Source organism: Chanodichthys erythropterus, chromosome 23 (genome assembly GCF_024489055.1).
Source record: "Chanodichthys erythropterus isolate Z2021 chromosome 23, ASM2448905v1, whole genome shotgun sequence".
NCBI lineage: Eukaryota > Metazoa > Chordata > Actinopteri > Cypriniformes > Xenocyprididae > Chanodichthys > Chanodichthys erythropterus.
In genome coordinates this window covers 2,563,822-2,666,123 of record NC_090243.1, presented here as the reverse complement: position 1 = coordinate 2,666,123, position 102,302 = coordinate 2,563,822, and the positions used below count along the sequence as shown (strand labels likewise).

Below are 102,302 nucleotides of genomic sequence, written 5' to 3'. Positions count from 1 at the left end.
AAAGGATTATGCAAAAGGGTTTCTGAATTTGGCACAGCATATGGGGACTTTTCTTCAACAAACTTCCAAAGGCCCATCAAAGCTAATGAAAACTCTAATGCAGTTTATGAGAAAAAACTGATTCTTGCAGAGATATCCGGAAAGTATTGAGAGCGCTTCACTTTTTCCACAATTTGTTATGTAACAGCCTTATTCCAAAAGGGATTCAATTAATTATTTCCCCCAAATTCTACAAACAATACCCCATAATGACAATGTCAAAGAAATTTGTTTAAAATCTTTGCAAATTTATTAAAAATAAACATTTACAGATCTCTCCAGATGTTCAGTCAGGTTCAAAGCTGGGCTCTGGCTGGGCTACTCAAGGACATTCACAGAGTTGTCCCGTAGTCTCTCCTTTGTTATCTTGACTTCATAGCTTGGTTTGTGCTCTGACATGCATTGTTAACTGTGGGACCTTATATAGACAAGTGTGTGCCTTTCCAAATCATGTCCAATCAACTGAATTTACCACAGGTGGACTCCAATCAAGTTATAGAAATGTCTAAAAGATGATCAGTGGAAACAGGATGCACCTGGGCTCAATTTTGAGTGTAATGGCAAAGGCTGTGAACACTTAGGTACACTGTAAAAAAAAATCCTGTAAAAAAACGGTAAAAAGTCTGGCAGCAGAGTTTCCAGAGAAATCCCATAAAATTACAGCAAATAACCATTTCACAAAATTACATGCAAAAACTGTAAAAATACAGAACAGACTTTACAGTCAAAATTCATAAAATTACAGTATTTTACTGTTGATAATCGTTTATTAAACCATGAAAAAACTGATAAATTATGTCAGATTACATAGAAAACAACTAATTTTCAGGTTAATCTCTGCAAATCGAAGGTTTTTATGACTTATTTTATCAAGCTGCTCTGTCCATCTACAGTTATTTACTTTTAAAATATAGATTTTCCATGTAAAATAACTAAAATTATTTATAAAAATGTAATTAGCACATAAATTCAAAACAAATGTTTGCAATTTACAGTATTAATCTTTATTAACCACTCACAACTTCAATCTATGAATTAATTACTTAGAAATGCATAATAGCAACCTTTACAACCAATTTCTGTTAAATTAACAAAATATAGTACAGAATACATTTAATCAAAGCATGCACATACAGTATTAGTCATTGTATATAAGACATTGTATGTCAACTTACTTAAATTATAGGAAATACAAGCGTAGTATATAGAACATCTACATTAAAAGACAATTACTGTATACTTCTGTACTGTAATATTGCTGTTATTTTATGCATATATGATGACTCTTACATATATGTGACTACAAGGAGTACAATGGAAGCAACAATAAGTACAATGACAATTTCCAGTTAGTCTAGCACAGTATGCATAGAAATTATTATTTTTTTTTTTTCAGTTAAACAGAAAGATAGTATTAACCAGTCAATTGTTCACAAAAAAGATGCATTCTCTCTTATCAGTCTCGTGAAAATGGTTTGAGTTAGTCAGGTTATTCCACCAGCATGGAACAGTCCAGGTAAAGGTCAGTTAAAGTGAGTTTGTGCCCCTTTGGGATGGCACCACAAGATGCTGTTCACTTCCAGAAAGCAATCTTCTGGAGGGCGTATAATAAGTCTGAAGCAGAGAGTTTAGGTACAGGCTTGGAGAGCCAGTTGTTGTTCTGTTGTGTAGCATACAGAATGGCTTGATCTTCCCAATGTTGTACTGGGCAAATATGCAAGATCGGGCAGTTCCAGCACTGTAGTCTGTGAAGTTTAACTGATCAATTATAACACAAAGGATGGGTGGCTGAAACCACGAGCACTTCTGTCTTGGCAAGGTGGAGTTGAACCTTCATCCAGGTGAAAGTCGGACATTTCCATCAAGCAGGCTGAGATGGGAGCAGCTACTGGTTGATCATCTGGCTGGAATGAAAAGTAGAGATGTGTGTGAGGATAGCAGTGATAGGAAAAGCCATGTTTCTGAATGATTCTAGTTACAATTACAACAAAAAATACTGTTCAGAATAGCAGCATAAAAAGATGTAAACAAAGAATTTGTTGTATAAGAATAGTAATCTTTCCACACCTGTAACGTTACTGTAATGCTGCTGTAGATCTCCAGTCTTTCCACATTACCTGAAATCATAAAGAAATAAAAATTAGTTGGCTATTACATTCATTCAAACATGCCAGCATATGTTTTACTGAGACAATGCAAAACCTCAACCTTCTTTGATCTAAATTTTTTATATCCAACTATCCAATGTATCGTACTCGGTTACTAACGTAACCTCGGTTCCCTGAGATACGGAACGAGTACTGCGTATGGGGAAAGGTCTCCCTTTTTCCCCGCTGCTGAAGCCTTTTTCAATAACGCAGTGTAACTGCACCGTCATTGGTTCACTCATAGACAAGTTGTTGAACCAATGGCGGCGCGGCATAGCTGCGCGGCCTATGGCGACAAAGCGCGCGAATATTCCCGCCGAAATGGGCGGGGTATAGGGCTATATAAGCAGGCGTTTCGCCATAGGATTTCAGTGTCAATCGACTGAAGCGACGACCCTGAGCCGCAGCCTCGTGGCACGGCAAGTGACGCAGTACTCGTTCCGTATCTCAGGGAACCGAGGTTACGTTAGTAACCGAGTACGTTCCCTTTCGATACTTCACTCGTACTGCGTATGGGGAACGAATTCAACCACGCCGTGCCACGGCTGGGAACGATATAGCTTGCATTTGGCCACCCAGAGGGGGGCAAAAAGGACAAGCGGAGGCAAAGCCTAACCGAACCCATGGTTACACTGAAGGAAGATACTTCCTATGGTGGCGTGAAGCGGGACCTGTTGGAAGCCGCTAATCACACCGACAGGACCCGAGCTTGTAAGGTCGGGACATCGAGGTGATAGAACCTGACAAAGGTGGACGGCGAAGACCAGCCGGCCGCCTCACAGATGTCTTGGATGGAAACTCCGTTGGACCAAGCCCACGAGGAAGCCATTCCTCTAGTGGAGTGGGCCCTGACTCCTATGGGGCAATTAGTGCCCAGTGAGGAGTAGCACAGGTTAATAGCATCCACTATCCAACGGGAAATGCGTTGTTTCGAGACCGGAGACCCTTTGGTGCGGCCGCCAAAACAAACAAAGAGCTGATCCGACAGTCTGAAAGACTGTGATCGGTCTATGTAGGTCCTCAATGCCCTGACTGGGCAGAGTAGCTGCAGCTCTGGTTCGTCCGCCGAGGGAGGAAGAGCAGAGAGCGAGATGACCTGAGCTCTAAACGGAGTTGAGAGCACTTTAGGGACGTAGCCATGCCTAGGTTTCAGAACGACCTTAGAGTCACCAGGCCCGAATTCGAGGCATGCAGGGTTCACAGAGAGGGCCTGCAAATCGCCAACACGCTTTACCGATGCTAGTGCTAGTAGCAGAGCGGTTTTTAGTGTTAGGGGCCTGAGGTCGGCTGAACCCATTGGTTCAAATGGGGCTCCTTTCAAGGCCCTGAGGACCAACGAGAGGTCCCAGGAGGGAATAGTGAGAGGGCGAGGAGGATTCAAACGCCTAGCACCTCTCAAAAACGGATCACGAGCCCGTTTCGTCCCACCGATTGGCCAGCAATAGGAGCGTGGAACGCTGCAATGGCTGCTACGTAAACCTTAAGCGTGGGAGGGGAGCGCCCCATTTCCAAGCGTTCTTGGAGGAAAGACAGTATGGAAGATACGTCACTCTCCACAGGGTCTATGTTGCGTGTTGAACACCAATCAACAAAGACTGACCACTTCTGGTCGTAGAGGCGCCTCGTAGATGGGGCTCTAGCCTGAGAAATGGTATTTAGGACGTCCTCGGGGAGGCTAGTCGGCTCCCATCGAGGGACCAGAGGTGCAGAGCCCAGAGCTGCGGCTGTGGGTGCCAGATTGTTCTGTTTGCCTGAGAGAGGAGGTCCCGTCTCAGGGGAATCGGCCACGGGGCTCTTAGAGAGAGCCTGAATAGCTCTGAGGACCAAACCTGGTTCCTCCAGAGCGGGGCCACCAGAAGGACTCTGTGCTGGTCTTCTCTGATACGCCTGATGACCTGGGGGATCAGTGCGATCGGAGGGAAAGCATAAAGGAGCGTGCTGGGCCATGTGTGGGCCAGAGCATCTACTTCCTTCGAGAAAAATGTTGGGCAATGAGAGTTGTCTTCTGAGGCGAAGAGGTCTACCTCTGCCTTCCCGAAGAACTCCCAGATCGTGAGGACCACTTGGGGGTGGAGCATCCACTCGTCGGAGGGGATGTTGCTCCGTGACAACATGTCCGCACCCAGATTGTTCCTGCCAGGAACATGAGTCGCTCTGAGCGACTGAAGCCTCGGAAGAGCCCATTCCAGCAGACGTTTCGCCAGAGCGCATAAGCGGCTGGACGAAAGACCGCCTTGGTGGTTCAGGTATGACACCACCGTCATACTGTCTGACCGAACTAGAACATGACGTCCCGTCAAGTAAGCCTGAAAGAACTGAAGGGCTTTCATCACTGCTAGCATCTCTAGACAGTTGATGTGTAGATGGCTTTCCTCGTGGCTCCACGAGCCGAAGGCCGGTCTGCCCTCGCACACAGCGCCCCAGCCCAAGTTGGAGGCGTCTGTTGAGAGCACCGTCCTCCGTGAGACCGCCTGTAAAGGGACTCCGCGTTGGAACCATACTGGATCCATCCAAGGTTTCAGGGCTAGAAGACAGGCCCGATTGACCTTGAGACATAGGCGGCCGTGCCGCCATGCGCTGGGAGGAACCCGGAACTTCAACCAGTACTGAAGAGGCCGCATCCGAAGAAGGCCTAGCTGCAGCACCGGGGAGGCGGAAGCCATCAGCCCTAGCAGCCTCTGGAAAAACTTCAGAGGGAGATAGGCTTTGTTCGTGACAGATGCCGTGAGCTGCTGAATTGCCAGGGCGCGCTCTGGCGAGACTACTGCCGTCATACGGACCGAGTCGAAAACTGCTCCCAGAAACGAAATTCGTTGAGTGGGGCATAGCGAGCTCTTGGCTAAGTTGACCCTGAGACCCAGGCATTGTAGATGGCTGAGGAGCACGGATCTGTGGCGTTCCAGCTCGTCTCGCGAACGGGCTAAGATGAGCCAGTCGTCGAGATAATTCAGAACCCGGATTCCCATCTGTCTCAGAGGGGAAAGCGCCGCGTCCATGCACTTGGTGAAAGTGCGGGGAGCCAGAGACAGCCCGAAGGGCAGGACCGTATATTGGTATGCCACCCCTTCGTATGCGAATCTCAAGAATCGTCTGTGACGGGGGCTATCTGGATGTGAAAATACGCATCCTTCAGGTCCAGCGAGCAGAACCAGTCCTCGGGGCAAATGTGCGCGAGGATCTGCTTCAGCGTCAGCATTTTGAACTTCCGTCTCATGAGGGAGTGATTCAAAAGCCTGAGGTCTAGGATGGGTCTGAGACCGCCATCCTTTTTGGGGACCAGAAAGTAGCGGCTGTAAAAGCCTGTCTCGCTCTCTGACGGAGGAACCATTTCCACAGCTCCTTTTTCCAGCAACGACATGACTTCGGCCCGGAGGACATGAGCGTCGTCCGGATTGACCGATGTTTGAAGCACCCCGGCGAAGCGGGGGGCCGTCGTGCAAACTGGAGCGAGTAGCCCTGGTTTACGATCCCCATGACCCATTCTGACACATCGGGGATGGCCTGCCAGGCCTCGGCCCGAGTGGCTAGGGGTTGAATAATGTTGGGTGACAGACCGCCGTTGAGAGGGTCGTACACCGCGAGGGGTGGAAGAGGAAATTTGCTCTTTTTGTGATGAGGTAAAAATTTGTCCGCCGTGAAAACGGCGTTTGGAGTGGGCGCAACAGGTGTGGGCCCAGCTGTCACTTGGAGTATGTTTCCCACGCCCGGAAATAAACGAGGCGGAGGGGAAATTACTCGTGGGAGCTTTTGGGGTGGTCCGGTCGTAACGGGACGTCCCCCATCCTCTTCCTGTCCGACGAATCAGGACGACTTCGGAGGCACCGGGTCCAGCACAATCCTGGGCCGGGGTCCCTGGCGCCTCGGGAAGGGAGGGCGCTTCGCAGGGCGCGAGCGCTGGCGATGCTCCTGGGGCGGCGCTGCCTGTGTTGCAGGTGGGGCTGGTTTGTTCTGCTGAGCCGGCGCAGTCCTGGGGCGGCTAGACGCAGAAGCGGAGCTGGAGCGCTTAGGCAAGAAATGCCTCATAGCCTGAGACGATTTCTGCGCGGCAGTAAAGCGCTCAGTGAAGCCATCCACTGCAGGCCCGAAGAGACCAGAAGGCGAGACCGGGGCGTCTAAGAAGGCCGTCTTGTCTAGGTCTTTGATCTCCGTTAGGTTGAGCCACAGGTGGCGCTCCAACACGACCAGGCTGGCCATGGAACGACCGATGGCCTGGGCCGTAGCCTTCGTAGCTCGCAGGGCAAGATCCGTGGCGCTGCGGAGATCTTTGAAGGCTGGCGCGTCGATTCCAGACTCATCCAGAGAGCGGAGGAGTTTGGCCTGGAATGCTTGAAATATGGCCATGGTGTGGAGCGCAGAGGCAGCTTGGCCCGCCGAGGTGTAAGCCCGTCCAGCCAGAGTAGAGGTGGTCCGACAGGGCTTGGAAGGAAGGGCCCTCTTCGTCTTCCAACCCACAGCCGCGGGAGGACAGAGGTGAGCAGCCACCGCTTCATCTAGGGGTGGCAAGCGCTCGTATCCCTTCTCCTCGGCGCTGTCGACGGCGGTGAGGGCGGAGCGGTGCGTAGTGTGGAGGCGGGCAGAGTAAGGAGCGCGCCACGACTTCGTCAGCTCTTCGTGGACCTCAGGAAAGAAGGGCGCTGAACGCTGGCGAGGTGCTTGGCGGCGGCCTGGCAGAAACCATTCGTCCAGGCGGCTGCGAGACGGCTCCTCTGGAGGGGCCCACTCGAGGTCCAGTTCTTCAACGGCTCTAGACAGGATGCGGAAGAGCTCGGCATCCATGCCCTGGCCATGCTCGATGGGTTCCAAGGGAGGCGGTGGAGCGGGGTCTTCCGGCTCGCCAGCCCATCCTTCCGCTTCGGAAGCCGCAAGAGACATGGAGTCGTCTTGTTCGTCGTCTGTTCCCCCGAATGAGACGAGGTCACTCGCTTCTGCGGAGGGACGCTGCTCAGGGCGAGAGAACAGAACGGGAGAGAGTTCCCTGGGAGGAGAGGGCGAGGCACGCGGGGGCTGGGCCGGCGTGAGCTCGCTCAACTCCTGGCGCTGAGTCGCTCTACCCCGCTGTCTTTTCCTCGCCGGCTCGCGGGAGGAAGGAGACGGGAGGGCGCGAGCGGCGAGATCGCCTTCAGTGAAGAAGGCGACCCGCGAGCGCAGGGAAGCGAGACTCATACACTCGCAGTGCGGGCATGAGTCTCCAGCGAGCGCGCCGTCTGCGTGGGGCTTGCCCAGGCAAGCGACACACTCGCTGTGTCCATCGTCGTCGTGCAGGGGGCCCTGCAAGTACCACATGAGTGGCGGGGCATCGTGAGACGCCGCTGCCGTGAAAACGGCAATTGGGTGGCTCTTTTAGAGCGGCGAGGGCCGCGGAAGCTCTTAGAGCGGTGAAAACCGCTGGAAATCGCTCTTTTAGAGCGGCGTTTAAGCCGCGGATGAAGCTCTCAGGCGGCGCGCCGGATGGCGGCAGGGGACGCACAGGAAGCGGCCGGAAGCGGGAAGCGGGAGGCGGCGGCTCGGCGACGGCGCTAGAAGCTGCAGTCCGCGAGGGCGCCGGCGCTTTCTTCCACCGGCGAGTCCAGGCGAGTCCGCTGCGGGAGCCTCTTCAGACGGCGGCGAGAGCAGAAGGCGGCGAGCTTCTTCGGCTTCAGGCGGAGATCAGCGAAGAGAAGTAGATGTCGTCGCTGAAGGAGAAAACACTGAAATCCTATGGCGAAACGCCTGCTTATATAGCCCTATACCCCGCCCATTTCGGCGGGAATATTCGCGCGCTTTGTCGCCATAGGCCGCGCAGCTATGCCGCGCCGCCATTGGTTCAACAACTTGTCTATGAGTGAACCAATGACGGTGCAGTTACACTGCGTTATTGAAAAAGGCTTCAGCAGCGGGGAAAAAGGGAGACCTTTCCCCATACGCAGTACGAGTGAAGTATCGAAAGGGAACTTATGATTCAGTAATGACAATTTACTGAGGTCATGTAAGATTTTTTTATTATTATACTTTATTATTACACTAATATATGCATACTATTCGCGTTTGCAAGCAGATGCACTCATAATATTTATTATGTTGTTCATATTGTACTCTTATCTGCTTTCCTGTATAGGCCTATAGTATGAGTAAAGTTATACAGGCTGCAGAGTTTATAAAAAGAGATTTAAATAATGGCGGTACTACCACATCTGAACGAAGACATAAACACTGAATGGACTTTATTAATAACTAACGTTAATCTTTCTTGGTTTAAAACAGATGGACAATTGACAGATGCCTGCTGCAGTTGTTTTGCTTTCAACGGCAGTTACCTTACGTCATTTGTGTGAACACCGTTTAGAAATACTTATATTAGCTTCGAAACTATAAACAATACAAAGGTGTAACGTTAGCCACACTACATAAAATATCACACACATGTAACTTAACGTTAGAATGAAACTCTTAACTTACCTCAGCCAGTGATCGGTTGGTATGATGTTCGCTGTGGTCTTCTCGCTGAAAGGACGTGATAGTTTTTCCTGTTCCCGAAGAATGGATGACGGATGAGTTCAAATAAATACTCCTGCTCACGACTGCTCTTTAGGATTGCTTTACACTACTGTTTAATCTCACGACACACAAGCGTAGCCTGAAATAAATTCAAATAACGCGCTCGCCCTTCCATCACTGCATCACTGCACTACTACAGGAACTGTTGTAGGCGGGACTAACGGAAAAGTTATCGGCGGCAAATTTGAATCTGCGTCGCGCGTGCTCGCAGACGCCCCCCGCGCGCGCGCACGCACACGCACGTACACACACACACACACACACACACACACACACACACACACACACACACACACACACACAAAACTGCGCATTTGCAACTCTATTTGGAAAAACATAAAATGTGCATATCAATAATAGATGTGTTCAGAAAATTTAGGGGAGAATAAGTCAAGGCCAATCAGCAGTTTCAAAATAAGCATATTTGCAAGATGAGGTTAAAATTTTAGTAAATACAATGCATAATATATAGAAGGCCTACACACCTACTGTATGTACCAATACTACTGAACCTTAAAAAACTAACTTTAACCAACACATTAGCTACTCTTAAATGAAAGAAGAAAAAAACATGTTGAATGACTGCATAGTTCTGTAGTTATACATTCATTCCCTTTTTTCTATTTTTACAGAAAAAATCTGTAAAATATTAATCAACATTTTATGTAAAATTACACATTTTTCTGTAAAAAATACAGAACATTTCTTTTAAAAAACAGAAATTTAATGTAATGCTAAAATACATGCAATTCCCTGTAAATTTAATAGCTGAAAATTAAATTACAGCAAATATCTGTAAAACAACAGGTATTTCAATGTATAATGAGAAAACAGAAAAAATCTGTAAAAAAATACAGACCAATACCTGTAAATTTACATTTATTTTTAACAGTGTACATGTGATTTTTTTTTCTCTTTTTTTTTTTTTCTTCTTTTTTTTTTTTTTTTTTTATAAATTTGATTTCAAACAAACTTCTTTCACATTGACATTATGGGGTATTGTTTGTAGAATTTTGAGAAAAATAATTAATTGAATCCCTTTTTGAATAAGGCTGTAAATAACAAAATGTGGAAATACTGAAGCATTGTGAATACTTTAATGAATGTAATAAAGTTGAATAAACTTTTTATAACTTTAAATGTAAAAATGTCTCCCTCTAAACAAATCAATGTTCTAACTGCAGAAATGATAGTAGTAATTACATTTTTTTGATAACTGGAATATTTTGTTTATATTATTTAAATGTTTAAAATACGAGGGAAGAATAAAACATTTAATTAAGTGTAGGTATTTATCTGACAAAATTGTTGGCGAAAAAGGCAAACTACAGCTACACATATTAGAAAAACAAAAAAGCTCACAGAAAAAAAAAACATTTTTTAATATTTCATTGGTCCTCTCGTTTTTGCATGCGTTCATAATTTCTTTGCATGGCCAAAAAAATAATGTCTGCACAATTTCATTTTTCATTTCATTATCACAAATACAAGCTACACAATATGCTTACATCTTTACCACATTTTTAAAAATATTTGAATTAAGGTTGAAGATGTCAATTTTCCTATGGTGGACATCACATTTGGCCACTACTGTATGTCTGTTCATTGACTTTCCAACTGACTGTCAAACCATGCAGCAAAAGCAAGCCATTTCTATGAGGCTTTCCTGCAGTTGTTGGAGCCATTTATGTAACTCATGTTTGCATCATTGCTCCAACTGTAAATGAGAAGACATACAGTGGTGTGAAAAAGTGCTTGCTCCCTTCCTGATATCTTTTTTTTTTTTTTTTCATGTTTGTCACACTTTAATGTTTCAGATCATCAAACAATTTTAAATATGAATCAAAGATAACACAAGTAAACACAACATGCAATTTTTTTTTTTTTTTTAAATCAAGGTTTTTATTATGAAGGGAAAACAAAATTCAAACCCACATGGCCCTGTGTGAAATTATTGTTTATATATATATATTATATATATTACATCACAGTAAGTCTAATTTTTTAAATCTCTTTTTCTTGATCATCTCTGAGTACTATGTTTTACCATGCCTAATACCAATGTAGCTTACTGCCGTGTGCAACAAGTGTCTCATAGTATCTGCCGAGTGAACGCAGAGAGTAGCATTGTAACAACTTTAAACATACAAAGTATGTAATATGATAAAACAACGCTGCATTACCCCACATACATATGCGTGACCGGAAGAAACAGAAGCGGTCGTCTGCAGCATAGTAAAAGCTCCACTGCTCTCGAATCGTCTCACTTGTCTCTCATTAGCAATCGCTCCAGCGGCCTCGTTCCACTCCAACGCAAAGTACTACAGCATGTGCTTCATAACTCTGCTTCATACTACAGTAATGTTAAAGGTTTTTCATGTGTTTTTTTTGAAGCTTTGATTGTGTTTATTGTGTGCAATATAACATGTGTTCATGTTTCGCGTGTAAAAAAAAACACAGTATTTTTCACATAATTTACTTATCTGTATACCGCTGTTTCCACTGTCATAAAAACGGGCTGGTGACTTCCTTGTTCTATGAAGTCCCTCCTTCAGAAATACGTAACGAGTTCTGATTGTGCCAGCGGTTCCTGTGTTGTGATTCGACAGAAGCTTAGCGCACCTTGCCTGGAAAGGTCACGCCTCTTACCACAACGTGTGCTGCACATAGTTTTACATGTGGATTATTGTGGTGTTGTGCCGAATTAACACAAAAGACAATAATTCCGAGAGACTGAACTCTTTAATCTCCACAAGCAGCGACAGAAAATGTACAACGTTAGCACTCACTCAGAAGAATACCTCATACGGAAAACAGCCATATACATAAACATAGTCCCCTCTTGTGGCCATTATGTGCACTGCAGTCCAACATTAACTATTGCAGTAAGGATACCACAATTATAATTTTCAGGAACCGAGTTAAACATAAATTGTAACCATTGATCTCTAAGTACAGCGTCCCTGGGAAGGCCAAACAAAGGTGATTGGACTGCGGGATGAAAATAACACCGTTTCGACGACATGGCGACAAACACACTCTACAAACGCAACTCTTGCTCTTCTCCGTGGGAGCGCAACAAGACCACGCCCCCTTTTTTGTGTATTCCTGTGGGCGGAGGTTAGTCAAAAAACTGTTTTAGTGACGTCATTAAAGAAGGAAGTAGAGGGATGTAGTCCAAACTGGCCGTTTGATATAGGCGACTTCTGTTAAATAAAATATCTTGCGTGGCATTGAACTTTGAGCTTTAAAATTTTACAGATTTTATTTATACTCTAACAACAACATTACACACTAACTAAAGTTTGAAACATGGGATCACGAAGAACGGGACCTTTAATAAATCTTTAATATGTAAGCTCATCCATGAATATGATTTCTGCCTGTCTCTCAGTGCATTCTTTTCCACCAGCTGTATGTGAAGACAACACTTCCCATGATTCCACGAAATCAAGGCATCATCAAACTACGCCTTTGTTTTGAATAAGCGACCTCTAGCGGCGAAAAACCACATGCCTTTAAGTTAAATTAGTTAGATGTTACACATAATTTGTCTGTAAAGCATAAAGTGTTGCGCATTTTATTGGTGCAGAGACTGCAGAGATTATATGTAATTTGTAAAACATCTGAAAATGAAGCACCACAATCATGCAGTGATTAAGTCTGTCCCATTGAGTAAACAAAAATCTTAAAACACTTGCGGTCTTCATGCCTACTTGAACACTTTGGCTAAACTCCGCAAACGTCATGCAAGCAGATAAGTGGTCAAGTGTGAACATCTTAAGTGTATTTGGACAGGCCCATACTTAGGAACCAGGACAACCAACAAGAACTAAACACAGGAACTAAGAACACAGGAAACATGGAATGGAATAAAAATCAAAATAACTGAAATAAACAAAACTAGATGAGACCGTGCTAAAAAATTTAATTTAAATAGCTGTCTAATCAAAAATTGAAAATTTTACTCAGTATTTGTGATTTTTATGCTTTTTATACAGCAAACTGTATTGAACCTGCCTCTGTTTATGTAGGGGAGTGCGGTACTATCACTTATCAACTACTATCAACTATCAGAAAACTATCAATTTAGTTGTTTAGTTCTTTAATGCTTCTCTAACTACCAGAAAATATTAACAAGTTTTAAATACCAGTTGCACAGATAGGGGTTCGTTGTAACATGTGTTACACTGTGCCCTGCTATTAGAACTATGCTATTCTATGGAGTTACTGATATAATTGGCATAATTAACGTTTATGAATTTCTGTTGAGTAACCATGGGGGAAAAAAAGGTGAATAATGACCGAGAGACAGAACTTGAACATTTAGAGAACTGTGAGTAGAGGGAAGGGAGTGTTTTATTCAGCTCTGTGTTTTTCTAAATGTCTGAATATGTTTCTTCATCTGTTTGCCAGTATTGTTTTGACCTACGCTGTATAGCTGTTTTGCAGTGTTCATTGTCAAACTACAAAATGCTTTTATTTTAAATGAAAAACATATATATTTTATTGACAATATATTTTAGTTTGCCATGTATATATATTTTTTCCATTAAATCAACATTTTTAAGCTGTCATATGGTCATGATACAAGGTGCCCCATCATGTGTTACAATGTGCCCCACCTATGGGGCATGTTGTCACATTACACTTCCCTTCTTTCCGGGTAAAAAAAGAAAAAAGTATATGCTGTATTAATAAAACAAAGCCACATATTTGAACCAGACATGTGAAATTAATGTGGAACAAAAGAAATTCTCTGAAACCCTAAGTAGATTTACACAAACTGAGAAAGTCAAAAAGTGTTTCAGTGATTGAACAAGTTTTAATTATCAGTAAATGTATGAATCAGTCTGTAAAGAACAGAATAGCAAAGTGATGCCGAAAAGGAAGTTTAAAGCTGACCCACAAAAACATTGATGCTGTAAATTATCATGCTTCTTCCTTACATGGTATTCACTGAAACAAAGAGTCTTAAATGGATTATTGATTTATTATTTTGCAAAAAAAAGTTCCCGACCCTACTTGTGACAAAGAGGTACTAGTTTAAAAACATATGGTTAGACTGGTAATCAATGACCACTGAATTCATGAAGACATGAATTGAGAATAAAAATGGAGATAAGTCCCAAAGCTATAATTAAAACTTCCTGAAGGATTAATCTAGACATATGCCTAAACTTAAAATTTCATGTAAAATGTAAAGAATGTGTGTAATAATGAATAAAGCCGGTAACACTTACAATATGGTTCCTTTTGGTAACATCACTTACGTTATTGTAAAGTGTTACTTGCTTTCTAACCAAAGTTGTTATGTTGTTCACATCTGTATATTATCCAAGCAGATGACATTTTCTGTTAAATCATATGTTTATGATTCTGATGTATATTAATAGTTGACAGTCTTTTGGCATTTCAAATGGTGCAGTTGGTGGAAAAGTCAATTGCTTAAAATGGATCATGTGATTGTCCTGACAGCATCTGTCATTATTTCTCTCTTTTTATGAAATCATTTTCATAAATGCATTCGATCTGTACACGACGCTGACAAATAAAAAAAAGGTCATTATTTACTCTAACATTTTTACATTTTATGAATATCAACTTATGATGTTTCTCATTAGTAATGTCAATAATGCAGTCCTCTAAAAAAAGTATAGAATTACCTGATCACTTTCTCTAACCATGGATTCAATGGATGCTTTTGCCTTTTGCACCCTGTATCGACAGGAAATTCATAAATCACAAACATGAACATTTGTGGAACATCATATTTAGTCTTTGCATACCTTCTTAAAAGTGTTGCCAGAAGAAATAACAACAGTAAAGCTGAAATTCCTCCTACACAGCCTGCGATCAAAGGCACGGATAATTCTACTGGGTGGCAGATAAAAACAGAAATAAACAAATGTTGGTGTTCAGTAGATTATACACAATACGAGACAAGGTCAAGTCATGAAACTGCATGTAAAAAATATATAAATTAAACTCACCTGCCACAGTCAGCTGGATCTCTTCTGATTTCTCATTACCATGATCATTCTTTGCTTTGCAGAAGTACAAGCCTCCACTCATCCTATTTACAGTAAAGGTCAGTTGTTCTCCAAAATCCAGCTGATTCTCCTGTCCACGTTTGTACCAGGTGTAGTTCATGTCATTTGATGGATTGGCTCTGCTTTTGCAGGTCAAAGTCACATTAGTGCCAACAGAGACTGAAGCAGATGGATCAATGATGATGCTAGTTTCTTTTGGAGGAACTTGAGGACAAAGTAGAAACATCTTTAGATAAACTAGATGTTATAATATTATCTGAACATAATAATGCTAATGAAAGAGCAGAACTACTCCAAATCTCTTACACAGGACTCGTAGTATCACGGTGGTCTCCACAGTTGAGTCATTAGATGTATTTCTTGGATATGTAGCAGTGCAGGAGATGTTCTTTCTGTGATCCATGTATGAAGCTTTGAAGGTCATGAGTGAAAACACTGACTGGGTTTTATCAGGTTTCTCCTGTAACTGTGTTGTAATGTGGGCAGATTCAGGGATGTTGGACCAGGATATTGTAGGAGGTTGTTTGGGGCAGGGGGCTTCAGCAGAGCAGCTCAGATTGACTGTTGTGTTCTCCATCACTTCTTTCAGATCAGTGGGTTTAAGGATGAGAGGTTGTGGTGAATCTACAGGGCAAATTGTACAAAGTATAAAATACTGTTAAATTTAAGGAAAACCTATACGACTGCATACATGCTACGAAAGGACAAATAAGCATATACGGGGAGAGTATACAATCAATTTTTGGTCCCACTTTATATTAAGTGGCCTTAACTACTATGTACTTACATCAAAAAATAAGTACAATGTACTTATTGGGTTCATATTGAATTGCAAAACACTTTTGCTGCGGGAGATACGGGTAAGGATAGGGAAAGCTTTGGTGGTATGGGTAGGTTTAAGGGTAGGGGTAAGGTGTAAGGGATGGGTCAACAGTGTAATTATAAATGTAATTACAGAAATTAATTATAGATGTAATTACATGCAGGTGTTTTTAAAATATAAGTACAATGTAAAAACATGTATGTACACAATAAGTGCATTGTATCAAATGATTAATTTAAATGTAAGTACATAGTAGTTAAGGCCACTTAATATAAAGTGGGACCCAATTTTTTTTTAGTGTATTTTACTGAAAACCACACTACTCACAGAAATCAGTTTATAGGACTGGGCGATAAAACTATAACAATAATTATCGCAACAAGTTTTCTCGATAAAATGATAACTAGAGTTAGATAAATGTTCAATATAATGTTTATTCATTAAAAGCGGAACAACTCATTTTTTATTAAACTATATCATTTGTGCATTTATACTAAATGTATTTAGGCTACTGTTTTTTTCATATAAATCAGAGTTCAGAGAATCTTTATTGTCTATCAACAATGATAGAAATTTTTCTTAGGTTAAGAGGCTCTCATACAATACAACATAACAATACATACATACAATCCACAACACAGTTCATTGTAAAACAAAACACCCTAGAAGTAAAAACACAAAATCACTCAACCTTATTTAAAATAGTTACTGCATTGGACACAAAAGAATTCATGTAAGCCTTCTTCGAATTCTAAACCGGCATCCTGATGGAAGTAACTGAAAAGCATTGTAAAGAGGATGTGTACAATCTGAGATAATATAAACTGCTTTCCTCTTAACTGAGTAAATACCACAGAAACCATAGTTACATTTTGGTAGTGAGGTGATATGCTTGGTTTTAACTCATTATCTAAATGTATGCTACTATGGAAGACTAATGGCTAATTTGAATAAAACTCAAACAGAATAATTTGCTATATAAAAATGAAGTTGTTATAATTTTTTATAGATGTTTCTGTTTTTGTTAATGAACATAAATTTACATCTGCATCCTAACTTAAGGTTCTACTTCTGTCAACTCAAGCTACTGTCAAATGTGCATTTCTAAGAGACAAAACATATTCATTTTGTGGCCTGCATTGCAAGATACACATAATCAAAATCAGGCAATACAAACCTGTTTCATAATTTGAAACAATATCACCCGTTAGCACATGCAGAAATTAATAAATATTTTTTTTTCTATTAAGATATTTAATTTTAAGGTAAAAAAAAGACTGGAAAAGTGTAAAGAATTAAAAAATGTGAAGTGTTCGCCATGTTCTGACAATAAAGAGTAGTTTAAAATTACAATTAATGGTCTGGTTTCTATAGCTTTCACTTAGAAGCACAAATCTGCCTTTAAAGTTTAAAGGAATAAAGATTTGACATTTATTGTGATAATTATTGATATCGACTGATATGAAAAATGTTATTGTGATCATTTTTTTGGCCATATCGCCCAGCCCCAGTTTATTCTTATTGGATTTTCTGTAAAGTCAGGATTTTCTGATTTAAAGTAAGCATGAAATGTAAATTGTTGTTGTCCTCCCTAGTTTGATGAACATCTGACTGAAAGGCTTCCTTAACAAGAAAAAAAAAAATGTAGGGTTTTGCTGTGATCTCATGTGAGCTAGTGACAGACAAATTGTCCTACCCTTATGCCGAAAAACACATCGTCAGAGAAGAGAAGGGATGTAGTTGCAAGATGGAAGGATAGTTATTTTTTAATAAAGATTTTGAGGGCAAATGAATAAAAACATGATGATGTGCACAGATAAATCATTTATAATAAATACTACAATATTCCATTAAACATAAATGGTCAATTTTGATTTCATGGTGATTTCTTTCAAGCAATTCTGAAGACAACAAACTCACAGAGACATATGCATCTTAGTGTTTGGAGACAAATGACAAGGCTTAAGCTAGTCCTGGATGTTTAAGCTGTTTTAACTGAAAGCAGCTTGTAATGGCATATCTTAAAATATGTCAGTGCCATTGTTTTGTCTCAAGATGTACACCAGTAATGTTTTTTTTTTTTTTCTTGGGCACTTTTATAAAAGATACTTAAATGTCATTAAATGTCATTGAAATAAGGCCTAATCCTGGCTTAATCTAAGCCCTGTCTGTGAAACCAGGCCTGTGTTTATCCATGGAGGACACAATAAATTCATTTTAATTATAAAAATATTCAGGGACTTAATCATAAATTATAATATTTGAGTAAACAGTGAGTAAACACTGCTCTGGGTGTTCACCATACTTGGCAACACATCACATCACTCGCATTTTAAAAATGTCACAAGAGAATAATATAGTTTACAGTGAAGACCTACTTACCTGAGACAGAAATGTTGATGGGGTTGTCACTGTATGTGTAGTTCCAATCCGATGGATTTATTTCCACCCTGAAGTAGTAGTTGTCTGAATGATTCTTCATCACATCATAGAAAACAGTGGTACATTCACGCTGACTAAGATTTCCAAGTATCTCTATATTACTGAATCCTTTGGTGATGTTTGCACTTCCATTAAAAACCACCAAATTCTCTGGGTTTCTAAAAGAATGGTCTGTCTTTATCCAGAAGCCAAATTTACTTTCTGTGTTTTTTAAACTTATGTTCGACACTTGAAATCTGCAAGGTATCTGCACACAAGAGCCGCTCAGTGCTGTTATTCTGCTGGGCAATTCAGCATTAGATTTAGATTCTGAAAACAGAAAAACAATATAAACATACAAAAATACCTTAAAATCACATTTTGCAAAATAAGTGTAAGTACAGAATTAAAGCAAAATTAAAGCTTCCTGGTGATATTATTTTCAGTTAGACAGCACAAGGAACTCACCTGAAGATACCAGAAAAAGTTCATATGTTACGAACAGAAAAGTAATGAAAAGAACGGCATACATCTTGAGTGCTACAGATACAAATACACACAAAGACACTATGAAGACAATTCACAGGGGTCTTACACTTTTTTTTTTTTTTGAAAGACAGTCAAAAGCATTATATTTTCTGTATGTCTCCTCATTATGATTTTATTATGATTAGTATTTACATTTTAATATTTTATCTTAAATTAATAATAATTGTTTTGGTTACACTTTACTTTAAGGTGTCCATGTTACAGTGTAATTACACATTAACATACTGAGTAATACTAATTTACATGTACTTACTATAGATTTAGGGTTAGTTGCTGTAATAATGCACGGTTTATATTTTTAAAATGTTAGTAATTACACGTGTAACAAGGACACTAAATAAAGTGCTTTTAAAAGTTTTTTAAATGTGATAGTATTAAAAATTGATAGAACATCCTTACCACAAGCAGTACAATCTGTAATTCAAGGAAAAACAGAAGTAAATAATTTATTTGTGTTCACATACATTACTATGCAAATATTATCAGACAGTTCCTCTGTGGTTTTTACATTTAAAAGGTTTAAAATGACCAAATTAAAAACAAACACAATGCTCAAGTCCAGAAAGTTCAAAACATGATTTAACATATAAATACTAAACTTCAAATTTAATTTGTATCATTTCTTCATCATTTTAATATAGCAGGTGACACTTTTTTATATAGTGTGTTGACTGTTGTACTCCATGTAGGTTTTAATCTCCAGAAAAGTACTATTCATGAACTGTCATCATTACTCCCTTAAGCAAGACACTCAAAAGCAGCTTTATACTATCTCTGTAATAAAGGTACATTATTTCCAAAACATTATTAGATATTACAAAACAGGTACTTGGAAATAGAATAATGGTCCATAATTTTTAGGTAACTGCGTAATGCAGGACAAATGAGTAATTGCCTTTTGAGTCGGTCTCTCCCGACACTTGCGTCATCAATAGATGGCGTTATAGGTTATATTCCCCTCCTTCCTCGAATCTTCGGAAGCCTTATGAAATCTCACGTGTGAGAATTCCACCAATGGTGTTAAAGCGCGCAAAATAGAGGCAGGCTGCTCCACACTATAAGGCGGTGCTAGATGCCATTGCTTTAGAATCTTTTCCTTCAGCTACAAGAAGCCAGCTACAGCTCACCATTGAGGTACGCTCATCCAGGGGACGATGCCTAAAGGATTGCTGCTCTGCTGCAGTGTTCAGGTGAGTATGGCAATTTTCATCAGATGCCTTGTGGACCACGGCATTTCTGCATGGGCAAGGCCCTCTCAGATGCAGCACTGTCCGAGTCCGTCTGCTCTTACTAACAGCAGTGGACCTTATGGACTCCGGTGATGAGCTCATGCCTACTAAGCTTCTGCATTCCTCTCATCCAACGCTTCAGGACAAGCAGCCCCTCGCCTCAGGGCAGGGTAAGGAAGACAAAATTCCCAGCACTCACATGTAGCATATGCATACGTACCAGGATAATCAATAAACTTTGGAATGTTCAGAACGCTTTTAGCACGCTGGACTGTGTCGTAAAATCTCGCCTCGGCTCCGGCCGGTCTGCAAAAGACGAGCAGATTCGACAACTTTGTGGCCTGGCCCAAATTAAACAGAGATAAAACAGTCCACTGGCGGAGCGGCCATCTTGTCCGTAGGCACTGGCAGAGCGGCCATCTTGTCCGTAGGCACTGGCGGAGCGGCCATCTTGTCCGTAGGCACTGGCGGAGCGGCCATCTTGTCCGTAGGCACTGGCGGAGCGGGCATCTTGTCCGTAGGCACTGGCAGAGCGGCCATCTTGTCAGTAGACACTGGGGGACTTGAGTGCGCTGAAACCGGCGGGCTTGAGTGCGTTGCAACCGGCGGGCTTGAGTGCGTTGCAACCGGCGGGCTTGAGTGCGTTGCAACCGACGGGCTTGAATGCGTTGCAACTGGTGGACTTGAGTGCATAGAAACCGGCGGGCTTGAGTGCGTTGCAACCGACGGGCTTGAGTGCGTTGCAACTGGTGGACTTGAGTGCATAGAAACCGGCGGGATTGAGTGCGAAGCGGCCGGAGGAGGCTTTGAAATTCCAGCTGCTCGTGCTGACGTCAGCGGTGGATCATCCACACTGGACAACAATCCTCTCCACTCTCGGATGGATCCAGAAATGTGAAGTGACTCTGGGCAATCAGCGGAGACGTGACGTGACTCTGGGTGATCAGTGGAGATGTGAAGTGGCTCTGGGACTTGACTTTGCTCATGAAGATCATCTGTGACTTGACTTGGCTCACGAAGATCATCTGTGACTTGACTTGGCTCACGAAGATCAACTGTGACCTGACTTGGCTCACGAAGATCAACTGTGACTTGGCGGGTCAACAACACCCACAGTAAAGGGAGAGCCGTTCAGTTGCAATGCCAGGTCAATATATTGTTCTAATATCCCGTTAGGGTGATGAAATGGCATGACGGAACTGAGCGGGTCAGACAGTCAACAGCGAAAGAATATCATGAGGCACTCCTCATTGAAACAAGTTAACGTTGCCAGTTCAATAAAGTCCACGACATAATCCTCTATAGCTCTTTCTCCTTGACGGAGACACATTAACTGGGCCAATGGATTCATATTAGCTGAGACAGGAACACTTATGGTAGCTGCTGGATCTTGTGCTGGCGAAGTCTTCTGTAACGAAACGGGACTCAGGCAGGGATCCATTTGCAGTGCTTTATTAAAAGTGAGTGTGGTCGTACAGGCAAGGTCAAAACAGGAACAAACAGGAACAGCAAGGGACAGGCAGAATCGTAGTCAATATACAGGCAATGGTCAGGACAGGCAGATATCATTCACAGGTCAGGATACAATATACAGTCCAAAGGCAGGCGGCAGAGAATGGTACACGAGTAACAGACGGGATCAGTAACAGACAGGCTGACAGGAGGATAATGCTCGGAATAGTAACACAAGTTAACAAGACTTCACAATGATGTGTGGTGAATGAGAGTCTTTTATAGTCCGGTAAATGTGCTGCTGGGTGTGGTGATTAGTGATTAGTGTGAAGGTGACTGGCAGGGAGGATTATAGGAATTGGAGTCCAGGAAGTGACAGGAATCATGACAACTTGAGTAATTTTGATGCATTTTTTTTTTTTTTACCATGTTCAGGGTAACAGAGACAATTGCTTATGTCTCAGACACATTAGTGTTGTGATTAGTAATTAATTAATAATACTTTATAATTTGTCATAGTAGTTCTTAATGAGGCTAAACTTATCCAGTAATTACTGATTACCTAATAAGGTGCACGGATTATGTTTTGTTCTGGTTTGGTTCTGTCTATGTTTTGTTCCTGTCATATTAAGCTGATCTAGTTTCTATGTACGTGCCAGTTTGGTCATGATTCTGTTCACCTCTTGGGCTATTTCTTAACTCATTAGCTTCTCTGTGTATTTAAGTCCTGTGTTCATTCAATTCATTGTTCGGTGTCATCGTTATTTTGGTTGTCTTTGCTCCCCATGCTCTCCTGTGTATTCTGTGTTGGAATTTTGGATTAAAGATATTTTGAATTATTCATCTTTTTGAGCTTACTGAAGTAACCAAGCTTGACTAGGAACCATCTCCATCCTAAATTTGTCATTACTTACTGATTAGTTAATCTTGTTTCCATATTAGTTAATGGTAGCAACTGAAGTGTTAGTGTAGAACTAGTCATTTGTCCTGCATTACTTTGACGGACGATTATTCTAAAGTGTTACCCAGATCTTTATTACACAATGTAATATAAAATACAACAGCATTCACTTCCACAAAACAAAACAAACCAAACATGCTCTTCTATAATTATTAAATAATTGTCTTTATTAAAAAATACTTTTGAGCATTTAAAACTTTACAGGAAGGTCTTCAAAATTATGAAATAACCCGAATGTAAGTAAACAATACGGTATGAGAGGCTGTGCTGTATTGTGAATAAGTCACGGCTGAAGGGCGCTGTTAGGCACAATGTGAAGCGGAGTGCCTGCAACCCCTTCAGCCGTGACTTATTCACGGTACAGCACTAGCCTCGAGTACCTTATTGCTTTTATAAAACAATTACCACACAATACAAATATATCAATGCTGCAACTTTAATGAAGTAAACTGTCACTAAAAGCCTTCCTCCCACCAGAAAAAATAGTCCCTGACTGACCCTGACAGAAGTTTCATTATTTTGTTTGCATTACTTTGCTTAGTAAGTAGCAAAGACTTTTACATTTAAATGACTGAAATGCTTTGATTAGCGCTGTCAGTCACAGGAATGTTTAAGATCAGCTCTGAACTCCTCTGACTGAAATTGCTTTAATTTAAAATGAGCTATATGAACAAAAACTGAAATGTTTTACTGAAAACTTGGTTAATTTTTATTATTATTATTATTTATTTATTTATAATTAACTGTGTGTAATGATCTAAACTTTAAGCATACAAGTACATTTGCTCTGTCACCCCTTTACGAAAAATAGTTTAACATTTGCTCATCAGTTACTAAAACATAGGGTTAGGATAATAATCAGACATTTGATTTACCATTTAGGAAGGAACAAATGAAGAAAAACTAATAGAGAAGTAGGACCAAAAAAAAAAAAAAATGCATATATCAAGTTTATAATTACAGAATACTTACGATGTGGCATTTAAACACCTGACTGGAAGAATATGCAATCACTATTAGGAAAAACAATGAATGTGATGTACAGTAATTTATATATACAGTACAGTCCAAAAGTTTGGAACCACTAAGATTTTTAATGTTTTTAAAAGAAGTTTCGTCTGCTCACCAAGGCTACATTTATTTAGTTAAAAATACAGTAAAAAAAACAGTAATATTGTGAAATATTATTACAATTTAAAATAACTGTGTACTATTTAAATATATTTGACAAAGTAATTTATTCCTGTGATGCAAAGCTGAATTTTTAGCATCATTACTCCAGTCTTCAGTGTCACATGATCCTTCATAAATCATTCTAATATGCTGATTTGCTGCTCAATAAACATTTATGATTATTTTCAATGTTGAAAACAGTTGTGTACTTTTTTTTCCAGGATTCCTTGATGAATAGAAAGTTCAAAAGAACAGCATTTATCTGAAATACAAAGCTTCTGTAGCATTATACACTACCGTTCAAAAGTTTGGGGTCAGTAAGAATTTTTATTTTTATTTTTTTTGAAAAGAAATGAAAGAAATGAATACTTTTATTCAGCAAGGATGCATTAAATCAATCAAAAGTGGCAGTAAAGACATTTATAATGTTACAAAAGATTAGATTTCAGATAAACACTGTTCTTTTGAACTTTCTATTCATCAAATAATCCTGAAAAAAATATTGTAAACAAATATTTTGTACAATTGTACACATTAAATGTTTCTTGAGCAGCAGATCGGCATATTAGAATGATTTCTGAAGGATCATGTGACACTGAAGACTGGAGTAATGATGCTGAAAATTCAGCTTTGCCATCACAGGAATAAATTACTTTGTCAAATATATTTAAATAATACACAGTTATTTTAAATTGTAATAGGTTGTTAAATGTTTTATTTCCATACTGAATGACAGTACACATATGAGACAAGACAAGTCAATAAAGCATACTACATTTACACAGTTCACTCAAGCCATTTATTCTAATGTAAACTAATCCTGGTTCATCTCCTTCTCTGGGCCTCTGACCTCGGCATATATCGTCTCTTGTCCTGAGCTCTTCACTGTGGTGCTTTTGGTTTGGGGAGTGGAGAAGTTAATCTCTCCATAGTGGACTATATCATTCTCATCCTTTGGCATCTCCAGCTCTTCACCCGACACAAAAGCACCATTAGTATAAATGGAGCTGATCTGCACTTGTTTTTCCTGACCGTGAAAGAGCAAACATAATAAATGACCGTTTATGTGGATCCACTCTCCTCAGTTTTTTGTTTCTGAATATAATATACCATTATAGTAAATGCATCATATTTATATCAGCTTATTATGGCAATTCCTGTTTGAAATGGCATTAATGTGATCTGCTAAAAGAGTGTAAAACATACCTGATCTGAGATGTCAGTTTTCTTAATAGTGGATGCCTTTAATCTTTGCTCTCTGTATTAATAAGAAATTAATAAAACACACAGAACACCAGTATATGTTTCAAAGTGAAATGACATATGAGAATTCATTTATTCTGAAGTCTGATTGTTCTATTCCATACAATTCGCCATCTAACTGTGCTTACCTGAGGAAAAGTGTTATCAGAAGAAATATCAACAGAAATGCTGAAACTCCTACTACACAGCCAATGATCAAAGACAGCGATTCTAATGAAGCAGAGCCTGATTGAAAAAAATAAAGCAAAATTAGTTGGTCAGTAGGCTGTGTGAAAATAATCATAAACCAATCATAAAACTGGAGCTGCCTATGATGATCATCAGATTATGTTTAGTATCTGTACATAGAAATAGACTCACCTGCCACAATCAGATGGATCTCTTCTGATATTTGAAAACCATGTTCATTCTTTGCTTTGCAGAAGTACCAGCCTCCACTCATCCTATTTACAGTAAAGGTCAGTTGTTCTCCAAAATCCAGCTGATTCTCCTGTCCACGTTTGTACCAGGTGTAGTTCATGTTTTTTGATGGATTGGCTTTGCTTTTGCAGGTCAAAGTCACATTAGTGCCAACAGAGACTGAAGCAGATGGATCAATGGTGATGCGAGTTTCTTTTGGAGGAACTTGAGGGCAAAATAGAAACATCTTTAGATAAACTAGATGCTACAATATTACACATATGAACATGAAAACTACTCCAAATCTCTTACACAGGACTCGTAGCATCATGGTGTTCTCCACAGTTGAGTCATTAGATGTTTTTCTTGGATATGTAGCAGTGCAGGAGATGTTCTTTCTGTGATCCATGTATGAAGCTTTGAAGGTCATGTGTGAAAACACTGACTGGGTTTTATCAGGTTTCTCCTGTAACTGTGTTGTAATGTTGGCAGATTCAGGGATGTTGGACCAGGATATTGTAGGAGGTTGTTTGGGGCAGGGGGCTTCAGCAGAGCAGCTCAGATTGACTGTTGTGTTCTCCATCACTTCTTTCAGATCAGTGGGTTTAAAGATAAGAGGCTGAGGTACATCTACAGGGCACCAAAAAAAAAAAAAAAAAAAAATACACTATTGACTATTGATACAATATGACACTATTGTTTTTCTACAGATGCTTTACAGCAGAATTTATATTTCATTTAAAGTTTGCATCATTGATTGCATTACTTTACTTTAAGACTGTGAAGCTGCTTTGGAACAGTCTCTATTGTATAAAGCACTACAAAAATAAAAGCGACAACATTCAGAAACGAACTGTATGATATGAGTCACTGAACTGTTGACTCAACCTTTTCCCTTAAATACACTGATTTATTTAGGAACAAAACACTGTTTGATCCTTGAAGAAACACAATGGTTGATTCTTCAATGACTCAATTTGGAATTATTTTCTGGAGTGAAAATAGACTGTTAGTAAAAGGTAAATACTGTGTCCAAGTTACTCAGTTTTAACTTCTACTTTATTGAACTTTTGTATAAAAGTTCTTTTCTTAATACAATCACTTAATTGTATTATTTTAATTTAGTACTTGGAACTACAATGTCAATACAGGTACATTTCACAAACAAAACTCATGTGAAACTCCAGTAGTCTGTGGGCCCATTTTGCTTCCACAACAAAATACTTCCTCTCAATTATGGAAAACTATTAATTTGACGAGAAGTATTAATATTACTAAATGTTCCGTCTTTGGTAATTTAACAGTTCTTTTTGTCATAGGTATTTTGTTGTGGGGACTTTTAGGCCAAGAAACAAGAGAAGAATCCCAAATACAAACAAAAACTAATGACTGAATCATCTTGCAACTAAAGGCATTTAATTAATTTAAGGAATGATCATATATTTCATTGAGATATGCAACACAGATTACCAATAATTGGGGAACCCATGATTAAGCACCAAAGCTAAATTTTGGTTACAGTAATTGTATTTAATTGCTGAGTAATATAAAGTAACTATGTACTTACTATAGGGTTAGAATTAGGGTTTGGTTTAGGGTTAGTTGCATGTAATTATGCATAACTTATACTTATTACTAAAGTAAGTACATGTAACAATGACACAAAGTGTTACCTAAATATTCTATATACTGTAATCATGTTCACAACTTGTAATAATTAATTAATTAATTAATACAATTAATTACTCAATAATGAGTTATTTTTTCTGCCTAAAATTAATACATAATGTCAGCTAACTGTGATTTGTATTTGTACATTTCTAAAATACATTACTTGGACACAGTCACCTCTGATAACTAAATTGTAATGTAGACATGCATTTTCTGTGAAGCTGCTTTGATGCTATCCAAAAAAAAGCACTATACAAATAAATTTGAATTAAATTATAAATCAATCACAGTATAATATTGATGGCATAACAGAACAATATAGTTTACAGAGCCACTTACCTGAGACAGAAATGTTGATGGGGTTGTCACTATATGTGTATTTCCAATCTGATGGCTTTGTTTCCAGCCTAAAATAGTAGTTGTCTGAATGATTGTTCATGATATCATAGAAAACAGTGGTACATTGACGCTGACTAAGATTTCCAAGTATCTCTATATGACTGAATCCATTGGTGATGTTTGAACTTCCATTAAAAACCACCAAACTCTCTAGGCTTTGCAGAGAATGGTTCTTCTTTATCCAGAAGCCAAGTAATCTTTCTGTGTTTGTCAAATTGTTCTCTGACACATTAAATCTACAAGGCATCTGCACACAAGAGCCGTTCAGTGCCGTTATTCTGCTGGGCAATTCTGCATTATATTTAGATTCTGAAAACAGAAAAACAATATAAACATACAAAAACACTTTATAATATTTTGTTTCACATTAGTGCAATACTAGAGCTTTTTTTTTCCTTTTCATTTTAGACTCACCTGAAGATACCACAAGCAGAAATAACAGAAAAACCATGAAAGGAAAGACAGACATCTCAAGTGCTGTAGGTACAAACATGAAAGCATTAGTTTCCAGTCTACAAAGATGATTTACAGGAATGCCACACTTTTATTGATAGACAAAGACTCTTAAAAAGTTGTAAACTCTGAAATATAATTTAATGCGACTATTTATGCATTGGATAAAGTCTGAAATGTGCTCACATGAAAATGATAAAGAAGCCTCACCTACAGCAGTCAGTCGTTCATTCAGAGTAAAGCAGAAGTCCAGCACTATTTCCTCACAGTACTGTGGATTTCTGTAAACCTGACTACTAGTCTTCAGAGTAATGATGCAGAGGTTAACTCTTTCCCCATGTGTACTTTCAACAGGAGAAGCATTTAACATTACCACATTAAAATGAACCAAATGCCCAACTCTGTAAAATATGCATATGGGTCAATATCACTGCCTTTTGGTGTCCTGTACATAAATAACTAATTTGCCATGATAAATTAACATAAAAAAGACTATCAAAGGGTGTGTTGTATAAGGCTAAGTTTCTATATTCATAACAAAAGCATTACTTGGCTCTTTAGATACATTTTCTAGATTTTGTATAATAAGATGTGTGTTATTTGCTATGTCCCATGCACTGCTCATTAAATATGAATAAGAGTAAAATATAGTCAAATCATATTGTAAATTTTAAAAATGTAGTTTTCCTATTAATATTTCTTTTTAAATAAGAGATTACTCAGTTTGAGTGTACTGATTATTTGGTAATAAAATTATTAAAAGATTATTAAATAAAATATTTTTATTTAATAAAAAAAAAAAGTTTTTTCATGTCCCTTGAATGGTTGTCCACCCTGTCCTATTGGGGAATTTGTCCCTTTAAGAAAAGGCCATCCCCTTTAGTGACATCAGCACGTCTCTTCAGTGGCGGGAATTTCAACGGCTGAAGTAAGTTGGTGACTTTCCAACTGACAAATTTTCTTAGTTTGAGTTTGCTGTTGTGAATCGGGCTACGGTAAGGAGATAGGATAATTCTTAACCAAAAAAAAGTTATGGACTGCAGCTTTAAGATGCATTGAATCAGTATGAATTAAATTAAACTAAAATGAATATGTGACGGGTTGTATAAATAGAAGTTGAATAAATTTTTCATTGTCATTTTGTCATGCTTTGTGTGTTCTGCTTTATGTGTCCACCCCGTCATGTGCTGGTCCACCCTGTCTTCTTGATATTTTAAAATAATATTTTAAATAATTCAATCATACAGGTGCTGGTCATATAATTAGAATATCATCAAAAAGTTTATTTATTTCACTAATTCCATTCAAAAAGTGAAACTTGTATATAATATTCATTCATTACACACAGACTGATATATTTCAAATGTTTATTTCTTTTAATTTTGATGATTATAACTGAGAACTAAGGAAAATCCCAAATTCAGTATCTCAGAATATTACTTAAGACCAATATAAATAAAGGATTTTTAGAAATCTTGGCCAACTGAAAAGTATGAACATGAAAAGTATGAGCATGTACAGCACTCAATACTTAGTTGGGGCTCCTTTTGCCTGAATTACTTTGAATTACTGCAGCAATGTGGTGTGGCATGGAGTCGATCAGTCTGTGGCACTGCTCAGGTATTATGAGAGCCCAGGTTGCTCTGATAGTGGCCTTCAGCTCTTCTGCATTGTTGGGTCTGGCATAATCGCATCTTCCTCTTCACAATACCCCATAGATTTTCTATGGGGTTAAGGTCAGGCGAGTTTGCTGGCCGATTAAGAACAGGGATACCATGGTCCTTAAACCAGGCACTAGTAGCTTTGGCACTGTGTGTAGGTGCCAAGTCCTGTTGGAAAATGAAATCTGGATCTCCATAAAGTTGGTCAGCAGCAGGAAGCATGAGGTGCTCTAAAACTTCCTGGTATACAGCTGCGTTGACCTTGGACCTCAGAAAACACAGTGGACCAACACCAGCAGATGACATGGCACCCCAAACCATCACTGACTATGGAAACTTTACACTGGACCTCAAGCAACGTGGATTGTGTGCCTCTCCTCCATTCCTCCAGTCTCTGGGACCCTGATTTCCAAATGAAATGCAAAATTTACTTTCATCAGAGAACATAACTTTGGACCACTCAGCGGCAGTCCAGTCCTTTTTGTCTTTAGGCGCTTCTGACGCTGTCTGTTGTTCAAGAGTGGCTTGACACAAGGAATGCGACAGCTGAAACCCATGTCTTGCATATATCTGTGCGTAGTGGTTCTTGAAGCACTGACTCCAGCTGCAATCCACTCTTTGAGAAATCTCCCCCACATTCTTGAATGGGTTTTGTTTCACAATCCTCTATAGAGTGCGGTTATCCCTATTGCTTGTACACTTTTTTTCTACCACATCTTTTCCTTCCCTTCGCCTCTCTATTAATGTGCTTGGACACAGAGCTTTGTGAACAGCCAGCCTCTTTTGCAATGACCTTTTGTGTCTTGCCCTCCTTGTGCAAGGTGTCAATGGTCATCTTTTGGACAACTATCAAGTCAGCAGCCTTCCCCATGGTTGTGTAGCCTACAGAACTAGACTAAGAGACCATTTAAAGGCCTTTGCAGGTGTTTTGAGTTAATTAGCTGATTAGAGAGCAGGTGTCTTCAATATTTAACCTTTTCAAAATTTCACTAATTTTCTGAGATACTGAATTTGGGATTTTCCTTAGTTGTCAGTTATAATCATCAAAAGTAAAAGAAATACATTTTTGAAATATATCAGTCTGTGTGTAATGAATAAATATAATATACAAGTTTCACTTTTCGAATGGAATTAGTGAAATAAATCAACTTTTTTGATGATATTCTAATTATATGACCAGCACCTGTATATAATTCAGTGTGTTCAATAGCTAGGTGTGTGTGAGCAATAACATGCAAAAAACTGCATCCAAATATAACAGTTTTCTCAAATAAAAAAAAAAAAATGCATGTGCGAATTGTATAAGTTTCTTTAAAAACATAATTTACATAGAATCCTTTATGTATTTATAATTTGAAAGCAAACCAATAACCCTGTTTAGGAAAGGGACATCATACATTTCAGAAAATATAATTTGCATCTTAATATTACCATGAAAACATTTAACACTAATATACATGTCCATGACAGGGTGGACATATCTTATGGTTTATGCTCCAAATAATGGCCCATAATTATCTAAAAATGTGTGGGATCTCAGCCATATATTTTTTATAATACTTAAGTGTCTTTATTTTAAGACAAAGCAAATGGAATATTAAAACCATAATTGAGTATTGTGAGGGTTATAAGGCACTCTATGGTGATACTGACCTAAATACACGATCAAATAACCTTTTACATTTACTTAAAACCTTTACGTACTTCAGCACTAGAATATCATGTAACAGGGTTTTTTTTGTCTACATTAATACATTGTCTGTTGCACTTCCTCATGCAAACCTGTTTATCAACCCAACAGCAAAGAATAGAGAAGCTTTAATACCGAGTTTATGATTGCTGCTCTGAAATAACAGTGCATTGTAGCATAGTGGCTAGTATGGAAGCTTGTTTCTGCCATGGAAAATGAATTATATAATATAATAATACAGAATATTGCAAGTTTACATCTTGCAATTCTGACTTTTTTCCCCCAAAATTGAGAAATAAATTCACAATTATGAAAAAGTCAGAATTGTGAGATAAAGTCTTATTTACTTTTTATTTTTTGCTCAGTGGCGGAAACAAGCTTCCATAGGTTAGAGATCTAGGTAGGTAAAATTTATAGGTTTAACCTGCAGTAAACCCGAACTGTACTACTAACTTATAAAGATTGAGTACATTGCAATTAAAGTCTGTTAAATCATTGATGCAACTCAAAACGATTACATTTTCTGAATGAGGAATTTAGTTTTTGTAGAAAAGAATTTATTTTTGTGTAATTCAACATGAGTAAATCCTTATACTTAAATCATTTTTAAGTTTACCGAGTGATATAAAGTGACGTCATCGTTGCCGATGTTACAGACGTTATCAGAAGAATCTATTAAAGACTAAACTGATTTGGAGCAGATTTCAAGTTCCCAGCTTGCTGTGTGTCACACTGTAAGGGAGATTAAATGTTGAAATATTGCACAAGATTAGTATAGGGGAAGATGTGTTATTGTTTAATGTTCTGCTATTTTGGTATTTAAATGCGTTTCTGTGATGTTTAAGTGTTATTGGGTTATCAACGTGGTGATATATGTATTGCCTGTGGTTAGGTCGGGAATGGACTGCAAAATTTCAAGGCAATAAATACTGCTTGTTGATTAACAGTTCATGCAAGTAAATAGTGATAGTCTCTTTGATGGTTACATTAGCGCATGCTGGTGTGCTGTTGCTAACTAACATTTAACTGTAAAGATTAGGTATTTATTCAATATTTAAATTAAATTGTTTACTTAAATGTTTTTAGTATTCTGAACTTATTGGGTTTTACAACCACTGCATCAAAAATATTTGAAAAATGAGAAACATTACATATGGTAAACAATAGTTAAGTACAGTGGACAAACATTAAATAAAATAAAAAAAAATATTTAGTTTGATGTAATTGTTACTTATTGTTTACTTTAAAAATTTGAGTTGCTTTACTTACATTTTTTGAGGTAATCGGTTCTACAATTGACTATTCTGAACTTATCGGGTTTTACAGTGTAAGGCGGTAACAAATATATTAATGTTAATCAGCCTGTTTAGAAATCTTAAACCTGAGAAGTGCTCAGTTCAACAAAGACAGAATTTCTTCAAATCAAACTACACAACAAATATAATTAAATAGTTATCTTTATTCAAGATAGTACAGAAAACAGAAAAACAGGGCATTTAAAACATTTCCACCAAATTTATTAAAATACTTATAGGTAATGTTCTCATGTTTTGTTTGTCAATATGAAATCAATGTTAAGGTCATGACCAGCTCGGAACACCTCTGTCTGAAATCACTTTCATTTGCCCTTCTTAAATTTGCCTGGTGTAGCATTTGTTTTCTGTTTCTTCTTGGCAGATCCTTTTATTTCAGGCTCCTATACAATAAAAAAAAAATGTTTTACTTAATTATCTTATAGTATTCAATTATCTTAACAGTTATACATTTTAGTTCCAGTCATTACACCCTACCTTGCGCTTAGAAGAGATTGATCCGGTTACAGTAAAGAACGTGTCCAGCCTGCCCTGGGTGCTCCCTTGTCTACTCTTCATGATCTTCTTACAACCATTGCGGATACGATCCTCACTGACAACACAAAAATTCAACAATCTGACAAACATTCTATTGCTGTTAGAACACAGCCACAAATACAAAACAATGATACCTTTATTTGTTCCATCTCACACCTTACAGCACAACAGGCTTCACTTCACTTACCTTTCCACCAAAACGGTGCCGGTTTTTGTGTCAGAGCAGATGTTTTGCCAGAGTATCATCAAATCTTATACACAAATATACATCACAACCTTTGCGTACAAGCCATTTAATATTCATATGCCATTAATGTGGCATCCACCAAGAGCTGCTTCTGCAATGGTTTGTAGTCATTTAGATATATTATGAATAAAGTAATAGCTTTTAAATTTACACACATGAAATTTGTTAATTTCAATTATTTATTTCAACTCTAAAATGTACTTACTATACAATTAGGGTTTGGTTTAATATTACCCAGTACTGTGTGTAATTAAACTGTAACAACACCGTAAAATAAAGGGTTACTTTATATTAGGGTGTCCATGTTACAGTGTAATTATACATTTAAGTACTTAACTTACTAACTCTTAATGTGAGTGCCATTTTTTTGTTTCAAGAAGCAAACCAGTTTTTTTTTTTTTTTTCCTAGTGAATGTTTATAAAAGTTTTTAAATGCCCAAAACTAAGGCCTAATCCTGGCTTAGGCTAAACCCTGTCTGTGAAACCAGGCCATAATTTGTCAGGGTTCTGCCCTGACAGCCCTGTCTGCTTTGTCTTTGTTTAATGTGTCCATGTTCATGTTGTGTCTGAGCACATGGCTTTGTCTGTGTTTGTGTTTGCCATGTGCTCCTCTGTTCCCTCCTCCTTGTTTGTCACCACGCCCTCTGGTCTAGTCATTAGGCTTGTTTGAGATGCGCCTAGCCTCGCCTGAAGTTCAGCCGAGAGTAGGCGGCTGCAGTGAGGGGAGGAGTGAAAAAGTGCAGGCAACACGGACAATTCTCTATTCAAAGGCGGATATCGCGGGATTCACACTCGTGCGCTGTGTTGCTGATAAACTGGATGTAATTTAAGTTCTGTTGCTTTTATATGAAAATAAACATAATGGACAATACACCCAAAGTACTTGTTATTTATTTCCATTCGAAAGATGTGTGTATCAATCATTTTTACTTTAATTATAGACATGTTTTTATATATTTTTTTATAAATGACAACGTTCGCATAACCCATAGAGAGATCACTGTTTCAGAGAGTTTGGGAATATTCACACATTATTTTTACACATAAAAACATGATATTAGAGTTTTAAAATCAAACATTTTAAATCAGATCAATACATCATGGTTGTTTAAACCAATAAGCTTTAAGCTGTGTCGTCAGCAAGTCGTTTCCCATCGTGCTTTTGGTCAGCGCAGTCGGTGGAGAGCAACTGCGCTCGACTGCAGAATCCGACACGTCCGCCTCGCACTCGCGAGAGGTTTTTGACACACGTTGGCATGACAGAGCAAGGCGGCCCACCCTCGGACACATTTCTAACCGGCATGCATCTCGCGGTGATCATCGATGATCGGTTCTGCGCAGAATTTGCTCATCTCAAACAAGCCTATTGTTCAGTCCTTGTTTGTTTGTTAGTGTTCTCACCTGTTCCCTATCTTCCCTGCTCCCTTTCGTTGAGTCCTCGTTAGTCTAAGTGTTGTCACCTGTTCCTCGTGTTCTTTGCCTCCTTTATATTGTGCACTCTTTCCCTCATGTCTTTGCCAGTTTGTTAAGCTTCGTGCTTGTGTTCTAGTCTTTTGTTCACCTAAGCTCATAGTGTCTTTGTGTTGGAGATTCTTGTATCCATTTTGTCATTGTTGTCTTCCCTGTTCCAGACCATCTAACCACCTGTCTTGTCCTACTGTCTGAGGATCCCTGTGGCTGCTATTTCTCCCCGCCAAGCAGCAAGACTGGTTCAGTGCCTGATCGTATCTGAGGGTTCAAGCAGCAAGACTGGTTCAGTGCCTGATCGTATCTGAGGGTTCAAGCAGCAAGACTGGTTCAGTGCCTGATCGTATCTGAGGGTTCAAGCAGCAAGGCTGGTTCAGTGCCTGATCGTATCTGAGGGTTCAAGCAGCAAGGCTGGTTCAGTGCCTGATCGTATCTGAGGGTTCAAGCAGCAAGACTGGTTCAGTGCCTGATCGTATCTGAGGGTTCAAGCAGCAAGACTGGTTCAGTGCCTGATCGTATCTGAGGGTTCAAGCAGCAAGACTGGCTCAGTGCCTGATCGTATCTGAGGGTTCAATCAGCAAGACTGGCTCAGTGCCTGATCGTATCTGAGGGTTCAAGCAGCAAGACTGGCTCAGTGCCTGATCGTATCTGAGGGTTCAAGCAGCAAGACTGGTTCAGTGCCTGATCGTATCTGAGGGTTCAAGCAGCAAGACTGGTTCAGTGCCTGATCGTATCTGAGGGTTCAAGCAGCAAGACTGGTTCAGTGCCTGATCGTATCTGAGGGTTCTAACTACTTCTACTGTTTTGACCCTGTCTGGCTCCCGCTACATCTTGGGCCTCATACTGCGCACCTGCCAATGTTCACCGGCCTGCTTTCTACATGGGCTGATCTCAGTGGCTGATCCCTCAGCGTGCTTGTCTTTGTGCCTCACCCCCTTCCTACCATATGGACTGTGTTCACCTCCTCATCCTCTATATTCCTAAGTCTTGTCAATAAACCTGTAAAACTCATCCTGCGTTTGAGTCCTCCCTCACAGATCCTTGACAATAATCTGATTGACGTTAATCTTATTACTAGTCTTCTCCACTAGATGTCATCCTCTTATTTGCCTTGCTCGATGTTACAGCTTGGACCCAGTCATTTATTCAATGCTTAACATGGCAGATGCAGATGTGCCTTTCAGCTTAAAAGACGTTCCAGGCAGTTGAAGGCAGAGTCACTGTCCCGATTATGCCAATGCTGTATGGTCATGCAAGTCATTTGCATGCGTCTTCAAGCCTTGCCAACATAAACAGTTTAAGAGAACTCGCACATTGTGCGAGAAGTTTTGTGTGCGCACAGAAATCTGCACTCTCAGACAGCATGCAAATTATAAATTGAATAAAATGTCTCCTTATGCTCACTGCTCTTCACTTTTTTTTTTATTTTGTTATCCTTTATTTAATTTGTAGTGTTATTTTACATTTGATTACTTCACTCAATTTATTTACCTGAAAACTACTGTTAGACCTACCTGAAAAACATTAAAAGCACTGATTATTTCACTTGTATCTTTGTTCTATTGTATTTATTTATTTGTGCCATTGCTTGTAGTTTAATTTCTTTTTTTATTAAATGACTTTTAACTTGTAATAACTTTAATAATCTTTGAAATTTATATTAGTTTTAGCTGCGGCATCGAAATTGGAATTGAGAATAATTTCACTGGTATTTAAAATTTTGGTGTCATAACCTTATTACAATACAGGGATACATGGTTCAAAAAACAAAAACAACTTAATATTATTATTTTTATTTTTTATTTTTTTGTAGTGGGGACACTGAAAATTGAATCACTGAAATCACTGAACCGAAAATCGAATCGAATTGAGGTCTTGTGAATCAGAATTGGGACATCTTTATCAAGCCCTACATGTAATTATGCAGAATTTATAGTAATTACTATAACAATAACTACCTGTAACATGTAACAAGGACACTGTTAATAAAGTATTACCAAATAAAGTGTAACTAGTAAATAATTTTATTTTAAACTGACTTTTTTGACATTAGCAGTTTGAGACTGGCATGTTTTAGGAGTCACTGCAGCATCCTGCACCCTTTTGACAGAAAGAAGTATTTGTAAAGATTTTAGCTTGTTTGTACCTGAATTGTTTTTCAGCACACATGAACTGAATTAGTCCTTCCTCGTCAGGTTCATTCCACTTCAGATCGACAGATGGGCCGTCCACAACCTCAGGCTCCAAGAACAGACCCCGAGCCTCTTTATACAGCCAGTCCTCTGGAGCTGGGTGCTTCTGCAGCACAAACCAAACACAAACAATATGTTGTAAACCAACTTAAACTGTCTTTAAGCACTACATTGAGCCTTTGTTGGTTGTTTAACAACCTTCTACATTGTGAATAAAGCAAAATTTTAAATAAAGTAGGTTTACACAACAATGTACTAAACAAAAGCTTTTCCTTTGCATTTTTTGCATACAGGAGACAATGTTGTCAAAACAATCCCCTTTCACATGGATCCACAAAAATGACAAACACTGTCATAAAACACTGTATTACGCATGGCAGGCCAGTAGTTGGCAATTACACTTAAAGAAACACTACGGCACCCAACACTGAACACGTAATATAAGCATGACGTCACCGTTTTCTCAAATTCATGTTTTTAATCTTTACACTGAGATAACGGTTTCGTATTCAAAAACCTGCACTTTGAAACCAGTTTTTAAAAGTTTGTTTTCAGCCCCCCCAAAACATCGTTGTCATGTAAATGAATGGCCAAAACTCAAAAAGTTTAGTTAAAAACTGTCATGTAAATTGCCCCTAAAAGTTTATGATGGTCACTGGCAAATTAAATCTAACAAATTACTACCAGTGGCCTGAGTTAAAAGCCAAGTTTAGCAGATTTCCAGTGAGCGCACTACTCCAAATGATATCAATGGATGCACAGTGTATTTGATGCACCTTAAAGGTGTGTGTAGGTGGCCAACTCACTGTTGCTTGGCCAATGTAGAATTGTTCTACATTAAAATGAAATTATTTGATTTTTCTATAAAGATTATTAAGATTTGTTCAGAATTATTCTACTTTAAGAAGCAGAAGCTGCTGCTGCTGGCTAGTTCCTTTGGTAGTGGGTGGGAATAGTGTGCCAGTGACATCTCATTGGTTAGAGCCCACCTATTACCGCCCAAGCGGTAATTTTTTTTTTTTTTTTTTTTTTACAGAAACTGATCAATAATGTACAAAGCATCACTGCCAGCCCATAACTTCTGTCATAAATTATTTATTGACGTGTTAAAAAAGTTTAACTATGCTATCTTTGTAAAAAGCTGTCTGTGTGACAAGAAACAAGATAATTCAATTTTTTTTAATATATATATATATATAATTATATTATATAGGGATGTCCAGATCCGATCACGTGATCGGAAATCGGGCCCGATCACGTGGTTTCAGACTCGATCGGAATCGGACGTTACCTCCCGATCAGGACTCGGATATATATGTATTAGGGGTGCAACGGTTCTCGGTAAAAAAAAATCTAACCGTACGGTTCACCACTTACGGTTCGGTACGCACTTGCACCGCGGTCCATCTCGAATGACGATGCATCTATTGGTTAATATGGTTTGTTTAAAATAGCAACATGGACAAAGCGTTACAACAACGATAATCAGAAAGCGTGGACAAAACAGTCACTCTTTGTAAACTGTTAACTGAGAGTGCCGTCTGCTGTAATGTCCAGTCATTTACGCCGTCATCACCCGGGTGTTGATAGCGCGCGAGCGCAGGTGAGACCTGAACAGCACACGTTGCTGTCTGTGTTTAAATGAACTCATTTAAGCCTTGCTGACTTAAACCTTCAAAAACAAGACGCGAAAGAAAACTCGCACGCGCTGTGAGAAGATTTGTGTGCGCTCATCCGTAGCGCGCACACGCTTAAGCCGCGGTCACACTAGAATTTGAACGTGCGAAATTTATTCGGATGCTGTAACGGTCGTGATATGACGTCACGGTTTACAGCGTCTTTTTTATAAACATGAATTCAACACATAACTTAAAGCAATAAATTTAAAATGTAAAAATACAGAACCTACTCGACTTTACTGCAAAAATATAATTCTTTTAATTCAGCCAAGAGGTCATGCCGTGACGAATCGATCTTTTAACTGGTCGCACGTCTTCACGTGATGCGAATTCGCAGGTCAGAGTTCACCAAACTTGAACTTTGGAACGCAGCGAAATGCGAAATTTTTCGCACGAGCTTGCGTTTCCGGTCTGACGCATTCGCATGCGTTTGAATGGAAGTCAATGGAACGAAAATTGCAGTGTGACCGCCCCTTTATTCCAGTCAGCGCGCAAATACTGAATTCTCTTTCAAGTCTTGCGCTTTGGCGGCCACATTCATACAAAACTTATGTCAACATGCCGTCCTAGCGAGTATCTTAGCAAACATAGTCGGTTATGTCTTAAGTGAACGTATATTAGTCGAGAAAGACACCGCATACACATGCCGCATGTGTAAGAGTATATGAACTAGATCGTGCATGTCTTAAAGGGAAAACTATTCCTGCTGCCTGTTTTTAATGTTAAAACAAACAAAAAACAAAGAAATCACTCACTGCTCTTTACTGAATAGTTTTTGTAACTTCAATAATGATTAATCTTTATTTATTTTATACAGTAAAGATAATATGCAGTGATATTTTATATTTGATTACAATTTATGATTACTGTTAGATACCTGAAAAAACTGAAAAGCACTGCTCCTGGATCTGTTTTTTCGCTCTTCTTTATTCTTTTTTATGTAGGCTATTATAGAAGTATCGGATCGGGACTCTGTATCGGCAGATACTCAATCAAATGACTCGGACTCTGACTCGAGGGCAAAAAAACGTGATTGGGACATCCCTAATATTATATATATTTTATATATATATATATATATATATATATATATATATATATATATATATATTCATATTCAGACATGGACATTGTCAAGTTCAAGAAACCAGATGATTTGAGCTGTGACATGCCGTGTTATCCTGCTTGAAGTAGCCATCAGAAAATGGGTACTCTGTGGTCATAAAAGGATGGACATGGTAGGCTCTGGTAGGCTATTGTCCACTTTTGGTGAACCTGGGTGAATTGTGACAAGTAGTGGCACCGGTGCTTCAAGGTTCAACATGTATGTTCAGAGATGCTCTTCTGCAGAACTCGGTTGTAACGAGGTTATTTGAGTTACATTCTCCTCTGACATCTGGCATCAACAAGGCATGTCACAGAACTGCTGCTCATTGGATATTTTCTCATTTGTGGACCAGTCTCTGCAAACCCTAGAGATGGTTGTGCATGAAAATCCCTTTAGATCAGCAGTTTCTGAAATACTCACCAGCCCGTCTGGCACCAAAAAGCAATGCCACATTCAAAGGCACTTAAATCCCCGTTCTTTCCTGATGCTCAGTTTGAACTTCAGCAGATCATCTTCACCATGCCTAAATGCTGCCATGTGATTGGCTGATTAGATATTAGTGATAATGTGCAGTTGAACTGTTGTAACAAAGTTGCCACTTATTGTGTACTTTTGTATTTTCCTCCAGAAATTCATTCACAAATAATGAGGAACAAAATCACTATAATAATAAAAATAATAATAATAATAATAATAATAATAATAATTTGTTACATTTATATAGTGCTTTTCTGGTTATATATGGAAGGGGAATCTCCTCAACCACCAACATGCAGCATCCACCTGGATGACATAACAGAAGCCATACTGCGCCAGAATGCCCACCACACACCAGCTTATTGGTGGAGAGGAGACAGAGTGATGAAGCCAATCAGTATATGTATGGGTCTTCGCAATATTTTTGAGTTTTACTGAGAGACAAAGGAAGGATCAAAACTTTTTTTCTTTTTTAAACAAAGATAGAAAAAAAAAAAAATATATATATATATATATATATATATATATATATATATATATATATATATATATATATATATATATATATATATATATATATGCGCAAACAGGAGGATCAAATAAATGGGGAGAAAAATTACAGGCAAAATTTCAATACACTTGCCATGTTGCCAAAAGTTATTTTCTGACTAAGCAATGCACTGACCACTAGAGGGCACCACAATTCAGCAAGTACATGATCCTTGATGTGAGATTTGAAAGGGTGCATCACTAATATGGGTACCATCTGGAAGATGTCATGACCTGCAATGTGACATTCAACAATAAGTAAACACCCTTAAAAACGGTGTAAATAAACTTACATTTGGGTCAATATTCTCAAGGATCTCTTCAATAGAGCCATGCTGTTTAATGAGGTCGATGGCCCTCTTGGGTCCGATTCCTTTTATAGTGCCACAGTAGTCACAGCCCAGTAGGATACACAGGTCAATAAACTAAAGAAGAAATTAAAACATACAAACATGACAGTTAGAAAGAGCTAAAACTACTAGATATTTACATACAAAAGATAAGAGGATTTACTGAAAGCAAAAGTCTCACCTGTTGATGTGTCAGACCCATATCCTGTAGAATACGACTGAAATGAAACTCTTGGATGGGGAGCTTTCTAAGATGAAAAAAATAATAAATATGAACCAGTTAATTGTGCAAGCCCAAACATCTCCATCACCATAATATCAAAAAACAGTTTCAGATATGAAGCGTATCCAAACATACTTTGCTTCACTGGCTGTTAGATGCCTCAGCAGGACTGTCGTTCCAAATGTCAAACCATCCATATCTTCGGTTGCTGTGGCATAAACCTTCCCTGATTTCACCAGAGCAGCACAGCTTGCCTCAGCCTCACATGGAGCCTTAACATGAAATATATACAATTCTGCTTTTATCCACAAAATAATTATATGCATAATATAATAATTACGACTGCCCTCGACTAAAGATTATTCCAGTCGACTAGTAGTCATTTATTTAAGCCGTAAGTCGACTAATCACGCATTTATATTAATAAGCCATAAATCATAATGAGTCTTTAATTGCCTATATATCATAAATAGCCTAATCAGTGCTCAAGCGCATACATGACGCTATATATCGGTAATTATTTTACAAAAGCACAACATTTTGCTGTAATTGTGAGTTTACAGCAATAAAAGTAGACCCCACTTTTACAGTTTGCATTACTCTATCCGTATGACCAAAATTATGGAGTATTTTAAGTTAAATGCAAGTGATCGCACCAGGGCCTGTATGTCATGCAGTAAGTGCGCTCTCCACACAAGCATGGATATGCTAATAGCGCACATTTATCTAGCACTAGCCAAACAGCGAGCAGACTTGTAAAGCTGCTACTACTTACATGTTTCAAGTGATAAGCCATATTTGAGGTCAATGAATCATAGGCGAATATTTGGATTTCCTGCCGTTAACGATCCGTCCCTCACGGACTGCATGACTTTTTTTCTGTGACTAACCGACTAATAAAAATATTGGTAGACCAAGCCTCTTCTAGTTGAATGGTTAGTCAACTACTAGGGGGGAGCCCTAATAATAATGTGCTTTAATTTCTATAATTCTATAAAGTTGGCAGTCAGTGTCTGGGGCAGTACCTCAATGTATGGGACTCCCATTAGAGTAAGTAACTTCTTGCATTCCTCGTTGTGTTGTTTGGTGACCTTCACTAGTCGCTTACTGAACTTGTCAATGTTCTCCTGTTCACCTGTGAGAATATTTGGTATTAGGATCTATTTTAAAGAATCACTTTCAAGAAAACAAGCTGTTTTAAAAGTGTCTGTACCTGCTTCCTGTGCCTGAGCTAGAAGCTTCTCAGCCTCTGCTCTTCTCTCGCCTCTCTTCTCCAGCTGCAAGAATAAAAATAAAAATATCTGCCATCAAAAATTTTATCCCATAACTCATCTAATAAAAATGACAAATTCAAACATCATGTGAAAATGTTAAATAATGTTAATAATTAAATTAGCTTAAATGTAAAACTACACCCTTGCATTTTTTTGGTAAATACTAGTATACTAAACAGCCCCAGGCCCAACCTTAAACCTTGCAAAAACCTTGTTGTATAATGTTATCTTTAAAACATACACTGCAAATTTTTTTTTTTTTTTTTTACAGAAATACAGTAAAAGACTACAATAAAAACCTTAGTTAAGCAGTTAGATCACCTTAACAAACGGTGAAAATTGTTATTGTACTATAAATTACTGTCAAGCGTTTATCTAAATTTAATTTAGAGAAAAAAAGTAAAAGGACATTCCTGTAACTGTGTTCACACCGCCGGCGGCGAGAGCATCAAAGTGACGCTAGTCATTCATTTTCAATGAGAGCCGGCGGCGAGCTCCGGCGAGAGCGGCGCGTCTTGGACGGTGAGAGCGTCGAGGAGAGTTGAAATCAGGTTAACTTTATGGTAATGAGCTATGACGCAACTTGTCATTTACTTTGGCTCTGCTTTGACCCTCCCGTCAGCGGCGGTTTGAACGAACAGTACAGCGTTGTTGGCAGGGCGGCCAAGGCGAATGTTGACGCTCTCGCCGGCGGCGGTGTGAACGCACAGTAAGTCCCTGCATGACATCACATACAATTTTATATGAATTATTTAGTTTCTTCTTATTTTGATCTGTAATTTACATTAGGGTGTTTTATGTTTTATTTTATGTTTAGTCAATTTATCGCATTATTTTAGTGTTGTGTTTTACCGATATACGAGTACTGACCAATATGTTTTATGCATCTGCGATTCATCATGTGGCTTCCTATTGAACCACTTGTATTATAGTTTATCAGTACATTTTAAGGTTAAAAGCAGATTTTTATATTTTAAGCAGCTTGGTATATTAACATTACACCACTGATTGAAATAAGGTTATAAGTTGTGAAATGTACAGGCACAAGTATTTTTTTTTTTACAGTGAATTTCTGGCAACCGCAGCTTCCAGGTTTTTTTTTTATTATTGTAGATTTGTTTATAGAGTACATAAGTATGCACTTCTGCAAATAATAATTCAGTATTTTATGGATGAAGACAGTTCATCCCAAAATCTAAAATTCTTAAATTAAAAAAAAAAAAAAAAAGGTTTGGAATGGCATAAGTATGAGTAAATATTGACAATTTTCTTTAGAGTGATTGTGCATCTGATGCACCTCTCCTGATTTCAGCTGAGGGGGCTTCCCATCAAACACATAAACCGGCTTGATGCCGCTCTCCAGCATTCGGATGGTCCTGTAGAACATGCCCATGAGGTGGCTGCGGAGACAAGGACACATGTATGAAAGTTATGATCATGCAAACGTAAAGTCGCACATGGTAATAAATTCAGAATCTACACCAGGGATCCTCAAATAGTGGACCACAGTCCAGTTCCATGTCGCCCCAAACCCATAACACCTTCATTCATCTTCAGAACACAAATTAAGATATTCTTTGATGAAACCCGAGGGTTTCTGAAGCACTCAATGGCAGCAACGTCATTGCTCCTTTTGAGGTCCAGAAAGGTAGTAAAGATATAGTTAAAATAGTAACATTACTACAGTGGTTCAACCTTAATGTTATGAAGCAAAGAGAATACTTTGAGGTATATGAATACTTTGTGCAAAAAAAAAAAAAAAAACTTTAACATTTGAACTGTTCTCATATGCAGTTGACCTGCAGCTTCCATGCAGTGCAGCTTCCGTGTTTACATCAAACTACTAAAGTCATGCCCCCCAGTGGTGAACCATTGAAATTATGAAACACTTATGACTTAATGAAGCCTCGTTTACTGAAATCAAGTGACTTTGGCAGTTTGATACGCGCTCCAAACCACTGATTCGAAACAAAAGATTCGTAAAGCTTCATGAAGCAGTGTTTTGAAATCGCCCATCACTAGATATTGTTAAATAAAGTCGTTTTTTGGCACACAAAAAGTATTCTCGTCACTGTAGTCACATGAACTAAATTCATCTTAAATATGTCTGTAGTTGTTTTCTGGGCATTAATAGTGTAAATTATCTTGCTGTCAATGCAGGCCTCACTGAGCCATCAGATTTGTTCAAATATATCTTACTTTGTGTTCTGAAGAGGAACGAAGGTTTTACAGGTGTGGAACAACTAAAGGGTGAGTAATTAATGACAGAATTTTTATTTTTGGGTGAACTAACCCTTTAATCAGCATATTAAGAACATTTCATAACGAACAATGTTATAACAGGGAGATTAAATGTAGATTGCAAAGACAGACAACTCATACTTTGAAATGTATTATGGATGTTTTTTGTTTTTAGTAGATACTTATTTTAAGCTAAATATAAAATGGTCCAGACTTCAAGAGGAAAACCCCAAACCTCATACAGTATCTTTCTTTAACATGGCACGGCCTTCTGCCACACATATCTAAATGCAAAAATAATAATAGCCTGATAAAACATCTGGTCTTACCCTTTAATATTATTATCCAAGTAAGCTAAACTAATGATTTTATTTTAATTTTCAGAAACCACTGCTTTGACTCTTGAGGGCCCATTTGATGACTATTTACGATTTTTTCCCCTTTTAGTAAAGTACTACTGCTGCCCAGCTGCAAGTTGCATTAAAAAAAAAAAAAATCTTTAAATTTATTTTACATTTCAGTTATGGACAAATGATAATAGACATCACTACATACCTAGTCGTCTCTCCATCCTCATTTTGCAAAACATTACCGTCCTGTCTCACAGCGATCAAAAACTGGTAGATGCACATAGACGCATCAATAGCAATCTTCCTTCCTGCATGCGTATATAATACAAAAATAAATACACACATTTTACTTGGTATTTCTTGGAATATTAACCATAATCTCATTTAAATTATAGGAGGCCTTACCAAAGTAGTTCTTGATGTCCTGCTCCTTGATGGCTGAAGGCGCGTGATCAGCAATGAGCTTTGCAAGACCGTGAATTCCCATAGTGACCAACTGTGCTATTATGAGGAATCTAAAGGAATTAAAATCCAAAAAGGGGATAAAATAAAACAAAATGCAAAACAAAGACCGACACAGAGCAGCTCATACATACTAAAGAATGGAGGAAAAAAACTTCAGGCTTCAAAACAAAGCTTAAAATCGCGCAAGCATGTCCCAAAGCGGCTTATGCACGCGCAGCATTTATGTAACAACACTTAACAAACTGCAAAACGCAGAAATAACAGACAACTTACCAATAAAATGTGTATCTTATTCTTAACGTCTCGCTTTTCAGTCATACACATACAAACGCCACCACGAGGAAGCGCGTCGTCAATTTCGCGCGAATTCTAAATAAAGGCATAAATAATCGAATTCTTATCATGGACGATTGAATCGGTTAATCAAAATGGTCTAGTTCAGCCTTCGCAAGGAAGAACAACAGAACATGCATGTCGGTCGATTAGTCAGGACTGGCGACACATCAACGAGAAGGAAGAAATGACACCGATGTTCCTGGTAATGTTTATCACTTCCTAACGTGCACGATAAGCGTTTTCTTTTATTGAACCCACACTTAAAAGTTGTGAATTAAAGAAGCCGAGAGTTTTTGAAACTGGTGCAGGTGTTGCGCTGTAGCCCCGCCCACCCCGGAAGATCTCTAAAAGGGTGTTTTTATTTTTTAAGGTGACGTGGATTCGCTGTGCGCCGCTGCTGCTCTCGACCTTTCGGCTGTTTCATCGCGTAAAAACAAAGATTGGATATCTTCCATCACCAGCAATGGTCAGATATGACATTACACATACGCGTGTGCTGTTGACTGGATTTTGAAAAGTAAGAAGCGATTCTAAGGAATCAGAGGAAGCATCTGAAACAGGTTTGGTGCATTTCTCCGATGCGGAAGTATTCAAAGCATCTTAGTTGGCGAAAAGGATTTATAGTGCTCTTAAATCAAACTGCAGAGACTGGTCGACATGTTTCTTATTTGTTATGTTTGAAGAATGCTAGCTACATCTGTTTATTTAACCTATCAAACTGATTTGAATTAATCTAGCGGAGGACGTCAATTTCGTCCATTAGGAGACTCCACAAGAAAAGATTTCGGTAACACTTTATTTTACAGTGTCGTTACACATGTTACATGTACTTACTATAGTAATAACAGTAAATTATGAATTATTACACGCAACTGAAGCAAACCATATACTAAGTACATGTTAATTAATTTTTCTAAGCACTTATTACACTGTAACAAAGACACCTCAAAATAAAATGACATTTTTTACATTACTGTCCATTTATTTACGTATATTTGCTTCCATATTCAACAATTATGTAATTATGTCGTCGTTAGGGTGAAGTATTAAATTTAGTAATATATCATTGAACGTTTTAGCAGTATTCAAATTTATATGAATAATTTTAATCGTTAAATTAATATGAATAAGAAAAAAATATATATTGTAAGAATGTGACATTTCACCCAAAAATGAAATTATGATTTACTCACCCTCACCCTTTGCAACACGTTTGAATTTTTGTAAGTACAAAATTTCATGTAGTCACTACATTTATACAAAGTCATAAACATGTTCAATAATAATAGTCTGTTTTGCAAGTCTTACATGTAGTCGATTATAAAGGTTAATGGACATATTTTGCATCAAGATTCAAATTTATATGAATTATTAAAATGTAAATAATTAAATTTATATGAATGATTAATTTATAAGGTGTATTTTTTTTTGTCCTGCTGTGACCATTTCTCTTAAAGGGAAAGTTCACTCCAAAATGAAATCATGATTTACCCACCCTTGTGTTTCCAAATACAAACCAATTTTCAGTTTTTAGTACAATATTACATGTAGTCACAAAATGGTCTTAAAATATATATAATAGTTATAAAAGAATTAGCTGTTTAAAATGGTTCTAGCATATAAAACTGCAGGACGTGTCAACCAAGAGCCATTTAAAATAATTATGTACATGTTTGGTAACCCTTTATTTTACAGTGCCATAGTTACACGTTACTACATGTACTTATAGTAATAACAGTAAATTATGCATAATTACAAGTAACTAAACCAAACCCTAACCCTAACTAACTCTATAGCAAGTACATGTAGTTAATTAATAGTACTCAGTACTTATTTGAGTAATTAAAATGTAACTACGGCACTGTAAAAAAAAAAAAAAAAGTGTTGTTTGCACAGTTGCTGACCCCTTTTACAGTCTTGATTTGCTCATTTACAGGTGTTGTCATGACAGCAAGACTGGAATGTTCAGGCCTGCGTGTCGCTGGTCGATCCATGAGGCTCTGTGTGTTTGTCCTGTGCCTGCTGCCTCACTTTGGCTGGGCAGTCAGTTACAAGCAAGGCGATCCGGTGATCCTGTATGTTAACAAAGTTGGTCCGTATCACAACCCCCAGGAAACCTATCACTATTACACTCTCCCAGTCTGCAGACCTAAAGAGGTGAGTGTGCACTATTCAGTATTATCTGGCTCTGTTAGTGTGCTTGTTTATGATCTTATGGTGCAATACATGTCATTAAGATTTACTGTTAGTGTGGGTCTGTCACCTTGTGGATGATTGATGTGTTTGCAGGTACATCATAAAGCCTTGAGTCTGGGAGAGGTGTTGGATGGAGACCGTATGGCTGAGTCTCTTTACAACATCCGCTTCAAGGAGAACACAGAGCGACAGTCGCTATGCAAACTCACTCTCTCTGAGAAAGAGGTAGCAATGCAGTCATATTCAGAAAATTTGTAAAATGCAATCTTGTTTAGAGCATAACAGGTTTGGGGGGTTTTAATTTCCTTATTTTGCTCTTGGCACATTGAATGCATCAAATAAGCAAAACGAACCATTTTCCTGTATGGCAGGGATTCTCTATCCTGCTCATGCTCTAATCAAACACGGTTGAACCAGCTAGTCAGGGTTTTCAGGTTCGTTTGAGAGTGATGGGTGTGTAACAAAGGTTGGAACTTAACTCCACAGGAAGCTAGATTTCCTGGAACAGGATTTAGCGCATTTACATGTCATAGAAAAGGAAATGGCAGAGATGTATGGGAATTGCTACAGATGTCTTATATTTTATGCATTTTTGAAACTACAGGTGGATCAGCTGCGAGAAGCGGTTGAGGAGCTGTATTACTTTGAATTTGTCCTTGATGACATTCCCATATGGGGTTTCGTTGGATATATGGAAGAGAGTGGATTCCTGCCTCACAGCCATAAGGTCTTTTTCTATGTCTCCATCACTCATACACTGACTCACTCACTCACACACATTTCAGTCACCCTAAAAAGTGTTTGGACACTTTGCTGCAAATGCATTTCTTTGCATTAGATAAGATGAGATTGTTTGACCAAAAAGTTTGTTGGTTTTACAACATTCAGGAATGTAATTTTTATGTATTTATAAGCATTTCCATATTTTCCACCCTTAAAGGGTTAGTTCACCCAAAAATGAAAATTCTGTCATTTATTACTCACCCTCATGCCGTTCCACAACCGTAAGATCTTCGTTAATCTTCAGAACACAAATTATGATATTTTAATTGAAATCCGATGGCTCTGAGAGCCTCCATAGGGAGCATTTCATGACATTTCCTCTCTCAGGATCCATAAAGGTACATAAAAACATATTTAAATCAGTTCATTTGAGTACAGTGGTTCAATATTAATATTATAAAGCGACGAGAATATTTTTGGTCCGCCAAAAAAAATAAATAAATAACGACTTATTTAGGGATGGCCGATTTCAAAACACTGCTTCAGGAAGCATTGGATCATAAATTAATCAGTGTATCAAATCTGCTGTTCGGCGCGCCAAAGTCATGTGATTTCAGCCGCTGGCAGTTTCACACATGATCTGGATCATGATTCGATACGCTGATTCATAATGCTCCGAATCTTCCTGAAGCAGTGTTTTGTCGTTATTTTGTTTTTTTTTGGCATACCAAAAATATTCTCGTCGCTTTATAATATTAATATTGAACCACTGTACTCACATGAACTGATTTAAATATGTTTGTAGTACCTTTTATGGATCTTGAGAGAGGAAGTGTCATTGCTCCCTATGGAGGCCTCACAAAGCCATCGGATTTCAACTAAAATATCTTAATTTGTGTTCCGAAGATTAACGAAGGTCTTATGGGTGTGGAACGGCATGAGGGTAAGTAATAAATGACAGAATTTTCATTTTTGGGTGAACTAACCCTTTAAATTAAAGAATAAAAAATAATGAATGAGAAAAAAAAATGGTTGGGGGGTGTCCATTGGGTACTGTATAATGATTGAAATTATGAAATGGCCTTAAACATTTGCTGATTGCAGCTGCAATTTGTTACGTTTTCTAATACATCTATTTCATGCACAGTCTGCTTCGAAACACCCTTAACATCTTAGCCAGGGTTTAAAGCATCAGATGTGAATAAAAATCAGAAGGGCTTTTCACACTTGAAATAGTTAACCCTGGGTCATTCTTAACCCCGGGTAAACGGAATCCTGGGTTATCTTGCTTCACGTTTCACTCTGCTCGTAATTTACCCGGGGTTAACAGTCAATCCTGGGTATTCATGGGTAATCCAGCTGACGTTTCACATTGTACATTCCTAAACCCTGGGTTAACATTCTTATTTGCATATTTTCGGTGTCAATGTTACTGATTGGATAAACGCAGCACGCGACCTGTTTACATAGCTCTAGCATTGTGCGTCCTCGTATTGCCGACTGTACTATCGAGTTTATACTGAATGGACATTTCGGACTATAAATTTAAGAATGAAGCAGACTCTTCTTCACTCAAATTGTTGAGTTTTCTGTCAGCATTTGACATTTTTCCTCTCAAACACTGAAGTTACTGTTTATATACAATGCACAGTTTTTCTGTGACTTTCTAAAGCACGTGAATATGATGCACGCTATTGGTTAGCCACTGCTAGGTATCTAGTCATAACATTTTAACTCTGCATTGTTTCACACTGCACAAGATTGGCACCGCAATGCGGGGTTAACACTGCAAACGATCAGGGTTTACAACCCCAGGTAAAAAGCGGTGCTAACCCCGCTTCTAAATTACATGTGTGAAACGTTCCTTTACCCGGGGTTAAAAGCGGTTTAGAACGACGTTAACCCAGGGTTAAGCGCAGTGTGAAAAGCCTCAGAGTTGAAAATGTTTTACTCACCTGTTGCCTGATAACATAATCGAAGCAAACATAATCATGCTGAGGATGTGTAGTTTGAAAAGTGTATAATTTATGTTGGTATATGGCATCTCTTCTACTTGTCAGAGCTGTTTCTAAAGCCGAGTCTGTCAAACCATTTATCCAAAATATAGCATTCTGAGTAGAATTCAAATGGGTCGGATATGTTTTGTGATCTGCGCCGATTCGCACATATGATCTGCTCTGTGCTATTGTATCTCTGGCCTGGAGCAGACTGTGTGTGCGCTGTGGCAGTGCACGTAACACTAATGCAAACCACACTTCATTCGCCACAACAGAAAGAATATTTACACTCTCTGAATCATTCCCTATTCCCTATATAGTGCACTGTGCCATTCACGATACAGAATGTTAATTATGTGAACTGCAGTTTCAGTGTCTATTTATAATGTAGGGGGTGGGATGCTTAAGATTTTCGAGAGCATTTCATTGGAAGTGCAGGGTGATGTCACCAAAATCATTGATCTGTATTGGCGGATCTTTTGAATGTGAATTTTGTCTTTGTTTTGGAGCACACTAGCATATAGATAACCTTAAAGGTGCCATCGAACGTTTTTTTACAAGATGTAATATAAGTCTAAGGTGTCCCCTGAAAATGTCTGTGAAGTTTCAGCTCAAAATACACCATAGATTTTTTTTAATTAATTTTTTTAACTGACTATTTTGAAGCATAATTAGAAATGCGCCGATTCAGGCTGCGGCCCCTTTAAATGCTTGCGCTCTCCGCCCCCTCCCGAGCTCTCGACTCCATCACTGCATAAACAAAGTTCACACAGCTAATATAACCCTCAAAATGGATCTTTACAAAGTGTTCGTCATGCAGCATGTCTAATCGCGTAAGTACAGTGTTTATTTTGATGTTTACATTGATTCTGAATGAGTTTGAGGCTGTGCTCGGTGGCTAACAGCTAATGCTACACTGTTGGAGAGATTTATAAAGAATGAAGTTGTGTTTATGCATTATACAGACTGCAAATGTTTAAAAATGAAAATAGCGACGGCTCTTTTCTCTGTGAATACAGTAAGAAACGATGGTAACTTTAACCCAATTTAACAGTACATTAGCAACATGCTAACGAAACATTTAGAAAGACAATTTACAAATATCACTAAAAATATCATGTTATCATGAATCACGTCAGTTATTATTTCTCCATCTGCCATTTTTCGCTATTGTTCTTGTTTGCTTACCTAGTCTGATGATTCAGCTGTGCACAGATCCAGATGTTAATACTGGCTGCCCTTGTGTAATGCCTCGATCATGGGCTGGCATATGCAAATATTGGGGGCGTACATATTAATGATCCCGACTGTTACGTAACAGTCTGTGTTATGTTGAGATTTGCCTGTTCTTCGGAGGTCTTTTAAACAAATGAGATTTATATAAGAAGGAGGAAACAATGGAGTTTGAGACTCACTGTATGTCATTTCCATGTACTGAACTCTTATTCAACTATGCCGAGGTAAATCGATGGCACTTTATTGGCTAACATTATGGCTAACATATTCATACTAAACGCCACAATTTTTGAGTTCATGGGGACTTTAATATCTCCCTGTGTTTTTCTGGCAAAATAAAAGCTTAATGCTTTAATGTTTGGAAGCAACAATATTAAGGCAACTATAAATGTTCTCATTGTAATTTTACTTTAGTTCTGTAAAATATTTTTTTTTAATTATTATTATTAAATAATAAAAAAAAAATGTGAGTACAATTGTATGTATTATTGAAGTAGTAGGGTATTTCTTTATTAATAATAATTGCCTGAATTTTTGTCCAAATCCAAAGTGTCCAAATCTTTTTGAGGCTGCTGTGTACTATTTGACTATTTTGATATATGCTAATTCAGTGAATAAAGCATCGTGTCTCTCTTCATTCACTTTTTTTTGTACATCAGGTGGGGTTGTGGACGCACTTGGACTTCAATATAGAGTACAACGGCGACTCTGTGATCTTTGCCAATGTGTCTGTGAAGGATGTGAAGCCGGAGCCATTAGAGGAAGGAGGGGCAGGCCATCGCGCTGGTGTCGGCAGTGGTGGTCTGTCGATCACCCATACCTACAGCGTTCGCTGGTTTGAGAGTACGTTGCCCCATTCACGCAGAGCGGAGCGCCTAAGAGACTATTCCTTCTTTCCCAAGACTCTGGAAATCCATTGGCTGTCCATCATCAACTCATTAGTGCTGGTGGTGCTACTGCTAGGCTTCGTCATCATCATCCTCATGAGAGTGCTGAAGAATGACTTCGCCAGGTGAGGAGGGATTTGAAGTCTCATTCACATATGCAATTTGCTTGATTACATAATTGTATTTAATTAACATTTTTTCATGCTAAAAGTTTTCAGTCCTTGTACTTTAAATTCTGATTGGATAAGTTGTGTTTGAAACATGTGAAACACTGAAGCTGTGTTGCTGTAAAACGCTCACCTCTGAGCTCATATTCTAATATGTAAAATTGCTATGTTACTCGGCAACCATAAACAGCTTACAGTTAGGCTATATATACACTCACCGGCCACTTTATTAGGTATACCTTGCTAATAACAGATTGGACCCCCTTTTGCCTTCAGAACCTTGTGGCATAGATTCAACAAGGTGCTAGAAGATTTTGATCCATATTGACATGATAGCATCATGCAGTTACTGCAGATTTGTAAGCTGCACATCCATGATGCAAATCTCCTGTTGCACCACATCCCAAAACTGCTCTATTGTAATGAGATCTGGTGACTGTGTAGGCAATTTGAGTACTGTGAACTCATTGTCAAGTTCAAGAAACCAGTTTATGATGATTTGAGCTTGGTGACATGGTGTGTTATCCTGCTGAAAGTAACCATCAGAAGATGGGCACACTGTGGTCATAAAGGGATGGACATGGTCAGCTAGAATACTCCGGTAGGCTGTGGCTATAACTATGATTGATTGGTACTAAGGGGCTCAAAGTGTGCCAAGAAAATATGCTCCACGCCATTACACCACCACCACCAGTCTGAACCGTTTATACAAGGCAGGATGGATCCGTGCTTTTATGTTGCTTACAACAAATTCTGCCCCTACCATCTGAATGTAACATCAGAATTAGAGATTCCTCAGACCAGCAATGTTTTTTTCCAATCTTCTATTGTCCAATTTTGGTTAGCCCATGTGAATTAAAGCCTCAGCTGTAGCCCATCTGCTTCAATGTTCAACATGTTGTGTGATCAGAGATGTTCTTCTGCAGACCTTGGTTGTAACAAGTGGTTATTTGAGTTACTGTTGCCTTGAAAAGGCATTGCATTTTTTTTCCCTCCTCATCTTGTTTTTTTTCCATCACCACGTCCCTTTAGAGGCTCCATAGAATTTCCTTTCTGAACATAGTATTCGGCTTCGGGCACATCCCCACTGGATATTTTGTCTTTTTCAGGCCATTCTCTATAAAACCTAGAGATGGTTGACTGTGCATGAAAATCACAGTAGATCAGCAGTTTCTGAAATACTCAGACCAGCCAGTCTAGCACCAACAACCATGGTGTCAAAGTCGCTTAAATCACCTTTTTCCGCATTCTGATGCTCAGTTTGAACTTCAGCAGATCGTATTGACCATCTCTGCATTCCTAAATGCACTGAGTTGCCGTCACATGATTGGCTGATTTGATATTTGCGTTAACATGCAGTTGAACAGGTAATAAATGCCTAATAGTACCCTAATAAAGTGGTCATATATATATAATGAATGTAACTATTTATTGAACATTGGTTTCTTTTATCATATTGCCGTCATCATTTTAAAAAGCTTCAATTAAATTGATTCAATGATTTAATCAATTTAAGGTGGAATTCATGGCTGATCATGTATTCTGTTTGTTTACACTCTGCATGCAAACTGTATTTAATTAAACTGTACTTAAGTTCATTCAGTTCATAAATAAATATCACATGTTTCTTACACATGCAATTAGTAGCACATTTGGTACTCAAGGGAGCTTCCATTTGTCAACCATTAAATGTGTTTCTGTTGTTCCCTGTGCAACACATGCACAAACATGTTGCCAGGAGATCGTGACTTCAAGGCTCACCAAGGTTGCATTAATTTGCAATATTGTGAAATATTATTACAGTTGAAAATAATTGTTTTCCATGTTAATATAAATGTATTCATTTGATGGCAAAGCTGAATTTTCAGCATGTGCAGTTTTCAGGGTCACGATCATTCAGAAATCACTCTAATATGCTGATTTGGAACATTTAACATCTATTTGTTTTATTATTATAATTTTATCATCAAAAGTATAAATTTCTTTTAAAAAAATCTTACTGACCCCAAACTTTTAAATAATAGTGTAACTCTTCCCTTTTATTTTCTGTTGATAATGTATTTGCATTAAATTATCTATATAGAGGAAGAAGCAGCCATTACTCAGAGATCATTAATGAACAATGGACTCATCGAACACTCTTACTTTGTCTACAGGTATAATGTGGAGGAAGATGGGGGTTGTGACGATCTGGATCAGGGGGATAACGGATGGAAAATCATCCACACAGATGTCTTTCGCTTCCCACCATATAAGAGCCTCTTGTGTGCTGTGTTAGGGGTCGGGGCTCAGTTTCTGACTCTGGCCACAGGTATCACATGCTGCATTATAGAAATGTATCAAACGATAAAAAAATGAATGCACATTTCAGATGAGCTAGTGTGAGCATGCTAAAATATTTGAGGACAGGGCCATAACCACCATAGACATTGAGGAGGATAAGTCCCCCCCTCAGTAATTAAAAATAGCCAAATTATCCAACCAATATTTGACTGCTGTTTGTTGTTAGGATGACAAAAAGTCTTTTATATATGTATATATTCTGCGCTGCCTCAGCAGTCTTAACAGCACTTGTCAATAGCTGCTGTCAATAGCTGCATTCGTTTGTGATTGGTAGCACAGTCAGAATAAAAAAGTCACATATAAGCACGTCAATCGAATGGAATTTAAATCGGATTGTAACGGGTGGTTTAAACCTTTTCTAATCTGCTCGAGAGGACATATAAATACTTAATCTGATTGAATACTAAAACTGGAAAGTTGTTGAACGAGTTGTAGCGAGTCGGGAAAACTTTTTCCTCCACCAGCATCACATAGTGACCTGGCAACTGTTCTGCAAGAGGAATGGCTCAAAATCCCACTGGCCAATGTAAATGACATTCTCAAGACAAATTGATGCTGTATTAGCCACAAAAGGAGGCCCTACACACCATGCTAATAAATTATTGGGGTCTAAAACCAGTGGTTCAACCCCTGTAAGCAGCTAAACATTAAATGTTTGACAGCCGTTTCACGATAGAAATGTTAAACCACTTACAGTATATCCAGCTGCAAACTACTCAGCTTTTTTCTACAAAGTTTTAGACATATTAGACATAAGATAAGATTAAGAGTAAATGTTATTTCAAATAGTTTTAATTGATCACTTCACACATTTTTAAATTTTTCTTCATGACATAGTTCAAGACATAGTTATGACCTTGTTTGAGGATGGCATCTCCAGTAGTTGACTAATAATTGTTCGATGACTAGTCAACTATCTTGTATGTGACACTTGCTCTGGTCAGTTCCAGTAAGCCTCAATCAGTTCAGTTCAACTAACCAAATAATGGTACATTTGTTTATGATATAAAAACAAAAAAGTAACATGGTTAAACTTTAAATTAATCTCATGTTAATGCATTCACAACCCTATTTATTTCATGTTATTACCATTTCTTGCACCTCATTTTGTCTGTCACTAATTTGCATTGCTGATTTGGCAATATTCTGTGTAAAACAGTTGTGTCAATGAGATACTTGGGATGAAATTGGGATTAATATGAGAAAAGAGTTGCAGATAAGAAGAACATGACCTTCAGATAACCGTCTTTCTCGGTTTCTTTAGGAATCATTGTCATGGCACTACTGGGCATGTTTAATGTCCATCGTCATGGTGCCATAAACTCGGCAGCGATCGTATTGTACGCTCTGACCAGCTGTGTGTCAGGTTACTGTTCCTGCAGCTTCTACACACAGATCCAGGGCCAGCGCTGGGTCTGGAACATTATCCTCACCTCTGCGCTCTTCTCTGGTAAGACACAATGATCTTCTGTATTTATACATATAGATGGTTTATACAACAGGAGCACACTGTGTGGGGTATTGTTTCCCATTATGCAATGTACTCAGCATGATTTTCCATTTCCAGTGCGTTTTAATTTTTTAATGTTAACCTCTTACTTGACTCATCATTTATATGCTAGAATTCCATTCCAAATATAGTCTGTTGCAATTACACTGTTTTCATAAGCAAATGTACCTGACATTTCGCCCACTCACTGTTGCTCTCTTTGTTGTTCTCTTCTTTATTTCACTCTCTCTGATTTCAGCCCCCCTCTTCTTCACCTGGAGTGTGGTGAACTCTGTTCACTGGTGGAGCGGATCGACCCAGGCCCTGCCTGCCACCACTGTGCTTCTGCTGCTTGGTGCCTGGGTACTGGTGGGCTTCCCCCTCACCGTCATTGGTGGAATCGTTGGAAAGAACAGAGCAGGCAATTTCCAGGCCCCATGTCGCACTCGTAACATACCTCGCCAAATCCCCCAACAGCCCTGGTACAAACACACAGCTGTGCACATGGCCATTGGTGGTTTCCTGCCTTTCAGGTAAGAGCAGTGAGTCTCGGCAGATGATTTCCAGACAGTGGAATCTTTTCTTTCCTGTAAAATAATGCATTCAAATAAATGTATCTTAAACTGTTTTCAAATAAAAAAATGAAAATTTTTAAGAAAACATTTTTAATTGCATTACAGTAGTGGGCAAATGTTATGTCTAGATTTTTAATAATATTTGATTTTGAATAGTTGAAGTTGTTAATTTTCTATCAGTTTTTAAACACTACTGAATATACGATAACATTTTGAATATAGTTTAATATTTAATTTTTTTTATATAAGAATATTATATAAGAATATTTTAACATTTAAATTTTTTTTATATATTATATTATTCAAAAAAACATATATATATATATATATATATATATGTATATATATGTATATATATATATATATATATGTATATGTATATATATGTATATGTATATATATGTATATGTATGTATATATATATATATATATATGTATATATATATATATATATGTATATGTTAACATAATAATATAAAATATTTTAACATAATATAATCAGATTTAAAATCTTTTATATATAATGGCATCATTTATTAAAAATATTAATTATTAAATTTTAATTTATATTTTATATGTAAACATATTTACATATAATAAATCAAATATTGTAAATATTAGAATGTAAATAATAGAATATAGAAACCATTTCAAAATATATAATGTGAGAAAATGTTAATATAATATATAATAATTAATTTTATATATAATGGGATATTATAAGAATTTTTTTTAAATATTGTATTGTTATATAAATAAGGAATCATTTAATATAATATTTGAAAATGTTTCTTATATAATAAAATATACTATAAGGAAAAATAAAAAATGCTAATTTAATATATTATTTTAAATGTTTCATATATTGAAGGGTTGGATTCTGGGTCTTTAACTGTAAAATTCCCCTACAATATAAAAAAATAAAAACATTTGTAAAAATAATATATAAGACAATATAATTAAATTACTTTTATATTTTATGTACTTTTTTAAAAATATATATTTTGTTATATTATAATATTAAATCTTACTCTATCTCTGTCCACATCTGTTTTTCTTCTCTTGAATTTACAGTGCCATCTCAGTAGAACTGTATTACATCTTTGCCACTGCGTGGGGTCGTGAACACTACACCCTCTACGGCATCCTGTTGTGCGTGTTTGCCATCCTGCTCTCGGTGGGTGCCTGCATCTCTGTGGCCCTCACCTACTTCCTGCTCTCAGGCGAGGACTACCGCTGGTGGTGGAGAAGTGTTCTAAGCACCGGCTCCACTGGCATCTTTATATTTGTTTACTCTCTCTTCTACTACCACAATCGCTCCAACATGAGCGGCCTTGTACAGAGCGTCGAATTCTTCGGATATTCTTTGCTCACTGCGTTTGTTTTCTCGCTCATGCTGGGAACGGTCTCCTTTTGGGCTTCTCTGGCTTTTATTCGTTACATCTACCGTAGCCTTAAGATGGACTGAGAGGAGACCGTTTCCTCTCAACCTGCCCCCCTCCCTCCTCAAATGGGGAAAGAGACTCATGGACCATGTCCGCATGGAACCCTGCATGAGCAGGTTTTGTGTTGCTGAAGTATATTAAACTATCAACTGTTTCTGATGCCAATCTAAAAAGGAATAGGGAACAGACAAAGCAACTGACTAAAGACTAATTTAATATTTTATTTTGCTCACCAACACCCTGATACTTAAAATTCACATAGATATATAGTTGCTAGATTTTCTGCACATCAAATACAAAAGTATTTGTGAGTCAGCTGGATCGTTTGTGCTGAATGGGCCAGATTTTCATACTTCAAAATGTTGCTTACCATGTATCCAAGACTTGAAAATTCTGTTTTGGATTTTGTTAATGTAGTGAATATGACTACAATGATTAAATGTCAGTTTCAAAACATAAGGGGACTAGAAATAAGAGGCCTTCATGCTTTGTGTCATAAGACCATTGAGGAAATAAAGCACTTATATGTACTGTAGGTGAGTTTACTTGATTAAAGGTGGATGTGTGATTATATGTAAGGATATTATCATCTTTGAGGAAAAGAGACGTGTGTCATATTGTGTACAAATTGTGCAATATACACATTTTGAGTTCTGGAGGGAAGATTTAACACAAGCAAGCGGAAGAAATGAAGAATAGATTATGGAAGCAATACCATTGTCTGAAGTCGCCATCAACTGTGATCTGCTGAAATGTAAATATACTATGTTTTCAATAAAGTCACTTTTATTACAGTAAGAGAAATAAATATGTGGGTGAAATGCAATGATAGTGGTGTCTATCATATAAATGTTTGTAAATTGAAAAGACAAAATTATTTAAAGCTCACTGTTAGTTATGGTTTGACCTTTTGCTCTCTTAAACACTATCGTTCATAAGTTTGGAGTTGGTAGGATTTTTTTTTTTTTTTTGAAAAAAAGTAATCCTCACCAAGGCTGCATTTATTTGATCAAAAATACAGTAAAATAAAAAGTAATATAAAATGTTAATTTGAATATATTTTAAAATGTAATTAATTTTCAGGAGCCATTACTTCAGTGCCATATGATCCTTCAGAAATCATTCCCATATGCTGAAAGTTGCTTAAAAGTACTGTGTAACTTTTGGCCCTTTAGCAGTTAAAATGGCATGTACTTTGCCAAAAAACATTGTTTTTGGTTGTGCTTCGGCTCTGCGTGACTGCGGATGAATATAGTTATCCTACGGCTCACAAAACATTCAAAAATGGAAAACGTTATGCGTTTTGGCCTTTCATTTACATGACAATGGTGTTTTAGGGGGCCTGAAAATGCAAGCTTCTGAAAACAAGCTTCAAAGTGTACTTTTTTTTTTTTTTTTGAAAATGATAGTTAATCGACCCCATGTAAAAAAAAAAAAAAAAACTTTTGTGAAAATGGTGACATCATGCACATACGCATTACGTGTTCAGTTTATAGGCACGTTCTTTACTGAGTAACATCACCAAGAACTGGCCTAACATTTATTAATGTACATTAATGTTGTCATCTGTATAAAATACCCCTTTCTGTACATTGTGTAGACATACCCTCAATCACATTGTGGAAGATTAAGTTACAAGGCTGTAGTTATCAATTCCTGATTAAACCATTATGGAGATTAAAAAACAAAAAAAGACTAAAAGGAAGTGTTGAGCAGGCCTATACTCAGTGCCGCGTTAAGCCTTCGCGGGGCCCTGGGCTAACGAACGCAAAGGGGGGCCCCCCCCTCCCCCTCGACATCCATAATCGCGCGTCTTATGCGAATGAAGATTTTAATATGAATAAGATATCAATTTAAAACATGCGGGCAAAAATGGTAAAAACATTTCTAGGATGGATTGACAAAAACAACAGGCTCATATGCGCTCCTCCATCATTATGACTTTGCATTGCTGATCTAAAAATGTAAAAAATAAAATTTAAATTTAAAAACGGCTTCTTACCAAGTCCAAGTTTAAATTCGACCGATTCGACTCTGGCTTTGGAATTTCAGAATGGTCATAGCATCATTTCAGATGCGATGTGTCCGAAGATTATTCTAGTTAATTATTCTGTCACAGACTTTTTTAATGCACGTTTTATACCTAATAAATGTACTATTAGTTTCTTCTCTAAATATGTTTTCATCACGTTTTATGTGCATTTTATTTCGTTGAATAAAAAGTATCCACCCCAACGAGTGTACGAGTAACATTTATTCACTTATGCAATATCTTAAAATGTGCAGATGTGGCCGTTTTTTTTTTTTTTTTTTTTCAGAAAACCAATACGACTCGTTTAAAATTCTGTACCAACATTACTGCATGCATAAGTTTCAGAAACCCACCTTAAAAATGACGGTCAAATGCAATAGATCATCGTTAAGACATTGTATGGACCCTTTCTTTGTCCATTTACTAATGATTTTAGTAGTAACAACATAGATAAGCTTTAGCAAGTTATTGACAACATTATTTCTATTATGCTTCATTTTTATGAACATGCACACGGCTTCTGTCTCGCGCACAGACGCGCGTGCTAAAAGTATTTGGCTGCGGAAAGATGCGTTCGGCGTGTGCACTGCGCACTATCTAGTGGACTTTTGTTTTCAAGCACTCAATTCACTTTCGCATGGGCTGTTGTACAGTACACACACGGTCCGTGCCATCACAAAAATTGGGCTGCACGCGGACGGGGAGCGCGGACGTCTGCGAACCCTCCTGATGACGAAAATTACGCGATGCGAACGCCCGAAGTATACCTTGGTGTTAAGCATGTAATAGCGGGCCACCAATCCACCCATATGCACGTGCATACCCAGACGCTACGCACACTGTCCTGGTTGTATTCCTGCGTGCGTGTCCGCTGCGCGCCTGTGACTCTTGATTCGGGTGTGACAACGATGCGTTTTAAAACGCAAAAGAGGATTGTCTCGCGGGCCCCCCAAGTGTTCGGGGCCCTGGGCTGCAGCCCATGTTGCCCATTAGGATAACGCGGCCCTGCCTATACTCGCAAACAGTGTTGGGCAAAGTTACTTTTAAAAGTAATGCGTTACAATATTGTGTTACTCCCTAAAAAAGTAACTAATTGCATTACTTAGTTACTTTTTATGAAAAGTAATACATTACTTTTGTGGGTTTTTTTTGTTTTGTTTTTTTCTCACCTGGGATGGTAATTTTTTTTTTTTTTTTTTTTTTTTTTTAGAAGCAACAAAAAAAATCTATTTTTGGCAAATGTAAAGGCTCTTTCACTCCAAAAGTGAAATGAATAAGCCTCAGGTTGAAGTGAAAGTATATTACACCTGTACCATAGAGGGCGCAGCTCAAACAAACCTTTCAGTTGTGTTGTCATTCTGGATTAAAGAATAGGCAGAGGTGTAAAAAATACTCAAAAATATTACTCAAGTGAAAGTACAAGTACTGAGTGAAAAGTTTACTCAATTAAAGTAAAAGTATCTGGCCAGAATCATACTTGAGTAAAAGCTAAAAAATACCACATTAAAAAAAGTAAAAGTAACAGCAAGAATGAAAACTAGAGGTCTTGTTTAAGCTTTTAATCCCTAAAAACATGAAGTGAATGAACCACATACAAGGTTTTATCCTGCTTTAGAACTTTGTTTTTAATTATATTTAATTATCAAACTATAAGACTACTACCTAATGCCAGTATGTAACTAGGGTGACCACCCGTCCTGCGTAGCGCGTGCGCGCACAGCGTTTGAAGCCCAATTCATGCGTCCCGCAAATTGAGACCGTGTCACGCACAGGGGCGCCCCCAAGGGGTAGCCACGGCCACCCCTGCATAAACTCTGGCCACCCCAGTATGATTTTGCATTGGGTACTATTACAGTTTTTTACGATTGCTTACACACTAAAATTAAAAATAACACACAATTACTGAAACTCTACACTCAAGGAGCAAAACCTAAGCCCAGATCTGCACAACTATAAGCACATTCTCAGCCTCACACTTTTTGCAAAACACTACACACATTGTTTTGCACAACACTAAGCACACTTCTCTACATTAGACACAGAAATCAAACATAATGTCACTTCTTTGCCATTTCAAGACACTGCTTTCCAAAATACCACCCCTATAAACCAATTGATCAAACACAGCCGTCAGGTGTGCAGACACTTAGGTGCTTAACTGTAAACTCAACAATCAGGTGCAAGTACAATAAAGGTGCAAGTACAATAAAAAGGCAAAAGAGTGAGTTTATGTATCTTCATCAAAATGAAAGGCAATGTTGCAGAAAGAGGGAGAGGGAGAAACATCATTTTGAATGTCCTGTGCCACCGTGGTGTTGACATCATAATATATGTTGCAGTCCTCCACCAGCATGCCAACTTAGACCCTTACAACACGGCCCACATATTCACATTTCAGACAGACTGCACAAAATCATCACAGCAGAAGACCAAATGGATGCAGAGCAGATGAGATACATATGGGGACAATGTAAATTTCCACCTATCTGCTCTGGTCCAAAACTGGTTTCATTAGCATCCACAATTTTCACTCTAATACATCCCATGCTGTCCCTTCCTTAAACCCATTGAGTTTTTTGTTTGTTTGTTTGTTTGCTTTTTTGGCATGGAAGGTTTACAATCTCCAGCCCTATGTCAGGATGTGAGAAGGCCTGACCTACAGTTTTTTTCCAATTGCTAACACACTAAAATGACATGCACAGCACAATTATTTAAACTGACACACAGAGAGCAAAACTTCTTCTCAAGTCTCCAAAAGTCTAAACACCTTTTCTGTTTTACACACATTTTGCATTTCAAAATAGCACTTTTTAAATTCACTAAATACAGTTCTCTGCATAAGACACAACAATCTGACATAAAGTCACATGTTTGCCATTTCAAAACACTGCCATTCAAAATGACACTACATGAGCTAATTGGCCAATTACATGTGCCACCTGGCCAAACACCTCAGTGGTTAATTGTTAACACTTCAATCAGGATGTAAGCACTATGAAAAGACCACAGGTGAGAACCTTTTTTTTTTACAACAACAATGGAAGACATTGCAGAGAGAGGAAGAGGAAGAGGAAGAGGGAGAGGAAGAGGGAGGTTGAGAATAAGAGGGGGAGGAAGAGTGAGAGGTAGGGGTAGAGCAGGTAGAGGAGTTCATGGCCAAAGAAGACAAACACTTTCAAATGAAATCAGAGCAACCTTAGTAGATCATGTCATCAACCATGGGTTGACAATGCGTGAGGCTGGACAGAGAGTGCAGCCAAACTTGAGCCGTTTTACTGTCGCCTCTGTCATCCGGACCTTTAGACTGGAGAACAGGTATGTAACCAAAATTTCATGTAGTACACATGTAGTATACCCCATGTCATAGTGTATCAGTTGGGTGACACCTGTTTACTTAGTGTATGACATCAGCCATTCATGAACTGTACAAGTTTCCTGTACAATGTACTCTACTGTGGGGGAAAATATTTAGGCTGCATTGTCCAAGCCCTATATATATTTTTATTTTATTTTTTCTAAAGGACTGAGAGACGACACCATGGTGGAGGAAGGGGCCAAATGTTCACCAGGGTACAGGAAGCTGCTATTGTAAACATGGTTTTGGAAAATAATGGAATCAGATTACAAGAAATTCAAAGCCACATCATCCAAGACAACACCTTATTCAACAACATTCAACGAGTTAGTCTGTCCACATTGGCTTGCATTCTCAAGCGAAACCAAATCAGAATGAAACCACTTTATAAGGTGCCGTTTGAGAGAAACTCTCAAAGAAACAAAGAGTTCAGACGAGCATATGTGGATGTAAGTACTATATTGACTGCAGTACACTACACACAACATTGTTTCCCAGTGTACTGGATAACACCATATTGAGTGATTTTTGTTCTTTGTTTTCAGGGAGTACTGGAAATGGATGCTCATGCAATCCCACATGAGTTCATCTTTATAGATGAGGCTGGGTTCAACCTAGCAAAGACCAGAAGAAGAGGGAGAAACCTCATTGGCCACAGAGCCATTATAGATGTTCCTGGCCAACGTGGTGGGAACATCACAATGTGCGCTGCCATCTCCAATATGCATGGTGTCCTCCACCGTCATGCCAAACTTGGACCATACAACACAGCCCATATTCTCACATTTCTGGACAGACTTCACAACATTCTCATACCACCAGAGCGTATGAATGATGCAGACCATCAAAGAAACCGCTACGTTGTAGTATGGGACAACGTGAGCTTTCATCGTGCAGCCCCAGTCCAAAACTGGTTTGCTGACCACCCAACATTTCTCGTGCAATCCCTCCCACCATACTCACCATTTCTGAACCCCATAGAAGAATTCTTTTCGGCATGGCGGTGGAAGGTATACGACCGGCAGCCCTTTGTGCGCATGCCTCTTGTGCAGGCCATGGAAGAGGCATGTGATGAGATTGATGTGGGTGCAATTCAGGGATGGATAAGGCACTCAAGGCGCTTCGTCCCTCGATGTCTGGCAAGGGAAGATATTGCCTGTGATGTTGACGAGGCGTTGTGGCCAGACCCGGCTGTGCGGCAAGATGCTGCCTAATTATTTTTCTTTTGTTTTGTTTTTTTTTACTTAATATATTTTTTTTCAGTTTACTTTTTTTGTAAGAATATTTTTGTTCAGTCCCATGTAAATATATCTGCTGTGCTTATGTTGTACTGACTTGTTTACTGTAGTGAAGGAAAAAAAAAATGTTGCAACAGCATGCGTGTGTATCTGCAAATATTTCTATGCATGTGAACAATCTGATACATATTTTAGTATTATGGCAAAGCATACTAAAGATGGGGGTGCTTTTCATTATGCCCAACAGTGTGTAGGTGGTTAGGCAAAAATCTGGTAATATGAATGAAGTGTGTGCCATTTCATGCAAAAGTTTGATTTTGATAATGCTCTGTGTAGTTTCGGTTGCAGTGCTTCATTTTGCAGGATATATGAGGTATTTGTGAATTGTGTTAAGTGTTTTGATAAAACCAGACTAGTTTGAAAAATTGTGTGTTAGCAATTGGAAAAAACTGTAATTGATGCAGGGTGTGTGAAAGGATGAATTCACCTTTGAAGAAGATTCTTCAAAAAGATTCTTCCCTCACTTGCGAGAGAGGACATTGCCTGTGATGTGGATGAAGCGCTATGGCCAGATCCAGCTAGGCGAGGAGATAATGTATAGTATGTTTACTGTAGTATTTTCTGTACAATGTTGTCAGTTTTTTCAGATGATTTTTTATGTTTGTTGTTGTTATTTACTGTAATTGTAACCTGTACTGGATACAGTATTTTACATTTGTCTGTTGTTTGCTGAGATAACAGTGTTATGCACACTACTGTAGTAGCATGACAACTGGGACATGTTTTGTTGTTATTCTCCATGTTGACTGATTTGGGTATATGGAGAGAAATCAATGATATTTTCTCAGTCTGCATCATTGGTCTTGTGTAGTGTTTGGTGAACTATTGTATAGTTGCACTTTCTCCGTGTACTTCATTTACAGTACTCTAATCACTGAGAATTAGACTTGCTAAAAGTGTTTTAGGTTAGCAACAGCAGTGTGTAACTGGTTCAAAAAGATTAAAGTCATATGAAATGTGTGTTTCGTATGGTAACAAAATATTGTTTTTATAAAGTTGTGTATGGTTTTGACAAAAGTGTTCCATTTTGCAAATGATCTGAAGTGTTGTGCTACTTTGGTGTAGGGTTGTATTAATTGTGTGTAGTGTTTTGACAAACCGGGCCCTGTTTTCCAAATTGTGCTTAAGCAATCGTAAAAAACTGTAATTTAAATGCATAATGTAAATTCACAAGTTCATGAAGTGAAAGAAAATAAAATGCCACCAAAGATAGATTGACTGACGCCACCAGAGTAGCTGTTTCACTGCCAATAGTCTAAATAGTAATGTCTACAGACCCGAATTTCAAATGTTATTTATACTGTGAAGAGGGTAGGTTAGGGGTGTGCAATTTTATCATAATTGTTGTTTTAACGATGCAGAATCGATCTTCTTCTGAAAATGCAGAAAAATTAACAGGTCCAATCAGCCGTTATTCTGTGCTCGCGGCGCGCACTCAAGAATTGCATTCGCAAATGCGCCGGCGCGCGCTGCATAATTACTTTATTATAGCTTAAATAAAGCCCAAAAGAATACGAGCAATGACCGTCAGTGTTCTGTTGTAAGTTAAGTCATGAAATTACCACACATGCGATTAAAGCTGCCTCAAAACTGTGAATGCATGTATTTGTTAACATGGTTTTAAAGCTATTGTTATCCAATTTGTTGGCCTTAAAACGTCTTAAAAATGCACATATGTACACCAGAGAAATCTAAATTTTCTCGGGGGAGCATGCCCCCGAACCCCCCTAGCAAATTATATTTTATGACCTTGCTAACTATTAAACCAGAATGCAATCTGAATGCAAAATGTGTATTTCTACAAATGTGCACACTTTGGGACTACAACGCTGTAGGTATGTGTATGCAAATAAATGGGACCGAACGCAACTGAATGTAAATGTTTGTGTCCTCATTATTCTATTAATAACTACCAATTGATTTTGCATGTATATGTATATACATATAGGACATACATTTAGGAAAAAAATACACATTGGTTGGCCTATTCATGAGCATACATCAGCAATTACACATGTTTAGGGGAATATGGCATTATTAATATATCATGTAAGGTGGTATGTGCTAGAAATGAGTAAACCATTATCAGTGAGTCTGCCCATGGGGTGGAGACACCGCCTCGCCAGGCAGTGTCCCACATTGTCCCTCAGAAACATAGCCCTTGTCCCCCCTTGGGCTTATTAGCAGGTGGTCACCCTATATGTAACATGCTACTCAAAGTTGTAAAACCTCAGATTTAACTTAAGCAGAAGCTGATTTTCAAAATTGTGAGTGTCAAGCCTAGCTCTTTTCGGGCAGAAAAGCAATTCTGCAGTGCTGAAAAGCCTCTCCCAGGCAGCCGATGCAGGAAGAGGTGTATAAGTCTTGATAGAGGGACCATAGATTCCTTCACATCTTACGCACCCAAAATCGGTGAATTTCACTGCCAAATCAGAAGCACAATAGAACAGTTTTTCAAATCAAATCATCAGTAAACTTTATGACTTCCACAGTAAATGTTGTATTGTATTATATATGTTTATTTTACCAGTTGTGGAATCCAACCATTCAACCATCTGAGGTAATGTAGTTAGCCTACTTTATTGAGTATTCCATTTTGAGCAACTTTACACAATTATTAATAGTAAATTAATAATTAATAAATTTAAGATCATCATGTTTGCAGCGAACAATATAGGCCTATTTCAGATGTAGTGGAGTAATAGTAATAATAGTATCTATGTCTGAACTGAAATAGGCTATATTAGATGTTTTAATGAATCACACTACAAACATAATTATCTTATAATACATGATGCATTGCTGTGTCCGTTATCGCATAATTCACACTTCTGGACACTTTTGCTTTAACAGACATTAGACAACACTGCAAAATCAAGCTGTTATATTCATATATTTATTGTCCAACATTCCCAATTTTTCTGATGCATGTCCTTAATTTAATTTCATATATTGGTATTAATTCAGTGTTTATAATACTTATACTAGATCTTTTTTTAAGAATTTTATCCCAAACTCACTGGGTTTCTAGAAAGCAAAGGTTTTGTGAAAAAAGTGGAAGACTTAAACACAAAGACTAAAATAAACTGTAAAAAGGATTTGATGATCACTAGTATTTTATTCTGTGTTGTATTTCAGCTTTAATGTACGTTTTTTTAACAAAGCAGCTGATATTGCCATAGAAACTAGTGGATTGCCGACTCGCTTTCACCACAAAATGGCGGAAACGCAGGGCGCTGTTGTTGCAATGGAACTTTCTGTTGAGTGTCACTTCTTGTTGGTGTATATTCTTTGAGGTCAAGGTGCTGTGCATTGTGGTAATTGATGCGACATGACGTCACTTCCAAAGGACCAATGAACATGCCTGACCAATTTCATGGAATGTGAAAATGAATCTCTTTGGTAAAATAAAAAGCATTTAAATTAAACTGGGCCATCAGCACAATTCAATTGGTTTGGTAATAGCAAGGGAAAATAGAATAAAGTTATCTCCAAAAAAGATGTACTTTTTGATTGTAAATAAAATTGTGAGTAAAAAGTACTTCTTAAAAATAATCCAGTAAAAGTATTGATTTTTAATTGTACAAGTAAAAATCCCCCAAAATAAAGTACAGTAATCAAGTAAAATTACTCAAGTACTTTACATCTCTGAGAATAGGATCAAGGAGATAGAGTTCACTTATAAATTTTTGCTTAGTATGGTTGAATTAGATCTTTGAAGGTCAGCAACAAAGACCGTAATTAAGTGAGATTAAATACATAAATTTAATATAATTACCAAGTGTTTTCAGAAATCATTCCCATATGCTGATTTGGCACTAAAACATTTGTTGAAAATAGTGTTGCTTAAAAGTATTGTGTAACTTTTGGCCCTTTAGCAGTTAAAATGGCATGTATTTTGACCCAAAAAAAAAAAAAAAAATTATATATAGTGCTTCAGCTCTGTGACTGTACAGATGAAAATGAATCCTATAGTATATTTTTGATTTTTGTAAAACTTAGATTGCATTTCAGTTTTTATTTTGAAGAACACTGGATGTTTTTGTGCAAGTGAGAGGAGCAAATGGGTGCATTTAGTCTAGAACTACAATAACCATGTTCACACCACACACAAAACATTTGCTTTCTCTCAACATGGAGAGCTGTCACCAAATATGAAAACCTAACTTGCATTACTTATTTGCAGAAGTAACTCTTGCAGAAGATAGGTTGTAAAAAAAAAAAAAAAAAAAAATTACTTCACTAATTACTTAATTCGATATAAACTCAAGTTGTTTGTAATGAGTTACCAAACACTGCTGGCAAATAACACTTGAATACAGAACTACATGCTGGGAAAAAAAAAAAAAGCCACAACTCATGTATAAAATTAAGGAACAGAAACATTTATTGCTCAACCGGGTCAAAGAACTGTTTGTGTGTTGGCAGGAGTACTTTACAAGCACAAGCTTGTGTGTCAGTCACAGACCAGATACAGTCGAGCAAGAATTTCATAATGCACAGAATGTAACAGATTACATACAGAAGCAGTGAACACAGGGAAGTTGATACACAGAACTAAACAGTGCAGTACAGACAACCTGTTCCTGTACACAGATGTGAAGCAGTGCCTTGCACTCAAATTCATGGAATGCAATTAAGAAAATTGATTTGTCCAGACTAAAGCTAAAAGAAAACGAGCACCTGGAAGAGCAGAGGGATCAAGATATTAAATACTCTGAAAGGTACAGTGAAGTTATAAAAATAGATCTCGGTATAAAAACATGGCGAGCGTTTAAAAAAGGCAAACTTTACAGAATCAAAAAAAAAAATCTTGAGACATGTCTCACTTGGCCCCCCAACTGGCAACCCATGACATCAATGCATAAAAATATCCAACAGTTTGTTGCCAAAAAATAAAATATTTACAAATACAGTGAACACCCAGGGCTGCGGGGCTGAGGGCGATGAATATATAAGCAAGCAGCCAGACTCACAGCAAAGTCATTCCTTTTGTTGACCACTGGGCGGTATTAGGCATAGATGCCATTTGAGTAGGGCTGCTTCCTTTGTTCGCTGCATTGCCGCCATCACGGGCTTGCATGTAGCTAGTAGGGTTGGGGAACTCGTAGTGCGTCACAGCTGGGGGCAGAGGCCAGGTTCCCGGGGGTCTCGCGGTGGCCTGGGTAGGAGAGCGTGGCTGTGGGTAGCTGGGGTAGAAGGGAGTTTGTGGAGGACTCCTCTTGAACAGAGACTCTCTCACCTGAGGGTTACTGTAGTGGTCTTGGTTTGCTCGAGGGGTTTCAGTCTGAAACTAAAAGCGATGGGGGTTAGAATGTGCCTTCATTTTAGTAAATTAAAACTTATGATGGGTCATTTGTATCATCGTGCCTTTAAGACATTATCCAAACTACTGAAATGCCTCCTTTGTAGATGATAACTTGCTCTATGTCCACACTGATAAATTCTGCTAGCAACAAGACAGAACAAGCAACAGTGTAGACACGGTAGTTATAACCTGTATGACTTTATTCCGTGGAACGATTATACTTTTGGAAAAAAAAAAAAAAAAAAAATTATCCACAATAAGAGTCAATGGGGTTCAGTGTTGTTTTGGACCCCCATTGACTTCCTTAGCATGGATAAGTAGTTAGAACATTCTTCAAAACATCAGCTTTTGAGTTTCTTTTAAAAATTTTTTTTTTTTTTTTTTTATTAAAAATGACAGCTTATGGTGGGTAATTCATATCATTGTGCCTTTAATTACTGAAGTACCTTCTTTGAACATTATAATTTGCTCTACATCTACACTATCAGTTCTTTTTACTGAAAAACTGAACAAGCATCAGCATAGACACTTTGAGTGTCATTCCAAATCTATTACTTTCGTCCTTGGAAAGGAGATGACTTGAGAAAAAAGATAAATGAAAGTGGTGTACGGTGTTGTTTTGGACCCCATTGACTAACTGCAGGAACAAAAATTTGTAAAACGTTCAAAATATTTTGTGTTCCTCAGAAGGAAGAAACATACAGGTTTGTAATGACATTGTTTGGCATGAAACCACACTCACCTGTGAATGATTAGCTGGTGTGTTGTTTACGCCATTAACCACATATCTCTCGGTCATCCAACTACTATCTCTTTGATGCCTCTTGAGTTTCATCCTACGGTTTTGAAACCATGTTTTCACCTTTGGAAAGAAATAAAGTGTTATTCATCATGACACTGAATGAGATCCATTAAAGCTTTAGCACAACATTCTCTTTAGATCACCAACCTGCTTGTACGTTAGTCCAGTCGCTCCAGCAAGCGTCTTCATCTCTGCGGGCGTGAGGTATCTCTGGACATTAAACCGGTGGATGAGAGCGTTCATCTGCTCCTCAGAAAAGGCAGCCCGGGTTTTGCGAGGCTGGGCTGGAGGTCGGGCTGGAGATGGGGTCACATTGGGCAGAGGCGGCAAGGCATCCACCCCCAAATTCTGACTCACCGGCTCCTCTCCTGTGGTAGAGATGGAGTTTGAGATCTGTTCTCCGCTGTCAGGACTGCCACTGTCCGTTTCATAGTCCCGATCTTTCCAGGACGGGAGATTGAGGTTGCTTAGAGCGGCCCCCTCATGACTGCTCCCTGAGCTCCAGGAATCTATACAAATGGAGGAAAAAACAAACATGGATTATAACATTTGTTACTTAATATTTGATAAAGCTTTAAAACGCACTTATAAATTTGCTTGCATTTCCTGAAACCATGTTTATATAGCAGAACATAAAGGCAGGGTTATTTTTGAAAATCTATAGTCTACCTATTAAAATTTGTTTTTGTTATGGAACTTAAAGGGATAGTTCACCTAAAAGTGAAAATTCTGTCATTTACGTACCCTCAAGTTGTTCCAAACCTGTATCTTTTTTTCTGCTGAACACAGGAGATTATATTTTGAAGAATATTGTTAACAGTTGATGGACCCAATTACCTTTGATATCATGGAGAAAAAAAAAAAAAATAGATGCTATGGAAGTCAATGGGGTCCAGCAACTTTGACAATCTTTTGTGTTAAGCAGAAAAAAAAAAAAATCCATACAGGTTTGGAACAACTTGAGGGTGAGCAAATGACAGTTATCATTTTTAGGTGGACTACCCTTTTAAGCTTTTGCAAATAAAATTATAGATTATAAAATAATTTAACTCAACATACTAAAATTGGAAAAGGTATAGAATTCAAAGCACTAAAATTAAGACTCAAAGTGAAAAACACTCAAAATATTAAATACTACAGTGGTATAAATACCAAGACAATCACTGGATATTGATAAAATCGCTAGGAACATTTAAGAGTTACAATAGTAGCTCTACTTTCGAGAGTACTCCAATAACCCTTAAACGTACAATTTCGGGAAAAAAAAATTGTTTTTCCATTGAAATAGTACGTTGTTACTTCATTACCCGTGAGTTGATCGGGATTAAGTTGGTTTTGCAACTTTTTAGAGAGGCTTGATGATCAGAGGAAGGTTACCTGGCGTATGGGCCTCTGAGTCACTGGGGGTATCGCTGCCGGCCTGCTCTACCTCTGTGGCTTTTGGATCGGGCTCAGTCTTATTATAGGAGATGAAGAGCCGTCCGTTCTGCGTGTGACTCGGGTAGTTGCCGTAGCTGCTCGTACCGCCGTTCTCCGGGCTCCAGGGTGGAGACTGCTGTGCGGTTTGAGCGGAGTAATAGCTCGCGGTGACCCCGCCGGAGTGACTGTACGCGGCCTCGGCCCAGCTCAGATTCGGGTGGCCGTGCTCAGACACCTGCGGGTACATGAGCCCGTATGCATACGCATGATAAGATGGGTTGAAGTTGTAACTCACTGGTATCTTCCAATCCGCCATTCCTTCGTCGGATGAACGCAGAGCAAAAAGCAAAAGTGCGGAGATGGACCTACTGACAGAACCTGACTACAAAAACCCAAAGGGTTCGACTACCGAAAACAGATGCTTGTAAAAGCTCTCCTCCTCATAGTCACGCAGAAAACCCCTTGACATGACCTGATAAAAAACGCGTGGAGAAGCTGATTTATAAGGCCAGGTGAGTGGATGTGGGAGGGGTGGATCTGCGAAGAGAAGCGCGGACCAATCAGGTGCAGCCTCTGAGAGCTGGCAGCCACACCCTCATTCCACATCAGCTGAGCCAGGTACTATCACATTTACATGATATTTGCATATTTTCAGTTATAGGTTTTACTTTTTTAAATTACACATCTTTTTCCAAATTTTATTTTTTTAGTAAATTAGTAATTAATTAAATTTTGTTTATATCAAACGTTATAAAAAACAGATAACAATTAATCTTAAAAAAAAATGAAGTAAAAACTTATTTTAAAAATATTTTATTACATTAAAATAGCCTTATTTCATAATTAAAACGATTACTTACGATTGTATTTGTGCAATGCAGTAGCCTATTTTATTTAACTCATGATTGGTTTTCAGTATTTTAAACCTAAAAAACGGGTAGATTTTCACACATTTAATTAGTGCAGATCCTTCTTATCCCTCTAATCTATTGTCTGTTTGAACATGTTTACCACAGTTACTTTCAGGGTAAAGCTTACCAATCATTTCTTTAGATTAGCATGATTAATCCTATAAAATCATCTAAAAGTGCACCAATCTAAAGCTATTTAACTTTGAAAAAATTTGAGGACTATGGAATGTAACTCTAGGGTTGGCCTGTTTGAATGCCTTAAGCAGGTTTGCCTTAAAATTACCACCTGAATAGGTGTGTTTAGTCCACCCAATGTTTGCTGCATTAGAATGGTAATATTTCTGTATGAGGTGAAAATATGAGCTAATCATGGGGTGATTGGAGAGACCACAGATCTGTGTATAGGGGAAAAGTGTGAAAGGGTGGGGAGGTGCTGCTGGCAGCAATGCATTTGCCTTTTGCACTTGTTTACCAGTTCAGCAAATCAGACAAAAAGTTGATTTAGAAAATGTAAACAAATACAGTATATATATATATATATATATATATATATATATATATATATATATATATATATATATATATATATATATATATATATATATATATATATATATATATATATATATATATATATATACAGTCAAACCAAAATTTATTCAGACACCTTGAACATTTCATTCATTATTTCAGTTTATTCATAGTTTAAAAAATGGTAATAAAATATGACAAGATCTCAGAGTAAAACCGTGTCAGAAAAAAATAATCTAATTATGTCAGATAACACTTAAGCAAAACATGGTCAGGTCAGTGTCTGAATAATTGTTGGGTATAATATGTCACAGTTTACTTTATTTTGCTATCCTCACTTACATAAATGAACTATAGTGTCCTGCACCCACTAGTAAAAAATATATCAAAAATATAAAAAAAAGTCTGAATATTTTTTTGTTTAGTCAAATGGCAAATGGCAGAGTTTAAATTATGTGACCATTGTTGTCAGCTTATTATTATTTTTTATTTTAAATATTGTATTGAAATGAATAGTTTTAGAGTAGGTCTATATTGTTTTTCACCCTTCATGTAGCCTATTTATTTTTTCATTTATTCATTTAATGCACATTCAAGTCCTTTCACTGATTTTATTGTTTTCAAATTCTTTCGGCTTGTTTTTTTTCTGTAGTGCAGTTTTTTTTCAGTGATGATAATCGTTGTTTGCCATCTGTGCATCGCGTCTCTTTCTAATGGAGATTCAAATGCAAATAGCCCATTAGCACTCCATCTTCTCCAGCAAGCATCCGCCTAAACATGACCCACTTCAAAACAAACAGAAACACAACACGAAGAACTTTTGCTTGAACGACACACAAACACTTTCATATGGTTCAACCACGGTTTATCTTCACAGTTTGTGCACAGTGAATTTCGACCTCCATTACCACAGCAGGCGCTGTTGTTATAGTACCGCTCATATGTCTCTCTGAATCACATGTTTTCCAGGGCTGTGGTCCCTTTAACGTCCAACTCATGCGGCGTTTTCTCTCTTTCCAGCGTGGTAACTTTGGGAACTCCGCACATAAGCGCTCGTGCAGTTAAATAATATTTCCCCATGACAGTTTATTTTTGTAATACTAACATAGTTTTGTAATATTCTTAAGAGTGCCACCCGACCCCAAATCGTGTCTGAATACTGTTAGATTGTCAACTGCATGTCATTTGATTTGGTCTGGGGGTCGGTGTCGTCTATTTGGTGATTTTGAATAAATAACGGTTGAACGTTAAACGGTGAAATGATGTCAGAAGAGCTCGAGCGCATCCTGGCGCGGCTGACAGAGCCGGACAACGCTGTTATTCAGCAGGTAGATACTTACATGAACACTGTCATCCTGCAAAACAGCCGTTATGGTAACTTATATATGATTCATTTAATATTGATTATTTGAGTTAGTGGTCGTTTTCATCGTGTATCTGTTATGAATAGTGTGTTCTGTCCAGCGTTATTCCTGTAACTTAGCTCTTGAATATAGTCTTTTTTTCTAAACCATTGATGATATTTAGGGAATGTAATTTTCTTTGCCAGGCCACAGCTGAGTTGAAACAGGCATTTAAAGATCCAGCTATCATTCCTGCTTTGTGTGCAGTCATGACTGGATCTCAGAACCCACAGGTAGACCTGCTGTTATTCATTTTCAGTCTTTATGTCAATTTTTCATATTCCTACTCAAAGACTTGTTTTCATTCTTGCGTCAGCTCCGTCAGTCTGCTGCAGTGATGCTCAGGATGAGAGTCAGAAAACACTGGAAGAAAGTCATTCCAGACCACAGAGAAAGGTTTTGGACATATTTTTCACTTATTGTCATCTATTTTGATGTACATTTGCTAATTTGTGATTCAAATGTTTTCATCCTGCTCCCTCAGTCTGAAGGCAGTGGTGCTGCAGGCTTTACAGCAGGAAACAGAGTAAGTCTGGTGGCGCCATGGTACAATTAATGATGTAATAATGTAAACTATGATAATTTATGATAACTACTTTTACACTGTATATATTATGGTATTACTTTAGTTAGCTCTTAGAAACAAAGATTACTAATAAATCATGGTGTATACATTTTGCTTTAGTTTTTATGCAGGTTTTAAACATTTTTCTTTTATGTCCATTCATCAGACACACAGTTCGTCACTCTCTCGCTCAGTTGAGCGCTGTCCTGGTGAAACATGAGACCCCGGACCGCTGGCCTGCTCTTCTCACCCTATTAAACCAGTCTACTAAAAGCAATAACCCACAGGATAGACAGGTAACCCCATTTAACTTAACTTTAAAAAAGTACAGTGCTAGTGATCAGATCATTATCCTATTCATATGTTTTTTACATGGTATTATTTGAAGTACCATGTTCAAAAACTTGGTATTTTTAGTGAATTATTTTTATTGACTGTAAAGACTATAATAATATGTATTAATAATTTATTTATTTATGTAATAATTTTAATTGTAAATAAAATCATATTTTTATTAAAATTCAAAAAGAAATACATATACAGTACCAGTCAAAAGTTTGGAAACATTACTAGTTTTAATGTTTTTGAAAGAAGTCTCTTATGCCCATCAAGCTTGCATTTGTTTGATCAAAAATACAGAAAAAACGTAATATTGTGAAATATTATTACAATTTAAAATAATTGTTTTCTATTTTGAAATGCTTTAAAATATAATTTATTTCTGTGATGGAAAGCTGAATTTTCAGCATCATTACTCCAGTCTTCAGTGTCACATGATCCTTCAGAAATCATTCTAATGTGCTGATTTATTATCAGTGTTGGAAACAGTTGTGCTGCTATATATTTTTTATAATGTGTGAAACTTTTTTCAGGATTCTTTGAATACTTTTTTTTTTTTACAAAAAAAGACCCAAAAAAATGTATATATTTATTTATATATATATATATATATATATATTTATATATATATTTCTGTTGTAATAAATGTCAAATTATATTATAATATAACATTATATTATATTATTAATGTATATGAACATTGTTAAAATAAAATTATCTATTCTTTTTAAATAAATAAAAAATATTAACACGTTTAAAAGTGTAAATAATAAACTAATTAACTAAATTATAAATAATAAAATGAAAACTTTAGCAATTTTGTTTTAAAGTATATCAGCACATGATGGAGATTAATTGAAATTGTGTTAAGCACTATTCTTCTCTGTTCTTTTATTTAAAAAAATAAATAAATTATATATATATATATACATTTATTTAGCTTTTGTTTGCTTGATTCGCTGTCCAAGTGAGTTAGTTGGAATGGGGGGAGGGGGCATGGACAGGGTTAATAATGGAAATTGTCTTTACTTTTTCACTGATGTACGATTCTTGTCACACAAAACACCAATAAAAAGACTTATAATAAATTATTTGTTCTGTACAGGTGGGTCTTTTATTGCTCAGCAAGGTGGTGGGATCAAACCCAGAGCCCTTTAAACCCCACTACAAGCAACTTCTCCAGCTGTTTGGGACTGTTCTTCAAGACCTGAACAATCCTACGGCTCTCTACTACTGCATTCTCACCCTTACCTCCATCACACCCTACACCGGCACAGAGGAGATGGTCTGTTCTGCTTCCTCTGACTGCTGTAATTTGCCCTGTTTAATACTGCATTCAGCATGTTCAAAATATTGTTTTTATCTCTTACAGAACCTGATGCGATCTCTGATCCCCAAACTGCTTGTTGCTCTTAAACACCTCATTCAGGCAGACCAGGTGAGGACACTTTGATACACTCTAGCTGTGTTCGTATGGTAATGCTCCAATTACTGTTTTCATTATGTTACTCAATGATGTGCTAAACACTGTGAGAGTTGCATTGCTTGGTTGATCAGTTTGCCTTTATGAGCCTTTAAGTGGCTCAATGGCTTTGACCATCCCTCATTCTTTCATTTTTGTCTCATGATTATGTTTTTTGTTCTTTTAAGGAGAAGGCCAGTGAGGCAATGGAAGTTTTTGATGAGCTGATGGAAAGCGAGGTGTCCATCATTGTCCCACACATTGCTGAGATTGTCCAGTTTTGCCTTGAGGTTTGTCCACACATCTTCATAGTGATTATGTTGATTTTGAGTCATTGTGTAATAAAGTTTATTTTTTTATCTTCTAGATCAGTGCAGATGTCTCCCTTAGTGATTCTTTGCGTGTGAAAGCTTTGTCATGTATCGCTGTTCTCATCAGACTTAAAAACAAGGTAACTTTCACTTCTTGCCTTTGCTTTTCCTACTAATGATTTTCATATCAAGACGATTTAAATTATTACTTGTAATAAACATTTCTCTTTTTTTTTCTGTTCTCTAGGCTGTATTAAAGCATAAACTCTTACAGCCGATCCTGAAAGTAGTGTTTCCAATCTTGAGTGCAGCTCCTCCTCCTGGAGAAGAGGACCCAGAGGATGAGGAAAATGATACTGGGGGCGACAGTGAGAATCCCAAACACTTTGCTGTTCAGGTCGGTCTCTTCACATTCTTCATCTCTCTTACTCATTTTCCCTATACCAGTGGTTTTCAACTGGTTTGGGCATGAGACCCTTTTTTTGAGACTTTGGTTCAATAAAAGATGTTTTTGAAATCTCAAAAAATGCAAATTTGATTTTATTAATAATACGATTACACCTTTAAAAGGTTAGTTCACCCAAAAATGATAATTCTGTCATTAATTACTCACCCTCATGTCATTCCAAACCCGTAAGACTTTCATTCCTCTTCAAAACACACATTTTTGATTTAAATCTGAGAGCTTTCTGTCCTTCCATAGACTGCCTTCACAACTAACCCTTTGATGATTCAAAAAGGTCATAAAGAGATTTTAAAACTAATTCATATGTGTTGAGTGGTTTGGTCCAAATTTTCTGAAGAGACTCGATCGCTTTATATGATGATCATATTTAATTTAGGCTTTTCTCATAAACATTGATCAGTGAGAACAAACCTCTTACGAAAGCTCAAACGTGCTGCGCAACACACAAGAATGAACCTCATTGGTTATACAGCACGTTTGAACTTCAGGAAGAGGTTTAATATCGTGCCTCATTCTAGTTCAGTTTATGTTCGCTGATCAATGTTTATATGTGAGTAAAAGCCTAAATTCAATCTGTTCATCACATAAAGTGATTGAGTCTCTTCAGAAAATTTGAACTAAACCACTCAATTCATACGGATTAGTTTTACAATCTCTTTATGAACTTTGAATGCTGATATTCATTTGTGTTCTGAAGATGAACGAATGTCTAACGGGTTTGGAATGATAAGAGGGTGAGTAATTAATGACAGAATTTTCATTTTTGGGTGAACTAACCCTTTAAGCCATGACACAATTTTTTAGGAATTTGAATCAAGTATTTCTTTGTCAAAAATAGTTGACACACAGAAGTACTGTCCCACTTTACATGAAGGGTTAGTTTATCCAAAAATGAAATTTCTGTAAGTTCTGAAAGTACTCTCATGTCGTCCAAACCCGTAAGACCTTCATGCATCTTCGGAACACAAATTAAGATGTTTTTGATGAAATCTGAGGGTCTCTGAACCACACATAGGCAGCAACGTTATTGCACCTTTTGAGGTCCAGAAAGGTAGTAAAGCCATCGTTAAAACAGTCCATGTGACTATAGTGGTTCAACCTTTATGAAGCGATGAGAATACTTTTACGTTCTGACGTTAACACGGAAGCCTGCACTGCATTCACTACGTCAACAGCATCGGAGACTGACAGGGGAGAGACAAAAGTGTTGAATAAAGTCATTACTTTTGTTTTGTTTTTGCACACAAAAAGTATTCTCTTCGCTTCATAACATTAAGATTGAACCACTATAGTCACATGGACTTTTTTAACGATGTCTTTAATACCTTTCTGGACCCCAAAATGTGCAATGAAGTTGCTTCGGAAACCCTCGGATTTCATCAGAAATTTGTTCCAAAGATGAACAAATGTCTTTCGGGTCTGAGTAATTAATGACAGAAATTTCATTTTTGGATGAACTAACCCATTAACATACAATGTAAATTGTAAGAATATCACTAATTCTGATGAATAAACAGTATAAGGTAAGGCTGTTATATAGCAGTCCCAAACAATTTGTATTAATACACTTAAGTTAGTAAGCTGCTATGAGCCACCACAGTCATCAAAAATATAGAAAATAACATAAGTGCTATTAAAAAAAAGTGCTATTTTGAGTTAAGATTATGGAAACTACAGTTGCTATGGTAAATACACAATACTAACATGAACTGTTAATAATTCATGTACACTGATCCTAATGAAAAGAATGATAGCTGCATGCAAATCCTTCCCAGTAAACACACAACATACCAGTTATGTAATTTGGTGGTAGTTCCATGACTTACCAATTGACAGCATAACTACGACATTGCATGCTCGCAGTTTCTTTTGCTCTTTATATATAAGCAAGTACAGTATAAAGACTGACAGGACACTGTAAACTTTGTTTTTCTGAGGTGAGAGACTTTTTATTTCATAACACTTTACAAAAATAACGTTAGAATAATGACACTGACAGCATCGGATTTCATCTGACAGCAGATACTGAATCAGGAAAACTGTTTTTCTCAGGCACTCTTTACATATACTGCATCTGACAGAAAAGTCAACAGCTTTCACATGTGTCTTCTAAATAAAAGTGTCCCATCAGTAAAACATTTAGATTTACATTTTTTGTTGTTTGTTTTACTACATACTCCGTGACCCACTTGTGACAGCTGAGAAACGCTGCCCTATTCTGGGCCTATGTCACTCTCTCTCATGTGTTCAAATGACATATCTTACATATGTGTTCCCCTGCAGGTCATTGACACAATGGCTCTTCACATGCCACCAGAAAAACTTTTCAACCAGCTGGTTAGTAAACAAAAACACTAAATGTAGACTCAATACATTCCAGTGATTCTATTAAAGTGTATTTGTGATTTTGTATCCTGCAGTTGCCTTTCACCCAGGCTTGCTTGTCAAGTGAGAACCCGTATGAGCGTAAGGGAGGTCTCATGTGTATGGCAGTGCTGGCTGAGGGCTGTGCAGATCACATCCGCACCAAGTAGGCTATACTTTACAATTATATGTAGATTTCTACCCAAATTCAGAGCACAGAATTTCCAAATGCACAAAAAAGGAGTCTGCTCAATGCTTTACCTTTGTGTATGTGTTAGGATGTTGTCATCCATGCTTCAAACGGTGTGTCGCAGCCTGTCGGACAATAATGAGGTGGTCCGCAGTGCAGCGCTCTTTGCCCTTGGGCAATTTTCTGAACACCTGCAGGTCAGACTGAAACGTTAAGACATTTTTTACTCAATACTTAATGCCTTTTATGATTATTCATTAGCTTGATTTAAGTTTAAAAGATAGTTGATTTGTCTTTCATAGCCGGATGTCAGTAAATTCCATGCTGAGCTGATGCCGTTGTTGCATGGATACTTGTCAGCGGTGAATCAGACCAAAATCGGACACATGACGAAGGCCTTCTATGCCTTGGAAAACTTCTTGGAGAACTTAGGTTAGAGTGCAGACACAATTAAATATGTAGAGCTGCACGATTCTGGATAAGTTGAGAATCATGATTTTTTTTGGTTTTCGAACAGCTATCATGATTCTCCTATGATTCTGAACAGACAACTAAACAAAATAATGTAATTTATTAGAGGATCTGATAAATGTTATTTGCTGCAGTCTATTTAAAATGTTTAACAAATCTGAATGAATTGGTTATAATGAATGATTCAATGACTCACTCATAAATAATTTGTTTAATTACTGGATAAATCAGCGTTTTTTTTTTTTTTTACAAATATTTTTATATTAATGATTCAATGACATATACATTTTTTTAAGTCACTTTTCGCCACCTGGTATAATCGTTTTTTGAAGCCCCATGTTACTTTCAAAAGATTAAGGGTCTGTTTACACGACACCATTTTCATCTAAAAATGGAAAACTTTTTATTGGTTTTGACCATTAATTTACACAACAATAGCGTTTTGGTGGCCTAATGCTACTGTTGTCATCTGTGTAAACTGCAGAAACAGGAATCTGTGAAAATGCGTGTTGCATGTTTAGTCTATCCACCTTATCCACCTTATTTTTCAACATGTTTTCTGTGAATGCGCGAGACTTCTGAATTATTAGCCGATATAGGGTTATAACAAGAAGAATATTGAAGTGCGGTAAACTAAAAATAAGGAGGATAGGCGTGTGTTTGGCACAAGTGCTCTGTAAAAGAATGCGTATGTGCGGTACACCATCGGTGTCATGTAAACGTACCCTTAGTCTACTTTGGTCACTTCCGTAGACATCACTGTTTATATCCGAACTATAAACTTTTATCCCCATTCCTCTGTGACAATATGAATATTTGAAACGCAGAAATAACGATACTGTGTGGTTGAAAAGACTGTTTTTTGAAGCTGTTTTATACCCATACATGACAACTGCTCTCGCTGGCTCAGCGCCAACGCCGATTTGAATTTTCCTGTGTGATTTTGTCAGTTTTAATAGACACAAGCGAATCGTTGTCATTTAGGAATGAGATTGCGTGGGTGTTTGAATCGAGATTGCGACCTTTTAACGATTAATCGTGCAGCTCTAGTACCTTTTCAAGATTTTTTTTTAAGATTTGTACAATTATAAACGCTTTATCAATATAATATACTTTATTTATTTGATTGATTTAATATTTATTGTCATTTATTATAATTTATTTATCTTGTTTTTCTTTCTTTCCCTTCACCCTTCTTGCCTAACCTTCACTCTTTGCATTCTTCTCATGATCAGGTCAAGAAATTGAGCCCTATCTGCCCACTCTAATGGAAACCATGTTGTCAGCCCTTAACAATGCAGAAAACTTTAAACTGAAAGAGCTAGCTGTCAGTGCAATCGGAGCAATTGGTAACTTCCTCCTTCCATTGACATGGCATTTTATGCTGTTATAGTTATGCCTAGACTTAAGAGATCTCTCGCTTTCTCAGCTAACGCAGCCAAGGAGATGCTAGTGCCTTACTTTCCTCCAATAATTGAGAGTCTGAAGGGATTCCTGACGGACACAAGAGAGGAGATGAGGGCTCTGCAGACACAGGCACTAGGTAAAAACAATGTTCCAACATATTCCGTATTTTGTAAGCCTCATGCATAAGAAGGCATGCAGCCTAACTTAATGTTTCATCACTCCTCTTTCTCTGTATCTCTCTCATAGACACACTTTCTGTGTTGGCCCGCACAGTTGGTAAGGATGTGTTTAGTCCATTGGCAGCAGAGTGTGTGCAGTTAGGTCTGAACCTCACAGACGCAGTGGATGATCCAGATCTGCGCCGTTGCACGTATGACCTCAAGAATCCTCTATGTCTGCTCTGAAAATGTTATATTGACAGTATAAAGGGGAAGAGACAGACCATTCATAGAAATGTAATGGAAAAATTGTAACACTCAATTTGTCAGCTGTACAAATGGTATTTCCACATTTCAATTCTAGAATGGGCATCACCAGTTTGTTTACTCTATTCAAGGCAAATCATCTTTATATAGCACTTTATACAGTACAGAGAGTTTTAAAGCAGCTTTACAGTGATAACAGGAAAATGATTAAATGATGCAAGCAGAGTTCATTTCAGCTGTACAGCAGCTCTAAAAGAAAAGTGTAATTGTTCAGCTGAAGTCAGATCAGTGTTGATTCCATTCTGTTGTAAAAATCAATGATTAATTTAATCTATAAAGCAGTTCTGCAGAAAAACGGTGACATCATCGTCCAGTTCTCATCCAATAGTGTTCTTTCTGTCAAAAATCTTTATCATTGAAGCTTTTTATTAGATTTTTCTGCTATTAACTCTGTTTAACAAAGTTAAACCAAATATAGTTTCAATTTTTTGCAGAAACTTGATATAGTTTTACCATAATTTTTGAAAGTAGCCACAGAAGCTGGCATTGTTTTATATATTTATTTATTTTTTGTTTGTTTTTTGTTTTGTTTTTAAGCGTCATTTGTTTAAATTATGAAAGAATGTTTTGTTAGTTTTTTTTTTTTTTTTTAATTGAGGCTGAGTTTTAAGCTGATTGCATTCAGAATCTCTCTCTCTGTGCCTCTCTCTCCAGGTATAGCTTATTCTCTGCTGTATCTGATGTGAGTCCTGACTGTCTAACCCCTCATCTAACTTCCATTACCACGGTGATGCTGCTGTCACTCAGATCCACAGAGGGCGTGACGGTCAGTGTAAGACTTTTCTCTCAGATCATCTTCTGTACACTATCAAACTAACATAAGATTTATAATATTCCTATCCACTTCACAGGCTCATTTAGAGGAAGACAAACAGTTTGTGCTCCTGGATGACGACGATGCTGATGATGAAGGTGAAGATGGTGATGCCATTTTAGATGAAGAGGAAGAGACTGAGATTGATGACAGTGATGTTTCAGGGTATGTCTCTGTCTCTCTAATTCTCTTTAGTTTTCTCTTATGTAAGAGCATTATTCAGGATTCCCTCCATTTTTCTCAGATTCAGTGTGGAAAATTCTTACATAGATGAGAAAGAAGATGCTTGTGATGCTTTGGGTGAAATCGCCTTCAACACAGGGTAATGAGGCATGTTGTACATAATGCACACAAACTGTCATGCTTTTGCCTGTACAAACTATAGGTTTATATTAGGTGCACACAGGCTACCATTCAAAAGTCTGGGCCAAGTAAGAATTTATTGTTGGAACAAATTAATATTTTTGGTTAGCAAGGATGCTTTAAATTGGTCAAAATTTAAATTTTTAATGTTACTAAGGGTTTTTATTTAAAACACTTCTACTATTAAGCATATTAAGCAGGTCAACTGTTTTCAACATTGATAATGAGAAATGTTTCTTGAGCAGCAAATCAGCATATTAGAATGATTTCTGAAGGATCATGTGACACTGAAGACTGGAGTAATGATGCTGAAAATTCAGCTTTTCCATCACAGGAATAAATTACATTTTAAAATATATAAAAATAGAAACACAATATTGCTGCTTTACTATACTTTTAATCAAATAAATGCAGGCTTTGGTGAGCAGAAAAGAATTTTCAAAAACATCAAAACTGACCCTGAACTTTTAAAAGGTAGCGGAATGCTCAGTATCTCTCGGCTTTGGCATTTGTAACAAACTACACTTCGATAGTAAGTGTATTTATAAGCAGGATATGTTGGGCTGGACTTTGTGTTATGAAGGTAGTTCTTAATATTATTTGTTAATATCTTCCAGTTTCTTAAAGAAATTATGTCAGCAGAAAAGACAATTTCTTGAATTGTCAAAGTTAAAACGTGCAGTTAACTAAATGTTTAGTTTTGGTACAAAACAGTTTTTAGAATCAAGCTGATATTCACAATTTTTTCTGTCTCTCAGAGTGGCGTTCCAGCCCTTCCTGGAGTCCAGCTTCCAGCAGGTCTATGAGCTTCGTGATGTGAGTGACTGGTGCCATGTGGTTTCACGAGTGCTTGCACGTAATGCTGATTTGTTACTGATGTTTGTGCTCTTTTGTGCATGTGCATCCATCAGTTCCCACATGAGGATGTGAGGAGAGCTGCCTTTGGTGCCATGGGCCAATTCTGCAGAGCTCAGCACAAAGTGTGGAAGGAAAACCCAACGGAGGCCAACCACCAGGGTACATTCACACCAACTGTACACAATAGGTCTGGGTGGTATGACAGCATAATCATGTTGGATAGTAGCTGTGTGTCAGCCGGTAGAAATTCTGCTGTGCTCTTTATGCCTCTATATCTGTGGTGCTAAATCTATAGTCTACATTTCTAACTGCTCAAGTATTGACAACTTTAGTTAATTATAACAGGTGCTAGAAATGTCAATTTTTCAGGAATTTTCATAATTGTAATTCAAATTAAAAATTGATTAATCAAATAATCATTAATACCACAAAATGTTTAAGTTTCTAAGCATCATGTTCTTTTAAATATAACTAAGTTATACACTGCTGTTAAAAAGTTTGGAGTCTGTAAAAATGTTTTGAAAGAAATCAATACTTTTATTCACCTAAGGATGCATTAAATTTAATCAAAAGTAGCAATAAAGAGATTTATAATGTTACAAAATTTCTATTTTGAATAAATGCCGTTCTTTTGAAATTTCTTTCAAATAATCATTAGAAAATAATGCATCACTGTTTCCACAAAATATGAAGCGGCACAACTGTTTTGATAATGTTTTTTGAGCAGCAAATCAGCATAATAGAATGATTTCTGAAGGATCATGTGACACTGAAGACTGGAGTAAAGGCTGCTGAAAATTAAGCTTTGCCATCACAGGAATAAATTTAAATTTGTATAATATATTTTAAGAGAAAACAGTGATTTTAAATTTTAGTAATATTTTGCAATATTGTTTAATGTTATTTTGGCCTTGGTGAGCAGAAGAGGCTTAAAAAAAGAAAAACGTTTACAGACCTCAAATAGTACTACCTTTTGAATGGTAATGGACGGTCTAATTATTGTGATTATATTAAAAATGTATAATAATGTTTTTATCATTTAAGTAAATGTGATTACTGATATTTTACTCAAATTTCCATGTACTGTATTTTGATCAATTTTAGGTTATCTAGTAAAATTTAATTTTACTAATAAATAGTGCATAGAGAGCATACAGATCTTACCATTTCTCCATTAAATACCAATTAATCTATTTTGAAGTATTTCAGACATTGTTTGACTATCATTAGAATGAAATAATATATTTTGGTTTCTGTCAATCAAGTGAAATGACTTGAAATAATAAAATTAGATGGATTTACTAGATTATTTACAGAACTCCCACCTCTGGGATGTACATCTACATGTCTCTGATTTTTCATTTGCACCCTTCTTTATATTCACATCACTCTCTGCTTCCTTTCATCTGTTCTCTGTCTGTCTCATTATTGATGTCTCTCAGAAAGAATTAGGAGGAGTGTGACTTGACGAGGATTAACTTTTAACTCCATTGATGTGGAGTGCCTCATGGCCCCTGTCAGTCAGCCAGTCATTCATTCACTCCTTATCGTTTCCTTTCCACCCACTTCTTTAGTTAAATGAGCTGCAGTCAATGTGAAGGTGAAAAAACATGTAGTTTCCAATTACTCTGAATCCTTTGATCAACTCCTGCATATCTCTTTATATCTCTCCAGCTCTGCATAAGCTGTTGCAGGTGGTTTTGCCTTGTTTTCTGGAAGCGGTGAGACAAGACAGAGAGAGACAGGTAGTGATGGCCGTACTGGAGTCCATGAATGCTGTGATTAAATCCTGCCAGGGGGAGGCACTGCAGGCTCCAGGGACACTGGCCGAAATAAGCAACGCCATCAAAGACGTACTGAAGAAAAAGGTCAGGATTTTAAGACCTCTTTAAGTATCAAGCCCTGAAATTAACAAATGGTGCTCACTGCAGAGCCAAATTACATCCATCTTCCCCTCTCTGGACGTCATGGGTTGAGCTTGACCTTGAGCTGATGTCTCCTCATCAGTGTGTACTTCTAGATCAATATACACACTAATAATACATAAAAGGTGTCAATTTCAGACCAATTCAAGCCTGACTCAGACTTAAAGGGTTAGTTTACCCAAAAATGAAAATTCTGTCATTAATTACTCACCTTCATCTTGTTCCAAACCCGTAAGATTTTAGTTCATCTTGGGAACACAAATGAAGACATTTTTGATGAAATCTGAGAGATTTCTGTCCCTCCATAGACAGCTACGTAACTGAAACTTTGACGCTTCAAAAAGTTCATAAAGAGACCGTAAAACCAGTCTTTATAAATTGAGTGGTTTAGTCCAAATTTTCTGAAGAGACTGGCCAGTGTTGCATCATTAAAGTTTATTATATGCACGACTTGTCAATTTAAACATTAAATGATTTTAAAGCATTCACTAGTACTTGCGCGCTCTCTTAGAGACGTTTTCTGCGCACTCACACCCAGAGCGCACACACATAATGCCGCCTTTCAAACAGCTCATGAGTACCAAACTGAGTGCTTTTTCACAGCTTGTTGCACTTAAGAGGTCAAAATGCCCATCTTGGACGAGTATTCCCATAAGCGCAGTCGGTTTTTTCAAAGGTGCTCTAAGAAAAATTTGAACAATGCTGTTGGACATTGTTGATATTTGAAATCAACCCAAACAAGCCCACCCCTTTCTTCATTGCTCCACCTCCAAAACTCACACTCCAGTCTCAAACCCCAGCCCGATCGCCACTGGCATGCGAGGCGATTGCATTAAAAATGACACTTAACACTGCATTCTCTAGCGTTCATCAGTGTGCAGTAGTTTAACAGCAAAACTCACTTATCTGGCCACTGTTGCATGCAATGCAATGTTTATCACAGCTGACGCGCAAACAAAATGCTTCATGAAAAATAAAGCGCAGTTGATGAACGAATGACAAGGAAGCAGAAAAAAATTAACATACAGTAAACGAGAGTAAATGCAAAGTGTTCGTTGTTAGTCGCAAACAGCACAGCAGCTCCAAACAATCAAAACCCAGTTTTACTCACAATTTTAAATCTCCCTCTCGCTCGTTCTCTCCTGGACCGTCATACACCCCCCTAATGCTGATTAGTTACACATTTGTTGTTGGTATTGGCCCGACTAACTTTCAAACAGTGTATTTGAAATACTACTGAGTCCTCCTTTAAAGGAACACTCCACTTTTTTTTAAAATAGGCTCATTTTCCAGCTCCCCTAGAGTTAAACAGTTGAGTTTTACTGTTTTCGAATCCATTCAGCCGATCTCCGGTTCTGGCGGTACCACTTTTAGCATAGCTTAGCATAGTTAATTGAATATGATTAGACCGTTAGCATCGCGCTTAAAAATGACCAAAGAGTTTTGATATTTTTCCTATTTAAAACTTGACTCTTCTGTAGTTAAATCGTGTACTAAGACCGACAGAAAATGAAAAGTTGTGATTTTCTAGGCTGATATGACTAGGAACTATACTCTCTTTCCGGCGTAATAATCAAGGAACTTTGCTGCCGTATCATGGCTGCAGCAGGCGCAATGATATTACGCAGCGTCTCTCACAAACGTCTCCATGGTTGCAAGGCAAGTTTTAAATAGGAAAAATATCAAAACTCTTTGGTCATTTTTAAGCGCAATGCTAACGGTCTAATCAGATTCAATGAACTATGCTAAGCTATGCTAAAAGTGGTACCGCCAGAACCGGAGATCGGCTGAATAGATTCGAAAACGGTAAAACTCAACTGTTTAACTCTAGGGGAGCTGGAAAATGAGCCTATTTTCAAAAAAAGTGGAGTGTTCCTTTAAGTGAACGTAAACCGATGAGAAAGAAAACGCATATGTATCAGTATATTGGATAAGTTCAGTAGCTCTTAAAGTGACAGCAGCATAATATACCTGCTGCTCATTAATGTTAATCAAATAACAAAATATGGCAAGATCATTAATCTAAATTTAATTTATACAATGAAACATTTGATTTAATCAATTTCTGTAGTATTCCTGTACCTGAATACTGTTAGACCATCTTGAAAACCTTAAAGAAAGCACTCTTTATTTCATTTGTATTTTTACTACCCCCCCCAAGAGGAGAATTCCCCGCTCCTCCCATTTTCCAAAATAAAATTTAATTAAATTCAGGCCTCATTTTCTAAATGGCATCAGCTCATTTCTGGCATCAATTGAGAAGCTAAAATTTGATTAACCTACAAAGCAAAATATCATATCATATGATTTACAGTTTGAAAAGCTTTCTTTGAAAATCTATACAGCACCAACTACACCTCCTTATTCATCTTTGATTTTATATTTTTCAGCATAAAACAATTTGCAGTTGCAGTATATTGAAATCAATAGAAAAAAATAAGTACACTACAAAGACATAGCTACACATATAAATATCAAAATAAAATATTTATAATATAATAAATATAATATAATATAATATAATATAATATAATATAATATAATATAATATAATATAATATAATATAATATAATATAATATAATATAATATAATATAATATAGCTCTGGAAAAAATTAAGAGACCACTCCAAGTTCAGAAATCAATTTTAAGTGGTCTCTTAATTTTATATATTCCAAATATAATCCTCAAAATTAGTACATGTATAAATACACAAATTTACTAGACGTTATTTAAGGAAAAATATTATAAAGTATGTATAAAAAACATTAATTTACAAAAGTACAACCACTTTATATATAATATACTGTCATTAGATAAACAGGATCAAGAACATTTTTAGAAGTAACATGATCAACAGTTAACATCATTTCATCAAGTCATTTTGTGTTGAGAACCAAATAAATAATGTGTATAAGGCAGTAAAAAAACCTGTATATAATTATCCTCTGAAAATCCTTTTAAGCTAAGCAAAAGGCTTATACTGTCAGAAAAATTGGTTTCAAGTAATCAAATGAATTATAGCACTGACACAGACTGGCTTCAAACAGCAGCTTATTCTCACTTCTTCAGTGTGTTACATAAGTCTGCAGTCATAAGGGGGTGGCTGGTTATTTCTTATGCTTGTGATCTTATTTTCTCTTTATTTCTTATTCAGACCGTGTGTCAGGATGTAGGTGGGGATGAAGCAGACGATGACGAGCAGCAGGTGTTTAAGAGCATTTCAGTTTTTATAATTTAGTCACAGTTTACTGTCAGCAATGACACAATTAACCTAAAATGGCTGTGACAGAGTGGAATAATTGAGTGTTTGTGTCTCAGGCGGAGTATGATGCCATGCTGCAGGAGTTTGCCGGTGAAGGGATTCCCGTTTTAGCCTCGGCTGTTCCAGCTGAGACGTTCTACCCTCACCTTAATGACCTGCTGCCCCTCATCATGAGCAAAGCTGTGAGTCTCTTATTCTCTCATTTAGCGTTCACTGACTGAATTAAATGAAAGGTGCAATATGTAAGAATTTTGCAGTAAAATATCCAAAAACCACCAGGCCAGTGTTATATATTTTGTTCACTTGAATACTTACAATATCCCAAATGTTTTTAAATCGTGAGAAAATTGCAGTTTTAACCAAGTCTCCGGGACGTGCGAGGAGTCAATTGCGTCATACCCGCGTTACCACGGTTTCCGGTTTTATTTTGTAGAAACCATGGAAACCCCAAAGACGCTTTAATATTTCCATGTTTTAATAGGCAAGGGAACAACTGTTTTCATATATTTATAGACAGACATGCCTAACATAGCATAATCAGATGCAGCTTTATTTTTAGTAACAGTAAACACAGCATTTTCTCCATCATACAATAAGTTTTAAAATTAATTGCATGCTATTTATCAACTCAAGCCATCCAGCATTTAATATGATATTCTAAAATTGATCTATCTTACTACAGTGTAGTACCACACTGTCCTCGTTCAGCTCCCACAACACTCGGTCCTGCTCTGCTTCATACTACAGTAACGTTAATAATCACATCAATGAACATGATTTCTTCCTGAGTCCTATCCCAATTATTTTCCACCGGCCGTTGAGGTGAAGACCACATGTCCCAAGATTCCGCACTCAAACTTGGCGTCATCAAGCTATGCCTTTGTTTTGAATAGGCCTCTAGCAATATGTAAAATTTTACATATTGCACCTTTAAGGTATATTAAAGTGATATACGAGTATATGTGGCTGCATTTATTTGATCAAAAATCTAATAAAAACAGTAATATTGTGAAATATTAAGTAATTTTAAAAAAATATATTGTGATCCTTCAGAAATCGTTTTAATATGCTGATTTGTTGCTCTAGAAACATTTATTATTATCAATATTAAAAACAGTTGTGCTGCTTAATATTTTTGTGAAAACTGTGAATTTTTTTTCCATGATTCTTTGACTAATAGAAAGTTAAAACAGCAGCATTTGTTTGAAATAGAAATATATTTTTATATTATATTATATTATATTATAAATGTCTTTGTCACTTTTGATCAATTTAATGCATCCTTGCTGTATGAAATTGTTAATTTCTTTAAAACAGTTACTGACCCAAAACTTTTGAATGGTCGTGTATATATACACGATATACTCTTCCCGAGACATCAGTCTCTCTTTGTGAAGATTTTGCAAGACATTTTAATGACAAGATTTCCCAAATTACATCTTTGTGGCCTCTGTCATTGTATAAATTGTCTGATATTCCTGTCTCCCCTTCCACTTGGTCTGTCTTTGAGCCTGTAAATTTAAATACTCTGATTGAGATTACATCTTCTCTGAAACCTACTACGTGCCCCCAGGATGTAATTCCTGTATGTTTCCTTGGACAAATTATTGAGACCGTTGGCCCTGACTTATTGTGTATTATTAACAAATGTCTCTATACTGGCACAGTACCTGGTGACTTTAAACTTGCCACGGTGCGGCCTCATCTTAAAAAACCTAGTTTGGATCCCGCATTAACAGCTAACTTTCGTCCTATTTCAAACTTGTCTTTTTTTTCTAAAATTTTAGAGAAAGTGGTTCTAAATCAACTTCAATCTTACTTGACTATAAATTCAATTTCTGAAAAATTCCAGTCTGGTTTTAAATCCTGTCACAGTACCGAGTCAGCTCTTTTACGAGTTGTAAATGATATCATGGTGATTACTGACTCTGGGCAGTTTACGGCTTTGGTTCTGTTAGACTTCAGTTCTGCCTTTGATATAGTTGACCATAGTACACTTTTATCACATCTTGAAACATGTGTTGGTCTTAGGGGCACGGTGTTGCAGTGGTTTTATTCTTACCTTACTAATAGGAGGTATGTTGTCAGCATTGGAAACCAATCTTCATCTGAAATACATTTAAAGTCTGGTGTCCCCCAGGGTTCGATTCTTGGTCCAGTACTGTTTTCCCTTTATATGCTTCCTATAGGATCTATTTTTAATAAGTATGGGGTCTCTTTTCACCTGTATGCTGATGACACACAACTTTACATCCCCTTGATAATAGCGTGATAATAAATAGGCTTTAAAGCCTATTTTAGACTGTTTGGATGAACTAAAACTTCAACTTCAAGTAATTTTTTAAGCCTCAATGAGAGTAAGACTGAATTTATTTTGTTTGGCTCAAATGACACGTTGTGTACATGACTTTGATTTTGAACTTCTTACTCCATACAGCACTAAATGTGTAAGAAATTTAGGTGTCTGGTTTGATAATAATCTTAAATTTGATAAACAGATAAGTGCTGTCGTTAAGTCCTGTTTTTATCATCTTCGTCTTCTGACAAAGGTGAAGCCATTTTTGTCTCTAAAGAAGCTTGAAATGGTTATGCATGCTTTTATAACATCTCGATTGGATTACTGCAACTCTTTGTATATTGGTGCTCCTCAATCATGTGTTTCACATCTACAGTTGGTCCAGAATGCAGCGGCTCGGCTTCTTTGTGGGAAGCGTAAACACGAGTCTATTACACCAGTCTTGATTTCATTGCATTGGCTGCCAGTCAAATATAGAATTGATTTTTAAAATTTTATTGTTTGTCTATAAATCTCGGATTTGCTACACCCATACACTCAATCAAGAGCACTCAGATCAGCTGATTCTGGGTTATTGCGAGTTCCCAGAGTACGTCTCAAAAACAGAGGGGATCGTGCTTTTTCTGTTATCGGCCCCAAGTTGTAGAATAGTCGCCCAATTCAAATTCGAGCTGCTACCACTCTGTCTATTTTTAAGTCTACTCTTAAAACTTATTATTTCTCCTTGGCATTCAACATCTCCTGACTTGCTGTGCAATGATCATATATTTTAATACACCTCATCCATTTTACAGTGTATGTTCTATAGATTGTCTTATTGTTTGTAACCCTGTTGACTGTTCTTTTTTGCATACTCTGTGCAGTACTTTGGTCGACTTCGGTTGTTTTAAATGTGCTATATAAATAAACATTGTATTATATATATTTTCATATATATAATTTATTTTTTTTAAATCATTAATTATCATATCATTGGCAAAGTCATTTCTTCAACAAAATTAAATAGTTAATTAAATCCTTATTAAAATGAATGCATAAATTTTTTGAGCATTTCTAGCATCGCCCTGTTATTTTTTATTTAATTTTTTTTTTTTTTTTTTAGAAATCCTCATGCACGGAGGCAGACCGCTCTTTCTCTGTTGGTACGATTGGAGAAACCCTGCACTCATTGGCGGGTGTAACTGGAGGCAGAGCGGTTGCTGGCCGGCTGTCCAATCGGCTGCTGCCGGTGCTTGTGGCTGGAGTGAGGGACAGTGATGCAGAGGTGCGCAACAACAGTGTGTATGCACTGGGATCTCTCGCACAGGCTGCCGGACCCATCATTTCCTCGTATCCTTCACAGATCCCTGTGTGCATTTGTACCTGTTCTCTGATCTCCATGGCTCTGTGAACCTTAACCCCGGTGGTTCAGTGATTACCCCATGATGCTCTCCCTTTTCTCCAACCTACTCTCTAAAGAGTCTGATCTGAGAGTGATTGACAACCTGTGTGCTGCCCTGTGCAGGATGATCATGAGCCACGTGGAGGGGGTCCCACTCGAGCAGGTCATTTCTGTCTTCATTTTAGTGTCTTTACTATTAAAGCGATAGTTTACACAAACATGAAAATTCTGTCATCACTCACTTCCATGTTGTTCCTTTTATACCAATCAAAGTGCCCCTATTATGCTTTTTTAGATATTGTATTGGGTGTTTTGTTTTTGAAGCGCACTGTAAGCAGTAGACCAATCACAGCAGACTGGGCCATTTGACCAATCAGAGCTGAGTAGGCTCTCAGAAAGGAGGAGTTTAGAGAGACTGAATCCTTTATTAAGCTGTTTCAGACACTGTGAGAAAAGTATTGAGGCTGCAGTTTGTATTATGAAAAAATGAAAGTGTTGGATGCATGTAAACCTTTTTTAGGTGACCTCCAAAACAAAATTAGGAATCTTTAATATAGCATAATAGGAGCAATTTAATTATGGGTGATACAACAAAAAATATGAGATTATAATACCCATTTTTACCCTTTTCTCACAGGTCTTTCCTGCTCTAGTGGCTCGTCTCCCTCTGAAAGAGGACATGGAGGAGAACAAGACCATCTACAGCTGCCTGACCTTCCTTTACTCACACAGCCCTGTGCTGGTATAAGCTCATTTTCACTCCCAGCATGCTCCGCTCACAGCTTCTTATTGAATTTTGTTCTATCAATGGACTGATTGTGTTTTATTTCTCGCTCCAGGTTGTTAGTCAGCTCAGGCCAATAATATCTGCTGCCGCTCATCTGTTGGGCATGAAGGATGTTGATAATGGTAAGACAGTGTTTATATGATTTAGAATGATTTATTTTTATATTACAAATGACATTCAGATTTCATAATTTTTATATTCACTCATATTTGTTCTTTTAGAAACACAAAACAGCCTGCTCATGCTGCTCAGAGCTCTAGCCCAGCAACACACTCAGGAATTTGAAAATGCGGTAATGTCACTTCCTGATGAACAGAAAAACAAAATTACCATGGCTGTCACTCAATCATAGCACCCGCCCCTTATTCTAAGTAACCAGTCCCTTCCCTTTCAGAAGGCCTTCCACTCTTGTGAAAGCCAGTCAGATTGATAATAGTTTTTTTATGATGTTAGAAATGGGTTGATTCAGTTAGCAGAGCATGCGCTCACTGGCGCACTCGGCTTTCTGTATTGCAGCAGAGACATTGAGACTATTTTCTCTTAATTTATTGAGTTCACCTATGTTTCTTGTCACTTTTATTTTGTTTTACTAAGAGGTTCTTTTTCTTTTCATTTATTATTTTTCTGTATGTCTCAATGAATCTTCTGCGTTCCCATCTATATTGAATATTCCATGAAATTCTGGCTTAGTATTTGAGTGTGAAGCTTTGAATTGCCGTTGCAGTGAAAGAAATATATTTCTATGAATTGTTCACTGTTGTTTCTTTATTTCTGGTATGTGTGTCCTGGCAATATTCCATGAATATTCTGAACTTATTATCCTGAATTAGTTTAAGAATCCACCATGTTTCTTACAAAGCACATTTTTTATTATTATAGAAAAATGCAGTTCATAAGTACAGGGTTTTATGTTGCAGAATAAGTTCATTCCTCATTTCTGGATAATTTTAACTCTATTGCATCAGTAATGTCCTTTTATCACAAATTAAACCAAAACAGCATTCAAAGGTTTAGGGTCGGTGAGATTTTTTAAAAATGGTTTTAAAGGCTGCATTTATTTGATTAAAAAAATAAAGTAAAAACATTAATATTGTGAAATATTATTAGAATTTTAAATCAGTTTTCTATTTAAATATATTTTAAAATGTCATTTATTCTTGTGATGCAAAGCTGAGTTTTCAGCATCTTTTGCTGCGTTCTCAGCACCTCGTATTTACCGGAATCTTGACAACAGGGGATGTTATATCCAGAGAGGTTCACGTCCTCGGGCTGGGAATTATGCATTTCTATCAACACCTAAATGAATCTACAGCGGTCAGGTGGTACAGTGGCCACGTGATACACGTGGGAGCTTTCAGAAAACTCCCGTCCTACAAGGCGCGTGAACGCACCTATAGTCTTCAGTGTCACATGATCCTTCAGAAATCATTCTTATATGCTGATTTGGTGCTCAAAAAACATTTCTTATTATATGTTCAATCTTAAAAACACGTGCTGCTTTAATATTTTTATAAAAACCATGATACATTTTTTTCCCTGGATTCTTTGATGAATAGAAAGTTAAAAAAGAACAGCATTTATTTGAAATGGAAATTTTTTGTTACATTATAAATGTCTTTACTGTCACTTCTGATCAATTGAATTCATCAATGCATATTTATTTATTTATTTTAATATTGATCCCAAACTTTTTAATAGTAGTGTAATAGAGATTTTATATAGGTAATAGTTTCTGTAGGTAAAGCTGTCTTTTATTAAATTTATGCTGATTATTCTAAAATACAAAAATAAGAGATTGAAACCTCTTTTTATAGAATATTCCACATAAAACTTCAGTTATACTGCCACCTAAAATAATTAAAAAAGAAGAAACCTTCACTTGCAGCATAGCACATAAAATTTAAACTGTTGTGCACATTTAAAACATCCAGAACCTGAATTGGGAATAGTCTTCTGTGTCATCTGAGGTGTTAGATTGCTTAAGCCTAGCTGTTAAACGTCTTCCACTCACTCCCCCTTTGGCAAGTCTCGTTTTTCTTCTGTCTTCTGCCATTTGGACTTGGACTCTGACACTGTGTCCAATGCCAGAGTCATTTCCACCGGCTGGAGTTCATTTTCAGCTGGGAGGGGGGGAACACAAGAATATTCAATGGCATGTTTATATAGTAGGTTATTTTTCAGACAAATTCTACACACAAACCCAGAAGACTTTGAGGTTTGCAAAGAGGTATGTTGAGGGAGAAAGCGAACATCAAACGCTCAACAAACACGCGGGAGAGAGTGCTGAGCGTGCGAATACCAAACACACTTACTCAGCAGCCATGAGCGTTATGTTAGCTCACCTCACTGATTTGCAGATGTCATCTGTTAGCTAACTGTCAGGAATGGAGCGTTATATTACTGCAAGCCCTGACACTGTGGCCTAATGGAAACCGACAGACTGAAAAACATGCTGATAAAATTTGCTTAGTATTACCAGTTGTAATTAAGTCTGGAGATGAAGCATTTGTGCAATAGAAGTCCACAGCAATATACAGTGGAATCCATTTGGATACATTTAATTGGGTCTTAATGTACTTGGTTCCCCTTTCTTGACTATGCAGTGTTAATGTTGATTTTTGTGTGTATTTTGCAGATTTCATGTGTGCCAGAAGTCTATTACTTAAAGTGATTTCTCAGAAAGATTTATTTAATGAAACTTTTACCCACATGCCAGAACAAATCAATCTGAGCAGCCAAAAGCCATCGGAAAAACCATTGTCTTAATGAGATTTCAACTAAAACACTGCTGTAAAATCTAGCAAACATCACAGTCCAGTTTTATAGGGCTGCATATGCAGATTGAGAACTTTACTGAAGTATTTTTTTTTGTAGTACTATTTTTATACTATTATAGTATTTATAAATAATTTGAATTGGCTTTTATTTTTATATTTTTAATTGTAATTTAATATTTTAGTCATTTTAATATTTGCTTTTGTCATTTTTATTAGTTTTTGTTTTTTTGAAAACGTCTTTCTGCTTAGCTTTGAAATTTTGATTCACATCGCTAAGGGGAAAATGGCTTTAGAGATTTTCACCAAACTCGGTATACTTGTGTATGGGTTCAATCTATGGTCAACTGCGATTGGACACTTGGTGGCGCTATAACATGAAAAAACATAAACGGCTATAACTACACAACCTGTAGTCATTTGACTTGAGATTTGGCATGTAGTGTCTTGGTCCAAGGAGCCATGATTGTCTAGAAGGATATTGGCGTATTTCGAAAAACATGGCTGCCATCGGCCAATTAAGTTTGAGCACTTATTGGACAAGGTTAACAGAGGCTGATCTGAATGAAACTCAGTGGGCATGTTTGACTTGTGGTTCTAGAAATCTTTAAGAATTTTGAAAGAAATCAGCCACTAGATGGCACTAACAAGTTTTATGCCTCTGTAATCACACATACACACAATATTCATTGGCCAGTTGTTCAAAAAGTTTAATCTGGATCAGAATGATCTGGATTTGCAAATCCCATGTTTTGCTTTCCAGGATCAGGTAATCCATCTTACTTTTGTGCTGTTTTTTTTTTTGTTTTTTTTTTTTAAGAAAAATTGGATTGGATCACCATGATCCAGATACACACTTTTCCAGATTACCAAATCTGGATTTGCTCTACGGAGCCCCTAGAGGGACATGATGATAGAAAGAATATGGGTTTTGAATTAAATACAATATTTTTGTTGGATATTTACAGCTGTTTGGGGATTGTTTTATGGCACCAAAATCTTTTTTACTTTACAGTAGGTTACCGAAAGGCTAAATATGTAGGTTAATGTCTACCTCTAATTTAATGTATGTACCAATAAAATGTATGTATATTACATGATATAAATGTTTTTTTGACCAGTTTTAAAGTTTTACTACATTTTCCTCCTGGAATCCACCTTGAAATCCTACCCCCTGTTGGGATCAGGATAATCCTGTTTTTTTTTTGTTGTTGTTGTTGTTTGTTTTTTGGATCAAAGATATCCAAATCCTACTGACAAGTTTTGAACAACACAAACTGAAGGTTTGATCCAGATTTTGTGATCTAATCTGATTTCAGAATCCTTTTTTCCTTTTGAACAACCTATTTTCAAGATGAGATCCAATCCGAAAGCCGGAATCCGATCAGATTACTTTTGAACAACTGGCCCCATCTGATTTGATTATCTTCTCATGCTGAACAACTTTGCCTCAAGAGCCACTGTCAATCAAATTGTTCATTTAAATATTCACAATTTATGTAAAAAAAAAAAAAAAAAAAAAAAATACTTTTGCGAACTAGTCCTTGGTTTTTCACCCGAACAGAACCAAACTAGTGCAGTACAATTCTCTGGACTCTCCAGATCAGGGGTGCCCAGCCCTGCACCTGGAGATCTACCTACCTGTAAAGTTTAGCTCCAACCATGATAAAACACACCTGAATCTGGTAATTAAGATCTTCGGGAGTACAACATGATTCTAAACAAGCATGCAAACTTTTATGGAGATCGGACCATAGGTGGCACTATAACTTGAAAAGCTTTAAAAACCATATGTTTACTATGGTAAATTGCCTGTATTGGCTTATTTTATTTATGGTTTTAGGGGCTGTTTACACGACACCATTTTCTTCTAAATACAGGAAACTTTTTATGTATTTTGGCAATTCATTTACACCACAACAGCATTTTGGGGGCCTGAAAACACAAACTTTTGAAAACGGGTTTCAGAGTGCAAGTTTTTAAAAATGATAGCTTTATCGTCTTCGTGTAAACTACAAAAACACAAATTTGTTAAAACGGTGACATGTTCAGTCCGTAGAGTTTCTTTACAAAGTGACATCGCCAACTACTGGCCTGGCAGCATAATACAGCATTTTTGTTGTTTTCGCAAATTCATGTGAACAGGGATCGTTTTGACAACGTTGTCGCCTGTATGCAAAAACGCGAATGAAAAACTTTTCAGTTTTTATAATTTTCATGCAAACGTACCCTTAGTTAACTATAATTACCCTGCCTGGGAATATTACCTTTATACTCTCATTTAATCCAACAAAAGTGTAAAATTAAATATGGTCTTCCAGTTAAAACTGGTTTAGCTCCTCCATGTCCCTACCTGGTTGTGTGTGTCTCCACGGGAGGATGTCCACCCCGCTTCTGCAGAAGGAGCGATCGGTGTGGGACTCGGTGCTGTAGAGAATCTCCTGACTCTGACGCTCTCCAGGGTGCTGTGCTTTCACACGCACCTCCAGAACGGTCACCTCCTTCTCCTTCTTCAGCTTCCCAGACTTCCCCTTCACCCGTGTGCGCTTAGTGTCCACCCACACCACGCGTTCCTTCACTGCTGATCTGGGTACACATGGAGATAACAAGATATCAGAATATGTCACCCAAAATTGAATACGTACCAATGCGTCTGTAAGTTTGAACTCACTCCTCGATGCCCAGGTCAGCAAGTGTAGTGTTCAGAAATGGAAATGCCTGGTCAAGGCTCAGAATTTCAATGGGCAGGTGCACACACATGGGAACTGTCCAATCCAGCTCGGCTCGCACCGTTTTGTCATTGGTGGGGGAGTCTAAAGGGCCATCACCATTCACCTGCTTCTCCCGGGGATGGGCCCCATGCTGAACCTCTGGATTCTTTTCTTGGCGTGTAAGCTTGACACTGGTGTCTTTAACTGGCAGCTGTTTGCTTTCTTTCCTTTCGTCTATGATCATTGTGTTGATTCCTTTGATTCCTTTCTGGTTTAAATGATAACCCTGATCTACTCAAATCAGCTGATGATCAACTAGATGCAGACAAGTCTTCCTAGGTGCTTTTCTCTCTGCTGTTGTGTTTAGGCTCTGTGACACTCTGAGAATATTCAGAAGTCCAGTGGAGATTTAAATGGTCTGTGTGAATGTGTGTAATGTGGCGCTGACTTGTGAGCTTTATTAGTCTGTCAGAGGCTGACAAATTACAGTATGGAGAGTTGTTTATATTATTAAATCATATTTCTCCTTCCCAAAGTGTGCGTGTGCTACTTAAGTTTAGTCTGTGAACCAACCAACTATCATCTAACTAGGCTTGCTTAATGCCTTTATGAAAATTTGCACCAGTAAATAAAAATAAATAACTCCTCAATGACTAACTAAATGTTGTTCCTGTTTTTTTTTTTTTTTTATAAAAAAAAAAAACAATATTGGTATTAGTGATATTTAACTAAGGGGGGTTCACTTTATTAAAAAACACACAAACCAGCTAAGTTTGTAGGGGGTTTTACTTCATGAAATTTTGCACCAAATAATACAAAAAATAAATCTGTGAGGTTTCCCCACACCAACAATATTGATATTAATGATATTATAAAACTAGCTAGATAACACATTAGGCCTTCACTTTATTATATTTGAACAAACCAAACAGCTAAATTTGTGGGGTTTCCAATTCAATGTTGCACCCAATATTGATTTCTAAAACAACATTGATATTAAACTAAAACTAGCTTGATAACAAATTGGGGCTTCACTTTATTATATTTGAACAAACCAACCAACTAAATTTGTGGGGTTTCCCATTCAATTTTGCTCTTACACAGGTCATATCACATATCACATTTCTCTATCTGCTCTCTTGACCCATTACCCACTAAATTTCTCAAAATGGTTATGAACTGCTTATTGCTAGATATCCTGAATATCATTAATCATTCGCTTCAGC

The 102,302-nt window shown here is 37.5% G+C and overlaps 6 protein-coding genes across 11 annotated transcripts; 2 read left to right on the top strand and 4 right to left on the bottom strand.

Annotated features, from left to right (window-relative positions):
• Nucleotides 1-24,133: 24,133 nt before the first annotated feature.
• On the bottom strand, nucleotides 24,134-27,586 carry LOC137014373 (B-cell receptor CD22-like). The gene is made up of 7 exons (XM_067378657.1): nucleotides 27,528-27,586; nucleotides 27,054-27,422; nucleotides 25,356-25,673; nucleotides 25,005-25,268; nucleotides 24,773-24,869; nucleotides 24,588-24,639; nucleotides 24,134-24,408 (listed from the first exon to the last, which is right to left on the bottom strand). Exons 1-7 carry the CDS (start codon nucleotides 27,580-27,582, stop codon nucleotides 24,196-24,198), a joined length of 1,368 nt encoding a protein of 455 aa, XP_067234758.1. The 5' UTR covers nucleotides 27,583-27,586; the 3' UTR covers nucleotides 24,134-24,195.
• A 4,811-nt stretch (nucleotides 27,587-32,397) lies between these two features.
• Nucleotides 32,398-45,881, bottom strand: fen1 (flap structure-specific endonuclease 1). The gene is made up of 12 exons (XM_067377625.1): nucleotides 45,663-45,881; nucleotides 45,330-45,439; nucleotides 45,130-45,232; nucleotides 43,631-43,733; nucleotides 42,273-42,336; nucleotides 42,085-42,194; nucleotides 41,195-41,331; nucleotides 41,018-41,084; nucleotides 40,780-40,911; nucleotides 36,628-36,779; nucleotides 32,708-32,822; nucleotides 32,398-32,613 (listed from the first exon to the last, which is right to left on the bottom strand). Exons 2-12 carry the CDS (start codon nucleotides 45,409-45,411, stop codon nucleotides 32,536-32,538), a joined length of 1,143 nt encoding a protein of 380 aa, XP_067233726.1. The 5' UTR covers nucleotides 45,412-45,439; nucleotides 45,663-45,881; the 3' UTR covers nucleotides 32,398-32,535.
• Nucleotides 45,882-46,045: 164 nt separating this feature from the next.
• Nucleotides 46,046-59,631, top strand: tm9sf1 (transmembrane 9 superfamily member 1). Of its 4 annotated transcripts, XM_067377621.1 has the most exons (10): nucleotides 46,046-46,285; nucleotides 46,463-46,512; nucleotides 47,662-47,882; nucleotides 48,015-48,146; nucleotides 48,526-48,648; nucleotides 52,537-52,889; nucleotides 55,088-55,242; nucleotides 56,539-56,724; nucleotides 57,023-57,296; nucleotides 58,413-59,631. In XM_067377621.1, exons 3-10 carry the CDS (start codon nucleotides 47,670-47,672, stop codon nucleotides 58,804-58,806), a joined length of 1,830 nt encoding a protein of 609 aa, XP_067233722.1. In that variant the 5' UTR covers nucleotides 46,046-46,285; nucleotides 46,463-46,512; nucleotides 47,662-47,669; the 3' UTR covers nucleotides 58,807-59,631. The 4 variants fall into 4 exon arrangements, with proteins under 4 accessions (XP_067233722.1, XP_067233723.1, XP_067233721.1 ...); XM_067377622.1 differs by lacking the exon at nucleotides 46,463-46,512 and having other exon boundaries at nucleotides 46,046-46,242; XM_067377620.1 differs by lacking the exon at nucleotides 46,463-46,512.
• A 10,275-nt stretch (nucleotides 59,632-69,906) lies between these two features.
• Nucleotides 69,907-73,442, bottom strand: nanog (nanog homeobox). Its single transcript, XM_067378446.1, has 4 exons — nucleotides 72,956-73,442; nucleotides 71,726-72,087; nucleotides 71,519-71,638; nucleotides 69,907-70,761 (listed from the first exon to the last, which is right to left on the bottom strand). Exons 1-4 carry the CDS (start codon nucleotides 73,311-73,313, stop codon nucleotides 70,441-70,443), a joined length of 1,161 nt encoding a protein of 386 aa, XP_067234547.1. The 5' UTR covers nucleotides 73,314-73,442; the 3' UTR covers nucleotides 69,907-70,440.
• Nucleotides 73,443-75,427: 1,985 nt separating this feature from the next.
• On the top strand, nucleotides 75,428-96,314 carry ipo4 (importin 4). 3 transcript variants are annotated; one of them, XM_067378191.1, is made up of 30 exons: nucleotides 75,428-75,813; nucleotides 75,989-76,075; nucleotides 76,159-76,238; nucleotides 76,327-76,368; nucleotides 76,574-76,703; nucleotides 77,852-78,031; nucleotides 78,119-78,184; nucleotides 78,397-78,498; nucleotides 78,576-78,659; nucleotides 78,767-78,916; nucleotides 81,269-81,322; nucleotides 81,406-81,515; nucleotides 81,628-81,736; nucleotides 81,842-81,971; nucleotides 83,246-83,359; nucleotides 83,440-83,553; nucleotides 83,664-83,787; nucleotides 84,557-84,674; nucleotides 84,754-84,881; nucleotides 84,961-85,038; nucleotides 85,838-85,895; nucleotides 85,991-86,096; nucleotides 87,612-87,805; nucleotides 91,020-91,070; nucleotides 91,184-91,309; nucleotides 94,526-94,752; nucleotides 94,835-94,967; nucleotides 95,442-95,546; nucleotides 95,644-95,713; nucleotides 95,813-96,314. In XM_067378191.1, the coding sequence occupies exons 1-30, from the start codon at nucleotides 75,811-75,813 to the stop codon at nucleotides 95,941-95,943; spliced, it is 3,204 nt and encodes a 1,067-aa protein (XP_067234292.1). In that variant the 5' UTR covers nucleotides 75,428-75,810; the 3' UTR covers nucleotides 95,944-96,314. The 3 variants fall into 3 exon arrangements, with proteins under 3 accessions (XP_067234292.1, XP_067234290.1, XP_067234291.1); XM_067378189.1 differs by having other exon boundaries at nucleotides 75,428-75,767; nucleotides 95,813-96,313; XM_067378190.1 differs by having other exon boundaries at nucleotides 75,429-75,767; nucleotides 84,557-84,668; nucleotides 95,813-96,312.
• Nucleotides 96,315-96,956: 642 nt separating this feature from the next.
• Nucleotides 96,957-101,566, bottom strand: si:ch211-196f5.2 (uncharacterized protein LOC556372 homolog). Its single transcript, XM_067378192.1, has 3 exons — nucleotides 101,037-101,566; nucleotides 100,719-100,951; nucleotides 96,957-97,711 (listed from the first exon to the last, which is right to left on the bottom strand). The coding sequence occupies exons 1-3, from the start codon at nucleotides 101,318-101,320 to the stop codon at nucleotides 97,599-97,601; spliced, it is 630 nt and encodes a 209-aa protein (XP_067234293.1). The 5' UTR covers nucleotides 101,321-101,566; the 3' UTR covers nucleotides 96,957-97,598.
• Nucleotides 101,567-102,302: the final 736 nt, after the last annotated feature.

Coding starts and splice junctions, on each gene's coding strand:
- LOC137014373 (XM_067378657.1), bottom strand. CDS start 27,582: ATGTCTGTCTTTCCTTTCATGGTTTTTCTGTTATTTCTGCTTGTGGTA. Junction 25,269..25,355: donor CATGATGCTACGAGTCCTGT/GTAAGAGATTTG, acceptor TTTGCCCTCAAG/TTCCTCCAAAAGAAACTCGC. Junction 24,870..25,004: donor GATCCATCTGATTGTGGCAG/GTGAGTCTATTT, acceptor TTTTTCAATCAG/GCTCTGCTTCATTAGAATCG.
- fen1 (XM_067377625.1), bottom strand. CDS start 45,411: ATGGGAATTCACGGTCTTGCAAAGCTCATTGCTGATCACGCGCCTTCA. Junction 43,734..45,129: donor GAGGATGGAGAGACGACTAG/GTATGTAGTGAT, acceptor TTGTCTCCGCAG/CCACCTCATGGGCATGTTCT. Junction 32,614..32,707: donor CAATCTCTTCTAAGCGCAAG/GTAGGGTGTAAT, acceptor TTTATTGTATAG/GAGCCTGAAATAAAAGGATC.
- tm9sf1 (XM_067377622.1), top strand. CDS start 47,670: ATGACAGCAAGACTGGAATGTTCAGGCCTGCGTGTCGCTGGTCGATCC. Junction 47,883..48,014: donor CAGTCTGCAGACCTAAAGAG/GTGAGTGTGCAC, acceptor ATGTGTTTGCAG/GTACATCATAAAGCCTTGAG. Junction 55,243..56,538: donor GTTTCTGACTCTGGCCACAG/GTATCACATGCT, acceptor CGGTTTCTTTAG/GAATCATTGTCATGGCACTA.
- nanog (XM_067378446.1), bottom strand. CDS start 73,313: ATGGCGGATTGGAAGATACCAGTGAGTTACAACTTCAACCCATCTTAT. Junction 71,639..71,725: donor CTGGACTAACGTACAAGCAG/GTTGGTGATCTA, acceptor TTCTTTCCAAAG/GTGAAAACATGGTTTCAAAA. Junction 70,762..71,518: donor CACCAGCTAATCATTCACAG/GTGAGTGTGGTT, acceptor CATCGCTTTTAG/TTTCAGACTGAAACCCCTCG.
- ipo4 (XM_067378189.1), top strand. CDS start 75,699: ATGATGTCAGAAGAGCTCGAGCGCATCCTGGCGCGGCTGACAGAGCCG. Junction 76,704..77,851: donor ATAACCCACAGGATAGACAG/GTAACCCCATTT, acceptor TGTTCTGTACAG/GTGGGTCTTTTATTGCTCAG. Junction 85,039..85,837: donor GAAATCGCCTTCAACACAGG/GTAATGAGGCAT, acceptor TCTGTCTCTCAG/AGTGGCGTTCCAGCCCTTCC.
- si:ch211-196f5.2 (XM_067378192.1), bottom strand. CDS start 101,320: ATGATCATAGACGAAAGGAAAGAAAGCAAACAGCTGCCAGTTAAAGAC. Junction 100,952..101,036: donor GCTGACCTGGGCATCGAGGA/GTGAGTTCAAAC, acceptor ATGTGTACCCAG/ATCAGCAGTGAAGGAACGCG. Junction 97,712..100,718: donor GTGGAGACACACACAACCAG/GTAGGGACATGG, acceptor CCCCCCTCCCAG/CTGAAAATGAACTCCAGCCG.